The following is a 144,179-nucleotide window of genomic DNA, read 5'->3' as shown; positions in this document are numbered from 1 at the left end:
CCAAGCACACTCTTTGCATGTGGGAGGCCTGTGTTCTATATCTGCTCCCCAACACTGCCCGAGACACCCCTGAGCCCTGAGCCAGGAGTAGTTTCCTCAGTCCCACTGGGTATGAATTCCAAATTAAAATAAAAATAAAACAACAAAACCAACATAGGAGACGCAAGATGGGATTGCTGTTGGGGAAAGTTTCTTTTTTTTTTTTTTTGCTTTTTGGGTCACACCCGGTGATGCTCAGGGGTCACTCCTGGCTCTGCACTCAGGAATGACTCCTGGCGGTGCTCCGGGGACCACATGGGATGCTGCTGGGGATCGAACCCGGGTCGGCTGCATGCCAGGCCAACGCCCTAACTGCTGTGCTATAGCTCCAGTCCCTGGGGGAAAATTTGTAGAGGAATGTAGCTAGGGTTATTTCCGGGTAGCTTAACTCCCTCATTCTGTGAAGGCTCTGGGTCCCCAGAATCAGAGACAAGCACACTCAGCAACTAGATGCTTGAGCACCCCAGAATGTTAGAACCGCGAGGCGCCCCTCAGAGCCCATCCTGGCAGATGAGACCTGTGCAAGGGACCCAGCCTGGGGGACACTGGGCCCGCTCTCAGGGCTGAGGGGAGGTTGGGGCCCAGACAAGGCTGTCAGAGTCCGGTTGCCCAGCAGATTGAGGGGACGGGTGGGGCTCGGGTAATGCTTTGGCCCCTGACTGTGCTGGTCAGTTTGCACAGGTTGAGTCATCCCGGGTGCCACCCAGGCCTGGTGCCTGGGGGATTTCCCCAGTTAAATCTCCCCACCCCTCTCTGCAGGAACCCTCATTAGCTTCGACATGCAGATGGCAGAGAGCCTCAGGGGGTGCCCTGTACCCCACAATCAGGAACTGGCAGAGCGAGGATGGAGGATGGCGCCTGCTTTTCCTACTCCGCTACCCTTGTGTTCCTCCTTCCCTTCTCCTTTCGTGTTTCAGCGGATAACGTTTGTTTAAGTCATCCTGCTGTGGTTCCTTTTCTCCCAGGCTCTCAAGTAGTTTGGTTCCCACCTTCCTTCCCTTCAGGATGGCCCTAGAGACAGCAGAGCAGGTAACTCATGGCGTAGTGGAGGGGGGGGGGGGTCCTGGGGCTCTGCAGGACCCAGCAGCCCTGCAGCCTCAGTGGCTGCCGGTCCCAGGGTCCTTCTGTCTCTGGTCACCTCCTCCCCTTTCTCCTCTGGAGGCGTCTTCGCTCTCACTCTGCTCCCTGTAACTCATTTCCTCACAGACCAGCCCTTCCCACTCCACTTGGGAGAGTCTTTTGTTAGCCAGAGCTTCCTGTCACCCCCTCTTCCTGCGGGACTCCAGACTCACTACCCACCAGAGCCCTGGATGCAGGCCAGGGAAACCCTCTCTTCATGCTCCTGTACCAAAGCAGGGCTGAGCTCTTCCGGTGGCAGAAAGTCAGACATTTCAACATCGGATGGGAAAGGCTTAATTAGGTTCAGAATTCATGGGAGGTAGGAGCAATGCTCAGATCTCCTCCGCTATTCCTGTCAGGGAATATTTTTATGGGCAGAAAGAGGAATTTAACAACTTTTTTTGCTTTTGGGTCAATATGCCAAATACAAATCTCACAATGGAAACGTTACTGGGTCCGCTCGAGCAAATTGATGAATAACGGGAGGACAGTGCCACAGTGCTATTTGCTTTTTGGGTCACACCTGGCGATGCACAGGGGTTACTCCTGGCTCTGCACTCAGGAGTTGCTCCTGGCAATGCTCAGAGGACCATATGGGATGCTGGGAATCGAACCCGGGTTGGCCGCATGCAAGGCAAATGTGCTATGCTATCACCTGCTGTGCTATCACTCCAGCCCCAGAATTTAACAATTCTGTCTTGTCTGTCTTCCTTCCTTTTTTACATGGGAGTTGAGTGTGGAGACTAACAGAATGGGCTTTTGAGGACACTGGTCTTCTGGATGATCCTGTTTTCTGTGCATTTCCTCAAAAGAGAGTCTCGTGGGGCTGCTGCCCTGGAGTGGGGTGGGATACTCCCATAACCGAGCCATCGAGGTCCCTGGCCCCCAGCCAACCGAGAGATCCAGCTCACTAAGGCGGCACTTTCAGGCGAGCAGAGGCTGTTGATGGTATTCCTCTGAGAGCTCAGAAACGCGGCTCAGGAAGCACGGGGACTCTCAGTCCCCTGCTTCTCTGAAACACGGTGTGTATTTCATTAGCATTCTGAATATTATACAAAATGAAAGCATCGAGAGAGAGCTCTACAGACTGCAGTGCTTGTATTTTTTTGTTTGTTTGTTTTGGTTTTGGTTTTTTGGTTTTTTGGGTTTTTTTTTTCTTTTCCGGTCACACCCAGCGATGCTCAGGGGTTACTCCTGGCTCTGTACTCAGGAATCATTCCTGGCAGTGCTGGGGGACCATATGGGATGCTGGGGGTTGAACCCAGTCGGCCACGTGCAAGGCAAATGCCCTACCCGCTGGACTATCACTCCATCCCTGAAGTGCTTGTTTTGCAGGCAGGAGACCCAGGATTATTCCCTGGCACTTCATATGGTCCCCCCAAGCACTGCCAGGAATAATCCCTAAACACTGAACAGGAAGTAGCGCGGTAACACCCCATTGTGAGACCCTAAGTCAAAACTGAACCAAACCAGAAAACCCAGCAAAGCAGGATTTTTTTCCCAGGGGTACAAGGTTGGTGCAACACTAGGAAGCCTATGAATGGCACTGTTCTCAGTTGTAGGGAGAGTGTCAAAGTATAACGAACGGGGTGTACGGGGTGTCTTGCAGAAATTCACCATCTTTCAGTCCTTAGGCTGAATCCCAAGATCAAGAATCCCTCAATATTGGTCCCTTCTGGGGACTGTGAGGGAAGGTCTACGCCAGGCCCAGCAACGGTGGACCACCTGGTTTTGTGTACACTGGCTATCTTTGGCTTGAAAACCTGACCTATGCCTTCATATTCACATGAGTTCTCCGTGTGTGTGTATGTGTGTGTGTGTGTGTGTGTGTGTGTGTGTGTGTGTGTGTGTAGTGGCCCAAAGGTCCCCACTTCTCCATTTAATAAGGGCACCAGTCATACAGTCATATTGGATTGTAATTTTCTCTGATGGCTTCATTTTAACTTGGTCGTCTCTTCAAACACCCTATTTCCAAGTCAGCTAAAGTCCTGGCAGCAAAAATTCAACATCTTTTTTCTTTTTTTCTTTTTTCACATGCAATTGGATTCGTTTGAATAAAAGCAGCTAGAGACAATAGTCACTAAGCACTTTTGTTTACAGTATAATCTCCAAACCTTCATTTTACAAGCCTTTTTTCCCTTCAGGCTATGAATAGGAAGAAATTTCAGTAACTAAAATATACTTAACCCTGAATTTTTAAAAAATGCATGCACATTTAAAAAAAAAAGATTATTTGAGCTCCTCAATAGTTCAACATACTTGGAGACACTTGGACAGAGGCCTTACCTATGGAACTTGGAATTAAGGCCTAACAGTGGTCAAGACAGCCAATATCACCTTCCTCAAAAAAAAAAAAGTTGAAGTTTAGATTGGGGGTCTGGCTCAGTACTTGAACATGCACCTATCCGTGTGAGAACCCGTTGTCCTCACGTCAAGCCAACAAGACTCTGGGAGACTGCAAAGCTTGCTCCCTACTGATCTGAGCTGTACAACATCTTTTTTTTTATACTTTTATCCTGTTGTTGCTGTTCCAAAAATCAAGCACGGGTCCTCACACGTAAGGTGCATGCTCGAGTACTGAGCCAGACCCCCAATCTAAACTTCAGCTTTTTTTTTTTTTGAGGAGGGTGATATTGGCCAAAAGCGCTTTACCCCTGACCCCAATTTTAACATTTTTGGGGGGACATACTTCCACCCATAAGAAACATACACCCAAAAAGTCTTTCCAAAAATTCAATATCCACTCATGATTACAGAAAAGAAAAAAATAATCTCAATGGAATAGGAATAGAGAGATTCTTTCCTTTTTCTTTTTGGTTCACTCCCAGCTATGCTAATGGGCTATTACCAGTTGTTACTTCTAGTCACAGGGGATAGTCTGGTGCCAGGAACTCCTGAGCACAGAGCCAGAAGTAACTCCTCAGCATCACTGGGTGTGGCCCCAAAGCCAAAAAGTCAACAAATAAAAAAGAAATTAAACCTAGTGCCCTGCACGCAAAGCATGCCCATTCCCAGTACTGTGAACTATTTTCCTGGTCCAGAGATACTTTCTTGAAATGGTAAAAGTTTTAGGGGCTGGAGTGATAATACAACAGATGGGGTACTTGCCTTGCATGCAGCCAACCTGGGTTTGAGCCTTGGCACCCTGTGTGGTCCCCTGGGTCCCACTTTAGTGACCCCTGAGCACTGAGGCAGGAGTAACCCCAAGTACTGCCAATGTGTCCTCTCCCTATCAGAAAAAAATAAAGTTTGGCTCCAAGGGGTTGGTGGTACAGTTCAATGTTTGAGCATGTACCTGTGTCTATGAGGCTCTGGGTTTGATCCCTCCAGAGAAAATGAGGGGGGGGGGGGTGGGCAGAGGGATAGTACATCAGGTCGGTACATACCTTGCACACGATTTACTGGGGTTTGATTTCTGGCAGCCCATGTGGTCTCCAGAGCACTGTCAGGTGTGATTCCTGGGTGCAGAGCCAGCAGTAAGCCCTGAGCATCCGCATCCCAGGTGTTATCCAAAACGAAACAAAAACAACACCAACGCCACCACCAAAATCCCATCGCTATAATGCCCTCAGGTTATTTCTCTGAGAAGCAGTGGAGATGGGAAGATGGCACAGGGTTAGGGCACGGTGCTGCACATGCCTGGGCCCATATTTGATCCCCAGGTGCAGCGCTGGGGATCCCCCCACCCCCTGCTGAGTACCGCCTTGGGGCACTGCAGTGCTGGGCAGAGCTGTGTCCTCGACCCTGGCAAGGAACCCTTGAGCTGCTTGGCCAGGAATCTCTGGGAAATGTCCCAGGGTCTCTGGGCACCACCAGGTCCCCCATCCATCCATCAAACAGAAACCACTGAGAATATTTCCTGACCCAATAACATCAGCGATGAGGCAAGGATGGCCACCATCTCCACCATTATTCCACCTTGACTAGAGGTATTGGCCAGTGCATTTAGACAAGTGAAAACTATTAGACGTTGGTGACCGGAGCCATAGTCCAGCGGGGAGGGCGTTTGCCTTGCACACGCCCGACCCAGGTTCAATCCCGGCATCCCATGTGATCCTTTGAGCATCGCCAGGAGTGACTCCTGAGTACAGAGCCAGGAGTATCCCTAAACACTGCTGCCTGTGACCCCAAAACAAAACACAACTATTGGGGCTTGACCTGGTATTCCTTCAGACCACAGGCGAGGGGAGCTCACTTAGCCTGACATGCTCTGAGGTGGGGAGTGGGGGGTGGTGAAGGGTTCGGGTACTCCGGAGGGATCAGGGCCCTCAGGCCAACTGACCAAGGAGTGGGGCCTTCATCAAGGGGTCTCAGGCTCTGAGAACAGAGGGAGGCAGAGCCCAGCCCTGCTCAAGAGTGAGGGCTCAGGGCGTCAGCCTGGATCAGCCGGGAGGCTGAGGCCTCAGAGGGCTGTGAGGAGGAGGCTGAAGAGAGAGGGGAGCTTCCGGCTGGCCTGGCCGCTGGACCAGAACAGAATGGTCCAGGCTACTCAGGGCTCTCCTCCTCTGACAGCCTGCCCGGAGGGCCAAAGGACACCTTGAAACCTGCACATGCAGCTCATAAAACCACCCCTGGGGATTTCCTACAACAAACCCCCCACCTGGCAGGCCCTGGCGCCAGCCAGCCCTTATCAGGCTGCAACAGGGCCTGATCTGGACCCACCAGGCACCCCCATCCCGGCGCCTGAGACTCGCTGGCTGATCGAAGAGGCCCTGGCCTTTACCCTGAGGGTTTTCAATAACCGCTTCAGCCTGATAAGGGTCTGAATCTCTTGGTCTGTTTCTTCCTTTCTACAGGCTCCTTGTCGGGCCTCTCAGGGGGAGGGGGGGTCTATAGGCCCCACTTTGCTGCCGGGTGAGGGGCCTCCTGTGGGAACCCCGGGGAAGACCTTGCTGCCCCGTGATTAACCCTCCGGGCACTGCAGACCCCTCACGGACCGGCGTAAGGCCAGCCTCCTGGCACCCCCTTGGGCTTCTCCCTGCACACCCCCTCTAGTGAGCCTCAAATCCCATCCTCCCCGAGAAGGGGCTGCTTGCTACATCCACCCTTCCGGCCTTGGCATAGGGTCACTGCTAGGCCATCTACACCCTGCTCTCCCTCCCTCTCCCTCCCTCCCTTCCCTTCTCCCTCCCTCTCTCCTTCCCTCCTTCCCTCCTTCTATCCCTCCTTCCCTTCCTTCCTTCCTTCCTTCCTTCCTTCCTTCCTCCTTTCCTTCCTTTCTTCCTTCCATCTCTCCTTCCCTCCTTCCGTCCCTCCTTCCTTCGTTCTATCCCTCCCTCCCTCCTTCCTTCCCTCCCTCCCTCCCTCCCTCCTTCCTTCCTTCCTTCCTTCCTTCCTTCCTTCCTTCCTTCCTTCCTTCCTTCCTCCTTTCCTTCCTTTCTTCCTTCCCTCCTTTCCTCCTTTCCTCCTTCCATCTCTCCTTCCCTCCTTCTGTCCCCTCCTTCCCTCGTTCTATCCCTCCCTCCCTCCTTCCTTCCCTCCCTCCCTCCCTCCCTCTTTCCTTCCTTCCTTCCTTCCTTCCTTCCTTCCTTCCTTCCTCCCTTCTTTCCTTCCTTTCTTCCTTCCCTCCTTCCCTCCTTCTGTCTCTCCTTCTATCCCTCCCTCCCTCCCTCCCTCCCTTCCTTCCTTCCTTCCTTCCTTCCTTCCTTCCTCCTTTCCTTCCTCCTTTCCTTCCTTTCTTCCTTCCCTCCTTTCCTCTTTCCATCTCTCCTTCCCCTCCTTCCGTCCCTCCTTCCCTCGTTCTATCCCTCCCTCCCCTCCTTCCTTCCTTCCCCTCCCTCCCTCCCTCCCTCCCTCCTTCCTCCCTCCCTCCCTCCCTCCCTCCCTCCCTCCCTCCTTCCTTCCTTCCTTCCTCCCTCCCTTCTTTCCTTCCTTTCTTCCTTCCCTCCTTCCCTCCTTCCCTCCTTCTATCCCTCCCTCCCTCCCTCCCTCTTTCCTTCCTTCCTTCCCTTCCTTCCTTCCTTCCTTCCTTCCTTCCTCCCTGTTTTTTGGAGCACACCAGCTGTGTGTGGGGCTGACTCCTGGCTCAGTGCTCAGGGGTCACTCCTGGTGGGCTTGGGGAACATGTGTGCTGTTGGAGATTAACCCTGCATCAGCCGCATGCAGGCAAACACCTTCCTGTACTCCCTCTCCCCTAGTTTTCCCATTCTTCCCCCCTTCCCTGTCCTGTGCTGTTGCCCTACTGGGGACGGGGAGCGTACGCTTGACCAGGTTCTTGCTGGGGGCTGCCTGCATTTTTGGGGGTGCACTCCTTGGTTGCGGGTGCTCGCAAAGGTTCTGGCCAGACAGAGAAAATAGCGAGCGTGAGCAGATGTCTAAATGGCCTGAGTAATAAAGGGTTATAAAAAAGTTAGTTGCCTTCTGGGGCTGGAGTGTTAGTAGAGTGGGCGGGACACTTACCGTGCAAGCAGTCAACCCGGGTTCAATGCCTGGAACCCCACAGGATCCCCCAAGCTCTGCCAGAGTGATCCCTGAGCACAGAGCCAGGAGTGAGTCCTGAACACTACCTGATGTTCACCGCCCCCCCCCCCCAAAAAAAAAGTCAAAAGAAACCAGATGCCTTCAGGTGGAAGAATCACACTCCTTTGAAATGTCACCTGCTCTGGGTATGGCCCACAGGATGTTTGTCAAAGGAGTTCATGTGTCATAGATGTCAAACAGTCCAAGAGGCCAGAACAATGAGGACCAGGGTGGTCTGGGTGGAGTGAGAATCCTTGTCCCAGAAAGGAACCCAGCTGGGCGGGACGAGGGGGGAGGCCCTGGGTTTGAGTCACAGCACAGGAAAGCAAAAGAAAGAGAGGAGTTGGGGGGGCTGCTTGTGAGCACTGGGCCCGGCTTCCCCTCTGCACCCATTGGCTGCCACTGTGCTGTCGGGGAATGTCTCCCCCTGTGACTGGTCTCTCTGTTTACATGGAACAGAAAAGTCAGTCTGCGGCTGCAGTACAGATAATGCCGAGAGAGAGAGAGAGAGAGAGAGAGGAGAGAGAGAGAGAGAGAGAGAGAGAGAGAGAGAGAGAGAAGAGAAGAGAAGAGAGGAGAGAGAGGGCGAGGAGAGAGAGGGAGGGAGAGAGGGAAGGAGAGAGAGAGAGGGAAAGGGAGAGAGAAGGAGGGAGAGGGAAGGAGAGAGAGAGGAAGGAGAGAGGGAGAGGGAGAGAGAAGGAGGGAGAGAGGGAGGGAGAGAGAGAGGGGGAGAGAGAGAGAGGAGGGAGAGAGAGGAAGGAGAAAGAGAGAGGTGCCAGCCGAAGAGGCAGACAGGAGTGAGGGTGAGAAGAAACCTGGGGACATTGGTGCTGGGAAATTACACCCGTGAAGGGATGGATGTTGGAACACTGTATGACTGAAACCCAATTATGAAGAGCTTTGTGATGCTCTCTCTCATGGTGATTCAATTCAATAAAATAAAAATCTACAAAAATTTAAAATAATTAGGGACTGGAGTGATAGTACAGCAGGTAGGGCGTTTATCTTGTACAAGGTCGATTCGGGTTCAATTCCCAGCATCCCATATGGCCCCCTGAGCACGGCCAGGAGTAATTCCTGAGTGCAGAGTCAGGAGGAACCCCTGAGCATCGCTGGATATGATCCAAAAGGGAAAAAAAAAATTAAAAAAATTTTTAAAAGTCAGTCTGATTCAAGCCTTTGTCTTGTTATAGTTTTTGTTTGTTTTACTGTTTGGGGGCGACACCCTGAGACCCATGGGGTGCTGGGGATCAAACCTAACGTTTTCCTCTATGCAAAACCTGCCTTCAGTCCACTGAACTATTTCTCCAGCCCCCCAGTTTTTTACCTGGGGGGTGGGGGACACGGCAGGGATCAAAACCAGAGCCTCACACTCACAGGTATGTGCTCGAACACTGAGCAGTTCCACCAACCTCCTCTTGGATCCAAACTTTGTTTTTTTGATGGTGGTGGGGGGAGGACAGGGGGATACACTAGCAGTGCTGGGGGTGGGGGGTGACTCCGGTTCTGCACTCAGGGATTTTTTTTTTCCTTTTGGCTTTTTGAGTCACACCCAGTGAGGCTGGGAGGTTACTCCTGTCTCTGTTCTCAGGAATAAGTCTGCTGGGGATCAAACCGGGTCAGCTGGTTGCAAAGCAAATGCCCTACCCACTGTACTATCGCTCCAGCCCCAGGGTCACTCTTGGGGGTGTTCAGGAGACCCTATGGGATGCCCAGAATTGAACCCAGGTTGGCTGTGTGCAGGGCAAAAGCCTTGTTTGTACTGTCTCTCTAGTCCCTTGGATCAAAATTTTTAAAAAATTAAAAAACAATTGAATCACCATGAATTACAAAGTTATGAAGTTATGTATGTTTGAGTTTCAGGTGTCTCTTACCAGTGTCCACTTCCATCCAGGGTCCCTGTTCTCTCCCACCCGCCTGCCTGTGTTTTTTATTTTCTTTTTCTTTTTCCCTCTCCCCCCTCGCACTTCCCCAACTGTTTCAGAACTGTGGTTCCCAATACTGTTACTGTTAGGGTATTTTTTGTTTGAGCACCTCCTGAATCTGCACTCAGGGACCACTCCTAGTGGGCATGGGGGGACCATATGTGGTTCCAGGGGTTGAACCCAGGTCAGTCCCACGCAAGGCAAGCACCCTACCCACTGTACTCTCTCTCTCTGTGGCCCCTATTAAGAGGCTCTGTCACTGTCCCTCTTCTTAGCACCCAGTCCTGCTCCCAAGGGATGATCTCCCTCTATCGCTGTCACAGGGTCCCTCCTGGCCTGTCCCACCATGCCCCCCACTACCCCCGCCATCAGGCTTTTCCAGGTTGCCTGTCCTCATTTCCTTTGTCTTTCAGCATTGGTTATTCCCTACTATGTTTCTTTACACTGAAATCTAAACTTAATGCATCTTATGACCGAGGGCTTGAACTTTTTAGGGGAGGTCAGGCCGCAAATGCGGCCAAGCGACATCTTATCAGAACTTTTTTTTATGACATCTTATTGTCTCATTCCTACTTTGGACAAACTTGCAGGCTATCGAATGTAGCCTGCCCACAGGGCAGAGTCTGGCAAACTCCCCGTGGCGTACCAAATATGCCAAATACCAGTAACAATGATGGGTCTCATTCTCCTAAAGAGCCTTGAGTATAATCTCAGGGCTAGGATGAAGGAGACGTTACTGGGGCCTGCTCGAGGCAATCGACGAATAACAGGATGATGAAATGAAATGAAATGAAATGGCTGACCTGGGTTTGATCCCCAGCATCCCATATGGTCCCCTGAGCACCATAAGCAGTAATTCCTGAGTGCAGAGCCAGGAGTAACAACTGAGCATCGCCGGGTTGACCCAGAAAACTTTTTAAAAAATCAAATTTATACCCAATAGGGCTGGAGTGATAGCACAGAGGGTAGGGTGTTTGCCTTGCACGTGGCCAACCCGGGTTCAATTCCTCTGTCCCTCTTGGAGAGCCGGGCAAGCTACTGAGAGTATCCCGCTCACACAGCAGAGCCTGGCAGGCTACCCATGACATATTCGATATTCCAAAAACAGTAACAAGTCTCACAATGAAGATCTTACTGGTGCCTGCTTGAGCAAATCGATGAACAATGACAGGACAGTGTTACAATGCTATACCCAACAGACTGGACCTTGGGTTCTTCTGGAATATAGTCAGACCTTTGGTCTTTAAAAATAACTGCGGGGCTGGAGAGATAGCACAGCGGGTAGGGCGTTTGCTTTGCACGCGGCCGACCCGGGTTCGATTCCCAGCATCCCATATGGTCCCCTGAGCACCGCCAGGAGTAACTCCTGAGTGCAGAGCCAGGAGTAAACCCCTGTGCATTGCCGGGTGTGACCCAAAACCCAAAATAAATAAATAAATAAATAAATAAGTAAAAATAACTGGAACTAGGAGGCTAGTTACAACGTCCTCTAACATCCATGGTCCTTAGTGTCCTCCTGCCACTGTGTCTAAAGATGCTTTGAAGGGCCAGAGAGATAGTACAGGGGTGCTTTGGGCCACACCCAGAGGTGCTCAGGGCTTACTCCTGGCTCTGTGCTCATGGGACGGTATGTGGGCCACTCAGCACAGTCAAGGCACTGCTCTCCGCACTGGCTCTCTGCGCTTCCTTCCTCCTCTTCCTGAGCAGCGGCAGGTCTGAGGGAACGCTTCTCTTTGGGAGTAAGAAGGGAGTCCCTTTCCTTGGTGCCTCTCTCCCGGTCCTCTGCGTCCTCCGCCTCCCATTCTCGAACTCTTCTTTGCCTGCCTCTGGTGGGTGGCTTTCAGGGTGCAGGTCCTGGGGTCGACACCATGGCCCAACCTTGCTCAAGGGGGATGGGGGTGGGTGGGTGGGAGGAGAACTGGGGAAGAGGGAAATCCTCTGGATTCACCCTCCACTGCTTGGAGGAGAGGGAACCAAGACAGGGGCACCGCGCCCCCTAGCGGACACATCAGGTGCAGCCGCAGGTAAGATGCATTAAGAGGAGGGTGAGGGGCGGGAATGAAAGACCCTCTTCCCCGCAGGTGGGCATCTGGATGGGAAAAGTGACACTCTCAGGTCAGGCGCCCTCACTCTGGCCCTGGTTCTCTCTTACATCCAATCTCCATCTCTGTCTATACCCCCTGGGTTGCATCCTCAAAAGCTGGAATAAATGGAACTGCCAGTCCCCAAGGGAGAAGAAACTAGTCCTGGTACCACGGCCTGGCCCAGTGTGAGCCGGCACACGGAGGCCTGTGGGCAGTGGGTGCGCACTTCTGCCTGCACACATGCAGGTGGAGAGACAGACAGAGGGAAAGCAGGGCTGTGGGGATCAGCGTAGGCCCACCGTCCTGGTCTGCTCTGTCCCTCCCCACTAATAGGCTGGCTGGAGTCAGACACACACACACACACACACACACACACACACACGCGCGCACACACATATAAACATACATGCAGTACGTACACACATGCACAGGTGCAACAGACATACATACACAGATATTCACACATATATACACATACACAGACATACACATATACACATACATATATGCACACAAACATGCATACGTATACACACATACACATGTATACACATATGCACATACATGCACACACACAAGCATACACACATACACAGATATATGCACATACTCACACACATACACCTATTCACACATATATACACACACACGGTACACACATATGTACATGTCTGCACATGTGTGCAGACATACATATACATACTCAGTTATACATGAATATATACACATACACAGACATACATACACATATACACGCATATGCACACAGACACACATACAAACATATATACATATACAGACATATGCATGTCTGTATACATATGCATACACATATACACCTACACACAGACATAAACACATATGCACACAGACACATATGTACACAGGTATGTGCACATATACATATATGCACATACATGGCAGTCAGTATACAAATCCCACCCAGTGAGATCCAGCTGACCCCCCAGAGCCCTTTGGCTCCCTCCCCATTTTATACCCGGGCTCAGGTCTCCAGGGCCTTCCGTGGCTCAGCCACAGAGGTCAGGATGGGAAGACCAACTTCAGGTTGCCTCCACTCTGAGGACCCAGTCTAGAACCTGCCACCAATGTGGAAGTGCAGGACATTAGAGACAAGACTGTCCCTGCACACAGCTGCCTCAGGTGGCAGCTTTGCTGTGGTACAATGTACCACTAGGACCCTAGGCCAATCTCATTCCCTTATTTTGGGCTACACCCAGTGATGATCAGGACTCACTCCTGGCTCTGGTGCTTAGAAGTCACTCCTGGTGGGGCTTTGGGAAATCTAGTTTGGCTGAGTGCAAGGCCAGTGTTCTACCCGCTGTACTGCTGCTCTGGCCCCTAAGGAACTGTAAGGAACTGACCTGATTTTGTTTTTGTTTGGGGGCTACACTTGGCGATGCTCAGGGGTTGCTCTTGTCTTTGCATTCAGGAATCACTCCTGGTGGTGCTCAGGGGACCATCACCTGGGATGCCAGGGACTGAACCCAGGTCGGCTGCAAGGCAAACATGCTACCTGCCACAAAACCGCTCCAGCCCCAGGAACTGAGCTTAAGAGGACTGTGTTTGCCACCTCATCCCCACCCGCTTCTCAGGACCTCTTTGCTTCTGAGTGGAAAGATGCCCAGGAGTTATCCCAAGGAACTGAACTCACCCAACTCCTGGGACAGGCACTCTTGGATTTAGGGAAGCTCCAGTGTGTGGCTGACTTCTCTTCTGCTCTAGAACTGGCTATCTAGGGGCCGTAGAGATAGAACGGTGGGCAGGTTCAGTTCCCAGCACCTGACAAGGTCTCCCTTATTCCTGCCATGAGTGATGATCCCTGAACACAGAGTCAGGTACCAGCCCGGAGCACCACCAGGTGTGACCCCCAACCTCCCCTATGCCACTAAAACAAACAAAAACCCTTTGCAACCCAGCATGCAATTCAAACCCTAAACTTCCTCATGAGATATAAAGGCCCCAGAAATAAATTCAATTAGTTACTCACAGGGCCCCATATTTGGGGCTCATCTTGACACTTTGGGGTTCATCTTGACCCCTGGGGAATGGGTCTCTCCCAGGAGAGGGTGCAGCCATCAGCCACCTGGTACCATTAAGGGGCTATGAAATCCTCCACCTTGCTGGGACTTAGAGGTCACTCAGATTGTGCAGAGTAGTCAAGGGCCTAGGGATGAGTAGGATAATACCCCCTTAGCAGGGGCTGGAATGAAACAAGACCCTCCTTTATTTAAAACAAGAGTGATAGTACAGCAGGTTCAATTCTCAGCACCTCATATGGTCCCCCTGAGCCTGACAGGAGTGATCCCTGAATGCAGCACCAGGGGTAACCCCCAAGAACACCAGGTGTCACCTCAAAGCCCAAACCAAACCAACAAAACAAAAATACACAAGAAGTGGTGAGGGCCCCAGCCCCAGGCCCCCCCAAACCAGACAAGTCAATTCTTCACTAACGAGTACAAGGGAACAATGGCAGGAGGTGCTCGCCCAGCTTGGGGCCCTACTAAAGGGAACTGGGATATTTGACGTGGAAATAAGCAGCCGTCGGCCAGTCTGGCCGGTGCCACCCTAACAAGTGTCTCGAAGGGCATCTGCATGAACATGGGGCAGCTACCGCTCATTATTCCTCAGTGCTCCTAGCGGCGAGGGACAGCAGGGGACACTGGGGACAGCAGGTCTCTAAAGTAAAGTAAAATACTCTCATGCTAGAAAAGCCTGAAGTGGCTCTCGGGGCAGGTGGCATCTCCCTTCCTGGATCCCTGCTCCCTGAAACAGAGTGGGAAGAGGCATCCCAGGACTGGGCTGGGGACCCAGCTGGCAGGAAAGTTCTCCAAGCTCAGCCTTTTGCTGGCTCTGCTGGGGTGTGGTCTCACCACATGGCCCGACTCCTAGTGGGGTGTGGCCTTGCGTGGAAGCAGCTTCTCCTGAAAGAGGGAGACGGGCCCAGGCAGGGTGTCCCCAAGGTTGGGCACTCCCTAGGGGACAGTGGCACAGGAACTGACTAGAAAGCAGAGGGGACATGGACCACTCTGATTTTTTTAGTTTTTATTTTAATTTAATTTTTTTAAAATTTTATAAGATGTTTCACAATATTTGATTAGTTAATATTCCAACACCAATCCCGCCACCATTACACCTTCCCATCACCGAATTTGGGATGTTCCAAAGCACAACCAAAATAATATATTTTGTATTGTCTGTTTGGAAAATCGTATTATGATGTATCACATGGCTGCAAATGCCACGCGGTCCATGAATACATTTACTTATACATGAGGCTCGGCCTGAGTGTGTGGGGAGCTGCCTTGAGCGTGGTGGCAGTTGGGTTCTGGAGGCTTTCGGCTGCCAGGGCTGGGTCCCTTGGGGCGGGGAGGGTCTCACCACCCACCTCTGGGATGCCCCGAGTGAAACAGCCTGGTGCGGAGTCCAGTGACATGGCTATGGAGTGGTCATGTTGCTCCCTTCTGGGAGAAAAAGCCATGTGATCTGGATGGTGGCCAGTGAGGAGATTATCTGGCGCTGGCAGGAGGTGGCTTATGGGCGTGATCCCTGGGTCACCGGAGACTGGGGGGAACAGGCAGGGGATCTCCGCTCCCAGATGGACCACTCTTTATCCTGATTCCAAATACGCCTTCCCAGTTCTCCATGTCCTGGAGGGAATGGCGTTACCTCACAGCTAAATACATCCTCATTTGACTTTTGTTTATTTTTATTTTAGGCTTTGGGGCTACGCCTGGTCGTGCTCAGAGGTTACTCCTGGATCTGTGCTCAGGGATCACTCCTGATGGGTTCAGGGTGATGTCGGTGGGCCCCATGGGTGACTTATGTGAAGCAGGGAAGAGAAAGACTGTCACTTTCTCCCCATCTGCCTCTGCCACCAGGGACCCAGGGCTACTAGATTCTTGTCTCACCTTGCAGTCCGTCGCTAAGGTTACCAAGGGGGTTGGGAGTGATGATGGTCTTCTTTGAAATTTCTTTCCTGGCCTTTTGTTCCTGCTGGAGCTTCTGTCCGAAGGGGGTCCAGCCTCCTCAGGGTCAGTTGCTGGCGCCAGGTGAGGGTCTTATCAGGCCTTAGTTCCTGTTTTCTGCAAGGATGGCCTTTGCAACTTCAGAGCTGTCACTTCCCAGGAAATTTACTGCCATTGCCTGGGGAGGGGCCTTCCCTATCTGCCTGCCTGCCTACATCAAGGGGACCATATGGGTGCGGGAGATCAAATCAGGTTGGCCACGTGCAAGGCCCTGCTGGCTGTGCTATCACTCTGCCACTCCTTTGGACATTAGATGCAGCTTCCTCTTTCCCTGGAGATCATGGTAGTGCACTGCAAAGAGCATCAAGAGGGAGAGGAAGGGCTGGAGAGAGAGCACAGTGGGAGGGCGTTTGCCTTGCACGCGGCTGATCCAGGTTCGAATCCTGGCATCCCAGATAGTCCCTTGTGCACTGCTAGGAGTGATTCCTGAGTAGAGAACCAGGAGGAACCCCTAGTGTGGCCACATAAAGTCAAACCCCAACAAAACACCAACCAAAGAGTGAGACAGAGCAGAGAAACAGTGTAATTCCCCTCCCCCCCACCCACCAGCCTGGTTCAGCCCTGGGACCCCCCAGGAGAAAGACACACGGGCAGAAAGAAAAGGTGCTGCCCGAAACATGAGTGGTTTGCCACTAGGGCCACGTGACCACATGCAGGGGCCATATGGTGAAGATCCTGTGTGTGTGTGGGACATAGCACAAGGCAAGGGGGTGCACAGGTCAGGCGAAGGCTGAGAAACGCTGAGACGGTGAGTTCGGCTTGACCATCAGCCACGGGAGGCCCTCAGAGCCCCGTGTAGAACTGTCCTTCGGGGGAGCTCCTCCTGCCGTTGCCAAGGGCTGTTCATGGGGAAGGGACTCTGCCTACGGGCCAACACGCCTGTTAGGCATGTGCCCTGGGGACTCCTAGTTATTGTTTTTGTCCACACCTGGCAGTGCTCCAGGATTGAGTTCTGGAGTCTGACTCTGGGATCACTCCTGGGGGGACTGGGGGACACTATGAGATGCCAGGGATTGAACTTGGGTCAACCGTGTGCGAGGACAACACCCTACCTGTGGTACTGTCGCTCCGACGGAGCCCTGGAACTTCTTAGTAACCCTCAGCAGCCCTGAGCCGCTCTCTGAGGCAACCCACGCAGCACATCAGGAACTACGGCAGTTCATCCCACATCCATACGCCTCGGCCCTCCATGGGGGGCACAGCACCAGGGGAGGAAAACTGCCCAGAACCCAGGACCCCGGGACTCAGAGCCCAGAAATGCCCCAAGCCAGAGGAGAGTTACAGATTCGAGCATCCTGGCTGCTGACTTGTCCTAGACATGAATCCAGAGTGGCTGAGTCCACCTGGCATCGAGACTTACCCACACAGGAAGCGGCTTGGCTGGGGAAAGTGGACGGAGGAAAGACACGGTCAGATTTGGGCTGGAGCTGTAGGACAGTGGGCCGGGCGTTTGCCAGGCATCCGGCTGACCCGGGTTTGATCTCTGGCACCCTATATGGTTCCCTGGGCTCTCCAGGAGTGATCCTTGAGCTCAAGGCCAGGAGGAAACCGTGAGCACTGCTGGGTGTGACCCCAAAACCAAAGCAAACCAAATCTAGAAAGAAAAGAAATGGTCAGATAGATACCCAAACTCCCCTTTCCAAGGCAAGCATACTTGACGCATCTTCTGATTTTTTTTTTGTTTGTTTTGGTCTGCTTTATTTATTTATTTATTTATTTATTGCTTTTTGGGTCATCCCCAGCATTGCACGGGGTTACTCCGGGCTCTGCACTCCAGAACTACTCCGGGAGATGCTCAGGGGACCATATGAGATGCTGGAAATCGAACCTGGGTTGGCTGTGTGCAAGGCAAATGCCCTATCCACTGTGCCATCGCTCCAGCCTCGCTTTTTTTTTTAATTTTATTTTTTGGGTCACACCTGGCGATTCACAGGGGTTACTCCTGGTTCTGCACTCAGGAATCACCCTTCACGGTGCTCAGGGGACCATATGGGATGCTGGGAATCGAACCTGGGTTGGCCGCGTGCAAGGCAAACGCCCTACCCGCTGTGCTATTGCTCCAGCCCCATTTTTTAAAAAAATTTTTAATTGAATCTGAGATACAGTTACAAAGTTGTTCACGACTAGGTTTGTTATATAATGTTCCTACACCCATCCCTTCACCGGTGTACACTTCCCACCACCAACGTCTAGTTTCTCTCCTGCTATCCCCTGCCTCCAACCTACCTCTACGGCAGACACTTCTCTCTCTCTCCTTTTTGGGCATTATAATTTGCAATGCAGATACTGAAAGATTATCATGTATATCTCTTTACCTATTTTCAACACTCAGTTCTTGTCCAGCGTGATCATTTCTCTCTCACTTTTTTTTTCCTTTTTGGGTCACACCCAGCGTTGCACAGGCGTTACTCCTGGCTCTGCACTCAGGAATTACTCCTGGCTGTGCGCAGGCCACTATATGGGATGCTGGGAATCGAACCCAGGTCGACCGTGTGCAAGGCAAACGCCCTACCCGCTATGCTATCGCTCCAGCCCCCAGAGTGATCATTTCTAACTATTATTGTCATACTGTTTCCTTCTCTAACCTAACTGCCTTTTGCCCTACACTCACTTGTGGCAAGTTTCCAACCATTGACCAGTCCTCCTAGCCCGTTTTTTCCTGGCCTTGAATATTAATCTTATACTATATTTTACCTCCCACAAACGAGTGCAGTCATTCTATACCTGTTCCTCTCTATTTGACTCATTTCACTCAGCATGATTCGCTCCATGTCCGTCCATTCATAAGCAAATTTTATGACTTCATTTTTCCTAATGGTTGCGTAGTATTCCATTGTGTAGATGTACCATGGTCCTACCCAGGCACTTTATCCAATTGCCTGCTCCCTGGAACTTGGGTTATTTCCAGATTCTGGTTACTGTGAATAGTGCTGCAATGAACATAGAAGTACAGATGGCATTTCTGTTGTGTTTTAGGGCCCCAGGTTTGGAGAATCTTTTTAGGCATACTCCTTTCCTTTTATTCTTGGAGGGTGTATGTGTGTGTGTGTGTGTGTGTGTGTGTGTGTGTGTGTGTGTGTATGGGGGTGGGGGTGGAGGGGTTGGGCCACACTCAGTGGTGCTTAGGGCTTACCCCTGGCTCTGTGCTCAGGGATCACTCCTGGTGGGCCTTGGGTGACCATATGGGGTGCCAGGGGCCAAACTTTCATTGGCTGCATGCAAGGCAAGTGTTCTACCCATGCACTGTGCTCTCTGAACCCTCTTACTCTCTTTGGTTTTGGTGGGTTTGGGGACACACCTGGGGTGCTCAGGGTTTGCTCCTGGCTCTGTGCTCTGGGGTCACTTCTGGCTTGGTGGGGGGACCATATGTAGCCTGAGATCTATCAGGGATTGGCTGGGTGCCTCTCCCTCTGTACTGTCTCTACAGCTCCTTCTTATGGGCTGGAGCGATAGCACAGCGGGTAGGGCGATCGCCTTACAAGCGGCCAACATGGCCGACCCGAGTTCGATTCCTCCGCCCCTCTGGAGAGCCCGGCAAGCTACCGAGAGTATTCGATATGCCAGACACAGTAACAACAAAGTCTCCAATGGAGACGTTACTGGGCCCGCTCGAGCAAATTGACGATCAACGGGAGGGCCTTTACCTTTGTTTGGGCCACACCTAGTTTCTCTTGGCTCTGCACTCAGGTATCACTCCTGGCAGGCTCAAGGGACCAGATGGCTTGTCAGGGGTCAAACCCAGGTAGGGCATGTGTAAGACAAGTGCCCTACCTCCTGTCTATCACACTGGCTCCCTCCTTTCTTATCCTCAAAGGAGTTTCTGTCACTGCCTAAGTGACACGGATGGCACAAAATTCTCAGCTCCATCTGTTCTCCTAAGTGTCAATTTACCTTCCATAAAAGTCATTTGTGGACCCGAAGCGTTAGTACAGTGGGTAGGGGGCCTGCCTTACACAGGCCGACCCAGCTCCATCCTATGGTCGCGCAAGCTGTCAGGAGTGATTCCTGAGTGCAGAGCTGGAAGTCACCCCATGGCACTGCCAAGCCATCTGTTTTCCTAACAGTACTTCCTCTCCTTCCCTTCCCCAAGAAGAGTATTAAGTCATGAATTCTGTCTCCCTGAGACTCCTTCAGTCAGGAGTGTCTCCTTGAGTCCTTTTTTTTTTTTTGAGTACAAGTTGGTACTTGTAAAATCCTGCCTTTCCTCTTTTTTCTTCTCTATCATTTGTCAATTTAATTCACAATCCCCCAATTACTGAGTCTAAGAGGGGAGGTGGGAAGTTTTCCTAACAGGAGACATCACTGTAGGTCCAGTGGCTAACACCTCAGTCATCCCAGCATTTCTCTTATTTAGCAACTACAGATAGACATTTTAAAACAAACTTTTTCATTTCTTTTTTGTTTATGTTGCTGGGAAAACAGGGTTTCACACAAGCAAAGCAAATTACATCCCACCATTTTCTTCTGTTTTGTTTGATCCCCAGTGATGTTTGGGGGTTACTCCTGGCTCTGCATTCAGGAATTACTCCTGGCAGTGCTTGGGGACCAGACAGGATGTCTGGGATCAAACGTGGGTCTCCACCCACTATTATCTCTCAGTTCCCCCAACCCCACCCCCCTTTTTTCCCCCTATTTTTTTCTTCTTTCTTTTTGGGTCACACCTGGCATTGCACATTGACTCCTGGAATCAAACCCGGGTCAGCCACGTGCAAGACAAATGCTCTACCTGCTGTGCTATTGCTCCAGTCCTCCCCCCCTGCCCCCACTCCACACCCACACTTTGCTTTCTTATTCTTAAGAAAGTGCAATGGTGGGACTGGACCCGGATTTGATTTCCAGCATCCCATATGGTCCCCTGAGCACCGCCAACAGTGATTTCTGAGTGTAGAGCCAGAATTAATCCCTGTGCATCACCAGGTGTAACCCAAAAAGTAAAAACAAAAAAAAAAAAAAAGAAAGTGCAATGATTTCAAAACCAGCATTCTCAGTTGGAGGGCCCAAGACAGTTCTGTTTTCATTTCACAGATTCCCCGGTAAAGGATTTGAAACCACTGTTATTTTCAAACAGCTATAGCCTTGTGAATACGCTATAATTTTAGATACCAAAAACCAAGACAAAGTGATGAGACTCACTGTATTATGGCATTGCTACGATGCAAAATGTTAGACAGAGGTAGGCTTGCAAATAGCCATCTTATAGCAAATTCCAATTGTAAGTGGTTATTTAAAACATCAGTTTTACAGAAATGCTCATTATAAAACACAGGGTCAAAAGAATTTCTTCTGCCATGGAAATGTGACATTGAAAGCACAAACCATCAAACAGCAACAAACATTTCATCCCTCACTCCTTTCTCCCTCCCTCCTCCCTGGAACAAAGTAATATGGAAGCCACAGGACTGTGAAAGAAAACCTTAAACAAATCATCAGGGCACTGGTCAAATTCTGAAGGTGCAGAAGGCATTAAAACAGAACAACATTTGCTCAGGCATTTAAAGATTTTATTCGTTGCACACCTGAAGTTTCCATGATTCTAATTTCTCTGACTCACCTCTTAGGAAATAACCTTTCCATGCCGGGAAAGCCCAGTTTCACCGTATTGAAAATGGGGCATGGAGGTTAACGCATGATGCTTGATCTAATTCTGCTAAACTAAATGTCAGTATTTAGGGGTTCTCATTTGGAAATTTATTCTTTTTCTTCTTTGTGAGCCATACCTGGCACTGCTCAGAGCTTACTCTGCTCTTAAGATCACTCCTGGCTGGCCCAGGGGACCACAGGAGATGCCCGAGAATGAACCCAGGTTGGACCCTCTGTGCTATACTATCACTCAGGACATCTGTAGATTTTCAAAAGTGAATGTTTCTGTTATCACCAGTGTATATATCATCACAAAGATAAAAGAGATCCTTTTGGGTGGTAGCAACATGACCAAATAGTGCTGGTAACAACACTATTTCCCGAAAGAACCAACGTGGGCGTGGAAGGGCAGGTGGAGTAAGCTTTCCACTCAACACTCAGAACTGTTGGACCTTGAGTTTTCCTGCTCTCTTCACAAGGGTCTTTGCAACACTGGACAGTGGTCCATGGTGCTGGGGATGTCGTGTTTCCGTCAGGTGCTGGAACTGTAACTCAATGAGACCACATGCTTGGGGGCCGATTCCTTCTCCCTCATGCTCCTCATGTCTGAGACTCATGCTTACAAAGTTCAGTAGGGTCATCGCAAAGGCTGTGCTTTGGCCTCTTTTTTGGTTTTGGTGTTACACCTGGTGGTGCTGGGGGGAAGGGTTCCTTCTGGCTCAATGCTTGGGGTTCGTGTGGTGCCGGGATGGAATCCAGGGCTCCTGCCTACAGAGCCTGTGCTCCAGCCCTGGAAGCCGCCTTCTTAGTCCTGTGCCTTTGTTTCTATACAGAGATTATATTTTCCTTTTTTGTTTTATTTTGGCCACAACCAGTGATGCTCAGGGGTTACTCCTGGCTCGGTGCTCAGGGATTACTCCTGGCAGTGCTCAGGGGATCATATGGGATGCCGGGATTCAACAGGGGTTGACTGCATACAAGGGAAGAATCCTACCTGTTGTACTACCAATCCAGCCCCTGGGTTTTATACATAATTTTTTAAATATAGAAGTATACTGTGAATGCAAAATCCAGAAAGGTAATGGTGTGAAACAGATGAGTTCATGTTAAACGTGTTACAACGGCTGGTAGCCTCTGCAGCTGCACAGGAAACGGGGTCAGAGGTCCGAATGGTGGGGAAACCTTAGAACAGTCTTCAGGGCTGTGTGTCAGAACTGTTCAGTCAGTTTTATACTTTTCTAAATCACAACCAAAGTTATCCTGGATTTAGAATTTGGCAAGTGTTTTCTTGCCAGGGGATCATAAAAGCAGGTGAAAGTATCTGCTTGGTGGTATGTGGTATGTTCTTCTTTTTCTTTTGTTCTGTTTTGGGGCACACCTGGTAATACTCAGGGCTACGAACTGCTCTGAACTCAGGAGTCACTCCTGGCGGGGCTCAGGGGACGATATGGGATGCCGGGAACTGAACCTGGTTTGGCTGTGTGCGAGGCAGGTGCCCTTCCCACTGTGCTATGGCTCTGACCCCACTGGCATGTTGGCATGTAAGAAAACAGTACCTGGACAAAACTAAGGTCAGAGGGTAAAGAAAAGGTAAAAGGTAAAGGCCCTCCCGTTGTTTGTCGATTTGCTCGAGCGGGCCCAGTAACGTCTCCATTGGAGACTTTGTTGTTACTGTGTTTGGCAAATCGAATACGTCAGGGGTAGCTTGCCAGGCTCTCCGAGAGGGGCGGAGGAATCGAACTCGGGTCGGCCGTGTTGGCTGCGTGCAAGGCAAACGCCCTACCGCTGTGCTATCGCTCCAGCTTTGTATTGTCTTTAAATTGTACCAAGGTCAGCTAAAGAATATTGGGGAAATGAGAAAAACGTTTCATACCATTGTATAAAACAGACAAATCAACCAAAAAACCTTTTTCCATGTAAAGTTCTTCAGGACTTAATCTGAGGTAATGTCTCCATTGGTTTAAAAGAAAAAAATAATCTGGATTTTATAATAATGTAGAGGCAAGAAATAGTGGTAAGATGCCAAATGGGAAAGATCGAGAAAATAGGTGATATTTGAGCAAAGGGGTGAACTACAGACAGGCAATGTGTTTGTGAAAAGTGATGCTGTTACACATTCAAGTCCAGATCAGAACTAAGCTACCTCACGATAAGGCTTCATTGTCATTTCTTAGTGCTTTAATTTTGGGGAGTTTGGGTATAATTTCAAGTACGTCAGAACTGTTCTCAACCCTTGCATCTATTTCCTAACCCCCAAAATGAAGGAGATGGGACTAGATAGTACAGCACGTAGGGTGCTTGCCTTGCATGCGGCCGACCCAGGTTTGATCCTCACATCCCATCTGGTCCTTAGAGCACTACCAGGAGTGATTCCTGAATGCAGAGTTAAGGTGTTACGCCTGCGCACCACTGGCGTGGCCCCCAAAACCAAAACCCAAAAACAACAAAACCAAAAAAACAACAAAACCAAAAAACAACAAAACCCAAAAACCAACCTACCAGCCGAATAAAAATCCCAAAGGAACAGCTATTCCAACAAGCTTTATGTAAATAGAATTCTGATCATTTCTGCTCTAGCTAACCTAATACATTTCCACAGAGAGAAGCATCCATGATCTCTCTGAAAAACTGGAAAAACGTAGCATCTTTTTAAAGAGAGGACGACGCTCTGATGACTTCAAGGAAGCCACCAGTCATGTTGGCCACATCACTGGTGACAACTGAAGAAGTGCAAAGATCAAAAGAAAGAGCATGATCACCTTTGGTGAGAGGTGCCACCTCCTTGAGGGTCCTTGTGAGCCATCAGAAAGGGCACCAGATGATTGTCCACTCTGGCTGTGGCCACACACAGACTCCACAGAGCACCAGGCCAAGCCTGGTGCGTGACAAGTCCCAGAACCCAGGGCAGGTCTGAGCTTGCTTCTAACACTGCAAGGAGCACGGAGGCAGTGAAGGGTTGCTAGGAACCAAAGCTTTTTACCTTGAAAAACCATCCATGAGGTTGGATGGCAAAGGGTGTAAGTCAGTGCTGATAAGACGAATGTTGCTGCAGGGCTGGCCATCTGGGTATGGGGTTTTGCCAGTTCTCAGCTGACTTCCGTTATTGTTGCTTTTGTTTTGGGGTCACACTGGATGGTGCTCAGGGGTGACTCCCGGAGGGGTCTGGGGGACCATATGGGATGCCGGGAATTGAACTCAGGTCATGCGTGCAAGTGCTCTACCCCATTATCTCTTTAGCGCCTCTGAGCTGACTTTTAGTTATTTAATAAGATCTAGCAACTCTTGTCCAAAAAAAGATAAAATGGTTAACTTCCTACAACAGTACGAACTGTTAACTTGTTAAGAAAAGTCCATTTTGCCTCCCCAAGCATTCAGTATTTACACCAACATATACATTATGTCTCTTTCCTTTTGAGCATCTTGGGGAGAGCCAAGTTTAAAAAGGACAAATGCCATCACCCCCCAGCGAGCCCCACTCCTCATTCTATGTGTACAGTGCAGGACAGAATCACGGACGCCTGTTGGGGATGATCAGGGTGTATTGGGCGAGCGGGTCTTGGAGGGTTTCCGTGACGCAGTTGGCCGCAGCCACGGGAGCTGCTTTTGTTTTCCTGGTGGGATAACGCAGTCAGTGCTTCTTCAGAGGCTCAAACAGGATCACAGGCCAGATTCCCAAGAGAAACTGTTTGGAAAGAAGTTAGGAGAAGATGACAAGAGAAATCATGCCGGGCTACTCCTGAGGAGTGAGAAAGAGCCCTGGGCTGTGCCCGAGAGCTCGCTGTGTTTGCTCCACATGCTCAGGCAGCATATATGCCCAGCACAGTATATTTTCTCCACACTTGCTTGGTTTCTGTGACTGATTTATTTGTTTTTTTTTTTAATCATTTTTTTTTTTAGTGAAACACCATGAGGTACAGTTATAGACTTATAAATTTTTGTGCTTGGGTTTCAGTTATACAATGAGCAAATACCCATCCCTCCACCAGTGCCCATCCTCCCCCCCACCACGGGTCCTAGCATCCCTCCCACGCCCCATCCCCCCCATCCCACCCTGCCGCTGTGGCAGGGCATTCCCCCTTGTTCTCTCTCTCTTCTTTTGGGTACTGTGTTTTGCAAGAGAGGCATTGAGTGGCAATCATGTTTGGTCTATAAACTACTTTTAGCATGTCTCTCCCACCCTGGGAGGGTCTCACAACACCCTTCATTTGGTGATCTCTTCTCTATCTGAGCTTCCTTTTCACCTAGCACATGTGGCTGGCCTTCAAGTCATGGAGCAAAATTCCTGGTACTAATCTGAGCCATTCCTGGGTGTTAGTCTCCCGTTTTGTTGCTTTATGTTCCCCAGATGAATGCAATCTTTCTGTGTGTGACTAATTTATTTGAATCTATTAAATATTTTTTCTGTCAAGCATGGAGCTAGACTTTTTTTTTTTTTTTTTTGCTTTTTGGGTCACACCCCCGGCAATGCTCAGGGGACCATATGGGATGCTGGGAATTGAACCCGAGTTGGCCGCGTGCAAGGCAAACGCCCTACCCACTGTGCTATCACTCCAGCCCTGGAGGTGGACATTTAAATAATTTCAGTTCCTTTAAAACAACTGTGCAATGTGGATGTTTAATTTCCATTTTATTGATTTTTTTTTTTTTTTCAGTTTTGGGCCACACCTGGTGATGCTCAGGGTTTCCTCCTGGCTCTGCGCTCAGGCTTACTACTGGCAATGCTTGGGGGACCATATGGGATGCCAGGGAACGATCCTGGGTTGACCATGTGCAAGGCACGCATCCTACCTGCTGGACTACCATTCTGACTCCCATCCATTTTATTGTTGAAGAAATAAAGGCTTCATGAGTAAACCTTGCCCAAGGTTTCCTGGTCACAGTAAGTGGAACATATAAGACTTGAGGCACCTGGTTCCAACCTGTATCCCTCCGGTACTTCTCCCATGCTTTCTCTACTTCCCCCTCTGCCACATTTTCCCAGCACACACACACACACACACACACACACACACACACACACACACACACATGCAAGCACGGACTCACACACCCATGCACAAAGAGAAGAGATGGACTTACTTTCACTTTGGGCCTGGACCTCAGGTAAAGTGTTCTTGTATATAAACTGAAAGAGAACAGGGAAGGGGAAAGCTCTTTAGACTGAGTTTTAATTCCTACAAACTGGCTTGCTCACAAACTGAATTATAGTGCTTCTTATATGTGCAAAGGGAAAAAAAAGCAATATTGATATATCCTTGATTCATTTACTCTTGGTCTTGTGCTCTTAGTAGGATACTACGGAAGAAAGGGACCAGATCAATTCTCCCCCACCAATGTTCATAGTGTAGCTTCCACTCCTGATGGCTCTGATTCATCCACTGATCACTCACTTCATTTTTGATGATATATGATAGTAAAAATAAAAGATTTCGTCTCTCGCGGTTCCCTAACGATCAATATTGCACTGTGTCTGTCCCACAGCTCTTACCATTCTGGTTATCTCATACCAGAATTATAATTCTTGTTGAGCTAATATGCCTATTTCTGAAATACATGGTCCTTCCCTCACAATGGTTTGACGTATGATATTTCCTTTCAGCCCTGCAGTGGAGCCATGGTGCCACAGTGATCCATACTCATAGTGGCCATGCTTAGGATCTTGAGTTTGGACCCTTCAGCAGGTCCTGGTAGGCAGTACCAGTAGGCTCTCGTGTTGCTGAAGTGCCAGATAATCACACATTAGGGTGGACAGCCATTCCACATGTCAGTTTCAGTACAGTATTTAATAAATTCCAGGAGAGATTTGACACATTAGAGATTTTGCACAACTCTAGGCAAATATAAGTATTTTGACTTCTGTTCATTTGGATTAGGCTAAACTTTGATATTCAGGAGGATAAGTGTTTTAAATGCATTTTTCAACTCAACTGTATTTAACGTTTGCAATGAGTTGATTGCGATTTAGCCCCATCACTCGTCAAGAAAGATCTGGAATTTCATTGTCACCAACATAGATCATCAAAAGTGAAGTGGGCAACAACATGGGTGACCTTGGATGGTATTATGCTTACTGAAATAAGTCAGACAAAGACGATCATCATAGGATTTCACTCAGAAGAGGTAGACAGAGAAATCAAACAAATAAAATTAAATAAAACAAGAATAAACTTTTTTGACTTTTAAGACCAACTAGTGGTTATCAGAAGGTGAGGGAGAAGGGGGATGAATAAAGCAGATGAAAGAAGACAGGAGTTGGGTCTGGAGAAATCCTTTAGTGGCTGATCAAGGGTTTTGTACACACGAGGCCTGAGTTTGGTCCCCAGCTCCGTATGGTCCTGAGCAACACTGGGTGTGACACCTGAACGCAGAGCCAGGAGTAGCTCCCAAGCAGCACTGGTGTGGTAGGGTGAAGAGTAAAACAGGACTTTTAGTGGTGACATTGATATGGCACACATATGCCGATTTATTTTTATTTTTTTGGTTTTTGGGTCATACCCAGTGATACTCAGGAGTTACTCCTGACTGCCCTCAGGAATTGCTCCTGGCACTGCCCAGGGGATCAGTGCTAGGCAATGCCCTCTCTATTGTACTATCATTCCAGCCTCATATATGCTGGTTTTTAATGATGCACACCTGGGATACGTATAATGTTGTAATGAAATACAAAATTATTTCCATTTTATTTTATTTTTTGCTTTTTTGGGTCACACCCCACACTCCCGGCAGTGCTTGGGGGAACCATATGGGATTCTGGGGATCAAACCCAGGTTGGCTGCATGCAAGGCAAACACCCTCCCCACTGGACTATGGCTCCAGCCCCCCTATTATTTCCATTGTAAAGAATGAGAGAAAGGGGAAAATAGAAAGTACCTCCTACCTGAAAAGAATGTGAAGATAAGAGCCAAGGCCAGTTAAAACATGCCACCATGCATGAAACTGTGTGGCCACAGCGAAGACGGGTGGAATCTTCTTTCGGAAGCTCCTGGAGAGAGGAAAACACTATGTTGATGCCAAGTCTACAGCATCTGACATACCACCCGCAGACACGGCAACTCATCACTTTCCTTAAGTCTGTCGCTATACTGTTTCCTGGTTCCTTTCCTTTCCCTTTCTTCTTTTTTCCTTCTTTGGTAGTGTTGGGGAATGACCTCTGGGGCTTCACACATGTGAGGTGTGTACTCCACAAATGAGCCACATCCTGGCACCCCAAATATATATATATATATATATATATATATATATATATTGGATCAGATCGGATCACGGTCCTCCCATTGTTCATCAATTTGTTCAAGCGGGCCCAGTAACGTCTCCATCATGAGACTTGTTGTTACTGTGTTTGGCATATCGAGTATGTCACGGGTAGCTTGCTAGCCTCTGGCATATATGTATGACATATATGTAAGGAGGGGTATATATATACATATATATATACACATATATGTATATATATATATATCTTTAAAATAATGTAGGAGTACTGCTATTTATTCAGCCATTGATTAAGTTGACTGAATTGGGCATGAACTCCACACCCTAACTATATATATATATATATATAAAGGTAAAAGGTAAAGGCCCTCCCGTTGATCGTCGATTTGCTCGAGCGGGCCCAGTAACGTCTCCATTGGAGACTTTGTTGTTACTGTGTCTGGCATATCGAATACTCTCGGTAGCTTGCCGGGCTCTCCGAGAGGGGCGGAGGAATCGAACTCGGGTCGGCCATGTTGGCCGCTTGTAAGGCGAACGTCCTACCCGCTGTGCTATCGCTCCAGCATATACACACACACACACACACACATATATATATATATTTTTTTTTTCTTTTTGGGTCACACCCGGCGATGCACAGGGGTTACTCCTGGCTCTGCACTCAGGAATTATTCCTGATGGTGCTCAGGGAAACATATGGGATGCTGGGAATCGAACCCAGTCACCTGCGTGCAAGGCAAACGCCCTACCTGCTGTGCTATTGCTCCAGCAACTCAACACTCAGCTCTTGTCCAGAGTGATCATTTCCGACTACCATTGTCATAGTGGTCCCTTCTCTGTCCTAACTGCACTGCTCCCTCCCATTCCGTGGGCTCTTTGTAGTCTGGTTATCATTTCCTTTTGCAGTGCTGTAGTTTCTTAGTTTAATGTAGTCCCACTTGTTGATCTCTTTGCTTCCACTTGCTTGATCAGTGGTGTTTCATCCTTGAAGATGCCTTTAGCTTCGATGTCATGGAGGGTTCTGCCTACATTTTCCTCTATGTATTCTGGATTCAGGTCTGATGGGGAGGCCTTTAATTTACTGACTTGACTTTTGTGCCTGGCATTAGAAAGAGGTCTATTCTTGCTGTGCTTCATATTTCTTGCTCCTTTATTAAAGACTAAGTAACCATATATTTGAGGGTCTGTGTCAGGATATTGAACTCTATTCCATTGATCTGAGCGTCTCTCTTTATTCTAATACCATGCTGTTTTAATTACTGTACCTTTGTAGTACAATTTTAAGTTGGGGAAGGGGATGCTTCCCATTTTCTTTTCCCCAAGGATTGCTTTAGCTATTCGTGAGGATTTAGTTCCATATGAATTTCAGGAGTGCTTGATCTATTTGTTTGAAAAATGTCATGGGTATCCTTATAGGGACCTCAGTGAATCTGTATCTGGGTTTTTATTTTTTGATTTTAATTTTTTTTGCTTTTTGGGTCACACCTGGCAATGCACAGGGGTTCCTCCTGGCTCTGCACTCAGGAATTACTCCTGGCGGTGCTCAGGGGACGATATGGGATGTTGGGAATCGAACCTGGGTTAGCCATTGCAAGGCAAACGCCCTACCCACTGTGCTATCTCTCCAGCCCCATGGGTTTTTAATTTAGATTCTATTATTTACATCACATTAACAATCTCACTCATTAGCGGGGAAAGGTCAACTAGAAACATACAATTATTATTTTTATGGCTATTCTTATAAATTTGTTTGTTTTGGGCTACACCTAGACATGCCAAGGGTACTCTTGGTTCTGCACTCAGGAATCATTCCTGGTGGTGCTTGGGGGACACTATGGGATGCTAAGGGTCGAACCCGGGTCATCTGTGTGCAAGGTAAACACCCTACCTGCTGTACCATCACTCCAGCCCCTATCAAAAATTTTTGAGACAATTAGCACCCTTGAGAACATTCTTTGTGGGGCATAGTCTGAATTTTACAGATTGTCTTTCTGTGTTTTTTTTAGCAATATAGTCCTCTATTCACTGTGTTTACTCAGAACTGTTAGGTCACCAAATATCTAGTTGGAAAGACCCAGCAGTTAAACCTAGTTAACACCTGCATTTTAAGACCTCCAAACACAGTATCTCAGTGGCAGAGCAAAGTTCAGGCCCCTAAGTCAGAGATCCACTTAACAGAATTGCCGACAAGAGGGTAGAATTGAGGTGCCAGAGAGACTATAGAGATGCTAAAAATCTTGCTTTGCCTGTGGCTTACCCTGGTTTGACACTCAGCACTGTATGGATTGACCCCTGATCCAAGAGCACTGCTGGATGTGGCTCCAGCAATAAAAAGAATGTGGAAGAAATATTTCCTTGCTTTTTAACGAAAATAATATTAAGGATATTAAAGTACAAAATTATGTAGGGCTGGAGCGACAATACAGCTGGTAGGGCGTTTGCCTTGCATGCAGCTGACCAGGTCGACCCAAGTTTGATTCCTCCGCCCCTCTTGGAGAGCCTGGCAATCTATCGAGAGTATCTCGCCCACACAGCAAAGCCTGGCAAACTACCCATGACATATTCGATATGCCAAACATAGTAACAAGTCTCACAATGATACTGGGCCCACTCTCGCAAATCAACGAACAACGGAAGGACAGTGACAGTGGCAGTGATTTAGTACTATTTATTACAAATCCTCTACTCATTCTTTTTTTTTTCAGTCACTCTAATACATTAGGTAGATTTCAGACATAGACAACATTTGACTGTCACTGTCACTGTCCTCCCACTGTTCATCGATTTGCTCAAGCAGGCCCAGCAACGTCTCCATCATGAGACTTGTTACTGTGTTTGGCATATTGAATACGTCATGGGGAGCTTGCCAGGCTTTGCCGTGCGGGCGAGATACTCTCAGTAGCTTGCCGGGCTCTCTGAGAGGGGCGGAGGAATCGAACTCGGGTCAGTCATGTTGGCCGCTTGCAAGGCAAACGCCCTACTCACTGTGCTATCGCTCCAGCCTAGCACACAAAAATCCCTACTAATGTGCAGAAATTTTGTTTGGTCCCAATTTGGGGTTAATTGAAAATATTCTCAGAATTTATCGTGCTGTGCATGTCTTTCAAATTTCAACACCGGCAAAGATTAATTTTAAGGCCCTCATGATTCTATAATACCTAATGGAATTTTCTGCCCAACAGTTGCTTCCTAAAATACTTCTCAAAGATTAATAAAAATGTATCTTACCTCAGTGAATCACAGAAGATGTTATCTATGTTCCACAATAAAAATCCCAATAAAAATACACCTAAGGATGTATAGCCCAGTCCTCTCAGCCAAGGATAAACCCTGTGGGAAAGAAGAGAAAAAGCAACATGCAATTTTGTTGAGTCATTTCACTGTCAGAGACTAAAGTCATTCCTTTCCTGGGAGAGACCTGTCAGCTTCAAAGCAAACCTACCCATTCAGTTCCTTAATATGTTTGTCTACAGCACTTAATCAGTGAAAGGCATCAGGGAAATATGTACCACAAAGACTTGCTAAGCATACCAGAGAGGTGGCAGGAAGTGCCTGAGAATCCCATCAGGGTGGGAGAACAGAATCAAGGATGAGTAAGTGACCTGGTCTGTGTCAAGAACAATAGTCAGCTTAGTAAGCAACACACACACACACACACACACACACACACACACACAGATACATGAACTGTAAAGGGAGGGGTATAGATAGACACATAATCATATATAAACACATGTATCAATAAAATCTTCAAATAAACCATATGTAGCAAGCATTCTTAATCTTACTTATAAAAAACTAAAATTTAATAAATTTACCCGATATATATACATATATATACATTTATATATATATTTTTTGGGGTTGGGCACATCAGTAGTGCTCAGGAGTCACTCCTGGCAGTGCCAGGGGAACCAACTATGGTGCTGAGAATTTTTTTTTCCACTTTTTTGGGGGAAAAAAACCCACCCAGTGATGTTCAGAGTTATTCCTGGCTTTGCACTCAGGAATTACCCCTGGCGGTGCTTGGGGGACTACATGGGATGCCGGGAATTGAACCTGGGATGGCTGTGTGCAAAGCAAATGCCCTATCCGCTGTTGTGTCACTCCGGCCCTGGTGCTGGGAACTGAACCACAGTTGACCACAGAAAGGCATGTACACATGGAAAGTATCATGCTAAGCGAAATGAGTCAGAAAGAGAGGGATGGACAAAGAAAGATTGCATTCATCTGGGGAATATAAAGAAACAAAATATGAGATTAATACCCAAGAATAGCTGAGATCAACACCAGGAGGATTACTCCATAGCTTAGAGGCCAGCCGGGTATCCTAGAGGAAAGGGCAGTTCAGATGGAGAAGGGAGCACCAAATAAAGGGTGTTTGGAGGATCCTCCCAGGAGGGGAGATGCATGTCGAAAGTAGACTATGGACTGAACATGTTTGCCACTCAAAGCCTCTTTTGCAGACCACAACACCCAAAAGGAGAGAGAGAACACAGGGGATTGCCCTGCCACAGAGGCAGCGTGGGATGGGGGGGATGGGGGTGGGAGGGATTTTATCCATGGTGGTGGAAAATGGGCACTGGTGGAGGGATGGGTATCTGATCATTGTATAATCGAAACCCAAGCACAAAAAATTGTAAATCTACAACTGTACCTCATGGTGTTTCACTAAAAATAAAAAATAAATAAATAAATAAAAAATAAATTAAAAAAAAAGAAAGGCATGTACATGAGCACACACGCACGCATACACACAAAGTTTGGTTGTTGGACCTGTGATACTCAGGTATTCTAGCTCTGCACTGGGATCACTACTCTTCAGAATCAAGGGACCATATGGGATGCTGGGAATCGAACCTGGATGGTTGTGTGCAAGGTAAGTGCCTTACCTGCTGTCCTATCTCTCTGGCCCCTGTCCCTGATGTATATACTCGACAGCCACAATGAGGTATTCCATTGAATTATATTAAATGGCATATATTTAAAGTAGCCACCTATGTATATTCATGAAACCAATACCCAAACCCATCATCTCCAAAAGCCTAGACTGTATTTGTGAGAATATTATATCAATGGGATAAAAATGCAGTACAAACTCTTCGTATGGCTTCTTTCATTGGTGTAATTATTTTGAAGCTGACTGACCAACGTATTAATAATTCATTTCCTTATGCTGCCGAGTTATACTCTACTGAGTGGGCCACAATTTACGTGTCCAAATGTTGGTGGTCATTTGTATTGTTTAGAGTATTTCACCGTTACAAATAAAGTAGCTATATAAGTAAGACTTTGTATGGACATACGCACCAATTTTTCTGGGTAAAAATTGAGGAGAGATTGGTTGGGGCATATGGAATGCTAATATTAAACTTTAATTTAAGACACTACTGCATGTTTTCAGTATGTGATGATGTACCATTTTACATTCCCACCACACTGTTTGAGTGTTTATAAGTCTATATCCTCACCAATACTGGATGCAGCATTAACTGTTCGCATTTCAGTTCCTCTCACTTAGGAGTACAGTGGCATCTCACGATCTTGCTGTGGTTTTAAAGTGCATTTCCCTAATGATGCTTTTGTGGTGGGAGGGTGGGTGGGGGGATGGTGGCAGTTTCAGGGTTTGATCTATGTCTCATGTATGTCAGGCAAGTGCTTTGCCACCGAGCCGTACCCTGGTCCTCCCTAGTGACTCTTACACATAAGTACCTTTCAGTTGCTTATTTGTCACTCACACATCTTCTTTGACACAGTATTTGCAAAATTTCTGCCCATTATAAAAATTGTTATTTGCCTCATTATTGAGTTATAGTTTTAAATATATATATTCTAAATATAACTCTTTATTGGATATATATGTGTGACCCACCTTTCATTTTATTAAGACAGTTTGTGTGTGTGTGTGTGTGTGTGTGTGTGTGTGTGTGTGTGTAGCATTGGCTCATGCCCAGCAGTGCTCAGGGCCTGGCTGTGCTTGGTGGGTGGCAGGGGAGGCATTAGTCGTGCTGGGATACAACTGGGTTGACTTCATGTGAGGCAAGCATTACCTTCTCTACTATCTCTCCAGCCCCCTTAAGTGTCCTTTGAAGAACAAAATTTTATTTGCTAAAATTTGCTTTATTGATTTCCCCTTTATTATTTGAGCTTTATATATCTGAACAATTTAGAATTTTTAAACTGAGGTAAAATTGATGTATAACATTGCATTGGTTTCAGTTATAGACTATAACAATTGGGAGGCTGGAGCAATACTACAGTGAGTAGGGCATGTGCCTTGCACACATGGGTTTGATCCCCAGCGCCACGGATAACCCTCTGAGCACCACCTGGACTGATCCCTGAGCACAGAGCCAGGAGTAAGCCCTGAGCACTGCTGTGTGACTCAAAAGCTAAAAATAAAAGAATATAAAAATTGGATATTTGTATATATACTGTAAAATGGTCACCATAATAAACCTAGTTAACATCCATTTTTTATGTCCTATTTAATAGGTACCTAACCAAAGATCAAAAAGGCCCGGAATTTTTTTCTAAATATTTTAGGATACAGCTCACTTCCGGTAACTTTTCATATTGGTGTAAAGTTTAAGATCATTAAAATTAATAGGAATGTTGCAGCACAATTTACTGAAAACATTATTTTCTCTGCACAGAATTACCTTAGCATGTTTATGGGGCTGGCGAGATAGTGCGGTGGGAAAGGCACTTGACTGTGTGCACCTGACCTGGGTTCAACCCCCGGCATCCCATTGGTCCCCAGAGTACTGCCACGAGTGATCCCTGAGCATTGTTGGGTGTGAACCCTTCCACCACAAAAAAAAAAAGAATTATCCTAACATATTTAAAATCAGGTCAGTATGCATATGAAGTCTCTTTTGGGACGGTCTACTGCTCTCTATTTCTTTTTCTTTAGTTTTGGGTGATGCTCAGGGCTTAGCCCTATCTCTGTACTCAGCAATCACTCCTGGCAGGGTCAGGGGGAACAAATGGGGTGCCAGGGATCGGATCCGGGTCAGACATGTGCAAGGCAAGTGCTTTAAACTCTGAGTTATATTTCTCCAGTTCTGTTACAGCTTTTAAGAGTTTATTTTAACCCCGATTTGTGAGGACAGAGAACTGGTTCCAGGAAATAGCTGCACACGGTGTGGACAGCCTCAGCACAAGGGTTGACAGGGCATCTTAGAGGGTTGCAGTGCAGAACAGATACTGAGACACAACTGGTGGGTATGGAACGCTCTCCTTCCTGAGACTAAGCTTACTTACCCTGGCCTCTCTTCAGCTCTCAGCATTTGTTCAAATCAAAATTCTTCTGTGGGGTGAAATGAATGTCTTTGGTTATCCAGGTGGCAGGAGAGAGCAAGAACTTCGTCAGCATGTGGTACATGCAAGCGAGTCCTGATAAGACTCTGAGGACAAGCTACCCCTACTGATAGCAGGTTGAAGAGGGTACAGTGCAGAAGACCCTCAGTGTCTGTGTTGGAAGCCACTCTGCTTCATTCTAGACTGGCTGCCTCTCTAGAGTCGGAAAGATCCTGCCTTGACCTTCACCATGGGAATTCCTTCATCTGCAGTGAATCTTCATGTCTCGTATCTTTTCTTCCTTTGGTTTACATTCTCACGGTAGTTAAATGTGAACTCCGAAAGGCAATAATTCATGGGATAAGTTTTGTTTCTTCTTCTTCTTTTCTTTTTTCTCAGAGCTTAAATGTATGAAAACATATCTTGGTCCTATATTTTGTCGATAGTTTAGATGGGTATAGAATTTTCTGGTAGAAGTCCAGCTTCCAATTTTGCTTTAAGTTCAAAGTCATTCTGGTTTTTGATCCTAATGGACCTGTTGTATACCTTTTGTCTAACTATAAATTAAATTTGTGGAATTTCTCTTGTTTAGTATCCTAAAACTAGCACAGATCTATTTCCATTAGTTGTGCTGAATAGTCTGTGGCTTAAAAAAATCTAATTACTCATGTCTTTCAATTGTAAGATATGTATTTGTTGTTGTTTTGGGGTCACACCTGGTGGTATTGAGGGCTTCTGGTTTGGTGCTCCGGTGGACTTCTGGTGGACTCTGAGGGCTTCTGGTTTGGTGCTCCGGTCCACTTCTGGTGGACTCTGAGGACCATATGGGGTAGTGGCAGCTGAACTTGGGTCAGCTATGTACAAGGCAAGCAAATTACCCACTGTATTATTGCTCCAGCTCCAATTTAAAGACTCTGTTTTCAACTTTAAGATATTTCTGATCCATGAATAGGATTGAGTGGGAGGGCATATAATTAGCATGCATGAAGCCCTGAGTTTGATTATGGCACAACATGGTCTCCAGGTATGTACTGCCAGGTACGGCCCCTATTAAATATTAAAGAATTTTAAGCTATTTCTTCAGTTACTTTGGTGATGATTCCTCTTTTCCATTTTCTCTTTACTTCCACCTTTAATTTTGGTCATTCTGTTTTAGCACAGTAATATTTTACAGAGACTTTTTTTTTGTAGACTTACAAATTTTTCTGCTTGGGTTTCAGTTATACAATGATTGCGTACCCATCCCTCCACCAGTGTCCATTCTCCACCACCAATGATCCCAGTATCCCTCCCCCCCAAAAAAAAATCAGAAGAAAGGCGATAAGGGAAGCAGAAAAGTCAAGATAAGTACAAAGCTGAAAAAAAGAAGCAGAAATAGCTAAACATTTTTAAAGTGAATTATTTTTATTTCAAATTTAAATTTGAAATAAAAAGTAACCCACAGTTATTAATCATTTAAAACAAGGGGCTGGAGCGATACCACAGCGGGTAGGGTGTTTGCCTTGCACGCAGCAGACCCGGGTTCGATTCCCAGCATCCCATATGGTCCCCCGAGCACCGCCAGGAGTAATTCCTGAGTGTATGAGCCAGGAATAACCCCTGCGCATTGCCGGGTGTGACCCAAAAAGCAAAAAAATAAAAAAAAAATAAATAAAACAAGTGTGTTTTATTTTGAACTGTATTAATCAGGAAACCTCTTACTCAGGACATCAGTTCTCTGTCCATTATCCTTGCCCCTTTGCTGCTGTTGTGATGGTGACGGGGAGGCTCACCCACACTTGGCTGTGGTGTTCACTGGGATTTGCATACTTGATCACAGTGCTCACACACAGCTCGTTACAGTGCACTGCACATCACGTGCTTTGTTGTGGCACCATGGATCTCAAAGGGGGTACCTCTGGGATCACACTCAGCAAGTATGATGGTGTCAGGGATTAAACTACACTCATGCCTTCCAGGCAGGGGCATTCCCACTGGGCTATTTAAATCAACCAGTTCTGTTGAACTTTGCTTAAAGTTTGTATCTGATTTAATACTTATTCCAGGTATGTTTACAGTGGTAGGGCATTTGCCTTGTGTTCAGCCGGTCCAGCTGAGCCAGGTTTGATTCCTTCGCCCCTCTCGGAGAGACCGGCAAGCTACCGAGAATATCTCGCTTGCATGGCAAAGCCTGGCAAGCTACCCATGACGTATTCAATATGTCAAACACAGTAACAGCAAGTCTCACAATGGAGATGTTATTGGGCCCGCTCGAGCAAATGGATGAACAACGGGAAGACAGTGCAGTGCTACAGTGCTTAAAAGACCATTACTTGTTAAGTGTTTTACTGAATATTTTAGTTATTGCATTACTTAAACTTTATCAGAATTCTCTCCCGGCCCCAAACCAACCCATTATCACCGGGGCACCCCAGGTGAAGCAGGTGCAGTCTCCCCGCCTACTCCAGATGGAATTGTGGTAACCAAGAGCTTTCACAAGCAAGGCCCAGGTATGTGGGTTCAGGACTAAATCTCCAGGTTGCATGATGGCAGAGGACCCAGGCTGTCCCTCCTCAGGTCACCGCCCACCCAGAAGACTGGCTGTCAAACCCACAATTTGCCCCCAGACACCATCTTAGCACACCAATAACCCTGGCCCAGAGACTCCCAATTGAATCCCAAAGTGGATGAGTGCCATACAGAGATGTCTCCGGAACCCAACCATTTACAATCTAGAAATTTACATTTACAATCATGGCCGTGTGAGCTCTTGTGATATTCTAAATGAGATATTGAAATATATTATCTAGACTCTGCCCCTGGCAGGTAGGCTTGACTGGTGGTGGGAAAATTCGAGCAAAATGAATGCCCAAAATTAGAGAGGGAGTATTGGGGAAATTGGCTGCCATAGAGGCAGGATGAGGCCTGCAATGTGTGTGTGTGTGTGTGTGTGTGTGTGTGTGTGTGTGTGATACTTGGGACATTGATGGTATAAAATGTGCACTGATGGAGGGATGGGTGTTCCATCATTGTATGGCTGAATCTCAAACATGAAAGCTTTGTAACTATCTCACAGTGATACAATAAAATAAAAAAGGGAAGATGTAAGGATTTCTAAAAATGCAACTGGAAAAGAAGAGAATCAATTTCACTTAGAAAATGGGAGAGAGATATGATCCAATCACATGCAGATAGCAAATAAACGTACTAAGTTTAACAGATTCAGTCATCAGGAAAGTGAGAATTGAAGCCACAATAGGGTGGCTTCTACCTGGTGTTGGCAGGGAGGGCACAAGGCACAGGGAATGGCAGATGGAAGATACAGGAAGTTGGGCAATGTTGAGAAAAATGAAACATGATGAATACAACCCTAACAACTCCACTTAAATATTTATTTCATAGAAACAAAAACTTACATTCCCAGAAAGATGTGTAAACAAATGTTCAGAGCTATTCTATTCCTGAGCATCAAAAACTGGATGCAGTCCAGGTGTGTCTGAACAGGTGAGCAGCTACACTGCAGTATGAGCATATGGTGCCATGCTCAGCCACAGGACTGATATACTCAGCGGTTTGCATGATCAACAGTAAATCAGGCTGAACACAAAAGGCTAGTTCCAAAGGTTCAATATACTGCCTGCTTCCACTTTATCTAATATTCTTGATATGTAAAAATATCAAGGAAATAATATACAAATGGAGGAGCTGTACAGCTGGTAGGGCACTTGCCTTGCACATGGCTGACTCGGGTTCAATCTCTGACATCCAATATGGTCCCCTGAACATCGCCAGGACTGATTCCTGAGTGCAGAGCCAGGAGTAATTCCCGAGCGCCACCAAAAAGACCAAAAAAAAAAAAACAAAAACAAAAACAAAAAAAAACCCAACCCCTCCCAAAAAAAACCTCAAAAAACAAAGCAAAAAAAAAAAAGGTAAAAACAAAATAAAAGACAACATACTGGGGTTAAGGAGGAGCAGGCAGGCGGAAGGGAAGAAGACATTGCTGTAAAGGACCACATGAGGATGCTATGGTGATGGAATGTTCTGTATTTCCACACTATCACTGCCAAATCCTGCCTGTAATATTGTTCTGCATTTTGGAGGAAATTGTTACAGGCTAACGAGGATTTTTATTATTTCTTGAAAACGTATGGGCTTCTATAACTACCTCAAAACAAAGTGTTAAATCATATTTATTCACTGACACCCACTGTACGGCTATGCCCTGGGTAATATGGATATTTCTTACTTAATCTCCATGTGTTCAATAAAAAGTGAGTCTATTTCCCATCTTTATGAAACTCAGATTCATTGTGATATTCATGGCCATCTTGATAGTTATTACAACATAGGGATATCCTAGTCAAGTAGTTTGAGAAAAAGAAAAACACTTTTAAACTATAGAATACTTTAAGGTCCTTAAAATACACTGATATCATATAATATTCTAGAGAACTTCATCAGAGCAGCTTTCCTCAAATTTTTTTAGTTTTCGGGCTTGTTTTCACATGCTTATTAACTTGCTTAAAGAACTAGTATTGGGGCTGGAGTGATAGCACAGTGGGTAGGGCATCTGCCTTGCACGCGGCCAACCGGAGTTCGATTCCCAGCATCCCATATGGTTCCCCTGAGCACTGTCAGGAGTAATTCCTGAGTACAGAGCCAGGAGTAACTCCTGTGCATCGCTGGGTGTGGCCAAAAAAAAAAAAAAAAGAAACTAGCATTTCTGGGACCAGAGAGATAGTACTGGACCCCCAAATCGGCCCCTGAGACCCACAGGAGTAATCCCTGAGCACAGAGCCAGGAGTAAGTCCTGAGCACTGCTGGGTCTGGCCTCCAAAACAAACAAACAAACAAACGTAGCATTCCTTAAAATCATAATGCTGATCCATAAATGCTATGTTATAATATTGAATCATAAATGTTGTGCTATAATTTCCTATCATTAGCCCAGTTGGAGCTGGTTTCTTATGTGTTACTTCAATTTTGACAATAGGTTTACCACCTGAAACTATTCTGCGCATAGTGTTGCTGATCAAACTACTTACCATGTAACAATATAAATAGATCGAAGTACTAGGGTGAAGACCAACATTCCATACATGACCTGAACAAGAAAGGAAAAATGAAGTTAGTACATCCAATACTCTTGTGAGAGAAAGCGTATGCTACCTACAAAAATATCTCTCCTAATTAAATGTAAATATTATCTTTCATTACATTTCTTAAAAAGGAGTTTTTAGAAGCCAGAGTGATAGTACAGGTGGTATGGTTCTTGCCTTGCATGTGGCCAACCTCAGTTCAATTCCCAGCACCCTAAATGATCCTCCAAGCACCGCCAGGAGTGATTCCTGAGCACAGAGCCAGGAATAAGCCCTGAAAACCACTCGGTGTAGCCCCCAAACAAAATAAAACAAAATTTTTTTTTAAATGTGTAATTACATAATAAAGAATCATTTAACCCTTTGAGAAAAATTTAAGCATCTGCTTGAGAATTATTCTCTCTCTCTCCTCTCTCTCTCTCATAGAGAATAACCAGTATCAGGTTATTTTAATTTAAATTAATTTAAATTTTGTATAGTTAAATAATTTTTTTTAAGTGGGACCAGAGAGGACAATGGGTAGCTGATGGTACTCAGGGGTCATTTCTGATAATGCTTAGGGGGCCCTATGTGCTGTGGGAGTTGATCCAGGTCTGCTGCACGATCTCTCCAGCCCCGTGTCTTGATGTTTTATATTGTTTCTTTCATCAGGACTTGACATGATCTTGCTTAGTATTTCTGGGCTCTCTATTAAATGAAATCCAATGAATAATTAGTAGAACTGTTCTAGATCCTGGGATATAAAATGTGAATAAAGGGTTACTATTCAGCTGCGAGTAATGCAGGCCTCGTTGGGAAAGACCCTGGTCACCCGGCCTTGGACAGGACAATTAAGCAAATGTTCTAAGTTCATTTAACGTGAGCTTTGGCCGTTACGAAAGGCTGAACCCAAATTTGAAGCTTGGGGCCCATATGGAGAGAGTATATAAGAGACACACCACCAAGAATGCTAGGAAAAATGGATTATTGTTGCTTTGGGTTACAGTGACTCCCACAACACTTGGTTTTTCTCTCTTGCAGCAGTATGTGAACCTCAGGTGGACATCTGAAAGGGCCAAAGAAGCGGTTTAGGAATCGCTCTGCATCTAATGATGAGATAAAAATGTGACGTCTCAGGACTTTACCACTTGACTCACTATGTGGGAAAAGTACCTGTGTCTCGAATAGAAAAGGGCTCAACAATTCTAAGCTGTGCAAACCGTCTCTTAAAGCCCAGCTACTCAAAAAGATAATTTGGTAGTAATCAAAGGTCTCTCTTCCATGAAGTTATTTTTTTTTTAAAGTGATTCCATGCTGTGAGTAAAGGTATTACTGTTAGACACGTTTTGCGTGAAGGTATGACTGTTAAAGAACGTGGTTTTCAAACTGCCTTTGCTAGTACACTAGGTTCCCACAAGCTAGACCAACGTGTTCACCAGCTAAAGTCAAATAATGGTGGTCTTTGTCCCAGGTCTAAAAAATCTTGATAGAGTGTTATTTTTTTTCCCTTTATTTTTATTTTATTTTATTTTTTTTTTACAGTTGTAGATTTACAATTTTTTGTGCTTGGGTTTCGATTATACAATGATCAGATACCCATCCCTCCACCAGTGCCCATTTTCCACCACCATGGATAATATCCCTCCCACCCCCATCCCCCCATCCCCCCTGCCTCTGTGGCAGGGCAATCCCCTGTGTTCTCTCTCTCCTTTTGGGTGTTGTGGTCTGCAAAAGAGGCATTGAGTGGCAAACATGTTCAGTCCATAGTCTACTTTCGACATGCATCTTCCCTCTTTACAATAGCCAGAAACTGGAAGAAACCTGAATGCCCAAGAACAGATGACTGGTTAAAGAAACTTTGGTACATCTACACAATGGAGTACTATGTAGCTGTTAGAAAAGATGAAGTCATGAAATTTACATACAAGTGGTACAACATGGAAAGTATCATGCTAAGCGAAATGAGTCAGAAAGAGAGGGATAGACATAGAAAGATTGCATTCATCTGGGGGATATAAAGTAACAAAGTATGAGATTAATACCCAAGAATAGCTGAGATCAGCACCAGGAGGATTACTCCATAACTTAGAGACCAGCCGGGTATCCTAGAGGAAAGGGCAGCTCAGATAGAGAAGGGAGCACCAAATAAAGGATGTTTGGAGGATAGAGTGTTATTTTTATATTTCTTTTCCATGAATGTTTTTAACCTGTAAATGCCTGCTACTGAATTTAAAAAATTATTAAGCTTGATGGGAATATTTACTAAAAAAAAAAAAAAAAGTGACATCTGCTGTATTCTCCACATGGTATCTTTAGTTATTTACTTACTGTTTTGGGGCCATTCTTGGCTGTGTTCAGGGGTTACTCCTGGCTCTATGCTCAGGTGTCACTCCTGGCAGGTTCAGGGGACCATATGGGGTGCCAGGGATTGAACCCGGGTCAGCCACGTGCTATGTGGGCGCCCCACCCACTGTACCATCGCTACAGCCTCAGTCAACTTAAACCCATCACTGTAGTCCAGCTGTCACACTGATGAAGAAGAAATTTCTGTCTCAGCAATTAAAATCCAATAAAGATGGAGAAAATGTAATTGGGCAATTAGAATATAATACACATCCTACTTTGTACGCCTACAGGAAGGTGACCTGATATAGATTTACATAGCTTAGAATGAGAAAGAGAGGGAGAACTGTCTCCATAGGTAGCTTGCCAGAGGGTGGGGGTGGAGGCAGTGGGGGGGATAAGACAGGGAAGGGGACACAAGGACAGTGGCAGAGGGAAGGGAAAGAGGACAGTGATGGGAGTAATGGTGAAGGGATGGGTGCTTAAACGTAGTACTCCCAAAATTCAATTACAAATATCTTTGTACGTTTGTAATTCATAGCTGATTCAATAAAAAAATAAGTAAATAAAAATAAATAAATCAATGAAAAAGAAAGACTCCCATGGGAAAATAAGGTGTTAAATTCTATAACTGAAGCGTTAGTAGAAGGATATTAATAATGATTAATATGAAATGGTGGGAGTGATTAACTGGCGTATCTTATACTGTGGGGCGCTGAAGAGAGTAGAGAGAGCTCTGAGTTGGATATCTGGGCATAAACCTAAGAATAATCTCAGCTGAAGAAACTGATTTAGGAATCATTCATGTGCAGAAATCAGGGAGTGTTCAGGGAGTTTTGCTCACATAGCAAACGACGCCTAAGGAAGCAACAATCCGCTGTAAGTACCATGAGGCTTTTCCACATTAGTTTTAAACTTTCCATAAGCCGCTCTTCTACTCCTTTCTGATTCTCCCCTAAGAAACCGTGGGAGACCCTTCTGACAACCGACTCTCCTCCTGACCTTATGGAAGGCTGATTTTATTCAATGGCAAAACACTGAGCTATGACATTTGGGCCTCCCAGATTCTCTCTCTCTCTCTCTCTCTCCCTCTCCGTCTCTCTCTCCCCCCCCCCCCCCCCCGCCCCTTCCCCTTCCCTTGTTTTTGGGTAACCCGGTGATGCTCAGGGCTTACTCCTGGCTCTGCACAAAGAATCCCTCCTCGTGGTGCTTGGAGGACCATAGGATGCCGGGGACTGAACCTGGGTCGGGGGCATGCAAGGTAAAAGCCCCCTGGGCTGAACTATCACTTTGGCCCCCCTCCCAGCCTCTCTTGCAGCTACGATGAGAATGGCCACATCTCTACAACCTTTATCCTCTCCATATTCTAATATCAGCACTTTTTAAATTTTGAAAGATAATATATATTAATTTTCTGCTCCTTGAAATTTTTATTGAATTTTTAAAAAATTTTAATTTTTTTATATTGAAAAATTTTTACAGTGAATTTTTGTATCCTTTCACATTTATTTATTTATTTATTGGGGCTACACCTGGACGTGCTCAGAACTTGCTCCTGCCTCGGCTCTCAGGGATCACTCCTGGTGGAACTTGAGGAACTATATGTGGTGCTGGGGACTGAACCAGGGCCAGCTGCACGCAAGACAAGTATTTTAACATCTGTACTACCTCTCCAGTCCAATTTACATGCTGAATAGATTTTTGTAATATGTAAGCTCCAAAGATTACAAAAATATCATAGCGGTACTTTTTTTCCCCTGCTAAATATCCTTGGATTATGCTATTAAACTGAAACCTGGCATTAATTGTCAAGGGCCCTATAGCATAACGGGGGACAGTAGGTTGCATTTTTTGTTTGACAGTGAAAAAAGAAAACTAAGAGGAAATTTGGAGGAAGACAGAAAAAGACTAATGTTCTATTTTGTGAAATGACATTAAGATGCGTGTGTGACAAAATCTGAAGATGGATCAAACCAAGAGGTAACTGAGGGCAAATTTAATGGGGGGGAGGGGTGTGGCGGGGGCAGCAGTACAGGGGGCCTTGGAAACTGTAGGTATACGGTAATTATTTTATTTTTTTTTTAATTTTTATTAGTGAAACACCATGAGGTACAGTTGAAGACTTAGAAATTTTTGTGCTTGGGTTTCAGTTATACAATGATCGAATACCCATCCCTCCACCAATGCCCATTCTCCACCACCACGGTAATTATTTTGATGACACTGACAAATACTGACTTTCCTTTCCTTTTTGTTGTTGTTTTTGGGTGGTGCTCAGAGCTCACTCCTGGCTTTGCACCTAGAAATCACTGCTTGGGGCGCTTGGAGCCAGCTTGGGGCCATTGAAATTGGACCAGCTGAATGCAAGGCAAATGCCCTACCCACTGTACTATTACTCCATAGTTTTTTTTTTTCTTGCAAAACTTGGGAGTCAAATAAGAACGGAAAAGGCCAAAATGTTGATAAGCTATCTCTAGAAAATATCTCTAGGAGACATCTGCATTGGCAGGGAGTTTTCAGTCAATGACATCAGATGAGACCTTATAGGCTCAGCAGTTTCCTAAATGTTCTTTCACTAATCTCATGCACGTTTCAGTTTTGTTTCCTTGCTTAAGATATTTTGGGACTTTTATTGAACGTGGCAGCCATGCAGTTGGAGTATGGCTCTTTGGATGGCCATGAAATTAAATAAACAGCATTTGGCTCCCTTCTGGAGAGGATTTAACCTTGTCAAGAGGAACCGTTATCAGTGTTTTTCCTTCAGGAAAGCTAAACTATTTAGCAAGACAATCATTGGCTTTGACAGGGTTTTATTAACTCTCTAATTGTATCTCATTACTTTTCTCTGGCCCTTTCAGAAGTGCTCAGTGGTTACCACCGGTAGAAATTTATGCAGGTCAATCTTCCATTTTAATCTGTGCCCTTTTAATATATCACATTTGTATTGTTCATTGCCTATGCCTTGCATGATGATATAATAATTATCTTCATGATTCGATCTTCATGATTATTGTGCAATAATACTGCTCCACCAACTGGCCCCCTGGCGCCGTGTAATCCCATCAGCGGCCAAGACTCAGAGACTATAAAAACCAGCTCCCAATGCGGCCGCGCGACATCTTATTGTGACATCTTATTATCTCATTCCTACTTTGGACAAACTTGCAGGCTATCGAATGTAGCCTGCCCACAGGGCAGAGTCTGGCAAACTCCCCGTGGCATACCAAATATGCCAAATACCAGTAACAATGATGGGTCCCATTCTCCTAAAGAGCCTTGAATAAAATCTCAGGGCTAGGATGAAGGAGACAAGGAGACGTTACTGGGGCCTGCTCGAGGCAATCGACGAATAACAGGATGATTTGTGATTTGTGATTTGTGTGACTGCTCCTTGTTTTGAAAAAATATTGAAGGGCGGTCTGGCTATATCTCGAAGTGCTCAGGAAGTACTCCGAGCTCTGTGCTCATGAGTTGCTCTCAGCAGTGCTCAGAAGACCATGCAGTGCTGGGTATCAAACTAGAATTAGTGCCTGAAAGGTAGCAATTACAAATCTTGAGGCAAATGCCAAAATAATTTTTCTATTAAAAATTTCAAGCTAGGGGTTTGACAGATAGGACTGCAGGTAAATTACTTCTTTTGCATGTGCACTTGGGTTTGATCCCCAGGACCACATAAGGGCCCCTAAATACCACCAGATGTGACCGTGAGCACAGAGCCAGGAGTAAGCCCTAAATACTTTGTGTGGTCCAAGCTCTCTCCCCCAAATTCTCTAAACATCTATTCATAATTAAAAGCAGCTAACAATATGTGAAAGAAAGAGTAAATTGTCAAACTTTCACAAAGGGGAGAGTCTCATTAAAAAAAAAAAGCAGTTCTGTTTACTTAATAATGATGGCCAGAAATTATATAGGAAGATTAGTTACATCAAAATGATAAAAAAAAATATCGTAATTACTGTTTTTTGCTTAACACATCGCAGTGCTCAGGGTTAATTCCTGGCTCTGTGCTCAGGAATCACTCCTGGTGGGCTGAGAGACCAAACATATGATATGCCAGGGACTAAACTTGGGTAGGTCACATACAAGGCAAGTGCCCTATCACCTCTCCAGACCTTATGTTATAATTAAATAACAGATCATCAACAGAATATTCTAGATAAGACATTTGAAGCCAATGACTTCTTTACATAAAGTTTTAGATATAGTTAGAAAAATGATGTTATCTAATAGAGAGCTATTTCTTTTTATTTAATTAAAATTTAATTAAAAATCTTTTTGGTTTGTGGGTTGTGGGTCACACCTAGCGGTGCTCAGAGGCCATATGGGGTGCCAGGGATTGAACCTGGATCAGACACGTACAAGGTTGCCTTACCTTCTATACTATCTCTCCTGTTCCAGAAAGCTCTTTTCTCAACTTGTTTTGCAGTAGTGGACTAAGGAATAATTTACAATAATATATAATACGTACACTTTGCAATCCTATCTTGAATCACTTAAAAAAGACTGTTCCTTTTCTATATGTCAATATGGTTTTTATTATTTATTTCCAGGTGTGGGTTGGAGCGATAGCACAGTGGGTAAGGCGTTTGCCTTGCACGTGGCTGACCCAGGTTTGGTTCCTCTGACCCTCTTGGAATGCCCGAGAGTATCCCGCCTGTTCGGCAGAGTCGTATTCCATATGCCAAAAACAGTAACTACAAGTCTCACAATGGAGTTACTGGTGCCCGCTCGAGCAAACCGATGAACCACGGGAGTGTTCATCTGTAGCTACAGTGTTATTTCATCAGTGCTACAGTGCTATTTCCAGGTGTATATAAATGTACTTTTAAAATTGTTTTCTGGGGTCTCCCAAGCAGCACTCAGGGAGCACCAAATCCATTCTCTGTGATTCTCAGCTAGCCTGGAGGGGGGTCTAAGGCCCAAGGGTGCAGACTGCAGGGCCCCAAGGTTATTGGGAGCCTCTGGGGCTGGACCTGGCACCCTGCGGTGCTACAGATCTAACCCAGAGTTGGGTTACTGTTCCCCATAAGCCCAAATGATTTTTTATTAGCCCATCTTCCTGACCAGTCAGTGGACACCTTGAGATCAGCAGACGTGTTTTACCTGCTGTTATGTTAATATCAGTGTACATCTACTGTGTGTCTAGAGGTTCAGATACTTTAAATGAACTCTCAGACAATCTCGCGAGATCACTGTGCCAATTTCAGCGAAGAGTATAAAGAAGAGCAGAAATCTCCTGACTTCATTTACTGGACCGTTTTCTCTGCTGAACACAATGCCCCAGATACTGAGGGCTCTACAAAGGGTTTGCTGAATAATGAGAACGCTGGCACCGGAGAAAGTGAAGCAACTTGTCAAGGAGCGCGTAGAGTCAGTAAGCAGAGCCTGCATTTGCATCCCTGTGGCCTGACATCAGACCTGACTCTTTCTTCCCCTGCCTGTTCCCAATTTCTAGCTCAGAGTTGGTACCGAGAGCACCCAGCTGACATCTACTGAAGGAATGAGTGTTTTCTTCCTTGAAATGGCTTATCCTCTTTATTCCAGCATCCCCTTCTATCCTGATGTGAAATCTCTCAGCCCAGATGCAAGCTAAAACCCTAAGTTTTCATTCCACTGCATTTCCCACAGGCAAACATTATCAACGGGGAAGAAAATATTTGTAACGCAGGAAGCCAGAAATAGAATTTTAAAAAATTAATCAATGAAACATTTTATTTTTACAAATTAATATAAATTATAATATAGGAAGCTAAAAATATGGAATGCCTAAACATAATTAACTCCAAGTTTCAATTATTGGTGTTTCGTTGTTATGATTTTCCTTTCTTAGGTAGCACTGTCCTCCCGCTGTTCATCGATTTGCTTAAGCGGGCACCAGTAACATCTCGCAACAAATTGTGAGACTTGTTGTTACCGTTTTTGTTTTTGTTTTTTGCTTTTGCTTTTTGGGTCACACATGGTGATGCTTAGGGGTTACTCCTGGCTCATTCACTCAGGAATTACTACTGGCGGTGCTCAGGGGACCGTATGGGATGCTGGGAATCAAACCTGGGTTGGCTGCGTGCAAGGCAAACGCTCTACTTGCTGTGCTATTGCTCCAGCCCGTTACTGTTTTTGGCATATTGAATACATCACGGGGACCTTGCCAGGCTTTGCCGTGTGGGCGAGATACTCTCCGTAGCTTGCCGGGCTCTCCGAGAGGGGCGAAGGAATCGAATCTGGTTCGGCCGCGCAAGGCAGATGCCTTAACCGCTGTGCTATTATTGCTCCGGCCCCCTTTCTTAAGTAAAACAAGAGATTTATAAAAAAAAAAAAATCATCATATAAACAAACTTACTTCATTTTTTATGCTGTGCCAAAACTTGTTCTAAATAAAGGGGTAATTATATGATGACATCATTTTGAGTAATAATAAACATAAGTTTATTACACAGATGATAGTCTCTGTGTAACATGTACTTTAGTACATGTACTTTGAGCAAGGCGCAGTAATGTGGTTTTGGAATTTATTTCAAAAACCCAGATTTATGTTAAGTTATTGTTCAGCTTCAGTTTAAAAATACACAAACATTAAGTTTTCATATAGGCACAAAATAGTTTAAAACTGTAAGATCTCTGACACTGCTAAAATGCACTTTTAATTTTTTTTTGTTGTTGTAAGAATAATGAATTGTAGGATTCAAACAAATGCAGACCACAATTCCAGCTTTGACCTTTAACAACGACGTAACCCCGGGATAAATTACTATGTCTGAGCTCATTCCCGTAAAATGTGGCCAATAATCCCTAATTTGCAGGGTTGCTGGCGGAGCGCGAGCAGGACCCAGGCACGCGGTGGCACTCCCTGGACAACGGCTCTTTCAGTGAAGGGCTGCTCTGTGGGGCTGCCGTGGCTTCTCTCTCCAGAGTACTCGCCCTGCTTCCCGACAGCAACACTTCCCGGGTTTACTCTTCCAGAGAGGAAGCATTCCCCCTTCAACGAAACTTACAAAATATATACAAGAGGGAAATATTCAAGGAATGTTTAAAAAGTGAAATAAAATAGTCTTGTTGAGGGAGAATGTATTTGTGTGTGTGTGTGTGTGTGTGTGTGTGTGTGTGTGTGTGTGAAAGAGAGAGAGAGAAGCAGACAGACAGAGACAGAGAGACACACACAGAGGAGAGACAGACAGAGAAGGCCAAAGTAAGGAGATTCACGCCCTAAAGATGCCGATGGCTCAGGCTGGTGTTCTCAAGTGAAGGGAAGCTCAAGAACCCAGGGGCATTTGGCCCTGAGCAAAAGGCAGTGGAGGAGGGTGCTTGCTTTGCATGAAGCTGCTGGCTGATTTGATTCCTGACATCCCATAAGGTCCCCTGAGCTCAGAGCCAGGAGTAAGCCCTGAGCACTGCTGGGCGTTACCCAAAACCAAAGAAAATAAATAAATAAATAAAAGAACCCAGAGTTGCATACGGGCAACTCAGAGTGGACTGTACCTCATGGGATTTGGGGTTTATGTCCTCTAGAACATTTTTGGTTTTGTGCTACCCCCAGCTTTGGTCAGAGCTTACTCCTGGCCCTGCACTAATTCATCATACAAAGAGACTTGCAAGGCTGACCCATTCCTGGTGGGTTCAGGGGTCTGCCAGGGGTGATAGGGATTGAACATGGGTCAGCCTGAGTGCATGGCAAGTGCCCTACCCACTGTACTATCTATCGCTCTGTCCCTCTCTTTTAGAACATTTTACTAAAAAAACTATTAATAGGTATTATTGATCAAAATACTTAAATATTAATGTTAACTAGGAATAATAGTTACGATTACAAGTTTATTTTATTTTATTTTATTTTTACTTTTTTGGGCCACACCTGACAATGCTCAGGGATTACTCCTGCTCTGTACTCAGGAATTACTCCTGGTGGTGTGGGTGGTGCGTAGGGGATGCTAATGGATGTTGTGGATTAAACCTGGGTCAGCCAAGAGCAAGGCAAGTATACTATTCCTTTACTATTGCTCCGACCCCAAGATGAGTCTATGTTCTTGTATTTTTTTATTTTTATTTTTTTATTAGTGAAACACTATGAGGTACAGTTATAGACTTACAAATTTTTGTGCTTGGGTTTCAGTTATACAATGATCGAGTACCCATCCCTCCACCAGCGCCCATCCTCCACCACCACGGGTCCCAGCATCCCTCCCACCCCCCACCCACCGCCCCCATCCCACCCCGCCTCTGTGGCAGGGCATTCCCCTTTGTTCTCTCTCTCTTCTTTTGGGTCCTGTGTTTTGCAAAAAAAATATGGAACGCTTCATGAATTTGCGTGTCATTCTTGCACAGGGGCCATGCTAATCTTCTCTGTATCGTTCTAATTTTAGTATATGTGCTGCCGAAGCGAGCGCTGTATCTATGTTTTTTTAAAAAATCCTAACAATAAAGAAAGAATTCCAAACCAACCCATCACAAGAGCATTCACATTTCAATCTGCAGAGGGAGCTCAAGTCTGGACTGGGAATGGTTCTCTCAGGCACAGCTATTACTAGCTCCACCCTGCTCCTGGAGGGTTCTGAGTTTGAAATTTCTCCTTTTCCTGAACTTTGCAAGCTAAACTTTCCTTGGATAGCTGCTGTTTTCTTTTTAGAAACTGCAATCTGCATTTGTTTGCTAGAACAAGAAAATACAATGAAAGCAAGCATTGTTATACGATCAAATGTGTAATAGCTTTAAAAAAAAATTACCTGATGGAATATAGGCTCCTTTACCTTAAGGTACACCTGAAAGAGTAAAAGAAACAAATGTGAATTAACTATTAATAATAACTATTAGCCATTAACTACGGGGAGAGGAAACCGATTACAGGCTGGGGGACAGTTTCCTCACAAAGGACCTGCCTGAAGTATGAGACTCCAAGTTCGATCCCTGGCACTGGCCCACATGCACTGCATACGATCCCTGTCCAGGTGCCGGGCGCTATCCCACATGATCACTAAACATGATCTCAGTACCTGGCAACTGTGTATAATGATCTCCCGCACCCCCAATGAACAACCAAATGTGTATTGGCACCACAATTAAGAGTCCAACATGGCGGAGGGATGTGGGGGCCCGTCTAGTTACTTCAACAAAGTGCGCATCTCCTGGTGACTGCAACAGCAATGACAACAAAAAAATTAAAAGAAAGGGCAAGGGGAATATATACTTTTTAATTTAAAAGAAAAAAGAGAAAAGGAGGGGCTGGAGCGACAGCACAGCGGGTAGGGCGTTTGCCTTGCACGCAGCCAACATGGCCAACACAGGTTCGATTCCCAGCATCCCATATGGTCCCCCGAGCACCGCCAGGAGCGATTCCTGAGTGCATGAGCCAGGAGTAACCCCTGGGCATCGCGGGGTGTGACCCAAAAAGCAAAAAAAAAAAAAAAAAAAAAAAAAAAGAGGAAAAAGGAAAAAGAAAGTCCATCTCAACACCTCTGCAAATACTGAACCTGCTCTATGTCCCTAATTTTGCTACTTAGATTTACTTCGCATCAGATTAGATGCATGCCACGGAAGGGCGAGTACTTAAGAGGGTGGGGGTGGGAAGGGAGGGAACAACCCCTCAGTGCTAAGTTATCACAAAAAAAGACTGTTTTGAGGATTACTCCATAGCTTAGAGGCCAGCCGGGCATTCTAAAGGAAAGGGCAGCCCAGATAGAGAAGGGAGCACCAAATAAAGGGTGTTTGGAGGATCCTCCCAGGAGGGGAGATGCATGTCGAAAGTAGACAATGGACTGAACATGTTTGCCACTCAATGCCTCTTTTGCAGACCACAACACCCAAAAGGAGAGAGAGAACACAGGGGATTGCCCTGCCACAGAGGCAGGGTGAGATGGGAGGGATGGGGGTGGGAGGAATATTATCCATGGTGGTGGAAAATGGGCATTGGTGGAGGGATGGGTATTTGATCATTGTATAATCGAAACCCAAGCACAAAAATTTGTAAGTCTACAACTGTACCTCATGGTGTTTCACTAATCAAAAAAAAAACAAACAAAAAAACCCCGACTGTTTCAAGCTGTGTGGTACAATTCTAACCTCTGCAAAGGCTCTAAGGAGGGGCAAAGATGCAAACACTCAAGAGGGCTAAGAAGCCTCTTCTTTGACAATCCAATCGTAGACCTGTACTACGGTAGCAAGCCCAACACTCACGGAGGCAAGAGTCACATCTCAAAACCCTTCCACTTATTTGTCAGATGACTGAAGCACATCACTTAACAAAAAAAGTCTCACTTTGGGAATAAGTGGCAAGGAAAAAAAAGTGAAGATAATGAAGAGGCTGGCATATAACATGCTCAATGAATGAAAACATTCAACAATTGTTTCCTGCTTCATGAAACTTCTAAATCACTTAGACACATTCCCAGTTATAAAAACCCTAAATTTGGGAGTTTTACTGCCCCATGGGCTGGAGCGATAGCACAGCGGGTAGGGCGTTTGCCTGGCATGCAGCCAACATGGCCGACCCGAGTTCAACTCCTCCGCCCCTCTCGAAGAGCCTGGCAAGCTACCGAGAGTATCTCGCCCGCACGACAGAGCCTGGCAAGCTACTCGTGATGTATTCGATACGCCAAACACAGTAACAAGTCCCACAATGTTACTGTGCCCGCTTGAGCACACTGATGAACAACGGGAGGAGAGTGACAGTGACGGTGACTGCACCATGGGTGACTGAGTCCAATGCCAAGAGAGGAATCCAAATCCAAAAGCTTTTCCCCTCAAAACTTTCTTTTGTGGCAGGGCACACCTGGATGTGCTTGGGGCTCAATCTTGACTCTGAGATCAGGGATCACTTCTTATGGGGCTAGGGAGACCCTGTGCGGTGCCAGGATTCGAACAGGCTCACTGTGTACAAGGCAAGCACCTTACCCGCTGTACCATCACGCCTCTTGGCCTCCAATTCAAATGCTAGCCTTGAAATGACTTTCAGCACTTACAAGACAAATCCAAATGTCAGAGCCTCCCTGATGTGCCTTCCTGGTGGTCACAGTGCTCTCCTACTTCTCCGAGAGTACAATACTTTCCTAGATAGGCTAGTTTCATGCTTCTGAGCCTTTAAACAGGTTGCTCTTCATGCGTTCAGACACCCTCCACTGCTGGCAAACTGTCATCTTCAAGTCTAACGTTTGCCGAAGTCTTTTCTGATTTGTTCTCTAGGAAAAGTTGCTTTCAAACCCTCATTGTCCATCTAGTATTTTTTGTTCTTTTTGGGTCACACCCAGCAATGCATGGAGGTTACTCCTGGCTCTGCACTCAGAAATTCCTCCTGGCATTGCTCAGGGGACCATATGGGACGCTGGGAATCGAACCCAGGTTGGCCACATGCAAGGCAAATGCCCTACCCACTGTGCTATTGCTCCAGCCCCCATCTAATAATTTTATGGGGTTTATAACTTTGTCTTGTTGCCCTATAAGGCAATAAACCCTTTGCCAGCAAGAGCTGTTATTAGGTATCTCTACATTCTCATTTAATATAGTGCTGATCTCATGAAATTTTATGTACTTTTACTATTTGGCTACAAGATTTCTTATTCCTAGAGGAATTTTCTATCATCATTAAAACCAGAGCAGAGTCCTTTAAGTGTAGTAAAATGTGTGAGACATGATCCATGTGTAACCATGAACTCAGGCAGAAAGTTTTGATCTCTGAAATTTGTTATTTCAGTATATATTATTTCTACACACATAGTCTCAGACTCCCATTATTACTAATAAAAGAAATGCAAAAGACCCTGTCTCTTAGAAACAATTTTTGGGGGGCAGCGGCAGGGATCGAACCCAGGGTATTTGGCACGGAGGGCAGCATGTGCTCTATCACTGAGTCATACTCTCTGTCCTCAAAACAATTTTTTTGTTTTTAATTTTGGGGGAACACCAACGAAGCTCAGAGATTACTCCTGGCTCTGTGCTCAGGAATTTTCCTGGCAGTTCTTGGGGGACGATAAGGAATGCTGGAGATCAATCCTACGTTGACTGCATGCAAGGCAAGCAGACTTACCCACTGTACTATCTCTCTGGCCCCCTCAAAACAATCATTTTAAGGCAAAAGAAATTGCAGATTATTTTTACAGGGCTGGAGCGATAGCACAGCGGTAGGGCGTATGCCTTGCACGCGGCTGGCCTGGCTGACCTGGGTTCAATTCCTCTGCCCCACTCAGAGAGCCCGGCAAGCTACTGAGAGTATCTCGCCTGCATGGCAAAGCCTGGCAAGCTACCCATGACGTATTCGATATGCCAAACACAGTAACAAGTCTCACAATGGAGACATTACTGGGCCTGCTCAAGCAAATCGATGAACAACGAGAGGACAGTGCTTTTTTTTTTGTTACCACTAATATGATGCAAAAACTGTTGTTATCCTTATTTTACAGGAGGGAGATTAAAGAGAAGCATTTATGCAATATGCCATATTCCACAGTTCTGAAGTAACAGTGTTATCTCAAGTCTGAATTTGCTGACCTGTCAATAATATGCTTCCAATGTCAAGTCTAACGGTGACTCTGCACCCTTGGTCCACATAAACTTGGTTTGTACAGGAAAGTCACTGGAACTCCGCTGATTTATTCCATTTTTTCATTTCACCTTTACGATGGCAGTATTTTTCATGGTGATTGAGAACTTTATGCAAAGGACTTTCGAGGCAATGTAGAAGCAGAAGAAAATACAGCACCCGTGTTCTTTCAACCTCTGGTCACCCCCTCGACCTCTCACTGAGATCTGGCAGCAGCCTCCAACAAGGCATTCCTGACAGTCCTCATTAAGTGAACAGTATCCAAGCTAAATAACGAGGCCATTTATCTGAAAATCTTTTGGGTCACACCTCTGTCTTCACTGGACTCTTCATTAGACTCAATTTCAGCAGCAACTAAAACTGTTACTTCTAGAAATCTCTTGGAAGTCTGGAACATCGGGTTCTCCTAGTTTTTCTATATGTGTGGCTTGTTTTCAGTCTTTTTTGCCAGATATTGTTATTCTACTGGCCCTCAAACACCAGCATCCGATGCATACCATGATGACCAGGGGGTTAATACTACAATAGTGATACAGGGAATTTCCTGTGAGAGAAGATTCCAGGCAGGCTCTCTCTCTCTCTCTCTCTCTCTCTCTCTCTCTCTCTCTCTCATACACAAAATGGTTAACAATGTGAGGAGATATTTTCTTTTGCAATAGGGTAGTAATTTCACTATGCGTATATTTCACTATATGTAAGTCTCAAATTATCAAACATAAATATAGCGATTCTTTAGGCATTATGTTGCAATCCCTAGGCATTATGCCCTGAGATATTCTAATTTTATCAAAAAAGGTTTGCGTACCTGAGAGGTTTTGAATGCCAAACAATAAATCAGCTGTAACTTAAAAAGAATTGGATCATAAATGTTATCTCTTCTGTTTATCTCTCTAAAAATATCAGTGTCCCAAAGGGGGATGTCTCTCTGGTCATACTCAAAGGTCCATGCTGCTCTGTCCTTCTTCATCTAGTCCCATATTTCTGCTTAATACTGATGCTCCTGGTCATTTCCAAGTCCACGTCCTGAATCCGGTCCAGCTGTTAGGCCTTGAGGGCATGATCTTCCTCTCAACGTGTTCCAGAGGACGTGATCTACCTTTCCCCATTATCTACTCATTCTCTTTCCTGTAAAACTGGCTCTTTCTCCAAGTTTCCTATCCTGGTTAAGGACTTAAGACGCATCCCAATGGTCATGTCATAAACTGAGGAGTTATTCTAAACAATTCCTTTGTTAAGTCCATTTCTACCCCCTCTGTTTACTTTTATTTATTTATCTATTGGCTTTTTGGGTCACACCCGGCGATGCACAGGGGTTACTCCTGGCTCTGCACTCAGGAATTACTCCTGGCAGCGTCTAGGGAACCATATGGGATGCTGAGGATCGAACCTGGGTTAACTGTGTGCAAGGAAATCACCCTTCCCACTGTGCTATGGTGTCGGCCCATTGCCCTCTCTATTTAGTGGGTCACAAGTCCTATGACAATTCTTTTTCATCCCTACAGCTATTTTATGCCAAAATTTCCTGGGCCTAGCCTCACATTCCTCATTGATCTTTCATAACCAAAGTACATCTCTAAAGCACAGACAAGGATGATTTTTCTCTACTTTAAACCCATCAATGGCACCACACTACCTTGGGGATAAAAATCCAAATCTAACTGTAGCATAAAGGGGTTTTCATGATACGAAGTGTGCCTAATTCACTCGGGTAAACTCCTCCACATCTCACCATTTAACACATATTCCAGCCGCCATAAACCTCTCCCAGGGACTGAAAAGATAGGATAAAGGTTAAGGCACTTTCCTTGCATAGGCCGACCCAGTGTTGAGCTCCAGGACCATATATTGTCTTTGAACATTGACAGAGCAATTCCTGAGCACAGAGCCAGGAAAAAGCCCGAAGCACTGCTGAGAGTGGTTCCCAAACCAAAATAAATAATCTCTCAATTCTACTGGCACTGATGATTTAATGAGTATTTAATCACGATTTAGAAATATATTGATTTTAAAATAAATGCAAAGAACTCAGTACGCCAACACACACTAACCACTTAAAAATGGTAGTAGTGGGGCTGGAGCCATAGCACAGCGGGTAGGGCGTTTGCCTTGCATGTGGCTGACCCGGGTTCGATTCCCAGCATCCCATAGGGTCCCCTGAGCACTGTCAGGAGTAATTCCTGAGTGCAGAGCCAGGAGTAACCCCTGTGCATCGCCGGGTGTGACCCAAAAAGCAAAACAAATAAATAAAAAATGGTAGTAGTTTGCTATCCTGTTCTAAGCAATGAAATAGGACAATGAAAACCGTCTGTCTTAGAAATACTTCACCCCGTATGCTCATGGTCTTGGGACACTCTGAATCATATTTTGAAACTCCATTGAGGGGCTGGGCCGATAGTGCAGTGGGCAGGGCGCGTGCTTTGTATGAGGCTGACTGGAGTTTGATCCCTGGTACAGTATATTATTCTCTGAGCAACACCAGGAGTAATCCCTGAGTGCAGAGCCAGGAGTAAGCCCTGAGCACTGCTGTGTGTGATCCTGCCCTCCACCCCAACAAAACAAAAAAGAAGGAAAAGTAAAAAATAAAACTATTCAAGTTCTTTCTCTCTAGAGCTTCCCTTGACCCACTCATGTAATTTTTATCTTCATTGTCATCATCTCGTCTTTTACCTCTATTATTGCAATTATCATCTATCTTTTGACGCAATTCTTTGTGGACGTGTTTGACTCTGGTCCAAGAGTATATTCCTTGCAAGTGTTTTTTAGTCATCTCTGCATGTTTTATTGCCTATCAGATAGGTGTGTAGTAGGTTTGTTGAAATAATTTTTTTGTTTTGTTTTGTGTTTTGGATCACGCTGGCCATGCTCAGGAATTATTCCTGGCTCTGTGCTCAAGTATCACCATATGCAGGATAAGTGCCTTAACCCCTGTACTATCTCTCTGACCAAAATGAATATTATCTTAATACAAAATGCAATTCACTTGAAGGAGCAAAGGCTAGGACAGGATCCAAAATGACCAGTTAATCTCAGCTCAACGGGAAAAAGCAAAGCATTTCAAATGGCCACCCTGGGGCTGAAGAGACAGTACAGTGGGTAGGGCACTTGCCTCACACACATGACCCAGGTTTGATCCCAGGCACTCTATTTTTTTTAAAAAAATTTTTATTAGTGAATTACCGTGAGGTACAGTTACAGATTTACAAGCTTTCGTGCTTGCATTTCAGTCATACAAGGATCGAGTACCCATCCCTCCACCAGTGCCCATTTTCCACCGCCAATGGTCCCAGCATCCCTCCCACCACCCCCACCCGTCTCCTCCACCCTACTCCGCCTCTGTGGCAGGGCATTTCCTTTTGCGCTCTCTCTCTCTCTCTCTCTCTCTCTCTCTCTCTCTCTCTCTCTCTCTCTCTCTCTGTGTTGTGGTTTGCAATAGAGGTATTAAGTGGCCATCATGTTCAGTATTCTACTTTCAGCCCACATCTTCCATCCTGAGCAGGCCCTCCTAGTACCCTTTACTTGGTGGTCCCTTCTCTATCTGAGCTGCCTTTTCCCCCAGCATGTGAGGCCAGCTTCTAAGCTGTGGAGTAATCCTTCTGGTACTTATCTCTACTATTCTTGGGTGTTAGTCTCCCATTCTGTTACTTTATATTCCACAAATGAGTGCTATGTCTGTCGTCTATGTCTGTCCCTCTCTTTCTGACTCATTTCACTTAATATGACACTTTCCATGTTATCCACCCATTGGCAAATTTCATGGCTTCATCTTTTTTAACAGCTGCATAGTATTCCATTGTGTAGATATACCAGAGTTTCTTGAACCAGTCATCTGTTCTTGGGATCCCAGACACTCTATATGGTCTCCTGAGCCCCTCCAGGAGTGATCCCTGAGCCAACACTAAGCCCTGAGCAATACCGGTTATGGCTCCCAAACCAAAAACATTTATAATATACACACAGGAGGTAATATATTGTTTTCCCCATCAATATGCTACTAAACATTTGACTTTTAACTCCCTCCTCCCTTTAAAAATATTAAAGTTTCATAAAATCATTTCAACTCTCTGCTGAGAAATAATATCTGAGCAGGAAACAAAGTAATAATAATACCTGTGAGTTTCCTGTAGGAACTTTGAATTTGAACAAGAAGGAGGAAACACTAAACGAGTTAATTTTCATACTCTGTAAGAAATATAATAGGACTTACTGTGGTTACTATCAAACTGAACAGAACTAAGGTAAAAAGCAGATGGTAGTTTACTGTGTTCTTGATCTTGAAACATTCAAACCTTTAAAAAAAAAAGAAAGAGAGAGAGAGAGAGAGAGAGAGAGAGAGAGAGAGAGAGAGAGAGAGAGAACACGAAATTTGTTTCAGAATTGGAAACCAGAGATGCTGCTTTAACCAGTTGTGAACCGGTATGTGTCCGCTGCTAAGGAGTCCTTCATTCCTGCCCACCCGTAGCTCATCACAGGGAACCTACAGCAGGGCCCTCCCTGCCCAGGGGTGGGGCGGGGACCAGGGACCACAGCAGCACCTGACTTCAGCCAGGCCAATGAGAGACTCTTCCCCAAATTTTTTTTAAATTTTATTTTTATAGAGTAGTTCACAATATTTGATTACACTTCTATTCCAACACTAATCCCACCACCATTACACCTTCCCGTCACCATATTTTGGATGTTTCCATCGCAAACCCTAACCCCTGCTTCAAAGCAGGCCCTTCCGTTGATCGTCGATTTGCTCGAGCGGGCCCAGTAACGTCTCCATTGGAGACTTTGTTGTTACTGTGTCTGGCATATCGAATACTCTCGGTAGCTTGCCGGGCTCTCCGAGAGGGGCGGAGGAATCGAACTCGGGTCGGCCGTGTTGGCCGCTTGTAAGGCAAACGCCCTACCGCTGTGCTATCGCTCCAGCCCAGAATAGAAATAATTTATTTTGTATTGTTTGTTATGAATAAGCCGTTGAAAATGTTCCAAAAATTTTCCTTAAGTCTTCCACAAAAATTTTGAGTTTGGGAATCAGAGATTGAATTAAGTGAAGATCTAGTGCTTGCTTTTCATTCTTTTTTTTTTTTTAATCTCATTTCTTTCTCCTCCCCCTTCTCTCCCATCCCTCTCTTTCCCCCATCCCTGCCCCCTTCCCCCTCCCTCCACCCTCTTTCATTTTGGGGCCACACCTGGCTGTGCTCAGGGCTTACTCCTGGCTCTGCACTCAGGGATCGCTCCTGGCAGGACTCAGGGGACCATATGGGATGCTGGGGATTGAACCCAGGGCCGTGAGCAAGGCAAGCACCCTGCCTGCTGTACTATAGCTCCAGCCCCTAGGAGGTTGAATTTGTACAATCAGGTAGTGCCTGACAACAGAGATACATCTCAATAAATGTGTTGTTAGGAAATTTCACTGTGACTAGCATAGAGCATACTATACAAACTTAGCGAGAACTGTCTATGACACAGCTTGGCGACATGATACATGACCTGCTGGCCCTGTGGTCCTGTGGGCAGCCTGTCCTTCATGGGGATATCCCCAATGATACATGACTAGGCTGCAATGTCTAGCTCTGACATTTACTAACTGCATAGCTTTTGGCAAGTCAAAGTTTGTATCTGTTGACAAGTCACTGAAATCTCAAAGTGCTTCATTTCATTCTCTCTACCCAGGGAACAATCTTGTGGGAATTTGCTGCCCCGGTATGAGGCCTGAAAGACTTTGAGACACAAAGTAGGTAAATATTATAGTATTATTTTTATGCCATGGAATACAAAATTTTGGTCAAAAATTCTATATACTCATAACTCAAAAAAAAGGCAAGTTACAAGATTTAAGTATAAGTAAGACTCTATCTACTTAAATTAACTACAGGGCTTTGAGGTCATGAATGTTAATGAAAAATATTATCACCACATACACAGGTTATACTCTACGTTGAGATCAAGAATAATATAGTCTCCTAAATATTAGATTATAATTCCCAGATTATTAAACATAACCAGATTATGACTTAATTCACAATGAGGGAAAATTAAAATGTTTTCATAAAACATTTTAAAAGTAAATTTTCAACTGAATTTTTAAGCAGAGGTACTTACAAGCAGTATACAAATATGCAACAGCTGTAGATCATTGGGAGTTCGTCCAACAGCTGGAAAAAACAAAGACACATAACGAAACTTGAAATCGTAGATATGCAATTGTTAGACAAGTAAAAACGGCATGATTGAGAGGGTCAGCTCTTCTCTAATGTTGTTAATTCTTTGATGTGTTTAACTAATTTACTCTGAGTATATGCACTTTTCGGTGGGCCGTGGGGGGGGGGGGGTGTGCTTCTATACAGAAGCCCGAGAATGAGGTGCTACCCGGGCCCTGCAGTATGGGGGCACCAGGGCTGCAAACAAGGAAGCCTGGGGGACCCAGTGATGCTGGGAATCAAACATTTGATTTGACACTCTAAGGTTTGACTCTCTAAGCCCTGAATGAACTCCAGGTACTCTAGTGCGACTTGTTGACTGGTTCTGAACAAAGCAGCTCATCTGTCCATCTACTTGTTATGGGTGCCAGCTCAGAGGGGTGCTCAGGTCATCTGAAATCACAAACTTGGACATGCCTCTGAGAAAGAACGAGGGGTCTAATGGAAATGATCCTCTGGATAAGAACTGTGTGCTGAAAGGAGGGAAAGGGACAAACATGATAGACAACCTGTCAATATCTGTATTGCAAACCATAACGCGGGAGAGGAAAGGAGGGGAGGGGAGGGGAGGGGAGGGAAAGTACTGGTTTTCTATAGTGTAGTGATCTCCTAAAATAGTACATTTCTCTATTTATTTTGACTAGAAAAATGCAGGCGTTTTATAAAGCCTAAGTGAAGGCACAGTTAATGCTTATAACAGGAGCCAGTAAAAGGTGTATACTGGTGATGGATGTAGTAGAGCTCTGCTCTAATATCATGCATGCCCTGCCAGAGGTGGTCAGAACACTGCATCACTCTCAGATGCCGTGTCTATAAGCAGCTTGTTTGCAAGAACTTTGTCAAGTTGGTTTCTTTGGCATGAGTACATGAAAAGCCATTATTAACAGTATTGTAAACCATAGAATCTTAATCAATAAAGCTTTTTTAAAAAAATTGAAATTTAAAGAAGGAAGAAGTCAGAACATTGAGGATTAGATATATAGCTTCTTCAAAGCAAGAGCAGTGAATAAAAATCCTTGGATAGGGGCCAGAGAGTTGGTACAGAGAGCAGGGTGCTGGCCTTGCATGCAGCTGACCTGGGTTTGATCCCCAACAGCCCATATGATCCCCTGAGCTCCCCCAGGAATGACCCCTGAGTGCAGAGCCAGGAGTAACTCCTGGGCATTGTCAGGTGTGGTGTCAAAACAAAAACGAAACAAAAATCCGTGGATAGTTTTAATCTTGCTAGCCAGAGGACTCGACTAATCAAATAAAGGTTGTAAAGGAGATATATGAACGTGAATAGATAGTTTCAGGGAACTGCATCTTTTTAAGCATGTCTCACTGGAATTCTACTCTTTAGCTCTGCTCTAATATCATGCATGCCCTGCCAGAGGTGGTCAGAACACTGCATCACTCTCAGATGTCGTGTCTATAAGCAGCTTGTTTGCATGAGCTTTGTCAAGTTGGTTTCTTTGGCATGAGTAAAAACTCGGTAGACAGTTCTTTTCTTCAGTCCCTTGTCCTGGTACTTTGCTCTAGTGATGAGCTCCTTTCTCACATTGGAAGTGTCTCTGGATTCAGATACATTACGCATTTAGTGCGGTTTATTGTCACTAACCTGCATTTCATATTTCAGAGTCATGTGGAAGCACCAGGATCCCATTCCCACCACTAAAATGAAAACAAAAACAACAATTAGCATGATATTCTTCTGCGGTGGCCAGAGTGACCAGAAAAGCCAGTGCAACATTTCAAAGCAGTGGGTTTATAAAAAGCTTACAAAGTTTTTATAGCAAAGTTTTTAAACAAAGTTTATAAAAATCTTGTGGCAGGATTAGCAGTCTCTGAGTGAACTCTGTCACCGGTGAAGTGATGAACTTTTGGTGCACAACAAAACAAGTATACAATACATTTTAAAAAATACTTTTCATTAAGCAATTTACTAGATGAACCATTATTTTCCATTCTGACCTGATGGACTGGATAAGCCATAAGACTCATAGCTCATTAGTACTCTATGGCGTGGAGAGGTGGATCTTAATAGTAGTAAGAATTATTTTCAGGGCTTGATAAGGCTGATTTCAGATTAAAGAATAGAGACACACACCAACAGAACAAACCAGAGAGCTTAGAAACAGTCTTTTATTTACATAGAAATTGACCTATCACAGAAGTGACATTATAAATACATATGAAAACATTGAAATAAACACTTAATAAAATAAAATAAATTTAATGTTTCCTTTTGGGGTGAGGGGGACCACACCTGGCTATGCTCAGGGGTTACTCCTGGCTCTGCACTCAGGGATCACTCCTGGTGGTACTCAGGGAACCACTGGGATGCTGGGGATCGAACCCGGGCCAGCCACATGCAAGTGCCCTACCCACTATACTATTTCTCAGGCCCTTCCTGATCCAAACACCTGACTTCTATGTTTACTAAGAGCCATTCAGTTACGGCTCTTCCCAAACTTATACCACGCTATACTTAGCTATCAGAAATATGACTGCAAGGAGAGAGCTGCTGTTTCAACCAAAGCAATTTAAAATCCTTCAAATACACTTAATAAAACTGAGCGCCTAAGGCTGGAAAGATGGTACAGGGGTTAAGCCACTTGCCTTGCAGGCAGTCAACTGTGATTTGATCCCTGGCACCACATGGTCCCCCAAGCACCACCAGGAATAACCCCTGAGCATGGTCTGATATGGCATAAGTAGCATCCCCACCGCACCAAGTAAAATGTTTAGCACATTGACTAGCATAAACCAATCATATTTTTAAAGCCAAGCTTCTAATAAAATTAATGACAGTAAGATAGACTGGAAAACTAGGAGAAAGCTAAAGATTCTGTCTTTATGTTTCAAAGTTCTCCAGTTCCTCTATTTTAAATAAACTTTAAGTTCAGAATCTTAAAGCTTTTGGAGGTGGGTAAGGGGGGTTTTAGTCATGCCTGATGGTGCTCGGGGATTACTCCTGGCTCTGTGCTCAGGAATCACTCCTGGAGGGCTCAGGGGACCATATGGGGTACTGGGGATGGAACCCAGGTCAGCCATGTGCAAGGCAAGTGCCCTACGTACCACACTATTGGTCTGGCCCTTAAAGGCTTTGTTTTTTGAATGTAAGAAAGACTTAGTAATGTAATCATTAGGATATGATGTTCAAAAGCCAAGCCCTACATCAAATAATTGTTCAAGATTATGAAACTGCATGTTTTAGACAAACTAAAACTAAGGTGTACCATATGCAGAAATAACTTCATGTTTTGGCTTTTATAAATGAGCTGAGCAAAAAAGTAGCATCACGTCTGGCAATAGGCCTTCTGATGTGGTGAAATCGGGTTTACGAGCATTTACTGAACTCTCCTATTTGCCAAATTCAGTTATGGATCCAGTCACTGGCCTTAATGAAGCATCAATTCTACTGGAGGAGACAAATAATAAGGAACTGTCAGGACACAAAGATATAATAAAGGGGCACAGACTAGCATGAGAGCACAGGGCTTAACAAGGAACCCAGACATTAGCACTACTTAACCATCTTACATAACCTAATTAAAAAATAAGAAGGAAGTCAGAGAAAGCAAGGGTGATGAGACATCTGTGTTAGTCTCACAAACATCACTGGAGAAATATTTCAGACTTTGTTACTTTTGCTTATAGATAAATTACTATATATATATATGATCACATGACATTTTTACTGCTCAAACTGAGCTGAGAGAAAAAGTGTTCGCCTTTGTTTTACTAAAGAAATGAAGTAGGGTGGTGCTATTTTTCCAAAGGCGTAATCAGAAGGTGCAATGGCAGGAAAATTACCCACTAAAAAAGGGGGAATGGGGCCAGAGCAATAATATAGCAGATAGGGCATTTGCATGGCATGTGGCCGACCCGGGTTCAATCCTGGGCATCCCCTGTGGTCCCCTGAGCACTGCCAGGGGAAATTCTTGAGTTCGAGCCAGGAGTAAGCCCTGAGCAACGCTGGGTGTGGCCTACCTCCCTAAAAACAAAACAAAACAAAACCCAAACCCAAAACCAAATAAATAAAAACAACCCAAACAAGCAAACAAAAACTACCCTAAGCTATAGAGTAGGAGTGGGGGAGGGGAGGATGGAGTACGGACACTGGAGGAAGGAAGTGGACACTGGTGGCGGGATTGGTACTGAAACGTTATAGGTCTAAAACTCAACTACCAAAAACTTTGTAAATCATGGTTCAATTCAATAAAAAATTACTGTAAAGAACAATGTCATGTGATGTAGAGGGACTATTCACCTTGAAACAGAGAATGGTTGCTTCAAGTGACCTCTTCAAGGACAGTTTTTTTTTTAATTTTTTAATTTTTTTATTATTAGTGAAACACCATGAGATACAGTTGTAGATTTACAAATCTTTGTGCTTGGATCTCGGTCATACCACGATCAAATACCCATCCCTCCACCAGTGCCCATTTTCCACCACCAGGATAATATCCCTCCTCCCCATCCCCCCATCCCCCCCTGCCACTGTGGCAGGGCATTTCAAGGACAGTTTTTATCCATACTTTTTCAAACTATCCTCTTGAAACCATTACAATATACAGCTTGAAGAGTCTAAATTTGGGGGGACTTATGCACATTCCTCTCAATTGTCCTAAAAAATGTAACTGGACAGAATCATCTTTCTCTGCATAATACTGTACCCTTTGAAAGCAAACCATCAATTCTTGCTAAATTTGCTTCTTGGTTTTATTGAGATGTAATTCACACTCCACTCCATAAAATTCATTTCTTTAAAACCAGTTTTTCCCAAAGTGGGTGACACTGACCCCTTCTTATTTTTAATTAGGTTAGGTAACATGGTTACAATAGAGCGAATGTCTGATTTCCTTGTGTGCTCTCATGCTACTCTATACCTCTTTATTATTACCTTTGTAGAGTCTGGATATGTTGCATGGCCACAAACATGCTCTGAGCTCTGAACAGCCAGAATATTTAACTAGGAAGTCCATGGCGGCTGCTGTTGGGGTATGGATGTGGACTGCCAGGGCTCTGGGAGGGCCAGGAACTTGGCCCACCATCCTCCCAAGATGGCCCAGGAAGTCTCAACCAGGACCTGATATCTGAATGTAGGGGATGGGGGACAAAACATTAAAACAAAATAAATGGAAAATTTTGATAATTTGTTTTGCTTTTCATTCCCTTCAATCTGTTTTGGTTTTTCTTTTTTGGCTTTTTGGGTCACACCTGGCGATGCACAGGAGTTACTCCTGGCTCTGCACTCTGGAATCACTCCTAGTGGTGCTTGGGAGAACATTTGGGATACTGGGGATTGAACCCGGGTCAGCCACATGCAATGCAATGCCCTTCCCACTGTAATATCGCTCTAGCCCCCAATATTTTTTCTTTTTTCTTTTTAAAAAAAAAAAAACCAGAAAAGTTTATTGGAAAGTAGAAGAGAAAGGAAAACGTACAGGACTAAGTTTCTTTTTTTTTTTTTTTGCTTTTTGGGTCACACCCGGTAATGCACAGGGGTTACTCCTGGCTTTGTACTCAGGAATCACTCCTGGCAGTGCTCAGGGGACCATATGGGATGCTGGGAATCGAACCTGGTTCAGCCGCGTGCAAGGCAAATGCCCTACACACTGTATTATCGTTCCAGCCCCCTTTTTTCCTTTTGACAAAATTTCAGTTTTTTGGTTTTGGGGTTTGTTTGGGGGCCACACTCAGCAGTTAGGGGCCACTTAGAGCTCTGCACTCAAGAATTAATCTGAACAGTACTGAGGTGACCATGTGGGATGCGGGGGATTGAACCCAGATTAGCCACGTGCAAAGCAAGCATGCCACCTATTGCACTATCTCTCTAGTCCCTGGCATAATTTCAAGCTTCAGAAATTTTGAAAGACTATAGTATAGTGATATGGTTCCACTCAGATGCACCAAATTTAAATATATAAAAATATAATTACCACTTTCTGTAAACTGGACATAAACTGTTCTCTTTACCTTTTAATATATAAGTATCAATCCCAGATCCATGTTAAATGTTATCTCCTAAATCAAATTTTCCTGCTTCCTTTTCTGTTATATTGATCAGACAAGACATCTAAGAAATAATGTTTGACCAGGCCAGTATTCAAAATAGTTATGAAAACTATTTTGCCAGGAGAGTATTATGTATGTTAGAATTTCAGACAAGAAACTCCTGATTCTTGGAAGTCGGAGAAATAGTACATCAGTTAGGGTGTCTGACTTGCCGTGGATAACTAGTGCTCTATTCCTGGAACTCCAGATGGTTCCTTGAGCCCCACCGGGTGTGATCCCTGAGCACAGACTCAGGAGTAAGCCCTTAGCATCGCCAGGGATGGCCCCCAAACTAAACAAAACAACAAAACAGAACATAAACTCCTGATTCAGTGGACGGCCTGGAACCTGTAGCTCCCATCCGTTTTTCCTTTTCCCACAACAAGCATTGTGCATCTTTCTTTGGGAATACTTGAATCTTGCCTCAATGTTCCTAACAGAAATACAATTTGATGGCAAAGTGACTTTTATTGACTTTATCCTCTTTAGAGTCAGAATAAAAGATGGGGTCTACACAATCTCAGAAATGTTTTCCTTAGTTATGTAAAAATGGTTCATTAGATGTTCTCCCCCTCTCTGAGAGCCCGGCAAGCTACCGAGAGCATCTTGCCCAAATGGCAGAGCCTGGCAAGCTCCCCGTGATGTATTCGATATGCCAGACACAGTAACAACAAAGTCTCCAATGGAGACGTTACTGGGCCCGCTCGAGCGAATCGATGAACAACTGGAGGACAGTGACAGTGACAGATGTTCTCATTCATTTAACAATCTACTTGTGGAATAAAAGATATGTGCTGCATAAAATCAGTCAATTATGTTAAACTAGCATATCTGCCTCCAATGTATTTGTCATTAGCCTCGACAGAAAGACCTTTAAGATTTTGGGGGGGAAAGCACTTGAGAGCAGTTTGTTATTGCAGTTATTCAATAAAGTCTTTATTTCTAATTTTGTTATTTTGGATTTCTGAGCCACACCTAGCATGCTCAGAGTTACTCCTGGCTCTGTGCTCAAAAATTACTATTTCTGGGGCTTGGGGAATCATCTGGGATGTTGGAAATTGAACCTGGGTCAGCGGCGTGCAAGGCAAATGCCCTACCCGCTGTACTATGGCTCTGGTCCCTCAACAGAGGAGTTAATTAGCTCTAAGTGTGAACTGGACCCTGTTGCTAACCTCTAGCAAGCAATCAGATTTTAGTAGGGCTAAGCCCCCGGTAGAACTCCATATTGCCCATGTCTTAATGAAGGTCGAATATTTAATAAATTGTGTATTCCCATTAAGAGCTAAAAAATGTAAAATCTTCCTCCCCTTTTTGTCGGTTTACTGGTGGGGCTGTATCTCTAGCTGCTATGCTTGCAGGGAGTCGTGGGGCTCACTGTGGGGGTCAACACAGAGTTTGGCTGCACTCATGATCCTTTTTTTTTTTGTTTTGTTTTGCTTTTTGGGTCACACCCAGCGATGCACAGGGGTTGCTCCTGGCTCTGCACTCAGGAATTACTCCTAGCGGTGCTCAGGGGACCATATGGGATGCTGGAAATTGAACCCAGGTCGGCCGCATGCAAGGCAAACGCCTTACCCGTTGTGCTATCACTCCAGCCCCACTCATGATACTTTAAAGTTAGTGTATGCAGATACTTAGAGCTCGTGTTTGTGGGATAATGCACACTTTTTTTTTTTTTTTTTTTTTAGTTTTTGGGCATACCCGATGATGCCCAGGGGTCACTCCTGGCTCTGCATGCCTGGTGGTACTGGAGGGACCATATGGGATGACGGAGATTGAACCTGGGTCAACAGTGTGCAAGGCAAGAGCCCTACCTGCTATACTATCACTTTGGCCCAGGGTAATGCATACTTTAGGGGAATAGTTTGCCCACGTGTGGTTTTGGTGGGCCAGCAACTATTTACTGTGGCACTAGGAAACCCAAAGTCGGTACCGTGAAATTGCTCTCAGCATGTGGGGCTGTGCTAGCAGTGGAAATCATGACCTCATTTGCAGGGCAGGTATTGACCACTGAGCTATTGCCAGTGCCCCACTTGGGTATTTTAGAAAGAGCTTTTTGAAATGTCCCCAGCCTACTCTGAAGGGAATGGATTATATCAATACACAGAATACACTGAGTCGGAACATTCTATATTAGCCTTAACAAGATCATTTGGCTTACTTTCTCTCATCCCACTCAATTTGTTTAGTTGACTATGGGTTACAGTACATTAGTGCAGAATAACGGGCTCACATAGGCAGAAATATATGTGAAAATTTACTCCTAAGCTCTTGATTGTATTCCACAAATCTATGCATTTATATTTATTTCAGTTCCATACTGTTTCAGTAACTGTTGCTCTGGAATGTAGTTTGAAGTTGCGTGATGTGATATGGTTAGTTTTTCTTCTTTTTCTCAAGATGATTTTTGCTATTCAGGATATTATATTTATGGTTCCATAAAAATTTTGCTATTTTTTTCTTCTTCTGTTTTTCTTTTTGAATTTGGTGGTGCTCATGGGCTACCCCTGAGTCAGTGCGCAGGGGTCACTCCTGGCAGAGTTCAAGGTACTACCTAGTGCCCCCTGCTGGTAAAGCTTGCACCCCAGCCTGTGGAGCTCTCACGCCAGCCCGTCTTCTTTTTCCTTTCAGGTTTCAAAAATACACTAATTTTTAGAGAGTTAGCATGTGCATAATGGGAAACAGAGGGAAATCAAGAAGCAAGAACACAGTCACAGAACAATTACAGGTAGTTATGCCTGCCATGTTCTTCTCGGCCCCGGCTACATACTTAGACAGCGAAGCACCCATGATGTTGTTAAGATCACAGGGTCATGTATCATGCTTCCACATACACCACAAATACTGCCATGTCAAAGTCCCAGGAGTATTAAGTATTAAGAAATGAATTGGAATTATGTACGAGTATTAAGAAATTAATTGGAATTTTAATAGGGATGAAATGAATTTGTATGATGATTTTATAAGATGGCCATTTGACTACATTTATTTCTCCCCACTCATGAACATAGAATACCTCTTTATCTCTTTGTGCCTTCAACATCGTGTAGTTTTCCTTGTATAAGTCTTTCATCTCCTTCGTAATTTTATAATGTTTCTCTCTCTCGTGAAGCAAGAAAGTTTGTATTGATATTTATTTAGACAGATGTGAGGGGAAAGAGAGAAATGTGTGTTCAGGAGAGAGCACAGGCTTCTCCAGGGTGGAAATAGGCAAGGAGAGAAACATAGAGACAAGCGAGATATGTGTTCAAGGGAGAATACACTTGAAGAGTGAGTCTTTTGTGTGTGTGTGTGTGTGTGTGTGTGTGTGTGTGTGTTGCTGTTGTTGTTGTTGTTGTTGTTTGCTTTCATTTTTTTGTTGGGGCCACACCCGGCAGTGCTTACTCCTCTGTGCTCAGGGATCACTCCTGGCAGCCTTGAGGGACCAGACTGGGTGCCAGAGATTGAACCCGGGTTGGCCACATGTAAGCACTTTACCCACTGATCCAATTAGTGCTCCTCAATTACACTGATTTCTAGATGTTTAATTCTTCTTAATGAAAATAGAACAGAATTGCTTGCTTAGTCTTTATATTTTTTGCAGGGGCCACTCCTGGTGATAGCACAACTAAGCAGTGTTTGGGGGTGAGCAGAGCTACACCAGCAGTGATGGAGGGGAGTGCTGGAGCTGATCTCAGGGCCTCACCCCTGCTAGGCATCTGCTCCGCCGTGTCTGCTACCATTTTTTTCGCTTATTGTTTGCATAAAGCCAGACACAGTAACAACAAAGTCTCCAATGGAGACGTTACTGGGCCCGCTCGAGCAAATCGACGATCAACGGGAGGGCCTTAGACCTTAGATTGTTTGCATACAGGCATCCAGCATATTTATATATTGACTTTGTAACCTAGCTCTTTACTGTACTCATTCACTATTTCCAATAGTTTTCTAATGGAGTCTTTGGGATTTCCTGTATATATTAATTATCACATCATCTTAAAGTCTAGATAGCTTCATTTCTTCTTCTCTGAAGAGGACAGATAGTGGCTGGTAGGTATATGAAAATGCTCTTTGTCACTTGGTCCAGTCCTCCCGTTGTTCAGAGATTTGCTCGAGCGGGCCCAGTAACGTCTCCATCATGAGATTTGTTGTTACTGTGTTTGGCGTATCGAATACGTCACAGGTAGCAGGGAAATTAAAATGACAATGAGATATCATATCATGCCAGTGAGAATGGTATATAGCAGTCTAGAAACAACTAGGGTGGGCAGGGATATAGAGAAAAGATAAATCCTCATTTACTATTTTGGTTAATGTCATCTGATTTTGCCTTAATTCTTTCCTCTTCCTTTTCTCCATTCACTTGATCCATCCACACTGTGTACTAGCTCCTTTCTATTGATCTTTTCCCAAAAAGTGATGTATTTCCAGAACTGCCTACTATATTTTCACATTTAATCAATTCTCTTTAGCCAGTACTGTGGCCCACCAAAGTCAAGGGTTATACCATTTTCAAAAAGTTTTATACTGGGAGCCGGAGCGATAGGATAGGGCGTTTGCCTTGCATGCGGCTGACCTGAGTTCAATCCCCGGCATCCTATATAGTCCCCCAAGCACCGCCAGGAGTAATTCCTGAGTGCTGAGCCAGGAGTAACCCCTGAGCATTGCTGGGAGTGACCCAAAATGCAAGAAAAAAAAGTTTTATATTTGTTGTAGGGTCTTCTCTCTCTTTGGTGCTAACATCGTCAAATGTCGGCTTTCAATTCTTCTTTTCTTTTCCATGTAGGTTTTCAAGACTCCCAATGTCTATAACATTAAAAATATTGCTATTTGAAGCACTTAAGTGCTTCTTTCTTTCTTTTTTTTTTTTTTTCCTTTTTGGGTCACACCAGGTGTTTCTCCTGGCTTTGCACTCAGGAATTACTCCTGGCGGTGCTCGGGGGATCATATGGGATGCTGGGAATCAAACCCAGGTCGGCTGCATGCAAGGCAAATGCCCTACCTGCTGTATTATCGCTCCAGCTCCAAGTGTTTATTTCTTATTTAAAAACAATTTGGGGGCCAGAGAAATAATAGGTGCTTGCCTATTAGTAGTTGACCCACGTTTGATCTCTGGCATCCCATATGGTCCCCTGAGCACCACCAGGAGAGATCTGAGTAGAAAAGTGGATGAATTATAACTCAGAAGGCCACCATTATGTTAGGGTAACCAGAACGTTTCCCAAATCTTTTATTTTTATGGGGAGTTTTGTCCCCTCTGGGCCTCCCAAACAATGTTCAGGTGGGGAGGAGGATGGTCAGGGTTACTTTCAGTCAACTGAGCCAGATGGTTCGATGCTAGGGCTCCCAGATGCAGTGTTAGTCAGGCCCTGCAGTGTGGGGCAGTGTGGGGTGGTACCAGTCCCATACCCTGTAGTACTCATGGGGCCATACCCACCCCTAGGGCCATACCTGGAGCTGTTGGGGTGGGGGTTGGGCCCCCAGGACTATACGGGCACATCCAGCAGTGCTCATAGCACCACTGGGTGCTAGGGACTGAATGTGGGTCCCAAAGCATGTATCCCTAATGCCTCTGTTACCTCCCTATCCTTAATGACTGGGGCTCTTCAGCAGGGGGGTGTGGGTGGGGGGAATTTTGCAAATATTCTTAAAACGTCTCAGAAAATAAAGCAAAGGAGATCTTCCTTTTAAGATAAAACAAGTCACTGTCTTAAAATAGCCTGTCCCTGAGTAACAAGTTTAGCAATTAAACCTCATAACCAGTAAGTAATCTAATCGTAGTGTAAGCTGATATGATACACTATACTTTAGTTTGGTGGTAATTGAGACTATTTTTACTATATGTAACTATCTACCTTGAACTAAAATGAAAAGAATATATACTTTGTTTAGAAAATTTTATAAAAGAAACAAACTAGAATCCACTTTCTTTGCTAGTTTTTTTCTTTATGAAGATCACCATCATGATCATCCTGTTGTTCATCAATTGCCTCGAGCAGGCCCCAGTAACGTCTCCTTCATCCTAGCCCTGAGATTTTAAAGTGTCATATTCAAGGCTCTTTCAGGGCTAGGAGAATGAGATCCATCATTGTTACTGGTATTTGGCATATTGGGTACGCCATGTGGAGTTTGCCAGACTCTGCTGTGTGGGCAGGTTACATTCGGTAGCCTGCCAGGTTGTCCAAAGTAAGAATGAGATGTAACAATGACAACCTAAAACTAATGAGTGATTTCCCATCTTAGGCTCTGATAAAGTTCATTCACCCACCCAACATTTAATGAGGACCCATCTTATCACACAATGAGGACACAAAAATAACAGACAATTTTTCTTCATTACAGACAAGTAGGGCTGGAGCCATAGCACAGCAGTAGGGCGTTTGCCTTGCATGTGGCTGACCCGGATTCAATTCCTCCATCCCTCTCGGAGAGCCCGGCAAGCTACCTGCACGGCAGAGCCTGGCAAGCTCCCTGTGGCATATTCGATGTGCCAGAAACAGTAACAACAAGTCTCACAATGGAGACGTTACTGGTGCCCACTCGAGCAAATGGATGAACAACAGGAGGACAGTGCTATAGTGCTTTGTAACATAAAGCAACATAAAATAAATTATTTTGGGCCTGCTACAGGGTCAGGCTTCGGGGGTGTTTGGAAAAATGGAGACAACGGTGGAGGGAAGGAGACAGTGGTGGTGGGCTTGGTGATGGAATAGTGAATGCCTGGAACAAATCAATGTGAACAACTTTGTAAACCACAGTGTTTAAACAAAGAGTGGGAAAAATAGATGCATTTTTTAAAAAGAATTTTACATACCCATGAGCGCTAAATAAGATGCGATGTACCGCTTTTCAAGCTTATCTCTAATACTCTGGATTGCACCGAAAATTGGAGGTAGGATCATAAACAAGTTACTCAGTGTATTCCCTATAAAAAGAAAATAGAGAAAGACAGATCAGTCAATAACAATTTAAATAAAGCATTCATTTGGCTTCTTCCAAAAATTCAATAAGTGACTTCTCAAAAAGGTGGAGATAGAGGTCTAGGTGCTGAAGAAAATTAACTCCTCCTTGGACCTGGGAATGTAGCTCAGTGGTAGAGTTAATGCTCTGAATGTCCGTGGCCCTGGGTTCGATTCCTGACACCAGCAAAAGCAAAATTTAATATGAGTCCAAGTAAAGACACATTCAGGAAACATGGCTAATTTTTAAAAACATCATGTTTATTTTAAAAAACAACAACACAGGGCCAAAGAGATGGACAAAGGCTAAGGCAGTGGCCTTGCATGGGACTGACCCTGTTTTTAATCATTACAAGCACATATGATTCCCCTGAGTACTGCCAGGCAGGGGTCACTTCAAAGAGGCAGCCACCCTAAGAACCGCTGGCTATAGTTCCCCAAAGCCCCCCCCCCCCCAATTGAATTAAATTAAATTAACTGTGTCTGGGGAAATCCCATTAAAGCATTGTTATGTCACTGAATGTGGAGGTCGAAAGCCCGTGCTGGGGCAGAATGGGGAGAAGTCGGGCTACAGAGCAACTGTGACCAGGCAGGGCTGTGGGCTCCGGGGATGAGCGAGCACCCAGGATCCCACGGGCTCCTGGCAGAGGCGATGAGGAGCCACACACCTCCCTGAGCTGGGTACCTGAGTCCAGATCCCAGCAGGACCACCCGTCCTAACCTCCCCCCCCCCCCAACCCCTCCGCAGGACCGAGTGGGAAGGATGATCAGGGCGGGCTGCAAAGAGCCCCTTCACAAAGGGAATGATTCACGGGGAAGCGGGGTGCAGAGAGCAGGAACTGAGCCCCACAGGTGTGGGTCAGCAGGGATGCGCAGAGGCTGAGCCCCGCCCACCCCCCTTGGAACCCGTGGAGTCCCGAGCGAGGTGCGTCTGGCTGCAGGCACCAAAGGCTGCGCCTGGCAGGGGGCCTGGGGCCGCAGGCTGAGTGCTCAGACCAGAAATGGGTCCAATCGCCAGAGGTGGGGACAGTGAGGGGCTTTATGCCTAGTCTGGCAGCCCACCAGGGGTCAGAGGGTGGGAACTGAAGGGGGGCGGGGGGAGACAGAGACAGACTGAGAGACAGAGAGAGAGTCATAGAGGCAGGCTGGGGGGTTGGGGGATTGGGAAGGTGTGGGGTGGGAGGGAGGCATAGGACATTGGTGGTGGGAAATGTGCACTGGTGAAAGGATGAGTGTTGGAGCATTGAAACCCAATCATGAACAGCTTTGTAACTGTGTATCTCATGGTGACGAAAGAAAGAAGGAAAGAAAGAAAAGAAAGAGAGAGAGAGAAAGAAAGAAAGAAAGAAAGAAAGAAGAGAGAAAGAAAGGAGAGAAAGAAAGAAAGGAGAGAAAGAGAAAGAAAGAAAGAAGGAAGGAGAAAGAAAGGAAAGAAAGAAAGAAGAGAGAAAGGAGAGAAAGAAAGAAAGAAAGAAAGAAAGAAAGAGAGAAAGAAAGAAAGAAAGGAGGAGAAAGAAAGGAAAGAAAGAAAGAAAGAAAGGAGAGAAAGAAAGGAGAGAAAGAGAAAGAAAGAAAGAAGGAAGGAGAAAGAAAGGAAAGAAAGAAGAGAGAAAGAAAGGAGAGAAAGAAAGAAAGGAGAGAAAGAGAAAGAAAGAAAGAAGAGAGAAAGAAAGGAGAGAAAGAGAAAGAAAGAAAGAAAGAAAGAAAGGAAGAAAGAAAGAAAGAAAGAAAGAAAGAAAGAAAGAAAGAAAGAAAGACAGCCTTACTCCTGGCTCAGAATACTGTATGGGATGCCAAGGATAACCCCTGAGCATCTCCAGGTGTGATCCTAAAACAATACAAAACAATTCAAGTACTCTCAGGGACTGCAGGGCTGAGCAGCACCAAATGGGTCCCTGCAGTAAACCATCCACCCAGTTGACTTAAGATCACCCGGAAAGGCCCCCAGGCCTCCAGAGCACTGCTTGAGAAGACCCCTCATGTCCCTGCACCCCCAGATAAAAATTTTCAAAAACAAGAGAAAGGTCCACTCAGAAAAAAAAAAATCAAGAGCTACCCAAAACCATGGGGAAAACTACCCAGAGACGCCCAGGAAGCTGACACAACACCCAAACTTTCACATGCAAAAAGAGGCCTATAACCAAATGCATCACAGTTAGATGACCAAAAGTCAGGGCCCTGAGAAATAGCACAGTGACTCAGGGGGCCTGCCTTGCAAGCAAACAGTGACGGGTTCAAACCTCCACTCTTCCACGTAAATAAACTGTGATCCTGGCAGCTCTGTGTCTGCGATTTCTAGCCACGCTGTAGTCCGGCATGGGTGCCCCACAAAGAGGGGTGTGAATAAGGAGACGTGAGCACCACAGCCAGGCACTGCGACCTCCGGACAGAGCACGTGTGCGAGCATGCAGTGACCTCTGGGGAACATCACTGCCGGGGACCAGGCCTGGTGCACAGAGTCGATGCACGATCGTCTCAGAGGATTAAGAAAATGAGACTGGGGGGGAGGGGACAGGGTGGTGACCAGAGCCATAGTACAGCAAGTAGGGTGTGTGTGTGTGTGGGGGGGGGGGTGAAGCAATAGTACAGAGGGTAGGGTGTTTGCCTTGTAGGCAGATGACCTGGGTTCCCTTGGCATCCCATATGGTCCCCTGAGCACCGCCAGGAGTAATTCCTGAGGCAGAGTTAGGAGTGACCCCTGAGCACTGCTGGGTGAACCAAAAAAGCCTCCAACACCCCCCCCCCCCCAAAAAAAAAACTGAAACAGGCATAAGAGAACAGCACGGGGCCAGGGGCTTCACAGCCTTGTGAACTGAAGCCCTGATTGTCCTTCATCTGCATGGAGAGGACATTCTGCCCGCAGATGCCAATCTAGCCTGGCTAAACTCTTTACACAACCCAGGGCTTGCATTGTGGGACAAACACTGTAGGACTTGTCTTAGCTTCCTCTGGGACGGAGGAGGGAGGAAGCATGATGGGAGGCCAGCCTCAGCCGCTGTCCACCTGGGGACCACGTCCTGGGTTGCAAAGCCCTCTGATCTTCCCATTCGGCCCTTCTCCTCAAGCGATCTTAAATCTGTCTTAAGTCTTTGTTCCCAGCACATCACAACCAAACTCTGCGTTCCACTGAGTGTCACTTGGGATGTGCATAAACACCACAAGGCCACGGGAGGGGGTGTGGCCACGGGTGTGACACTGCACTCCGGTGTGTGACATCCGGGCACCCCAGAGAAAAACACATGAACAACACAGACACATGTGAGCAACCCCCTCATCAAAACAACATCATAATGACAAAGGAGGTGGGGAGAGTAAGAATAAAAACTCTAAGAATTATTATTAAAACATTATAACATTATAACATTATTATATAATGTTATTATATAACATTAAAACATTATTAAAACATTATTAAATTATTATTAAAACATTTTAATTATTACTAAAACATATTGGGGGAAAAACTAACCTATCAAAGCACCGTGACTGGATCATTATCAGATTCTCAGCAAAGACTATAGGCGAAGAGACAGTGAATGATATATTCACCAATCTAAAACGTAAAGACTACCAATCAAGGAGGCTCTGCCCTGAAAAATAACCATTCGGATATGAATAAAGACTTTACCCAGTAAACAAAAGCTAATAAAGTGGGAAAATAAAATATCACTACCAGACTTAAACAAAGAGCTCTTTAATATGAAGACAAAAAATTATTGAAAGGAGGTCAGGGAGTAGACATTAAACCTTTCAGTATCTGTATTGCAAACCACAATGCTGAAAAGGAGAGAGGGGGCGGGGGGCTACCAGCCAGCCACAGCGGTGGGGCATGCATGAAAACTGGGGACATAGGTGGTGGGAAATGTACACTGGTGAAGGATGGGTATTGGAACATTATATGACTGAAATCCAATCATGAACAAGTTTGTAACTGTGTATCTCACTGTGATTCAATTAAAGGAATAGAAATTAAAAAAAAAAGAACACCTCCTCCCCTGCCCCCCAAAAAAGACAAAAGGACTGACAATTTTGAGCAAAGTAGAATTTTTTTTTAAATGAGACAACAACAAAACATTACATATTAGATAGCAAGGTTGATTTGCAATAACAGCAAATGTAACCATAGAAGATCAGAAGTTTTATCCCAACCCGGCGGGCAGAATTAATTCTGAGGTAGAACACTATTAACGTTACAAGAACAGACTTGTTTCTTTCTTTTTTTTGATTGGTTGGTTTTGGCGCTACACCGGTCATGCCCAGGGCTGACTCCAGGCTGTGCTCAGGGGTCACTCCTGTGGTACATGGGGAACGCATGTGGTGCCAAGCATCGAACTGGAAGAACAAACTTGTTTTTACCGTCAACCGATGCATGACAGGTGTGATGGGTACTGTAACAGGGAAAGGTCTTTACAGTAAATGGCACTGGATCAACAGGGAATTTACATAAGAAGAAAGGAATAGAGTGCTCTGGGCTCACTCTTGGTTTTGTGCTCAGGAATCACTCTTCTTTTTATTTATTTATTTATTTATTTATTTTTAGTGGTAGGGCATTTGCCTTGCACGCAGCCAACATGGCCGACCCGAGTTCGATTCCTCCGCCCCTCTCGGAGAGCCCGGCAAGCTACCGAGAGTATTCGATATGCCAGACACAGTAACAACAAAGTCTCCAATGGAGACGTTACTGGGCCCGCTCGAGCAAATTTATTTATTTTTATTTATTTATTAAATCACCGTGAGAACAGTCACAAAGCCTTTCAGTTCAAGTCTCGGTCAGTCATACAATGATCAAACTCCCGTCCCTTCACCAGTGCACATTTTCCACCACCAAGAAGCCCAGGATACGCTCCCTCCCACCCACTCCATGCCTGTGTGGCAGATTTCCACTTTACTCTCTCTCTCTCTCTACATTGATCACATTCAATATTATGACAAAAGACCCAACATAATTATTTGGAATTTTCCCCAACATTCAGATCTGTCAAAAAGACATCATTAGATAATTTGTTTTCTATTGCTGATTATGAAGAGCATATGATGTCATGTGGCCACAAGAGCGGCCATGCGAATTTGGATTTCTGATATTTTAGTAATAAACCTAGAGGGATTACTGCCAAAAGTCCCTGGGTTCCGAGATTGGTTTGTGTGCCTCTGGAATCATGGTTGTTCAGAAGCTGGAGGAGGCGTTTGAGGGTGGCAACCCGGAGCATTGTCATGGTGGGGAGCAGGGCCGATTCCACCCCCAATCCCTCGAGGCCCCTCGTGCCTCGCCAATGCAGTCTCATACCGGGCTGTTCATTAGGCTCTAAAAGATGCAGGCCACCGTGTCGCCGCCACAAGGGGGGACAGGCGGAGGGACAGACATCCTTCCCCTCCCAGGACGGAACAGCACCATAGTTAAATGCACAGTCCAGATGCAATTCGGTTGGGCATTATATTTTGCTCAGATTTCCCACCACCATTCAAGCCTGTTTTTCAGGGACAAACGCTAGATTTACTTTCCATTGATCACTTTGCTTATCGGGAAATGTCGCGCGGCCGCTTATGCGTTCCGAAAATAGTCCTGGTGCCCACATAGCAGAGACATGCTTGAGAAGCTCATGGTCACCGGAATTCCATCGAGAAAAGGCGGGGAGACGGCACCTATCCCATCTGGGACCTCCTGGTGATATCGGCTCAGTGTGGGGCCCGGCTTGGAGACCCAATGCCAGGGACCGAACCCAGGTCTGCCACATGCAGGGTAAACTTACTCCCTGCTGCGCTATGGCTTAGGGACCATGGCCGTATCTGTTTAGTACCGTCTACCAAGCACCTTGAACATTCTGTAAGTCAGCAAAGGAGAGAGACTGCAGGGCCCTGGGCTTATTGCCACCGATCATGCAATGCCTGGGGAGTTTGGGGCTAGTGGTGACTGACAGTGAACATAATTAAGCTGTGTTCAGAGTGGAGAGATAGTACAGTGGGTAGATCACTTGTCTTGCATGAGGCCAACTCAGGTTTGATCCCTGGCATCTCATATGTTCCCTAGAGAACCACCAGGAGTGATTCCTGAGTGTAGAGTCAGGAGTAACCCTGGGGTATCACTAGATGTGGCACCCAAAAGAAACACAGAAACAAAACTCTGTTTTCACCAATCATGCACAATTATAGCTGGTGTAAAAAAAAAATCCTTAAGCACCAATCTGTTAAGAAAAGGGTTTTTATTTGTTTTGTTTTATTTTGAAGTCACCCCTGGCTGTGCTCAGGGAGCACTCCTAGTGGGACTTGGGGGGAGGCTGGGTGACTGTACCCAGGCCAGCCATGTGCAGGACAAGCACTGAACTGCTGTAATACTGTTAGCACAAAGTGGATTTTTCCCGCTGATGGGTTCTTGAGAACTGTATGAAAGATCTGCATTCAAAACTCTGATGCTTAGGAAATTAAAAGTTGATTATACAGTTCAAACAGATGGGGCTGGGTTTTATTGCATCCCACCCTAGCTATCCCATCATCTATTTTCTTTTTTTTTTAATTGAACCACCATGAGCTACACAGTTACAAACTTGTTTATGATAGAGTTTCAGACAATGTTCCAACATCCATCCCTTCACCAGTATACACTTCCACCACCAATGTCCCCAGTTCATACCCTGCCGCCACCTCTCTCTCTCTCTCTCTCTCTCTCTCTCTCTCTCTCTCTCTCTCTCTCTCTCCTTTTGGCACTGTGGTTTGCATCAATGTTACTGAAAGGTTATCATACTCCTGCACCACTTGTGGTAAACTTCCTATGGACAGGTCCTCCTCTTGGCCCATGTTTCTATAGTCTTTGGGTATTATTCTCAAACTATGATATGAGATATGTATTTTATGTAGTATGATATGAGATAGTTTATATATATGTACATATATATATACATTTCCCAAATGAGTGCAGTCATTCTATTTCTGTCTCTCTCCGTCTGACTCATTTCACTCAGCATGATACCTTCAACCATCTATTCTTGATTTATTCCCCCCCAATGTGGGTGAGATTAAGATGATAAGATGAGATTAAATTTAGACGGATTTATCTGGCGCTCTACACTCCCATTTCCGCCTACCACCATCTCTCCTCACAAAAGGGTTGTTTTTTAGATGATGAGATAAGGAGTATTTTTTCTTTTGACCCCAGACTTACCACAATGTTTCATTATTTTAGTAACTGAAAATTCAAATAAATGTATGAGAGGAAAATAGAGACTAAATCACTTTTACTACGAGTTTAATTGGATTTGGAGTCAATTGCTCCAAAAATTTTGGAAATTCTTTCCTGAAATATAAACTACATATTCAGTTCATACCATACAATGAAGGATTAAAACTTATTAAAAAAGATGAAGCAGAACAATAAAATCCCCTTTTGGGGGGGCTGGAGCACAGGCAGATGCCCCAGAGCCCAGCCTCTCTCCAAATTATTTCTTTCTGTTCTAGAAGGGGATCCTGTTTCAATTTAAGCTTGAGTTTGTTGTTTTGTTGTTTTGTTGTTTTGATTTTAGTTTTGGGTCACACCTGGAAGGTTCAGGGGACCATGTAGGATGCTGGGGATCAAACCTGGGTCAGTATGTGAGACAAACACCCGACCCGCCGTACTATCACTCTGGCCCCAGCTTAAGAATTTTTTTTATCTTAAAACTAAAAATTTTGTAAATTTTTCTTTTTGGGTCACACCCGGCGATGCACAGGGGTTACTCCCGGCTCTGCACTCAGGAATTACTCCTGGTGGTGCTCAGGGGACTACATGGGATGCTGGGAATCGAACCCGGGTCGACCACAAACGCCCTACCCACTGTGCTATCATCACTCCAGCCCAAAATTTTATAATCTAAAATTAAACTTTCAGCCTTCAAAACACAATTTCTATGTACTTTCCTCCAAACATAAAAGAGGCAAGGCTAATTATATTCCAGTAATTTCAAGATTTGGGGGTGGGAGAGGGGTGTGGGCTCCCGAGCAATGATGGGGAGTGGGCCGGGCACTCCTGGCCATATTTGGTCAACTGGACTGTTGGCTTAATGCTCAGGCTGGATGGTGCTTGTTGGGTGATACTCACTGGGCAGTGCTCAGGAGGACTTCAGGGTTGTAGGGACCCTGTACTACTGGAGGGACTCTGTGGTGCCCGATAACAAACTCTGGGTTCCCTGGCCCAATTTCAAGATTATGTTTGTTTAGGGCCACGCCTGGCAGTGCTCAGGGCTGACTCTTGGCTCTGTGCTCAGGGATCACTTCTGGTGGTACTATGGGGACCAGACGGGGTGCCAGGGATCAAACCTGGATTCTACCCACTGTACGACTGCTTCGGCCTCTTCAAGATTTCTTAATGGTCACCTTTGGCGAGGAAAATTTCAAGAAAAACGCAAATATTGAAGTAGGAAAGAAAGTCAGGGGACGGAAGAGCAAGGCAATGCACAGAGTAAGTCTGGACAGACTCCACGCAGGGGAATGTCACGCAGGGGAAGACAATTGCCTTAGCTTGACATTGACAGTAGGTGGAGCCAGTGAGCAGCAGTCTTGGCCACAGTGCTCAAGGCAGATTGGGTGAGCGTTTATTCTGGTGTATTTACCAACTGATAAGCACCGCCTAAAGCTAAAAAGCGAAAGCCCAAAAAAGCACGCAAGAAGTGAAGTCCGCAAGAAGGAAAGGGTCACACACAGCACGCCCCGCTCAGGTGTGGCATTTAAAGATACACGGTGAGGTACCAGGGCCAAAGACTGGAGAACAGGTCCAGAGAATTGAGCCTGCAGCGGGTGGGGGGCACTGGCAGAAAGGGAGGGGCCTTTGAGACCGTGGCCAGGGAAGTGGATACTTTGGTGATGAATGTGGTGGTGCTGGGACAATGTATACATGAAGCTCTTTTTGGCAGTACTGTAAACCAAAGCACCTCAATAAAACTTTTCAATTAAAAAATTATTATTATTATTATTATTTTGGTTTGGGGGCCATACCTGGTGATGCCCAGAAGTTACTCCGGGCTTTGCACTGTGAATTCACGAATCACGAATCACGACCATCCTGTTGTTCGTCGATTGCCTCGAGCAGGCCCCAGTAACGTCTCTTCATCCTAGCCCTGAGATTATATTCAAGGCTCTTTAGGAGAATGAGACCCATCATTGTTACTGGTATTTGGCATATTGGGTACGCCACGGGGAGTTTGCCAGACTCTGCCGTGTGGGCAGGCTACATTCGGTAGCCTGCCAGTTTGTCCAAAGTAGGAATGAGATAATAAGATGTCGCGCGGCCGCATTTGCAGCCGCGCGGTTCCGGGAGCTGGTTTTTATAGTCTCTGAGTCTTGGCCGTTGATGGGATTACACGGGAATCGAACCCGGATCGAGGTTGTGTACTATGAATTACTCCCGGAAATTCAGGGGATCATACCGGATGTGGGGGATTGAACCTGGGTTGGCCACGTGCAAGGCAAGCACCCTACCCTCTACCCTGTCTCTCCAGACCCTATATAGATGTATTTTTTAGGACCAAAGCATTAAAGCTTGAAAAAGCAACTCTAACAGCTCCATCATCACAGTGAAGAGTCGTGCAGTTTTCAAATGAGGTACATGACACGTAACTCATCTGAGCCTAAAAGCAATCCGCTCTTTCCCTAAGAAAGTTCATTTCGCCAAAAGCTTTTGATTATGCCACTGCCCCCGTACGTTAAAGATTCTGAGAACTACAAAAGACTCGGCTTGGAAGAAGACCAAGGGAGATAGTCTAATTTAATCTCAATTTACAGTACCTATATAAACTAGGACAATTTATTTAAATTTAAGCTTTAGTTTCCTGTTTTGTAAAACAGAGAGAAAAAAACCATAGCATGTAAATAATTAAGTACAATAAAATTTAAAATGTGACCAACTAAAGCTTATCAAGATTTATTTCAGCTACAGAAAGATCCATCAGCTGTTTCCCAGGACTTTCCAGTCTTGCTATGATAGGGGAAAAAAATGGTTCTGCCTGATTCTTGAACCAGCTCAAGAACAGATGCTAGGCCAGAGAGACTGCACAGCAGGTAGGGTGCTTGCTTTGCATGTGACTGACCCAGGTTTAATCCCCGGCAATCCATAAGGTCCCCATAGCCCCCTCCAGGAGTGACCCCTGAGCCAGAGCCAGGAGTAAGTGCAGAGCACAGCTAGTTTGTGGCTCCAAACAAAAAAAGAAGAAAAAGAAAAGAAAAGAAAAGAAAAAGAAACAAAGAAAAGAACAGTTGGCACAACAGCGGTTGCCTTTCAATCTAGACCAGCATAACTGAGTAATACAAGATTTTTGCAACACTTCTCTCTCCCACCTCCACCCACCAAAAACCAAAACCAAAGCAAAGCAAACAAACTTAGAACTGTCTAGGGGTAAGATGACAAAACAGGTTGGTTCGTTTAAGAGCAACAATAGCGTGGCCTCCAATCACTCCCTCAATATCAAATACTGGTCGAGAGGCGTCATACAGTGGGTAAGGAAGGCTGATGGTTCCTCAAGCCCCACCAGGGGTAGGCCCTGAAGATAAAGGAAATCTTCAGAACTAGGAATAAGCCAGAGCAGAGCTGGGCGGGGTCCAAACAAAAACCAGAACAAAAAAGAGCAAATATTTACTGAGCATGCATGAAGAAAAGAAAAACCCGAACTCTGATATGCAAATTTAACTCATAACAAATGGTCAGGATAATTACATCTGAATACACATTATTTTGCATGTAGTTCAATTACAATATAACAGAGTCATGCTTTTTTGAGGGGTGGGGTGCAGGGCCTTCGCCTCTGTCTGGCTGTGTGGAGGGCTGAGATAGACTAACTTAAGGCTAGTTTGTTTATCTAAGTTTGCAGGATGGGACAGCCTTGCCCTGGGAGAAGCATTTTATTAGCTCCCCTGGGTGTTTTTTTCTTCACTATATATATTTGTGTGTGTGTGAGATGGGGCACACCTGGCATTGCTCAGGGGTAACTCCTGTCTCCTCACTCTGGAATTACTACAGGTGGTACTCAGGGGACTAATGAGGTGCTGGGGATTGAACCGGATCGGCTGCGTGAAAGGCAAGTGAGGGAGAACCCGCTTACTCTCTCTCCGGATTCCTCTTTTGCCACTATCTTTTATCTTTTCTTATTAAATCACCGGGCTGGAGCGATAGCACAGCGGTAGGGCATTCGCCTTACAAGCAGCCAACATGGCCGACCCGAGTTCGATTCCTCCGCCCCTCTCGGAGAGCCCGGCAAGCTACCGAGAGTATTCGATATGCCAGACACAGTAACAACAAAGTCTCCAATGGAGATGTTACTGGGCCCGCTCGAGCAAATCGACGATCAACGGGAGGGCCTTTACCTTTACCTTATTAAATCACCATGAGATGCACAATTACAAAGTTGTTCATGATTGGGTCTCCGTCATACAATGTTCCAACACCCAATCCTTCACCAGGGTACATTTCCCACCACCAGTGCTCCCTAGTTTTCCTCCCCACCCCAGCCTGCCTCTGCGGCAGGTACTTTTCCTCACCAACTGTCTCTCAGTCTCTCTTTCCTTTTGGGCATTATGAAACATAGGTACTGAAAGTTTATCATGTATATACCTCTACCTCTTTTTAATTCTTGTCCAGAGTGACCGTTTCCAACTATCATTGATTTAGTGGGCTCTTCTCAGTCCTAACTGGTCTTTCCCCTGACCATTTGTGGCAAGCTTCCAATCAGGGACCAGTCCTCCTGACCTTCATTTTACTTTCCTGGAAAGTCTCACCTGTGGGTTTTTGTTTGTTTGTTTGTTTTTGCCTTTTGGGTCACACCCGGGATGCTCAGGGGTTACTCCTGGCTTTGCATTCAGGAATCATATGGTCGAGAGACCATATGGGATGCTGGGAATCGAACCCGGGTCAGCCACGTGCAAGGCAAACGCCCTACCCACCGTGCTATTGCTCCAGCCCCCACACCCACACCTGTTTTTCATATCACATAATTGAGGAACAGTGTTACAGTGAAGCCAGAAGTGCAGCTCTCTTCACTTTCTCTGGACACAAGCTAAGTGACTTAAAATGACAAATACTCTAAGAGTGTTCCCTCAGACCTTGGAGCACTGCCAGGTATGACCTGGGGTTCTCTTTTCTTTTCTTTTCTTTTTTTAATGTAGGGTCCAGAGAGACAGTACAAGGGTTAAGGCATTTGCTCTGGAGGAAGCTGACCCCAGCTCTATTCCCAGCACCTTAGAGTCCCAAGCACCATCAGGACTGACGCCTAGGCCGGAGCCATGGTACAGTGGGTCAGGCATTTGCCTTGCAGTCCACCCAGGGTTCATCCCAGCACTGTACACTGCCAGGATGTAACTTCTGAGTGCAGAGCCAGGAGTAATCCCTGAGCATCCCAAACAAAACCAAACAGGACTGATCCCTGAGCACCAGCCAGAAGTAGGCCATGAGCCTACTCTACGGGTGTGACCCACAAAAGATGTCCATGGGGTTGGTTAATGCTGGAGCTTCTGAGGAAAAAAATGGGGGCTCCCACACTCCCAGACATCATTTCAGCCCCACCTTCCTTCTCTATCCCTAGGAGTCCCTCTCTGGTGGGTATCAGTCATTAGATTGAAGGCCTACCTTCAGGCCAAAATGATTTTATCTCAGGATCTTTTTCCAGTAATACAGTTGCTGTGGAGGCCACACCCAGCAAGGCCTAGAATCCAGGGGCCACTCCTGAGGGCAGTATCCAGGGGTGCTAGGGAGGGGCCAGGCAGTGTGGGGTAGCCAACCCCAGGCTTCGACCACTGAGCCACATCCCTGGCCCCTCATATCAAAATTCTTAATTATGGCCACAAAGACCTTACTTCCAAGTAAGGTCACAGTATAAGGCTCTAGGTAGGCATGTATTTGGGGGAGAGACAAACTAAAACCACTTCGTTATCCTATTCTATTTTAAGGTTAATAAAATAAACTTTAGGGGCTGGAGCAATAGCACAGCGGGTAAGGCGTTTGCCTTGCATGCAGCCGAACTGGGTTCGATTCCCAGCATCCCATATGGTCCCCCGAGCACCGCCAGGAGTAATTCCTGAGTGCATGAACCAGGAGTAACTCCTGTGCATCGCCAGGTGTGACCCAAAAATAAAAAAAAAATTAAAAAATTAAAAAAAAACTTTATTGGAAAGGCTTCAAACTTTATATTGTTACTGCATTTCTTCTTTTTATCTGGGATGGGGTGGGGGACACACCTGGCAGTTCTTGGGGCTTACTCCTGGCTTTGCACTCAAGGATCACTCCTGGCAGTGCTCAGAGTTTGAATCTTGGGCTGAATTACTGACCTACTATAATGGTCTTAAGGTCTTTCTACAACACGGTCCTCCCGTTGCTCATCGATTTGCTCGAGCGGGCCCAGTAACGTCTCCATCATGAGACTTGCTGTTACTGTGTTTGGCATATCGAATACGTCACGGGGAGCTTGCCGGGCTCTCTGAGAGGGGCTGAGGAATCGAACTTGGGTCGGCCATGTTGGCCGCTTGTAAGGCAAATGCCCTACCGTTGTGCTATCGTCCCAGCCCCCTTCTACAACACATCTTGTTGGAAATGGCAAGATTATCTTCTTTTGAAATGATTGAATAATCCCCTTTTTTTTATTTGCACATTTTCTTCATCCATTCACTCACCAGTGGATACGGTTATTTCTGTATCTTGGCTACTATGAATAATGGTGCAATAATGGTGCAATGAAGAGTGCGGCACAGATTTTTTTCCAGTTAGTGTTTCTTTATCTTAAATACCAGAAGTGGAGCTGCTAGATCACGTAGCAGTTCCAGTTTTGATTTTTGAGGCCTCTGTGCTACCTTCCACAGGGGCTGTACCCATCCACATCTCCACCTGCACACACAGAGGCTCCCTTTTGGGCCACACCTAGCAGTGCTTAGGACTCCTGGATCACACCTGGTAGGGTCAGGAGACCATATGGAATGCCAGGGATTAAACCCGGGTTGGCCACCAGCAAGGCAAGCACCCTACCCACTGTGCTGTGGCTTCAGCCCTGCCGATAAACATTCTGACAGTTGTGAGATAACTTTTCAATCGCTCATTATAGGTCCAACTGATTAGGCAGGTGGACAGGGAAAGGCCCTTGGCAATAAAACTTAGGTCAACAGAATTTCTGGGAGGAAAATCTTAAAACTGATCCACCCCATAGATACAGAAAACAGACCTGATAAGACATTCAGCAGACCCTGAGGAGGTTGGACCCCTCCCCATGAAGTTCCTCAAACCCTGGGACAAATTTAATCTGATTAAACTGTGATCCAGGGGCTGGAGCAATAGCACAGCGGGTAGGGCGTTTGCCTTGCACAAGGCTAACCCAGGTTCGATTCCTAGCATCCCATATGGTCCCCTGAACACTGCCAGGGGTAATTCCTGAGCGCAGAGCCAGGAGGAACCCCTGTGCATTGCTGGTTGTGGCCCAAAAAGAAAAAAAATGTGACCCAGCCCCTAGAAGACTCCAGAACTCGCCACCCTTGGAGAAACCTGCATTCTATTGAGCACAGTTACTCTGTCTCTCTTACTCTCTCCCACTTTCTCTTCCTCCTTCCCTTCAAAAACCCTCCAAATAAAAATCTGTTTTACTTAACTGCTTGTCTACTCCTGAATTTTTTTTCTGCAAGCGAGACAAGAACCCAGTAACCCTGGGTCCCAGGTAGCAGAGGCAGATCGGGAGAAAGTGAGTGTCTTTCCCTCCCGACTCATGTGAGTCACCTGTGGGGTCCGCCGACATCACGACTAGCATTTTAATCTATGAGTTGTGATGCTGAACATCTCTTTACGCACCTCTGTTCTGCTGGCTATCTGGAGATCGTGTTGGGATGGGGCTTGGGGATAAGGAAGAGTCTACTTAGCCTGAATCGGATTGATTTGCTTTTGATATGAATTCCATGTGTTTTGGGTAATAACCCAAATGTCATATTAAAAGCATTAATTTGCTTTTGATGAGTTCCAGATGTTCTGGGTAATGACCCGTGCTGGATTTGTGATACTTCCCCCCTCTTGGTGAGCTGCCTTTTCATTATGCTGCTGGTCTCTGCCGCTGGGCAGGAGCTTTTCAGGGCCCTGGAGTTCCTCTTTATTTTCTCTTTTTGTTGCCTTTGTCTTTAGGTTCGAAGAGACTCTCAGACCTTCAGAAGAGATAGGAACTGGCACTAGCTCTTCAGATGTAAGATTCATTATAATAATAAATTTATTTTCATTAAGCCTGGCAAGCTCCCTGTGACATATTCGATATGCCAAACACAATAACAAGAAGTCTCACGATGGAGACATTACTGGGCCCTCTCGAGCAAATCGATGAACGACGGGAGGACAGTGCAACAGTGCTACCGTCTTCAGGGTCAAATCCAAAATCCACCAACAAGACCAATGCCAAAGAATTCACCACTTGCGTGTCTTCTCGGAGCTTTCTACTGGCCACTCTACAGTCATGTTTCTCCAACCATTTGAATTGCTCTTCGGCCAGTGGTCATGGCCGGGGCGCTGAGGTCCCAGCCTGTGTGTTGGTTGTGTGACTGTCTGTGTGCGGTGTGTAATGAGGCTTTGCTTTCACTCCTGTGCACGAGCTTGTCAGTTCTCCCAACTCAGTTTTTGTTGGAGCGATTGTTCTTCCCTTATTCTCTTTATAATGTCTTGACTACTCTGTCATAAATTAACTGTCCTTGAACATATTTCTTGGCTTCTTTGTACAAGATGAATTTCCAGGAGTCTCGGCGTTGTCCCCTGGAGGAGAGTGCCTCTGCTGCCTTTTACACTGCTCCTGCAACCCCCACAGGGGTGGATGACAACAGCATACGAGCCCCTCCTCACTCCCTCCTGACTCCCCCCACCCAGACCCAGACGAATCTCACACTAATTCCATATGTGTCTGTGAGAGCTCAGACACAAATAAAGATGACGTTCTTTGGGCTATTTGTACTGGAAGTGGTATACGAAGCCAACACCCTTCCTTAGGTAAAGTAAACAATGAAGTTAGAGAAAGTTGTTCTGCAGCAAAACAGAAGGGCAGATGGGTAAGTAACAGAACACAAAACACCATCTGGTAGAAGAGGCTGGAGAGAAAATGCATGACAACTGTATCTGGCTTTTCAAATTTTTTTAAGAGAAAATATTTTGGAGAAAATTTCTATGGAATACGAATACTATGCCCACCGAAGCATGGAATAAAATTCATTCATAAGTTCTCCACAACACAGTTTATACATATTTTCATTGAATAATTAAAATAAATTTGGGATCATACTGTAATTTCCAGGGCTGGAGCGACAGCATAGTGGGTAGGGTGTTTGCCTTGCACGTGGCCAACCCGGGTTCGACTCCTCCAGCCCTCTCAGAGAGCCCGGCAAGCTACTGAGCCTGGCAAGCTCCCCGTGGTGTATTCTATATTTCAAAAACAGTAACAAATCAATGAACAATGGGAAGACAGTGCTACAGTGCTACTGTAATTTCCATAGTCCCGAATATCAGTTTTCCTCTTTAAATCCTCATGAGGATAGGACCAACCCAGGTTCAATCCTGAGCACCACATGGTCCCCACCCAAGCGTCACCTGGAGGCCCCCAGCACAGAGCCCAAGTAGCACCCCCACATCTTCACGCCCTTGCACTGAACACTAGCAAACACTGAGAATTGCCCGAAGTGGCCTCTGGACTCCCCCTGATCAATGCACTTTAACAATCACTGAAAAAGTTGTTAGCAATATTTCTACCAAGTATTTAATTCTTCCGTAAATCCACTGCATAGAATAACCAGTGTGTTTCAGAACGTCTGGACCATCTGTGACCCTACTAGCAGTGTGGAAGGGTTGCTGGTTCAAACTATGACCTTAGGAACATTCAATAATAGCAAGTTTTATTTAAGAAGTGCAACATTATAAAGACCTGGAATGTGGGGCGGGAGTGACAGCACAGTGGATAGGGCATTTGCCTTGCACGTGGCCGACCTGGGTTCGATTCCCAGCATCCCCTATGGTCCCCTGAGCATCACCAGGAGTAATTCCTGAGTGCAGAGACAGAAGTAACCCCTGTGCATCACTGAGTGTGAACCAAAAAGCAAAATAAATAAATAAATAAAGACCTGGAATGTGGCTCGACTTGCCTTGCAGTGTGCAAGGCCTGGATTCATTTATGATATCACACACATATATACACAGAGGAAAATGAAAAATAACTTATAATTGTTCTTTTACTTATATTTTTGTGTTATTAAAAAACTTTACCATTTTTAGTAACTTCCCTTTTTGTTTATTAATGACCTGGTTTATTTTCATGAGATAGTTATATGTGCTATATTTTTCCTAGGAAGTTAAAGTATTTGTTTAAGAACCTTGCCAGGTCTTACTATGCACTCATCTGATATAACTACTGTTTACCCCAGGCTTCGTAGCATCACACCTGGCATATTCAAAAGTAATCAATCAATATTTGCTGACTGATTTATAATCTATTCTACAATGGAAGAATTACTTTTTTCTAATAAAAACAAATTTAAAAATTCCCATTTTCACCAAGAAACCCAAATGAATAAAACATCAATAAGAAATACAATGCACCCATAATGGAAGTTGACGTGATGCTGATTAATTAAACTTTGGTTTGATATAACTGATGAAAATCTCACAAAAGAGATGATCTTTGAGTTTGCCTCTAAGGGTGAGTGGGAGTTAGACCAATGCAGAAAACAGCATTCGGGGACAATACAAGAATTTACAAAAGCAATAAATACATGTTATGAAACCAGGAGACATTATTTCAGTTATGTCTCAGAACAAGCTGTGTCAAGAGATAAAATTACTAAGACAAACTGGAAATATGGTAGTTGTAGATAAATAAGATGTCTCTGAACCCCCTGCCAAAGTGTGGAAAGTTTGAGTTCTTTCCCTGAGGGAGCAAATAGAGAGTGAATGATGTAGAGGAATCAAAGAAAGACTTGTAATGTGATGATAAACCTGACAGACTGGATGGAGTGGGAAGGGGCAGACAGGAAGCCAGCGCAAGACTCCAGGGAAGTGATGCTGGGGAGTGAAGGAAGAGAGTTAGAAGACAAGGAGGAGGGAAGAGAGGCATGGACTTGACCAACCTAGGGGGGATTCTTAGGCTGGAGAGATAATATAGTGGTGAGGCACTTGCCTTGCAATTGGCCAACCCAGGCCAATCCCTGGCACTCTGCATGATCACCAGGGTCCTCCAGGAGTGATCACTGAGCACAGAACCAGGAGAAAGCCCTGACCCCCAAACAAACAATAAAAAACAAAAAAAGAATTCTATAATGAAAGAATATTTTCCTAAGAGGTAGTATACCTCAATGAAGCCAAAAGCATGCAAACATGCAATTATGATTCTACTGGAAAATTTAAATGTCGGAGAGTTAAGAAAGTTACCAGCTTTCTTTCTACAGAAGGAAGCAGGGAGCAACTTTGAATAGGCTGGACCGTCGTCATCATAAATATTTCCTATGCAGATTTTTTCATTACAATTAAACTACTGTTCTTAGCACAATATCTGGTACACAGGAAGTGCCAACAAATGAGCTACTGTGTTACCTTGTTGATTCTTATATTATCAAAAAGCAAAAAAATAATTTTCCCTAAAAAATCTGTATATTCTTTAACACTCACCTGTTCCTCTTGAAATCCTGCCAGGAGTTCTCAGAACTTAAATCTTCTGGGCTACCTAAGGCATAAGGAATTCTATCTGGTCTGATTGATCAAAGTCTTGAAAAACTTTTTAAATTTATTTTCTGGGGGCTGGGGACAACATGCAGCTGGACTGGCCCTGTGCTCAGGAGGGACCCCGGCAGGGCTTGGGAAACGATATTCAGTGCCCAGGTCAACGGCAAGCAAGGCAAGCACCTTACTCCCCTGTACTATGTCTCTGGCCTTGAGCCTCTCAAAAGACGAGAGAACATATTAAATCAGGATCTAAGAGGCCATCAATTCACTCTGGGTACTTGGAAGCCATTTACCTAGAAAGGATAAACCTATAGCATTTAAGCCTAGAGTAGAGCCATTAGCCGAAATGACTAACTCTTCTTTCTTCAGCTAATATAAACGTCACTGAAACCCCTCTACAAAGAGTAAAAACTAAATATTAAAATATCATGTGCAAGTGGACACAGAACCCTTTTACAGGGCCCAGAGAGACAGAACAGTTGCTAAGGCACTTGCTGTGGACATAGCTGACCAGTTCAAATTCCTGAGCACCCCCAGGAAGGACCCCTAAACAGTCAGGATTAAGCCCTGAGCACAGCCAGGTATGACCCAATGCTCCCCCTTATGCTTCTCCCCCCCCGCCCCCCACAAAAGACTGTTTCAGCAAGTTAGAACAACAGCTCTCAGGCTGTGCACAGAGCCTTTCACAGGTGTGAGGTCAGAACTATTTCTACACCGGGAATTCTTTGCCGTCCTCTCTCTGTTGTCGTTGGTACAATGAATGGCACAGATACTGGCAGGCTGACTTCGCGCGCCTCTGCATCCACCAGGGCAGGGCTGCCAAATTATGCTATGATATTCTACGATCTCCGTGTTCTCCTCACTCCCAAACATTCCCAAGGGTATAGTTTTATTTAGAGAAAAGGAGAAAAGAGAGAGGCCGGCGTAGAAGACGGGGCGAGAGAAAGAGAGGGTACCATAAAAGAAAGAAAAAGATTCACTGTATAACTGAAACCCAAGCACAAAAATTTGTAAGTCTACAACTGTACCTCATGGTGTTTCACTAATAAAAGTTAAAAAAAAAAAAAAAGAAATTCTGGACTTTTAAGCCAGTTTCCTTGACTAACAATGCCTCTGATGAGGCAACGAAAATTCTGAAATGAATCAGATCTCAACTCCTGACTGCACACTCCTTTTAAGCCTTTCTGTAATGAAATGGGAATTTTCATGAAGAATTTCTATTGCCAGTAGGATGAGTGTCTCAAGGAAAAGTCTCTGGGTGACTCATAACTAACTGCTTTTCCTTTTTTTTTTTTTGGTTTTTGGGTCACACCTGGCAATGCACAGGGGTTACTCCTGGCTCTGCGCTCAGGAATTACCCCTGGCGGTGCTCAGGGGATCAAATGGGATGCTGGGAATCGAACCCTGGTTGGCCGCGTGCACGGCAAACACCCTACCCCTGTGCTATTGCTCCAGCCCCTTTCCTGTTCTTAAATTTTACAAAGCAGCTGTTTTATTTTATCTCTTGGGGGAGGGGGTCACACCTTTGTGATGCTCAGGGGTTACTCCTGGCTCTGCACTCAGGAATTACTCCTGGTGCAGGTGCTCAGGGGACCATATCGGATACCACGGATCGAACCCGGGGTGGCTGCATGCAAGAACAATGCCCTACCCGCTGTACTATCACTCCAACCCCTCAACTAACTGATTTTTTTTTTTTTTTATGAAACACTGTTTTCACTTGAAGAAAAAACTGACAGGTAAACTATCATTATTCAGTCTGGGATCTGGAAGCCATTTCCCTGACAATGAGTAATGTGAACCTGTCATTTTAGAAAGAAAACAAAAAACAAAACCCAAAAACATTGCCAATGATAAAATTCAAACTGCCCAGGAAAAATTAAAATCTAGGAAAACTTACAGCTGCCACTGTGAGTTTAAAGCTAAAATACTTTTCTGGGGAAGAGTGCAGTGGGGAAGGCACTTGTTTTGCCCGTGGCCAACCCAGGTTCAATCCCTGGCACTACTTATGGTTCCCAAAGTCCCACCAGGAGTGATCATTGAGTGCAGAGCCAGAAGCAAGCCCTGAGCACTGCCAGGTGTGGATGCCCCTACCAAAAAAAAAATTTTTTTTTAGGGGCTGGAGTATTTTTTAGGGCACAGCGAGTAAGGCGTTTGCCTTGCATGCAGCCAACATGGCCGACACAGGTTCGATTCTCAGCACCCCATATGGTCCCCTGAGCTCCGCCAGGAGCAATTCCTGAGTGCATGAGCCAGGAGTAACCCCTGAGCATCGCCGGGTGTGACCCAAAAAGCAAAAAAAAAAATTTTTTTTAACTTTTCGAATGAAATGAGAAGCAATATGTTACTATGTGTGCTCTTTTAGTATTTTTTAAAAAAATATGCCAACATCTGAAGAACTGCATCAACAGTGAACCAATGTTTTCTATCTGACTGACCCATGATGCTACAAAGTCATGCATAAGCAAAAGTCCACTCAAGGCGTAACAGAAATAGTTGAAATTTAATGTGATAGTTTTAAAAAAATAGTTTAATGACTATGGTCCCAAATTCACATTCGCATTAACCCTAAGGCTGACATTATCTAACTCTTAGTGTACTAACAAAAAACACTCAAAATTATCTGAATAAATTACTATTAATAATCATTTACAACTACAGGTATCTATCTAAAACCTGATTTGCTGTCTACCCCAACAGAAACACCATTTGCGATCAAATGCAGAAACAGACACGAGAGTCCAGTTGACTTCCACCAAGCCAGGCACAACATAAAGCAATCATACTCGTTATTAAATCATGCTTGTTTGTGTTACTTTTAATAAAAACATGGCATTTGTAGTAACGTGTAATGGGTTTTTTTAATAAATTAAAGCAAACATTTTATATTTCTCACTAGGCTTTAACTTCTAATATGGGAAATATCAATAGACAAAGCCCACATAGGAGTAAAAGTTGCTTGGGGTCCTCAGTAATTCTGGGGTGGTGGGTATTAGACCACTCCCAGTGGTGTTCAGGACTTACTCCTGGCTCTGCGCTCAGGGGTCACTCCTGGGGATGCCTGGGGGGAATATACTGGATGCTAGGGACTGAAACAAAGTGGGTTGCACGTAAAGCAAGTGTCTTAACCCCTATGCTATCTCTCCACCCCAGGTTCTCAATAATTATTAAAAATGAAAAGGAGGGGCTGGAGCGATTGCACAGCAGATAGGGTATTCGCTTTGCACACGACCGACCAGGGTTCAACTCCCAGTGTTCCATATGGTCCCCTGAACACCACCAAGAGTAATTCCTGAGTGCAGAGCCAGGAGTAACCCCTGAGCATCACCGGGTGTGACCCACAAACAAAAAAAAAAAATGAAAGAAAAAGAGATCCTCAAGTTCCCAGAATGCACCAAGTCTCAACAATTTCCACTTAGGCAGCAAAGGGAGAAAGTCTGAATAGACATTCTATTAGTCTTATGCTCCTTGAGGGGGGGACAAAATGGAAGAATTCTGTCCAATCCCCCGTACCCTCACTCCATCCCCCTTGCGGCCCCAGAAAACCGAGCTTTGATAGGAGAGTAAAATTAATTATTAATTAATTATACATGTATAAAGATGTTTCTAGAATTCATGTCTTTGGTTTTAAACCATCAGAGTCAACACTAGTATGAACATGTGACCTAAACAATAATAAGTACAAGTAAAAATGTTTAATGAGTTTTGGGGCCAGAAAGGTAATACTACAGAGGATTAGGCACTTGTCTTGTATACAGTCAACCAGGGGTTGATACCTGGAACCACAAAAGGTCCCCAGAATTCTGACAGGAGCGATTCCTGAGCATAGCCTGGTATGGCGCCAAGACATAAAATAAACAAAAATAATTAAATTGTTGAAGTTGAAACACTGAATGACAAAGACTCTATTAAAAGCTTTATAGATCACAGTGAATCAAATAGGTAACAAAAGCATTAATAAAATAAAGCAACTTTGTTTTAAAAGAAACGTATGACTTATTCTCAGCAAATAATGATTTGTATACTGGTTTTATATATTTGGGAATCTCATAGAAAAAATTTTTTTAAATAAAGCCTGGCGGATTTTATTTATTTTTGCTTTTTGGGTCACACCCAGTGATGCTCAGGGGTTACTCCTGGCTCTGCACTCAGGAATCTCTCCTGGCGGTGCTGGGGGACCATATGGGATGCAGGCGGATCGAATCCAGGTTGGCCGCGTGCAAGGCAAACGCCCTACCCACTGTACTATCGCTCCAGCCCCATCATAGAAATTTCTTGAGTGAAAGGAAAAGTGGGAAAAGTTGGGGAAGCCCTGCCCTAAAGTGTGCTGCTAGAAAGAAGAATTTAAGAAGCACTAACCCAATTGTCTTTCATTATTTTACAAATGAGGAAAGAGATCCCTAAAGCGTCAAAGGACCCTGCTAAACCTTCGGCGTAAATAAGCCTCAGGCTGACCCAGATCCGCAGCTAAGAACCTTCTTCCAACCCTCTTCCTCTCTGTCTCCCCCTCCCCCATCCCAGGAGAGAAAGTAACAGGAGTATTTCCTTCTACTCCTGACCCCAAACAAAATACAAAGTCCCTTAAAAGTCGGTTAGTGTTTCCTGATCCTGCTACAGAGAATGTGAACAAAGAAGTATTGAGAGTGGAGTTGGGAAGTTAATCATTAAACAATGTGATAGGACTGAAGAGATAATTCACTGCTTTGTGTGCGGGAGCTTTGGGTTCGATCCCCAGCACCCCTGCATGCTCTCCTGAACTCTACGGGGAGGGACCCCTGATCACCGAGCAGGGTGCGGGGCCCCAGCCTGGCCAGATGTGGTCCAAAAGTCAAAAAGATTTCTTTTTAAAGAAAAAGAAAATCAGAGATCAATAAAATAACTTAGAAAGTACAGACATATATGGCAATACCTAGGAGCTCTAACACATAATAATGTCGACATTTTCGTGTATTCAGAATAAAGAGAAAGTAGTCAATGGCATTTAGACAAATTGGTTAAAATCAATTTAAAAAAAATTAAGCTGACTCTGGGGCTGGAGCGATAGCACAGCGGGTAGGGCGTTTGCTTTGCACACGGCCGACCCGGGTTCAATTCCCAGTATCCCATATGGTCCCCTGAGCACCGCCAGGGGTAATTCCTGAGCGCAGAGCCAGGAGTAATCCCTGTGCATTGCCGGGTGTAACCCAAAAAGCAAAATAAATAAATAAATAAATAAATAAATAAGCTGACTCAAACTTTTTTCACGATTTACACTAGACTATAATCCAAATATACTTTTAAAAAAAGCCAGCCCCTCCAAATATACTTTTAAATGTATAAAAAGTTAAGAATTAGGGGAAAACCACTGGGGTAATTTTATGATCCCACAATAAGGAAGGCCTTCCTAAATATGGAATATTTTTATTTCTAAATATGAAACAAACAACAACAAAAACTTCAGGCTGGGAAAAGAAAAGCTTGCCATCTTTTTTTTCTTAGGACTGCTTTGACTATTCAGCGGGGGTGGGGTGGGTAGTTCTTCATATAAATTTAAAGAGTTTGGTCTGTCTTTTTAAAAAAATGTACAGGTACTTTTAACAGAATTGCATTGAATCTGCATATTGCATTGGGTAGGATTACCATTTTGACAATATTATTCTATGCAATTGATGAGCAGAAAATGTATTTTCATTTCCTTATATCTTATTTCTGGTAGGTTGTTTGTTTTGTTTTATGGCTTACTTCTGGCAGAATTCAGGGAGCAATATGGGGTGCTGGGGATTGAACTCAAGTCAGCTGCGTGCAAAGCAAGTGCCCTACCTGCTGTATAATCACTCCAGACCCATGTCTTATTTCTCTTAGCAGTGAAATTTAGTTTTATATAAGTCTTTCACCTCTTTTGTTAAGTTGATTCCCAGGGATTTACTTTTTTGAGATGCAACTTTGAATGAGATTGTTTCTTTTATTTCTCTCTCTCTCTCTTCTATTTTGTTATTTGCATAAAGAATGGTATCGATTTCTTCATATTGATTTTGTAGCTAGCACCATTCCTATACATGTTTATTGTTTCAGTTTGGGTGACTTTAGGGCTTTCTAAGCAGAATCATGTCTGCAAATAAAGACAGTTTTGCTTCTTTTCCAATCTGCATGCCACAGTCATTGAGACAGTGTAGAACTGGAATAAGGACAGAGTCTCAGACTAATGGAATAGGACTGAGAGTAGAGATAGATCTTCAGGAAAATGGTGATTTAATTTTTTACCAAGAACCAGAGTGTATGAAGTGGAGCAAGGAAAGCCTATTCAGTAAACGGTGCTGGGAAAACTGATGAGTCACATGGAAAGAAATGTTTACACACCAGGCACAAAAGTTAATTCAAAGGTATTAAAGGCCTCAACATCATACCTGGATTCTTATATAGGCAGAACTTTTCTTTATCAAATCTAGAGGCATCTTCCATGAGTCAGTGCCACTGGCCAAGCAAACAGAAGCAAAGATAAACAAATGGGACCACATCAAATTAAGAAACTTTTGCACAGCTAGAGAAACAATAGCACTGTACTGCACTGTCCTTCGGTTGTTCATTGATTTGCTCGAGCAGGCCCAGTAACGCCTCCATTGTAAGACTTGTTATTACTGTGTTTGACATCTTGAATACGTCACGGGTAGCTTGCCAGGGTTTGCCATGCAAGTGAGATATTCTCGGTAGCTTGCCGGGCTCTCCGAGAGGGGCGGAGGAATCGAACCTGGGCTGACCGGGTCAGCTGCGTGCAAGGCATATGCCTTACCCACTGTGCTATCGCTCCAGTCCAGAAACAAAGAGAAACAATAACCAAAATAAAAAGACAGCTCACAGATTGGGAGAAATATCTGCCCAACACTGATCTGACAAGGAGTTAATATGGGGCTGGAGCAATAGGACAGTGGGCAGAGTGTTGCAGATGGCCTGTATTGGATCCACAACATCCCATATGCACATCCCAAGCTCCAAAAGGAGTGATTCCTGAATGCAAAGCTAAAAGAAGTAAACCCTGAACACCACCAGATGTGACTCCAGAACAAAATATCCAAGATATATAAAGCACTTGCAAAACTTAAGGAGAAAACAACCAACCCCATCAAAAATTGGGGCAAAGAAATGAACAGAAACCTCAAAGAAGAAGAAAAAAAAAACTCTGCATCACATCACCAGAAAAATGCAAATCAAAACAATTATACCACCTTACACCTGGAACATATCAAAGAGAACAAAAACATCCAGTGCTGATGTGTATACTGGGAGAAAGGAGCCCTCATCCACTGCTGGCAGGAATGTGAATGATGGTTCAAACTTTTTGGAAAAGAGTTTGGACACTCCTCAAAGACTAAGAATTGACATTGGTGCATCCAGGACAAAAGCTAAGATGTGGAATCAACTTAGGTGTCCAATGACAGATGAATGGATTATGAAGATGAGGTATATATACACAATGGAATACTACACTGCTGCAAGGAATGATGAAATCATGTCATTTGCTACAAACTGGTTGGAACTGGAAGTTCCATGTTGAGTGAAGTAAGCTAGAAGGAGAAAGACAATCTGTGGTAGACAGAATACTGAATGAGGAAATATACTGTAGAAAAGGGGAATGCTTAGATCATCCTTGACCCCATTATTCAGAGACAAGGAGGACAGAGGAGAAAAATCAAGGGGGCAGAAAGAGAATGGGAAATAATGGGTGAACAGGCATAAGGGCTGCAGTTATATGGGTGATATGGGTGAGCGGTACAGCCATATACCCAAAACGCAGACTCAACACTGACAACATGAGATCTAAGCTACAATCACTGGAACTCTGTAATGTCCCTGTCAAGGTGACAGGCGGGGATGGGGTTGGGATTAGGGTGGGAAGGGAGGATGGGAACAATGGTGGAGGGAAGTTGACACTGGTGGTGGGATTGGTGTGGAAATTATATGCCTAAAACACAACTATCAGTAACTTCGTAAATCACAGTTCATTCAAAAAAATAGACTAAGAATTGTGCTTTTATAAGATCAGCAATTTCACTCCAAGGGCCGAAAAACTCTATTCAGAAAAGGCATTTACCCTTCTACACTCATTGCAGCATTATTCCCAGTAGCCAAAATTTGGAAGCAAACGTGGAAAGACAGATGCTGTTCCATGGATGAACTGGGAGGCATCACACAGAATGAAGTCACTCAGGAGAGTGACAGATTGAGAATGCTCTCTCGCACGCGGGATATAAAAAGCATAGTAAAGAAACTGGCCAGAGGCAACAGAACCTGAGAGCTGGTCCACAGAATTGATCTTCGTTTGGCAGAGAGACAGTGGGGTAGGGAGTGAGGTGGTGTTTTGAGAGAGGCCTGAGATAATGATGGAGGGAAGTACTCGCTCTGGCCAGGCTGTGGTGTTAGAATGTTGCATGCAAGGAATCCAATTGTTAACAGAATTGCAAATCCAGGTGGCTAAAATAAAAATCCAGGTGGCTAAAAATAAAATAAAATAAAATAGGGAGGTGGAAAAAAAAAACCCTAGGGAGCTTTAAAGCATAAGGCTGGTAATTTTAGTTATATAAAGACAAAAATCTTTCTCTCTCCTTCTTATTTATTTACTTATTTTTCCTTTGGGCCACACCCAGAAATGCTCAGGGGTCACTCCACCTAACTCTGCACTCAGGAATTACTCCTGGCTATGTTCAGGTAAGCTGAGGGCAAGGCAAGAGCCCTCCCCGCTGTAATATTGTTCCAGCCCAAAGACAAAAATATTTTTGCATGGCAAAAGCTACCAGAAGCAAAGTCACAAAGAACAAGTTTGGGAGAAAATTATTACAACTTTAAAAAAAAATCATCCAATGATTAGTTTTCCCAATACATAGAGAATTCCTACGGATCAGTAAGAAAACTTTCTAATACAGCAGAGTAAGCTGCCAAGAGATGGGCCCTCTTAAAAACAAACTTCAACCTCTAAATGAAATATGACAACAGCCCAAATGCTCTGGAGAACAAACCGAGACAAGAGGATCTTGGAAAAGAGTGAAAATTTGGAGTGACCGATCAGCCATCGGCTTTTCGCATGTGACCTAAGGGCAAGGCACAGTGATCACTTGCAAAAGTGAAAGTTTTGGCTTTGGCAGGAAGAGCAGAGTGCGGAGGGGAGGGAGACTCGGGGAGAAACTACATGGGAAGGAGCCAGAAACGGGAGTCTTTAAACCCTGTGTGACAAACGCACACCTTCAGCAGATTCTGAACCACGCCAGCTTAAAAGGAAGCTCAGAGCCCTTTGCAGCTCTGGTTGGAGATGGGAGCTGTGCTATTTCGAATATAGCAAACGCTGGCAACAAGCAGAGTTCTCAAGTAAGTCTTTGGGATAAATGGGCTGAAATGCCTTGAGGCTCGGTTAGCTGCAGAAAAACATCTGGGAAGATGTTAAGATAGCTCTGAAGGAGGCTTGGAGAGATAGCTCCAGGCGCTGGCTGCCGGCCTCGCGTGTGGGAGACAGACTCCCTTAGGATCGATTCCCTAAAGTGCGGGTTCCGCAAGCGGCACTCGGAGTTACCCCTAAACAAGCTGGGAGTAACCCCTGAGCATGACCTGGTGGGGCCCCCAAAGCAAAACAAAAACAAAACCATGCATAACTGGAGTCCAGGAGATGGCTCAAAGGACTGGAGCGTGCACTTCGAGTCTGGGAGCCCTAAGTGACCCCAGCACCACGTGGTCCCTAGCATACCTCTCTCTGTTCCCCCCATCCAGAAGCTTCCAAACCTGTGCCCCAACATGCTCTACTTTTTTTTTTTTTTTTTTTTTTTTTTTGCTTTTTGGGTCACACCCGGCAATGCACAGGGGTTATTCCTGGTTCATGCACTCAGGAATTACTCCTGGCGGTGCTCGGGGGACCATATGGGATGCTGGGAATCGAACCTGCGTCGGCTGCGTGCAAGGCAAACGCCCTACCTGCTGTGCTATCACTCCAGCCCCGCTCTACGTTTTTATGGCCACCATCTACATGAGAGTCCCTAGCTCCCCAGTAGTTTTTACTTTGATCAACTATTCATTTGAATACATTTTTTCTCACCCCCCCATTTTAAAAAATAGTTTGTAAAAAATGATTTACAAAGTTATTAATAGTTTTAGGCACATGATATTTCTCCATACCCTGGTGGGAAGATCTGAAATAATGGTGATGGGAAGGTATAATAGTGGTGGGATTGGTGTTGGAATACTGAATATGATAAATTATTGTGAACAACTTTATAAAAATAGGTAAAGGCAAGGTAAAGGCCCTCCCGTTGATCGTCGATTTCCTCGAGCGGGCCCAGTAACGTCTCCATTGGAGACTTTGTTGTTACTGTGTCTGGCATATCGAATACTCTCGGTAGCTTGCCGGGCTCTCCGAGAGGGGCAGAGGAATCGAACTCGGGTCGGCCATGTAGGCCGCTTGTAAGGCGAACGCCCTACCGCTGTGCTATTGCTCCAGCGATATTTATAAAAATAAAGAATGAATAAAAATAAATATTTTCCACATCAATCCCACAACCAGCGTCCACTTCCGTCCACCAGAGTTCCCATATTCCCTCCCCACCCCAACCCCCACCCCATCCCCATGACTCATAACTGAATGTGTCCCAGGCAGGAGATAGCAGAGCAGGAAGGGCATTTGCCTTGCACACAGCCCACCCAGGTTAAATTTCCATCAACATATATATATGGTCCCCTGAACCTGCCAGGAGTGATCCCTGATCGCAGAGCCAGGAGGGAGCCCTGGGCACTGCTGAGTGTGGTCCCCTAAAATAAACAAACAAACAAAAAAAAAAACAATCCCATATTAATTTAGTGCCCACTTAACCAATTTTGCTTGACGCTGGCAAAATTATATTCTTCATTAAAGCCACATGAATGATTACTGCCCCAGTAAAGTCTCAAATAAGTCTACAAGAAACCACTCGGATACTCTCACTGGTATACTGGTTTCCCTCCTCCTCAAAACCTGTTATTATTGGTTGATTTCCATTTTCTTTTTGTTGGTGGGTGATTGATTTTGGATGGGGGAGCACACTGCCTGATTTTCTGTCTTCCTCTTCAGTAATCTCTGATCTCTCTAGTTGTCCAGTGTAATCCTCTCAGAATTTCAAAGGCTTAGCATAGCTGGAATGTAGGGTAGACACCAACCTAACTGTGTAGGATGGAGCCATTTTACAGGTGGATTGGGAAAGCGCCATCCTTATCTCCAAGGACACCTGTCTGGCTCCAGTTCTTGGGCAAGATAAGGCTCTGGAATTTATGATGTGCTGTTTGATGCCAAAACTCCCCTAATGCTCCGTGAGCTACTTTGTTTACCGTTGGTTTTCACCTGAGAAGACTGATTAACTGTCTCTGGTCTGACTACATGCAATAAGCAATATAAAATACCACACTGAGATCTGCTCCAGGCACTCTTCTTTTATATATACATATAAATTTTTTTTTCGCTTTTTGGGTCACACCCAGGCTTTGCACAGGGGTTACTCCTGGCTTTGCACTCAGGAATTACTCCTGGCAGAGCTCAGGGAACCATATGGGATGCTGGGAATGAAACTCAGCCAGCTGCAAGGCAAACGCCCTACCCGATGTGCTATCGCTCCAGCCCCTGCTACAGGCACTCCTGGGGCTGCTTTATCATGTAGCTCTTGATACAGACAGAGCTATGGGCCATCCAGACAGATGTGAACTAGGACCTTGGGAGGTCTTAATTCACTGCTACATTGTATCTCTTTGCCTTTCAATAAGAACCTTAGGTGAATCTTATGAACCTGGCAATAATATTGCAATAATCTTTTCTGTACAGCTACATGAAGCAAAATGCCAAAGAGCCAGCTTACAATTCTATGAATCTTAACCAAGTTACAATTTCCACCTTTTTTTCCCCCTTTGGTTTTTAAGTGCTCAGGGCTTACTCCTGGCTCTGCACTCAGGGGTCACTTCCTGGCAGTGCTTGGGGGAACAATTGTGGTGCTGGGGTTAAACCCAGGACAGCACATGCAAGGTGCCTTAAACCCTGTGCTCTGTTTTCAGACCCAAAGTTGTACGCGCGTACGTGTGCGTGCATGTGTGTGTGTGTGTGTGTGTGTGTGTGTGTGTGTTTTAAACTGAGGTGCTGTGATTTACTTTATTGTTACTTATATATGTGTACTTTATTCCAACAACCACACCCATCACCAGAGAGCCCATTTCCCTCCACCAGTATCCCAAGGGTCTCCCGCTCCCATCACCCACTTTTCACCCAGACATAAACTATATTAGACAAAATTTTCAGTTCTCTGACCATTTGTTGTTCTCTTATTGTGTTTTCTTTTATTTTTTTTTTTAAATCTCGTATTTGGGATAGATCTCTGTCATTTTTTTATGTTGGTGTGGTGACAAGTGAATAGAGCTGAAACGGAATTCCACCAAATTGCAAACCAATGCTATATTGATAAGTCAAATTTCTTTCAAGAATCATATATATTTTTTAATGTAGGAGTACTGCTATTTATTCAGCCATCAATTAAGTGGATTGAACTGGGCATAAACTCCACATTACTTATTAAAAATTTTTTAAATTGAATATCTGTGAGAGGGACCATTACAAAGCTGTTCATAATTGGGTTTCAGTCATACAATGATCCAGCACCATCCCTCCATCCCTCCACCTGTATACGTTTCCCACCACCAATGTCCCCTGTTTCCCTCTCACCAGCCCCCAACACCCTACCCCCATCCCCAGCCTCCCACTATGGGAGGCACTTTCCTTCTTGCTCTCTCTCTCTCTCTCTCCTTTTCCTTTTGTACATTATGCAAAAACCATATCTTTTTTATAGGTATATAATTTTTTAATTGATATTATAAATACTGTGCTGCAAAGTCAGATATTTTATAACAATAAGAAGGTCCATGGGGACTGACTGGAGCGATAGCACAGCAGGTAGGGTATTTTCCTTGCATGTGGCCAACCTGGGTTCAATTCCCAAGCACCACCAGGGGTGATTCCTGAGTGCAGAGCCAGGAGTAACCCCTGTACATCACTGGGTGTGACCCAAAAAGAAAAAAAAAAAGTTCATGGAACAAAGAAACAAATTGCAGAACTGGTCTTCAGCAGGAGGCTTGCCACTGGGGTAGGTGGGTGGATAGGTTAGGGAAGGGACTGTTGTGAAAAGAGTGGAGGGCAAAGGTGCCCCAGAGAGGCAGGGGACCCTGTGGAAGGAAGTGGACATTTGTGAAGGGTTTGGTGCTGGAACACTGTACATCTGAAACAATCATGAATGACTTTGTAACTCTGCAATTTATGGTTGAGTCAGTAAAAATTAACTAATTATGCTTAATTTAAAATTAAAGTTCATAGATCAAAAGTTTGAAATTAATTGCATAATTAAATTTAAATTCTTAAGAAAGTCATTAACATTTATATGGTACTTTGATGCATAGAGAAAGCCAGTATTTTTTCCAATTTGATTCTCAAGACAAATCTATGAGATATTTCTTTCTTTTTTTTTTTTTTTTTGCTTTTTGGGTCACACCCGGCGATGCTCAGGGGTTACTCCTGGCTCATGCACTCAAGAATTGCTCCTGGCGGTGCTCAGGGGACCATATGGGGTGCTGGGAATCGAACCTGGGTCGGCCATGTTGGCTGCGTGCAAGGCAAACGCCCTACCCGCTGTGCTATCGCTCCAGCCCCTGTGAGATATTTCTTAATCCAATTTCACAGATAAGAAAAGTGAAAATTAAAAATCAATTTGTATTCATGTGTATTCATGATCATACAGGTCTTATAGCCAGTACAAGTCAGAGTTTCAGCTCAAATTCAAGAATACTGACCGTCTAGTTTCTTTGCATTAATAAAATACTTCTACTCTTACTTTGTTTTGGTCTTGAATGTTTTAATTTTTGCTTTAAAAATCTGCAAAATGAAAATAATTAGGCAAAACATTTAATTTTTTTTTAATTTGGAATTTTGGGTACACCCGGCAGGGCTCAGGGCCTATTCCTGACTCTGAGCTCTGGGGTCACTCCTGGCAGGACTCAGGAGACCATATGTGGTGCCAGGGATAGAACCTGGGTTGGCCATGTGCAATGCAAATACAATGCAATGCAAATACACTGTACTATGCCTCTGGCCCCAAAATGTTTACTTCTTCTTATAATAATTACTAATAATTTGAATATTAGGGTAAAATAATTTAAATGTCCCGATTTATTATCTTAACTGAGTTATAAATGTTTTTTAAATGTTTATGAAAAACTGCGAGCTGGAGCTTCCAATTGAATCAATATTTTAAGCATTACTGTTGCAGTTGAAATTTACTTTAGAAATCAAGCATATTTTAGGAAAATAGTGATTTATTTGATTTGTTTTATTTTTTATATTTAATTATAGTTTAGGTCACATATTTAGAATTGCAGTCAACATGTGATTGTTTTCTATGACTATATAGTACATTGCTTTTATAAACTTAGATGTACAAAAATATACACTTCTTTGTTTATAAACTCATTTGCCACTAGACATCTGGGTCGTTTCCATATACTTTCTATTGTACTACATGCTACACTAAAAATAGATATGCATTACTTTTTCAAAATAAATTGTTGAATTACATGTATTTCAAATTTACATATTAACTTTCAAACATTTGGCAAAAGAAATAAAAATTAAGTCAGACTGCAGCTCAACACAAAGAAAACAAATAAATTTAGATAGGTATTTCCTGACTATAGAGCTAAAAATTTTAGATAGAATTTTAAAACACAAGAACCTAACAGTATAAAATTCTTTTTTGGAAATACATGTTTATATTTTTCAATATCTCATTATTTAACTGCTAAGCAAACAAATACTTGTTTCAGTGAAAACATTAAGTAAAATACAGGTTTATGGATTTATGTCATGTGTCTGAGATTCTTACTACTTCTCTATTTGGGGAGGGTGGGACAGTTAACACCCAGTAGTGTCCTGGGGCGTTTCCTGACTCTGTGCTCAGGAGTGACCTCTGGTGGTGCTTGGGGAACCACATCTGGTGCTAGAGATTGAATCAGGGTCAACCACATGCAAGGCAAGTACCTTAATAGCTGTACTCTCCCTCCGGTTATTTATTTTAAATTCTTAACTTAAATCTTCAAGAAGAAGGAAGGAATAATAAAGATTTTTTAGAAAATACAGATGTGAAAGAGCAAGTTTAAAATGTTTCTAGGCTGGAGAGATAGCACAGCAGGTAAGGTGTTTGCCTTGCAGGCGGCCAACCCGGGTTTGAGTTCCAGCATCCCATATGGTACCCTGAGTAACTCCTGAGTGCAGCGCCAGGAGTAACCCCTGTGCATCGCCAGGTGTGACCCCCTCCAAAAAAAATACTGAACTATTTATGGGGCTGGAGCAATAGCACAGCGGGTAGGGCGTTTGCCTTGCACGCCGCCAACATGGCCGACACAGGTTCGATTCCCAGCATCCCATATGGTCCCCCGAGCACCGCCAGGAGTGATTCCTGAGTGCATGAGCCAGGAGTAACCCCTGAGTATCGCTGAGTGTGACCCAAAAAGCAAATAAATAAATAAATAAATAAATAATAAGATATTTTTAAATATTTTAAATCTACTATTTTAGTTCTACCTAAATCTTTGAAGGACAAGTTCCATTGAAATAAGACTTTTTGCCCAGGACATTCACCGCCGAAGTGTCAGCTTTTAAAGAGCTGAAAAAAGCCCGCTTTGAAGGAAACCAGAGAAAATGAGATAGAGCGGCCAAGACAAGTGTGCCCTGGCAGCAGACAGAGGTTTCTCTGATTCAGCTGAAACTGCAGTGCCTCTGTTAACACCCACACAGGCAACAGAAATGTTTCCATGGTCTGTCCCGTTAACCCCTCACCTAACTCCTGAATCTATTTGTCATTTTTAAACTTGATTTTTCTTTTTCTTAATTAAGAAAATAAAATTATGAAAAAGAATCTCACACAGATTAGATCATAAAAGAGAAAGTAATAACACAAATGAGTTTATTTGCCTGAAATCATGATAGCAACTGTAGTTATATAACCTCTTTCAGCATTGATTATGAACTTGTGAGTTTTTTTTTTTTACATAATCTTATTTTAGCGTATCAGGAAACTGAGGTGCTACTGCAAGGTCTAGGACAATTTCTATTTCTAGTAATAAGCTACAAAGTGAGAATATATGAATTCAATCTCATGCATAGAATTGCTCTTTAATAGCTAACACATCAGACAAAAACAAAAAGCAAAATAGACTCAATCATGATTGTTGGGCTATACCAATAATCCTTAAAGTAAGTAAACCACATGATTCTAGCAACTGCGCTATACCATACTATACTAGACTCATCAGAATCTCTCTAGAACTTACAAGATAGACTAGTCTATACTAGACTTATCAGAATCCCTATGATACCTATAGAATTTCGTTATCTGATTGGAAGATATGGTCCTGTCTTTTGATTTAGTTTTTGGGTCACACCAAATTCCTGAGTGCAGAGCTCAGGGTTTGCTCCTGGCTCTGCACTCAGGAATTATGCTTGGCAAGCTCAGGGGACCATATGGGATGCTGAGGATCGAACTTTGGTGAGCTGCATGCAAAGTAGGTGCCCTCCCTGCCATCTCTGAACCCACAATCCTGTCTTTAAGATATATGTCTTCCACTGTCTATACTGAAATCTTTTGGGTAGGGGTTGGGGGTGAGTTTTAGAGTCATACCTGACAGTGCTCAGGGAATATTCCTGCCCCAGGGCTCAGGAATGATCCTGGCAGTGCTTGGGGTACATGAATTGAACTGGGGTCTGTTGCGGAAAAGGCAAACATCTTACTTCTTGTACTATATCTCTGGTCCTAGCTTAATAGACATTTACTGAGAAATTCATCTATATTTAACCGTATGCAAAGTACTGCAGATATAAACCTTTTCGATTTAATTATATGTATTATTGTTATTGTAGAGAGCATAGCTATATATAATTAGAATACTATGTAAAGTATACATAAAATCCATTCGATAAATGTTTATGAAAATCTCAATTACTAAGTACTGTAATAAGCCTTTGGATACAAGATAAGAGACCAGAGAGCCCCAACCGTTAGTCCTCACTTTTATCATCTAACATGGCCTCAAAGATTTTCCAAATCTCCAGAAAAATAAACTCATGGTCCATTATCACAGGAACACAGAAAAGCACAGTCATAAGGAAATTAACGGTTAAGCAGTAAACAACCACCCCAGACAACGCCAAGATGAAAGGTGCTAAAATCAATGGATACAGGACAATGAAACACAAGTCTTTGATATGTTTGGAGAAATAAAAGAAAAGCAACAGAAATAGCCAAGAAAGAAAATGCTATTCCAAATTAAAATGCTGTCTGTGGCTGATTTTTTGAAAGGAAATAAAGCTTTCAAAATAAAAATGCCATAATTTAAAAAACTAAAGAAGAAAAGGTGAATGTAGCAAAAAAAGTAAAACTGAATGAACTACAGTGATGAGAGGGATTAAGCAGGGCAATCTAGACAGAAAGGATAATGCATGCAATTCATGAAACCATAAAGTATGTGATGGAGGAAAAAAAAGTAGAATTATACTGCTCAAGACCTTGAAAAGGGAAGACTAGACAGACAGACCCAGGTTCTATACCTTGTACCTCATATGGTCCCCTGGGCCCCACCAGGAGTGATGCCTGAATGCAGAACCAGGAGTAAACCCTGAGCACCACCAGGTGTACTCCCCCCAGCCAAAAAAAAAAAAAATACTAGGAAGGGAAAAGATTACATTAGGAAAGTCATCAAAGGCCTTACTGCTAGTCTTCAGGATATATTTCTCACACGATCTCGATCACAATCATCCTGTTGTTCGTTGATTGCCTCGAGCAGGCCCCAGTAACGTCTCCTTCGTCCTAGCCCTGAGATTTTTTAAAAAGTGCCATATTCAAGGCTCTTTCAGGGTTAGGAGAATGAGACCCTTCATTGTTACTGGTATTTGGCATATTGGGTACGCCACGGGGAGTTTGCCAGACTCTGCCGTGTGGGCAGGTTACATTCGGTAGCCTGCCAGTTTGTCCAAAGTAGCACGTGGCCGCGAATGCAGCCGTGCGACATCTTATTGTGACATCTTATATTTCTCACATCTAAAGTTTTCATTTTATAAAAAAATATATAGATTTATATATGGGAAACAGTACTTTTGGTTTTGAAGTACACAAATCCTTTGTTAAAATAAAATTCAGAGTCAGGAGTAACCCCTGTGCATTGCCGGGTAGAACCCAAAAAGCAAACTTTATTTAAAAAAATACAGAAATAGCTGTTGAGCAACATGAATGAGCAACCCCAACATACTCTCATTACAACCACCTAAATGTTCTGGGGAGAATTTAATACATAGATATTGAAAGGCACAGAGCTCCCTAGAAACAAGAGAGAGGAAAAGAAAAGGGTATTGGGTTCTGACAGTCCTTGAAGACAAGGCAAGCCTGTTTCCAGACCTAGAGGCCAGGGCCCACACAGGAGGATGAGAGGAAGCCTTGGACCAAACATGGATGTACACTGACCTGGACATCTACAGAAAACAGAGAAGCTTTGTGGGCTAGTTACTCCACAGTTCCCAAAAATGGAGAAGTAACCACCTACTAAAACACAGAAGGAAAACGAAAGCTGGTCTATGCCGACCTAGTTGCAGGAGAAGCAGCAAGAGCGAGTGAAGTCTCCTGGAAATAAGAAAACTGGGGTGTGTCAAACTTTCTAAAGTGACCCAGTATTCAGGCTCCCGTCTAAGCCTCTCCCCGTATACTGGGCAGAATTTATGGCCAAACTGCAAGAGGACGAGACAGGTGTGACTGATCACAGGTTGCAGTAAGCAGAACAGGAGACCACGGGCCCCGTAAAGAAACAAGCTGCCATGCTTTGGGGTGCATACTTCCAGGCCTAATAGGGCAAGAGAACTAAAAGCAACCTTCACCGGGAAGCCTCAGGCCTCAGGCTGGTGAGAAAATGAAGCCTCGGTCTTCCCATGACAGAGCTCCTCCACTGAAGTCGGCCCAAGTCGCGCAGCAGATAAGTCAGGAGTCAGGAGCTAACACCTGAGGTGCTGCTTTGGGCGACCTGACAAAAAAGAACTCAGCCAAATCAGGCCCACGATCAGCTACAGAACCGAGAGATGATACGTGGCGGTTGCTTTAAACTGCCAAATTGGTGGTAATTTATCACATGGCGTAGACAACTAATGCAAGGCAGAAGTAAATGCTACACATTAAGAACATATTAACTAAAAGGGTATAATTACAATTTAAAGTCAGTTCCCTGAATTGTCTAGAGAGAGAAGGAAATCACCACCTTGACTTTATTTATTTAGTTATTTGTTGGTTTGGGACCACATCTGATGATGTTCAGGGCTTACTTCTGGCTCTCACTCAGGAATCACTTCTGGCAGTGCTCAAGGGGACCGTATGCGATGCCGGAATCGAACCTGAGTTGGCCTTGTGCAAGGAGAATGCCCTACTGCTATACTATTATTCTGATACCACCATCACCTTAACTTGAACTCAAACAAATATTTTGCTACTTTTTTGTGTGTTTGTTTGTTTTATTAGTGAAACAGCATGAGGTACAGTTGTAGACTTAACAAATTTTCGTGCTTGGGTTTCAGTTATACAATGATCGAGTACCCATCCCTCCACCGGTGTCCATTCTTCACCACCAATGATCCCAGTATCCCTCCCACCCCCCACCCTATTCCCCCACCCCACCCCACCTCTGTGGCAGGGCATTCCCTTTTGCTCACTCTTTCCTTTAGGGGGTTGTAGTTTGCAATAGAGGTATTGAGTGTCCATCGTGTTCAGTCTATAGTCTACTTTCAGCATGCATCTTGCACCCTGAGCGAGTCCTCCAAACATCCTTTACTTGGTGTTCCCTTCTCTATCTGAGCTGCCTTTTAACCCCAGCATGTGCTGCTGACTTCCAAGCCATGGAGCAGACCTCCTGGTACTTAACTATTCTTGGGTGTTCGATTCCCATTCTGTTACTTTATATTCCCCAGATGAGTGCAGTCTTTTTATGTCTGTCCCTCTCTTTCTGCCTCATTTCACTTAGCATGATACCTTCCAGGTAGTACCACTTTTATGTAAATTTCATGACTTCATCTTTTCTAACAGCTGCATAGTATTCCACTGTGTAGATGTACCAAAGTTTCTTTAACCATTCATCTATTCTTGGGCACTTGGGTGTTTTCCAAATTTTGGCTATTGTGAACAGTGCAGCAATGAACATAGAAGTGCAGATGTCATTTCGACTATACTTTTTTGCTTCTCTGGGATATATTCCCAGAAGTGATATTGCTGGGTCAAATGGGAGCTCAATTTCTAATTTTTTGAGAATCGTCCATACTGTTTTCCAAAAGGCTTGACCCAGTCGGCATTCCCACCTTAGCTGGTTTTTTAAAATTGTGATATCATTGGTTTGCAATATTAAGGAGTTGGGGTTTCAGCTTCACACATCTGCATAGATAGCTTTTTGTTATTGTTGTTGCCTTTTTTTTTTTAAGTAACCATGAGCAGAATAGAACTAGAGGTGGCAGAGATAACTTCATGGCAAAAGCATGTACCTTGCAAACATGAGGGTCCCCACTGGATCCCCAGAGCCACTCTTAGCACCAAGCATGGTTCCAGAAGCTCTATAATTTGGGAATTCTGAGACTACGACAAAGTATGTGATGCCCAGAACACCAGAGTCAGAAGTATGCAAACACAACGGAAATGTGTGACTCTGGAAAACACCGTAACTGGGAAAAGTGTGTCCAGTTGAATAGAGCAGAGAGAGGTGAAGGCCCTGCCCCGAACGCAGTCAACCCTGGTTCAATCCCTGGTACTATACGTGGTCCCCCGAGCCCTGTCGAGAGTGATCCCTGAGCACAGAGCCAGGAGCAAGTCCTGAGCACTGCTGAGTGCGGCCTCCAAACCAACACACACAAAAAGTGTGTACTACAACCTCAACAGAAAATGTGTGAGTAAGTGTGTGCACCACAACTGACAACTGAAGTGCGGAAGCTTCTGGTCACCTCAACAATAAGAGCAAAGGGGAAGGCAACTGGAAGTGGAGAACATATCAAAGGAGTAGCTTCCAGAACAGCAGAGGGGAGAAGGGAAGAAAGAAAACCTATCACTGTCAAGAGAAGGCAAAAACACAAGGAAGAAAGAAACATGGAACTTAGTTATTATATCCTTATAATTTCATGATGAATAAACGTCATTTAAAAAAACTAGAAATAGGGAGAGATGGCACAGTGGGCAGGGCGTTTGCCTTGCACGCGGCCGACCCGGGTTCGATTCCCAGCATCCCATATGGTCCCCTGAGCAGCGCCAGGAGTAACTCCTGAGTGCAGGGCCAGGAGGAACCCATGTGCATCACCAAGTGTGACCCAAAAAGAAAAAAAACACAAAACTAGAAATAGAGGTTGAAGAGATAGTACAGTGGAGAGGGTGTTTTCCTTGCACATGGTCGACCCAGGTTTGATCCCTCGCACCCCACAGGGTCCCCCAATACCCACCAGGAGTGATCCCCGAGTGCAGAGCTAGGAGTAAATCCTGAGTACCACAGGGTGTGGCCCCAAACCTACCACCACCAACAACAACAAAAAGAAATAAAAAGTTATCAGTAAAAAGAGACCGAATTTTTGTACCTCATGGTGTCTCACTAATAAAAATTTTAAAAAAGGGAAAAAAAGACTGAATTTTTAAAATAATATACAAAGCAATATGCCATTAATCGGCTACATACGTCATCCCCTGGCATGCCACAAGATAAGAAACAAGAGAAAAAAACATGCTTAAAACTTAAAGTTACAGAACAGTTACAGACAAGATGGTGGGGGTGTGGGGTAGGTGGAGAGGAGGCAGTCATATGGCAGGCCAAAGGAAAACAATGGCTCTTAAGACATAAATTATAAGTATAGCTTAATTCTCAGGTCATTAAAACAAGTAATACCATGTTTCAAAGGTAAAGGCCCTCCCGTTGATCGTCGATTTACTAGAGCGGGCCCAGTAACGTCTCCATTGGAGACTTTGTTGTTACTGTGTCTGGCATATCGAATACTCTCGGTAGCTTGCCGGGCTCTTACTCAAAAATGGAGACTTACTGGGCCCGCTGGAGCAAACTGATGAACAATGGGAGGACAGTGCTACCATGTTTCATCCAATTTCTTAAAGAAGCAAGACGTGCACCAACTGCACACGATGGCTTTCTATTAGTCTCAGGGTAGAAGAGCAATTTTATGGGACACTTATACAGCATGCTTATCAAGAGATTTAGAAAGACTGGTCTAACCAGCCAGGAGGCAGGCAGATAACATGATTCTGTTTTTTTTTTTTTCTGGGGAGGGGGTTTTGGTTTGGGGCCACACCCAGCAGTGGTCAGGGCTTACTCCTGGCTCTGAGCTCAGCGATCACTCCTGGCAGTGCTCGGAGGCCCATACGGGGTATCAGGGATGGAACCCGGTTTGGCCACATGCTTGCGAGGTAAGTGCCCTACTGACTATACCTCACTCTGGTCACTGTAAGGAAATTGCTTGCATTCATGTCACCCAGAGACGTATAAGAATGCACAAGGCATTGAACATCAAAATGTCCAATGACAGAAGATGGCACAAATTTTTTAAGAAGAAAAAAAAAATCAATGTATTTATACAGGGGAATTCTAAATAGCAAAACTAATTAGCTGCATCTGTACCTACCAACATAGACAGTTCTCAGGAATTTGAGTGAAAGTAAGTACAAGCTGCAGAAATATATATATATATTTATGTATGTATATAGAACAATTCTACTTATAAAAAATATAAAACAAATTCAAATGGAATATTTTTAGAAATACGCATGATTTAAAAAAAGACAACCTAGGAAATGGTGAAATACTAAATTAAAAAACCGTGTCCCCTTACACTTTCCCCCCAAAAAAACAGGCAGAAGAATAATCAGGTAAGGGCAAAGTGACCATGTATAATGTTTATTTAATGTGGCTGCTCTTAATCAACAAATACTTCTTTACAAAATTCTTAAGTCTCTTCCATTTTCAAGTTTCAGTACAGAGGGTAAAGTACTTGCCTTGTATGCAGCCAACTCTGGTTTGGTCTCCAGCATGGCCTATGGTCCCCTGAGCACCGTCAGGAGTGACCCTGGGTACAGAACCAGAAGCAGCCCCTGAGCATTGCTGGATATGACTTGCTTCCTCCCCATACCCCACCAAAAAAAAAAAAAAAGTGATAAAACAAAAAACAAAAATAAATGACATTTTTAAGCTTCAGTTTGGAGCAGTGAAAGAACAAAGAACATTCCACTGGCGAGATCGACTGAATCGATTCCAGTGATTAATGGGCGATCAGACAGCAAGCCAGGCTGCCTGTCTGTAGGCTTAAAAAAAAAAAAAAGAGGAAGAAGACAAAATAGGAGAAATTACTACCCAGTGGGCAATAACCTAAAACCATAATATTTTATTTTGGGAATGCAAGTTTATGTAGAATCTCTTATTATATGTGAATAAATAAGTAGACATCAGTCATAAAAGAAGTTTTTAAAGCAGTATCAAGATTTCAACATACCTAAGTTTAGGGTTCTGTTTATTTTCTGACCCTATCTAGCTTTACCACTATTAAAAAATCAGCTTGCTCTAGAAAGTCAAAGAACTTGAAGAGCAAGAGTCCATTACAGTAATGACTCACAAACTTCTCTAGTCCTGCAAGCAAATGATTTCAATTCTGAAGTACTTGTTATCTTTCATTGGGCAAAACATCTTTTGAATCTCATAAGTACATTATAGAGAGAAATAAAATAATGCTTATAAAATCCTTTGGAATCGTTATATACAAAGGACTGTAAATGTAGTAAGCTTTAATAATCATCTTTAAAATCTCAAAGTCAGAGAGACAGTATAGGAGACCCCAGTTTGAGTCCCAACACCATATCTGGTCCCTCGAACACCCCCAGGTATGACCCCTGAGCACAAAACCAGGAATAACCCCTGAGCATTGACAGATGTGGCCAAAATACCCCAAACCAAACAAACAAAATCTCATCTTCTGGAAATAAAGGTATAAATTTGTCCACTCTGAGTTTATGCCATAGGAAATAAACATTGCAAAAAACTCAAATCCATGCTTCAACCATTATTGAATAACACTCTCCCCCCCCACACACACACAAAACAAAACGAAAATAAACAACGTCATGACTTTAAAGAACAATGGGCAGGGAGGGTGGGCTAAACCTTGTGATGCTCTGGGCTTACTCCTGACTCAGCATGCAGGAATTACTTCCGGTGGTGCTCAGGGAGGATCATATGGGATGCCAAGGATTGAACATCAGCCATGTGTAGGGCAAGGCCCTACCTGCTATCCTGTACCTCCAGTCCCTGAAATGTGCTCAGGAGAATAAATGCATATGTAAATATCCCATTTTAGCAGGACTACAGTAAGCAGGGAAAGGAGGGAGAACAGGGAAAAAGGGGAAGATAAGGTTTGGAATAAAGCAAATGCCACAATGAGTTACAACTATACATCTAACAGAAGTGAAAATTAGAAATACTGACGAGCTGTTGGCAAGAATCTGACTCAAATGCTGTGAATGTAAATGGTGAAGGCCTAGCAGCTTCTCACAAAACTAAAACACACACTTAGTCTATGACCCAGTATCCCAACCATTGGTGTTTACCAGTGAGAAACAAGAATATATATCCACAAAGTCATATAAGAATTTCACAGTGACTTTATTTATAATTGTCAAAATTTCTTTAGTGGAAAGACTAACCAATGCATCTATACAACAGAACACCATTCAACAATAAGAACTACCAATCCATGCAAGATGGACGAATCGCAAAGCAACTGATACTGAATATAAGACGCAAAATATTGTATGATTCCAATGACATGGCAGTTCGAAAACAAAGAAATCTAATTTATGATGGGGGTGGGGGAAAATCTAAACAGTGGTAATGGCCTAGGGAAGGGGCAAATGAATAACTTTCTTGCTGAATGATAAAGTACCATGTCTTGAGTGGGGTTTGGTGACACAGATGTTTGCATTTCTGTAAACATTATAGATGTTTAAATTAAGGAAATATATACAAGCGCATGAAACATTAATGCATTATAAAGGTAAAGGCCCTCCCGTTGATCGTCGATTTGCTCAAGCGGGCCCAGTAACGTCTCCATTGGAGACTTTGTTGTTACTGTGTCTGGCATATCCAGAATAAAAATTTTAGATTTATAAAAATAAGAATTGAGTTTAGTTAATACACATATTGAAGTATTTAGGGGAAAGTTTACAAACGTCTGCAGTTTACTTTGAAATGTGCCAATAGACTGAGAGGTGGAGACAAGATTGAATAAATAAAGACACGATGAAAGAATTATAGTAAAATGTTAATGGGAGCATCCAGACAGACTCCCAAGCTTAGTTGGCCTACTGTCCCCTTTTCACTCAGCTTCCATTGGACATCTACTCTCTTTAGACAAACAGAAAGCATGACCCAAATGGGCTAAGGTAAGGGAGCCAGTTACCACCACACCCCTGGATTATTACAGCCCCCTGCTAGAAAATGATGCAAATTAAGTTTGGGAAACCCCAGTTCGGAATAACAGCTACATAGATATTACTGTAAGACGTCTACCAGTGTCTTATTTTTATTTATTTGTCATTTTGGGGGGTATCTCTGTGAGTGTGCAGTTAGCCTCAATTTTCCCTTTCCAAAGATATCTTACTACCCAGATTACGCCTTAAGATGGAGGTAACCCCATAAATAGGATTCCCCCGCCCCCGGATTTCTAGTAAATAAATGCTCCTTCATAATGTCAGATCTTGGCTATTTCTCTTTCATATACACTTTTAGGAAAGCATTTCCCTTGAGGGTAGAGAATATACTTATCTGGACTGACCCATTACACCTTTGGCCTTTTTCCTACCTTGAACATATATATTGTTTTGTGTTCTACACTGGCATGCTTTAATCTTTCTCCACCTGAGGACTGGCACTTGTCTTGCATACTGGTCCAAGGATGTGAAGTTATAACTAAGGTGGTAGACCAGTGGTTTTCAAACTTCCTACACCTTCAGACCAGCACCAGTCCACTGAGCTGTAACTGAAGGATGCTGATCTAAATCAATGACAAAATAGAGGTCCAATAAATTGCCACTGGATGAATTAAACTCTCTCCACATAATTTTTTGCAGGGAGCAACATCCAGCGACATCCAGGGGTTACTCCTGGCTCTGTACTCAGGAGTTAGTCCTTGGCTGTGCTCAAGACCGTATGGGATGCCAGAGATTGAACCCAGGTTGGCGGCATGCAAGCTCTCTGGTCCCAACTTCAAATGATTTCTGAGTTGGTCATTTTCCCAAGGCCACAAAGCACAGGACTGCCTTTCACTTTCATTTAGCTAATATTTCTTTCAGAAACCACAGCACCTAAAATCCTACTTCCTACAATGACGTCAGTATAGAGTTGTCAGACCTACCTCTGAAAACTAGCTCCTTCACTTACAAGCTGTAAGAGCTGAGTCTGTTTCATTTATTAAGACTTAGTTTCCTCATCTATACAAAGACGTTAAAACCACCTTATTATTAGGAATGTTGTGAGAATTAGAAATATACAAGAAATGTTCGCCTTGCAGAAGTCAAATATTCACATATCTCAGGTACCAGAGTTCAGCTAAGTAATACCAATCCCTGAGTACAGTAACTAGGTAAGAATGCAACTTTCATTTTATTTTTTTTTAGTATTGGGTTCACATCCAGCTGTGCTCAGGGCTCACTCCTGGCTCACTCGGGAACCATATGAGATGCCAGGGACCACACCAGCCAAGAGCAGGGCAAGTGCCCGACCCGCTGTACTATTGCTCCGGCTCTCCAGAGTGTGTGAATTTGAATACTACACCTTCAGTTTCACAACTATGTCAATAACAGAAGCATATCAACAACCACATATTAACTTCAGTCACTGTTTTCAAAGTCTGTTGGATCTGACAAAATCACCTCAAAGGTAAAACAATTTGTTAGCAAACTTCTTATCAACAGTGAAAAAAGTCACATGGCAATGGATAATATCTTCAAATATGGACAGAAAAATAACTCTGCTTAAATGTCTGACTATGGATGAACCTTAAGGCAAAGGCTGGTGGTGACCAGCCATCCCAGTCCCATTATTCAGTTGGCATGCAGAGAGCAGAGTGTACCTGAGTAGTCTCTTTTTTTTTCTGGTCCTAAAGATATGTAACACTTTACAAAAATGAATATGCAAAAGCATCAACAGGCCTACAGTGATGAAAGTGCAGTAAAGAAACAAAAAGAGGCATACTGGAGGTGAAAAATCTAATTCAAGATTTTTTTTGAAAAATGGAGTGATAGGAGAAATGGCTAATGAGAATGCTAAGTCTTGGGCCATCAGACACTCCTGTGTGTAGCCAGAGGATCTCAGTAAACTCATCAACATAAATGAAAAAACGGCTTTCAATGGCTATGAAAGGGCCGGACAGACAATACAACTCATGGGGCATCTGCCTTGCACAGGACAGACCCTGGTTCCATCGCCAGTACCACAAACAGTTCCCTGACCACCTCCAGGAGTGATCCCTGAGCAATAAGGCAAGAGTAAGCCCTGAGCAGCCTTGAGCACTGCCAAGTATGTGCTCCCCATCCCCCACCCTCAAAAAAAGTGGTTATGAGAAAAGGATGAAGATGGACCAGAAGTGATGTGGGGGGGCCGGGGGGGGTGGAGGGGATTGGAGTGATGGAAAACTCCATTAAAGGAACTGTCAGTGATATTTCACAATATTGAAAGTTCAAAGAATGAAATGCTGATGACTGATCCATTCTTAGGAGAACAACGTGTCACCCACCAAAGCATAGAAAAATATACACATCCCACCTCCAAAGTTAGAGGATAAGAAGGCAAGTAGTTCAACTACTCTTGGTAGGTTGCTTTACAAAAAAAAAAAATTCAATTCACAATGCTTTTAAAGTCTTAAGTGAACGTGCTAAATATCTGCTTTACTAGTTTCTTCCTTTTTCTATGAATATATAGCCAACAGCAAGAGGACCAGAGGCCAGAGAGATAGTACAACGGGTAAGGCATTTGCCCTTTACTCAGTCAACCCAGCATCCCATAAGATCCCCTGAGCCCGCCAGGAGAAATTCATGAGTGCAGAGCCAGGAGTTACTCCTACCCACTACCAGGAGTGGCCCCAAAACAAAATAAATAAATAACTAAATAAACAAGGAAGACATATATTTTCATTAAATGTTTAACAGTCACAAAACAATCCTAACTTTCTCTTACTTGTTATGAAGATCAGTTTACCAGGTTTTAACCTGCGGGGCCACTTGTATTTCTGGCCTTCTGTACAGAGCCAGAACTGCCTGTACCTATAAATATGACTCATTAAAGAACCTTTCCCAGAGTACTTACAACTGACTCAAATAAATGGGAAAACATGAATTTGAAGTGATGCTGAAAATCTTTTTCGAGGTTTGTCAGTGACTGAGAACCACGGACACATCTGAACACACAATTCCCCTAAACTCATTTTCCCACCACCGTCCCACTGTCCTCCCGTTGTTCATCGATTTGCTCGAGCGGGCCCGGTAACATCTCCATCGTGAGACCTGTTGTTACTGTGTTTGGCATATCAAGTACATCACGGAGAGCTTGCCAGGCTCTGCAGTGTGGGCGGGATACTCTTGGTAGCTTGCCGGGCTCTCCGAGAGGGGTGGAGGAATCAAACTCTGGTTGGCCATATTGGTCGCTTGTAAGGCGAACGCCCTACCTCTCTGCTATCGCTCCAGCCCTGAACTCATTTTCTCATCACCCTAAACATCCAAACTCTAGAATACTTGTTCCATTTGTCCTTTATTTCGTGCTTGTTCTAATCTCTTGCACACAGAGTCCAAACACTAACTAATGTGATTTTTTTAAAAAAAAAGGAATATAGTATTTTAAAAGAATATAGTATAGTTGGCTTTACAGCCAGATCCCAGTTGGACTATTCTACCCAATTCCCACAACCTTAAATATGTCACCTTTAAGGCTTTCAATTCCTAATCCTCATAATAAGAATAACAATGTCTTCTTCTTGGAATTATGATACAGAGGTGAGATACGCAGCTATCATGTTTTCATCCTTAATATTTCTATCAATAATTCAAATACTATAAAGATCATAAAGTTGCAATTTTTTAAATAAGTAATAAGCATAAAAAATCCAATTTCTCTTACTACATGATATGGGAAATATCCACCACTTGCCGGATAGGAAGACTTGACCTCAACTTCCTGCAGATGATCCTCCTCAAGATACGTGTGCACAGGGCTGTCAAGACTCACTTGTCTTCTTGCAACCCCAGATCCCTATGTCAAAACCCTCCCCACATGCAGTCCGCTGACTGTTTCCTCTTTTGAGGACATTAAGAGCTAAGGCATTTCCCATTTCTCAGAGCTATCTGACAGATCACTGGTATCTTGCTTCCTCACAGCTCACATGACTTAACTGTCAGTTCTCCAGTGATGGCAATCCTGGGTTCTGAACTAACAGATGCCATTACTTCCAGGCATCCATAAAGCTGCAATGGACTTGTTTGTTTTCGTGTGTTTGGGGGCCACACTGGGCAATGCTCAGGGGGTTCTCCTGGCTCTGCACTCAGGAATCACTCCTGGTGGAACTTGGGGTGGGGTGAGGGGTATATGGAATGCTGGGGGGGTCAAACCTGGGTCGACTGCATGCCAGGCAAGCACCCTACCCAGTGTATTGTCACTCTAGCTCCCTGCAGTGAACTTTAACAATTCAAGCCAACCCCATCTCTCTAGTAAACAATGAATTCTCTCTACAGTCTTCATGAGTTGGTTGAGCGATGGATTCTGCTCCTTCATTCCACAACTCTACGTCTGTAATTAGAAAGTTTACTTGTGTGAAAGCAAAATCTTCCCTACAGTCTCTAATTCCATGTTCTAGAAAAATAAAGAAAAACCTTGTAGAGAAGGCTTACTTGCTCAATATCATAGCACATCCAATATTGGAAGCCATTTGAGCTCGGTTTTTTTTCCATGTTACACGTTACCAGTTCCAAAAGCCTGGTTTTAAGTCCTTCTTCTCCTCATGCACTGCCCCAGGATCAGCGTGGGCTTGCCAAAGAGTTCCAGGACACATTGGTAAAGGGCTTCCTTTGCCAACTTTCAGGTTGCCAAGTAATTACACTACGGATGATCCCTCTGCGAACATTCTTCCATTATTATGTAAATTTTTTTTTTTTTACTTGAACTCGGTAGTTCAGGAAAAGTGTTGGCCTAAATCACTGTTTCAGGGAAACGATGCTGAAGTCCTGCAAACTGCAGAAAGTTTTTCTTGTTTCAGAAAAAAGAAACTTCACCAACTCCTAAGCCGGAGGGAAGAAGGATGAGCCGGCCTGAAACGCTTACCTCTTCCCTCTGAAGCCAAAGCCACGTTGGAAGGACCCAACAATGGGACGTGAACTCAGAGCTGAGGTCCAGGCCCTAGCCAGTGAGTCCAGTTAAAAGGCGGCAGGAGCAGCCCCCAACTGCTCTCCAGAAACAGGTACCCTAGGAAGGATCAAACCCTGCGGTCTCTAAACTTGACCAAAGCTAAAAACAGAAAAAGAGGCGGCAGAGTTTGGTTGTTTGGTTTTTTGGGTTGTTTTTTCCCTTTTCCTGTTCTCCCCTAACCCGGCAGAAAGAACATGCAGCGGGGATACGGGCACAGAGGGGTCCTTTGGTGGGTCCGCAGAGCAGCTGGAGGGCCGCGGAGCCCCCAGCTCCTCCGAAGGGGCCATCGATGAGCTGGCCACGGTGTCCCCGACTGACCCCCTAGCCTCTCAGTCCGAGCGGGCGGCACCGGGTCCCGTGTGCCCCGGAGCCTGTGCCACGGTGCGTCCCGGCCGCGGCGAGGGCCAGCGGGACTGGCCCCCGAGGGCCGACGACGAAGGTGCCCGGGACGGACCCGGGCGGGGTGGGGGTGGACCGGGATGCGAGCCTGGAAAAAGCGTCCCCTGAAGGTGACCGAGCGGGGTGACGAGGAAGGGAAAGCCCTGCGGTCCACCTGCGGGGGGAAGCGGGCTGGCAAGGGCGCCCTTCCCGGTGCCCTCCCTCGGAGCGGTGCCCGGCGCCCCTTCGGCTCCCCCCACACCCCGCGCAGGGGAAGCCCCCCACCCCCGGCGCGGCGCGGCCCCGCAGGTGCCCCGCAGGTGCCCAGGGCGGGGACCCCCGCCGTCCCGCAGCCTGGCCCCCGGACGCCGCCCCTCGGCCACGGCCCCCGGCCAGGTCCCCCGCTCCCTCCCGCCGCCACTCACAGAACTCGGCGATGTAAGGGGTCACCGCGTAGTTCTCCTCGCACCACTCCAGCGTGGAGGTGGGGGGGCCCCAGTAGCCCTCGCGATCCCCCGCCGGAGCCATGGTGCGCGCGGCCGCCCGAGCGCTGGGCCGGCTGAGCTGGGCTCTGCGGGGCCCGGGCCGGCGCGGGACCTGCCGCGCGCCCGCCGCCGGCCACGCCCCCGGGGCGGGGCCCTGACGTCACCATGGAGGCCACGCCCACGGCGCCCCGCTCGCCCGCCGCCAGCCACGCCCCCGGGGCGGGGCCCAGGCGTCACCGTGGAGGCCACGCCCACGGCGCCCCGCTCGCCCGCCGCCGGCCACGCCCCCGGGGCGGGGCCCTGACGGCACCGTGGAGGCCACGCCCACGGCGCCCGCTCGCCCGCCGCCAGCCACGCCCCCGGGGCGGGGCCCTGGCGTCACCGTGGAGGCCACGCCCACGGAGCCCCGCTCGCCCCGCCCCGCCGCCGCGCTGCCCCGCCCCTCCCCCCCCGCCCCCCCCCGCTTCCCCGGGAAGGGGCGTGACCCGGCCCTGGGCCGCCTGCCCGCCGGGACCCGCCGGAGGCTGCGGGCTTGGGGTTTCTACTCCCGCTCAGGATGTGTCTTAGCCTGTGTGCGCGGCGGGGATGGGGGCGGGGGGGGTGATTTAATTGGGGCGGGGGTGGGGTGAAGCTCGAGATCGAGCCCTTGCTTGCTGGGACCTGCGCGGAGATGCGTCTCGGTGCATTCTTGGCTCAGGGGCCTCCTCGGAGCGGGACCCCAAGCAGAGCCGTCGAAGCGCTCCCCCTCTCCAAGACCCCAAGAAATGGAGTGATTTGAAAGGTGTAAGGATCTGTTGAGAGCAAAGGGAAAAAGCAATCCAATACTGTGGGGTGGGGGGGGGTGTGGGTTTTTGGGCCCCAAAAAGAATGCACCCTGAGCACTAAACCAGTTGGCCCACTTGGCTGTGGCTTCCAAGCCCAAAGGTTGCTCGCCTTTGTGTGTAATCATGCCTGGCCAGGCAGCCAGCACCTCCCCTGCTTCCAGTCTCCAGTACCCCACTGAGCAGAGAAAGGGATCTTAAAAACGCAAATGCAACTGCCCCTGCCCTGGCCGCACCTAACCAACTCTCCCCTAGCTCGGAATGTACCGGTCCATTCCCATCTCTCTCTCTGCCTTTGCTCCTGGGGTCCAGCTGGACTGTCCTCTCTTCCCTGGGCTCCAAGCACGGCCCTGTAAAACCCAATTTTCTGGAGCCCTTCCTGACTTCCCTATACTGACCTCCCTGACTTGCCTTTTGTACATATATTTTTTTCTTTATATATATTTTGCTCCAGTGGGTCCAGTAACGGCTCCCTTGTGAGACTTCTTGTTACTGTGTTTGACATATCGAATATGTGACGGGAGCTTGCCAGGCTCTGCTGAGCGGGCGAGATACTCTCAGTAGCTTGCTGGGCTCTCCGAGAGGGGCAGAGGAATCAAACCCAGGGTTTCTCCAGCGGTAGGGCGTTTGTCTTGCACGCGGTAGACCCGGGTTCGATTCTTCCGCCCCTCTTGGAGAGTCCGGCAAGCTACTAAGAGTATCTCGCCTGCACGGCAAAGCCTGGCAAGCTCCCCGTGACGTGTTGGATATGCCAAATACAGTAACAAGTCTCACAGTGGAGACATTACCGGTCCCGCTCAAGCAAACCGATGAACAACGGGAGGACAGTGCAGTGCTACCGTGCTATATATGTTTTAGTTGGCATTCTGTGACTTACAATACTGCTCACAGTGGTTTCTCATACATATAATTCCAACACCACACTCATCACGCCTGTCCCCCTCTTATGGTGAGTGGTGAGTGGTAGGGCCTTTGCTTTGTTTGTGTCAGGCCCTGGGTTTGATCTCTGGCATGAAAAACAGAAGTGCATTTCACACCCATCCTTCCGTGACACATCCTGTGCAGAAGCATTGCTTTCTGTTGTCTGTGGTCCTCATGCCCAGGTCAGAGTCCTGGGAATGAAGGGGAGTTGAGGGGCCAAGGATAGGGCTGGAGGACAGAGCATTCAGGGTCCTGAGCTCCATCCTCAGCCTGGTGAGTGGCCCCAGGAAACCCCGGCTGACGACTGCATAGGATGCTCCTGGCTGGACAGGAAACCCCGCATTGCTGGGCTAAGCTCCCTCTGCGGTGGCCCTCTCCCGCTGCACCACGGGGTGTTTAGACTACGGAGTCACTGCACCACTGTCCTCCCATTGTTCATCAATTTGCTTGAGCGGGCCCAGTAACGACTCCATCGTGAGACTTGTTGTTACTGTGTTTGGCATATCGAATATGTCGCGGGTAGCTTGTCTAGCTTTGCCATGTGGGCGAGATACTCTCTGTAGCTTGCCAGGCTCTCCGAGAGGGGCAGAAGAATCGAACCCAGCTCAGGCGGCCAGCTGCACACAAGGCAAACGCCCTACCACTGTGCTATCGCTCCAGCCCACGGAGTCACACTGTTTTCTAAATTAGAGAGTCCCAAGCTCATTTGACCTTTTCAGACAGATGATTACCCTGCAACCCAGGAAATCTTGCTTTATGCATCAGAAAGCACCCCCTCATGACACTGAGGCTGTGCCCCCCAGCCCCACTAGGGGCAAGGTAGCCCACTTCGGGGAAGTGTTCTACACAAACAGGTCACACCCAAGACGCCCTGAGGAATATGCCTGACACGAATATGTGGTCACAGTGCTGGTGTCCCATATGCGCCACGTACAAGCCTGGCAGCTCTGCTGTCTGCAGTGCCCCCCGTACCACCACAGTCAGAAGTGTGTCTCACCAAAAAGGGTTCAACCCCGGGTGGGCACCACAACGGAAATGATGTGCAAGGCACAGGGCTAGGAAGTGCGACCCCTGGCAAGCACGTGTGAGCCCCGCAGGGACCCCTGGTGGACACCACCCACACCCACAACTGATGAGCCTCCAGTGACGAGTGAGCGCCCAGTGCTGTACGCCGTGAGGGGTGCGGATGGGTTGGGGGCCCAGTGTGCGAGCACACATCAGCACGTGAGCACTGCCAGCTGAGCTGTAAATTCCAACAAACTCCACAGCGAAAAGTGAAGTACCGCAGCCAGGCCCATGTGCAACCGACAGCAAGGGAAGAGAGAGGGAGCAAAGATAAGGAAAAGAAAGATCTTATAAGGAGTAAGGAAAGCTAAAAGGGAAAACAAGAACAGATGAGTCCACATCTCTCTAAAGTGACCTCAGCAGAAGATGGTCGCAGGACCTTCACTTTTGCACTGTAACATGCAAAATCTTGGACCAGGGAGACGGCCTTGAATACAAATAGATCCCAGTCCGAGCAATAGCACAGCGGTAGGGCATTTGCTTTGCATCTGGCTGACCAGGGTTAGATCTCCGGCAGCCCATATGGTTCCCCAAGCACCGTGAGAAATAATCCCTGAGTGGAGGCTAAACCAGGAGTAACCCATCCTGAGCTGGAGCGATAGCACAGCGGTAGGGCGTCTGCCTTGCACGCAGCCAACATGGCCGACCCGAGTTCGATTCCTCCGCCCCTCTCGGAGAGCCCGGCAAGCTACCGAGAGTATCTCGCCCGCACGGCAGAGCCTGGCAAGCCCCCCGTGACGTATTCGAGATGCCAAACACAGTAACAACAAAGTCTCCAATGGAGACGTTACTGGGCCCGCTCGAGCAAATCGATGATCAACGGGAGGGCCTTTACTTTTGAGACTCAAAAAGCCAAAAAAGGAAAGAAAAAAGAGAAATAGTCGCATATCTGAATTTTTTTTCCCTTTGTTTCTTTTCTGTTTTTGTTGTTGTTTTGTTTTGTTTTGGGGCCACACCATACTCCTGACTCTGCACTCAGGAGTTACTCCTGGCAATGCTGCAGGGTTGTAGGGATGCTGAGGATAGAACCCAGACCTGTGGCATGCAAGGCGAACGACCTACCAACTGTACCATCCCTCCAGGCCCCAGTTGAACGTTTTCATTTGAACATTAGACACTGAGCTGCTGCTGGAGTCCCTGCCCATTTGGGTGCTGGGACACACAAAGAGGAAAGATTCCAGAAAGCCATCTCTAAAATGGTCGGTGAAAATCGATAGGGAAATGCCCACATCTAGTCATTTTTTTATGTCATTCTCTAATATTCTCATTTTTGTATGGTTTCAAAGATAATCTATAGATCGCTCTTGATTTATAGATTGTTTTCTTACTCAAAATCAATAAGCAAAACTATATACTCAAAAGTTGTTTGTTTTCCTATATGCAAATAATGAGAGAGAAGAAAGTGACACCAAAAAAAAAAAACAATTCCATTCACAATTGTGCCCCAGAAAATCAAGTACCTAGGAATCAACTTAACTAAGGAAGTAAAAGATCTGTACAAAGAAAACTACAAAATGCTACTTCAGGAAATGAAAGAGGACATGAGAAAATGGAAAGATATCCCCTGCTCGTGGATCGGGAGAATTAACATTGTCAAAATGGCAATACAGAGACTGGCCCACATCCAAAAGAACTAAAGCAACCGGTGTTGGCGCGGGTGTGGCAGGAAAGGTACCCTCCTTCACTGCTGGTGGGAATGCCGACTGGTTTGGCCCTTTTGGAAAACAGTATGGCCGATTCTCAAAAAATTTGAAATTGAGCTCCCATTTGACCCAGCAATACCAATCCTGGGAATATACCCCAGATAGGCAAAAAAGTACAGTCCAAATGACATCTGCACTTCTATGTTCATTGCTGCACTGTTCACAATAGCCAAAATCTGGGGGAAAAAAACCCGAGTGCCTGAGAACAGATGACTGGTTAAAGAAACTTTGGTACATCTACACAATGGAGTACTATGCAGCTGTTAGAAAAGATGAAGTAATGAAATTTACATACAAGTGGTACTACATGGAAAGTATCATGCTAAGTGAAATGAGTCAGAAAGAGAGGGACAGATATAGAAAGATTGCATTCATCTGGGCAATATAAAGTAACAAAATAGAAGACTAACACCCAAGAATAGCCAAGATAAGTACCAGGAGCTTCACTCCATGGCTTGGAGGCCAGCCGCACATGCTAGGGGAAAAGGCAGTTCAGATAGAGAAGGGAACACCAAGTAAAGGGTTTTGGGAGGATCCTCCCAGGATGAGAGATGCATGCTGAAAGTAGACTATAGACCGAACATGATTGCCACTCAATGCCTCTTTTGCAGACCACAGCACCCAAAAAGAGAGAGAGAGAACAAAAGGGAATGCCCTGCCACAGAGGCGGGGTGGGATTGGGGGGAATACGGGGGTGCGAGGGATACTGGGATCATTGGTGGTGGAGAATGGACACTGGTGGAGGGATGGATACTCGATCATTGTATAACTGAAACCCAAGCACGAAAGTTTGTAAGTCTACAACTGTACCTCATGGTGTTTCACTAATAAAAATTTTTAAAAAATTGTTGTTGAAGGGTGAGAGTGATAGTATAGTGGGGAGGGGTGTTTGCCTTGCACAAAGACCAACCTGAGTTTGAGCCCTGATGTCCCATGTGATCCCCCAAGCATCGCCCTAGCAATCCCTGAGTGCAGAGCCAGGAGTAAGCTCTGAGCACTGCTAGGTGTGACACACCCCCAAAAAAGTTCTTTGTTGTTGAAACGTGCACACACTAGAGAGGCCACAATAGTATACTTTGTTGGGAATAAGTTTAAAAAAAAAAAAAAACAGAATAGGGTGTTGTGACAGCCCTGTGTGCAGAGGGCCACTGAGTCTAGTGAGGGACCCAAGGCAGGAGATAAAGCATTTCATTCATCTGTGAAAAATATACACCATGGTAAAGGTAAAGGTAAAGGTAAAGGCCCTCCCGTTGATCGTCGATTTGCTCGAGCGGGCCCAGTAACGTCTCCATTGGAGACTTTGTTGTTACTGTGTCTGGCATATCGAATACTCTCGGTAGCTTGCCGGGCTCTCCGAGAGGGGAGGAGGAATCGAACTCGGGTCGGCCATGACCATGATCAGGACTAAATTGAAGAAAGAGAAGTTAGTTCCCCTACCCCAGAGCGAAAGTAAGCTGCACTGGGATCCCTCGAAAATGCTAAATGGGTATCACAATTCCTTCAATAACGCCTGCTTTTCCTTTCTCTCTTCTTAAAAACATTCCCCCTTGACTCCCCACCAATATGGAATAAATGCAGGGGCTGGAGCAATAGCACAGCGGGTAGGGCGTTTGCCTTGCAGGCGGCTGACCTGAGTTCGATTCCCGGCATCCCATATGGTCCCCTGAGCGCCGCCAGGAGTAATTCCTGAGTGCAGAGCCAGGAGTAACCCCTGTGCATTGCCGGGTGTGACCCAAAAAGAAAAAAAAATATGGAATAAATGCATAAAATGTAGCAGACCCAGAAAGCTACAGTGATCAAGACAGCAATAGCCATGAAGACAGCCACAAAGGGGCAGAGAAACTGCTCAGCCCGGGGTGGGGGGTGTACATGTTTGATGTGCAGGAGCCAGGCTCCATCTCAGCAGCCCACGGTCCCCCATGCACTGATGCACTGCCAGGACAACCTCATACAGTGAAGTGAAAGCACCCCTTGGCACTGCTGGATGCAAGCCATCTAAAAGCCAAAAAAAAAAAAGGAATTAAAACTCATAAATAAACCCTTACATTATTGTCAATTGATGCCAAGACAGCTCAGTGGGAAAGAGTATTCTTTTGGTGCTGGAGATGCAGTCCAGCCGTAGGAAGCTTATTGTGCTTGTGTGAGACCCTGAGTTCGAGCTCTGTCCACACACACACATACACAACACGTCTTTCAACCAGTAGTACTAGAACAAGTGAAATGTGCAAGAAAGAAGAAAAAAAAATAGACTCCAAGGGCTGGAGTGATAGTACAACAGGTAGGACATTTGCCTTGCATGCAGCTGACCAAAGTTTGATCCCCAGAATCCCGTAGGGTCCCCAAGCATTGCCAGGAATGATTTCTGAGAGCAAAGCCAGGAACTAGTCCTGAGCATCGCCAGGTGTGACCCAAAAAGCCAAAAATTTTTAAAAATTTAAATTAAAAAAGCCATTGGAACCTATTCTTCCATGATAAATGAAATTTGACAGCAAGTGAAATGCATATAAGTGTTAGAACTAAAAATAGAAAATACTTAGAAGTTTTACATTAAACCTTTGTAACTTTCGGTTAAGGCAATAGTTTCTTAGATACCAAAACACAAGAGATAAAGGGGAAAAAGAGCTGAGATGGATTTCATAAAAATTTAAGACTTCATTGCCGCAAGTAATGTGAATAAGAATAAGAAGGCGAAAGTGACAACCCACAAAATGTGGGGTGCAAATCATATATCTGACAAGAGACTTGTATATGGAATATACAGCTAATAAAAAAGACAAAATTTTAAAATGGGTCAATCCTTTGACTAGACATTTTTCCAAGGAAGATACACAAATGCCCAGTAAACATGTGGAAAGATGTTTATTTAGGTTTGATTTCAGAGAAATGCAAGTCAAATCCACTATGAGCTTCTGCCATTTCACACACACCAGGGGGTCTGTCATCAAAAAATAATAGTTTTGCCAAAGATAGGATGATAGATATTAGAACCCCCTTCCACTGCTGGTGTGTAAAATGAGGTGATCACTTTGGCATTGGTATTTTCTCAAAATGCTAAGCAATGTGACCCTGTGACCTAGCATTTCAACTCCTAGATATATGCCAAGACAGTTGAAAACACGTCTACAAAAACTTGTATAATAACATTCATAAAATGACTATTAGCAGTAGTCAAAGAATTGAAACAAACCAAACTTCATCTAGTGGTGAATGATTTAAAAAAAAATGTGAATACCCAACAATGGACTATTATTTGGCAACAAAAAGGAATGAAGGGGCCAGAATGATAGTCCAGTGATAGTCTTATAGATAGATAGATAGTCTTGCCTTGCAACGCACACTGCAGAGCTGGGCTCAATCCCCAGCACCCTGACATGGTCACCCTGACAGGGGGTATTTCTGCGTACAGAGCCAGGAGTAATCCACACAGCTAGGTGTGGCTCCCAAACAAAACAAGACAGAAAACCAAAAAGGAAAAAAATGCTGACACACGACTGGACATGAACGAAAACACAGTGCTCTGTGGTTTCCAAAAGGCCAAACACAAAGGATATTGTATTGTATGATTTGCTTCCTTTGAACCATCCATGAGGCAAATCTATCGAGATAAAAAGTAAACTAGTGGCTGGCTGAAAGAGGACATGGGAATGAGAATATTTGGTGAACATTTTGTGGATGATGATGAAAGTGTTCTAAAATTAGGGAGATTTCTCAAGAGGCAGAGCCCAGGCGAGTCAGACATCACATGACTGTCCCCACACCACCACTACAGAGTGTGGTCAGGCAGACCCTGGGCACTGACCTGAAGTGAACATTATGGGGTGTTGCAACTTATAAAAATTTAGAATGTCGAGGGAGAGAGCTTAAAGGCTAGCGCATATGCCTTGCATGCAAAAGTCCCAGATTCAGTCTCTCCACCGCATAGTCCCCTGAGTGCCAACAGAAACAACCCCCCAAAATCTGCGCCAGAAGTCCCTGCTCACTGCCAGATGCGTCCCCTCAAAAAAACAAACAAAACACTAAAGTAAGTTCACGAATACAGCTTAGCAGTAGAGTGCTTGCCTCATTTATGTCAGACCCTGACTGGGGCGGGGGTGGTTTGGGGCTATACTGGCTGTGCTCAGGACTCACTTCTGGTGCTTAGGGGTTCATATAGGGTGATTGAATCCCAGTCAGCTTCATGCAAAGCAAGAATTTTACCACTACAATACTCCAACCTTCAACCATTTCATTTAAATTTTTTTATCTCGCCCGCACGGCAGAGCCTGGCAAGCTCCCCGTGACGTATTCGATATGCCAGACACAGTAACAACAAAGTCTCCAATGGAGACGTTACTGGGCCCGCTCGAGCAAATCGATGATCAACGGGAGGGCCTATTTTATAAGTTAGTTGACAGTATTTGATTACATTTAATATTCAAACACCAATCCCACTACCATTATACCTTCCCACCACCAAATTCGAGATGTTTCCATTCTAAGCCCCAATCCCTTTCCCAAAACACAACCGAAAGAATATATTTCGTATTGTCTGTTATGAAGAACTGCTGAACATGCTTGCAAAAAAGTGTTCATATATGAAACAGTGTGAAGATTGCTCTATTTTGGCAGGACCCATTGAGACATTCTATAGGATATCACTAACATGTTGTTAAAATTTGGGTGATGTGAGCTTTGATATATATATCTGAAAATATGTATCTATGCATATTTATTTCCCTCTATGATTTGTTGCCTACTATCTGAAACCCATCGAATATGGTGTGGTAATCATGGAGAATGGGTAGGGAGTGTCTTATGATGTATCACACAACTGCTTTTGCGGCTTTGGTGCAGTCCAGGAATATGTTCACTCATATGCAAGGTGGGGAGCATGTGGGGATCAGCCTTGAGCGTGGTGGCAGCTGGGTTGTGGAGGTTTTCGGCTGCCAGAGCTGGGTCCCTTGGGGCAGGGAGGGCTCTCACCCGCCCCCCTCTGGGGCACCCCAAGGGAAATAGCCTGGCATGGAGTCCGGTAACCATTTCACTTTTTAAAATTAAATGAAATTAGGTTGTGATGGTGGATGCATGACAGCATGCAAAAACACCCAAAAGACCATCAGAAACACAAAATTTCTGATCTGAACACTAAATATTCTAAATAACTGAACTGTATGATATGTTAATATCTCAATAAAGTTGCTTTTTAAAAAGATTAATACATTCTTAAGTAAAGTAAAGGCCCTCCCGTTGATCGTCGATTTGCTCGAGCGGACCCAGTAATTATTCATAATCCCACCATCTAGAAATAATCATTATTAACACCTCAGTATATTTTCTAACATTTTATCCATAGTTCTTTTTCATGATAGATCGTCTTGCCTTTATATTTCATCTTCCTTTTCATTCCCCTGCCCACTCCTCATCTTCTTTCTCAGGCATTTATCATGCCACCAAAAATTTTTTGTTTACACAATAGTCAAATCAGTTTTCACTTTTATAGTTATACCACCTAATTATTGTATAATTTTACCACTCAATTATCACTTTTCTAGTTTACTATTCCCGTAATACTGAGAACTTAGATTATTTCTGAAGCTTGTCTTTATTTTCAGCTAGCAAATGAAACGCCCATTTTCGAAAGCTTTTAACCAGATTCCACATTTACTACTAGTTCTCAAGACAACAAAAGAAGTGCAAACTGTAACCTGATTTTTCACAAGCTATATTACACCATTTCATAAGTTCAAAGGAAAAGTTAAAGCCACAGAAACCAAGTGTGTAGGTTTCGCCACTGATTAAGTGATCTGAAGATCACTCAGGCTATTACCCTTGGCTTTACAGGGAGGCACAATTGTGGCAGAACCTGTCAACACTTCCTCTACTCAGTGAAGAAGAATGTGTCCCTCATTCAACAGACCACAACCTGCAGACACAATCCTGGCTTCTCTAGGATGAGTTCCCTCCCAGCTGGGGCCTCTATTCTCCTGTCTGTCACTGTCACTGTCATCCTGTTGTTCATCGATTTCCTCGAACAGGCACCAATAACGTCTCCTTCATCTTAGCCCTGAGATTTTAGAAAGTGCCACATTTGAGGCTCTTTCAGGGTCAGGAGAATAAGAACCATCATTGTTACTGGTTTTTGGCATATTGAATATGAGACGGGGAGTTTGCCAGACTCTGCCGTGTGGGCAGGATACTTTTGGTAGCCTGCCAGGTTCTTCAGACTAAGAACTAGATAATAAGATATAGCGCAGTGAGTACCCCCAGTACTCACCTCGATACCCAGGGGTCTGGGCAGGGCTTTGCAACTGATCGCCACTCGGCCTTTTGGCTAAGATCAAGTGTAGTATCTGTTCTTATCAGTTTGATTCTCCTGTAGTCCTTAAAAATATATTTATTTCTTTTTTTTTGGAGGGGGTTACACCCAGCAATGCCCAGGAGTTGCTCCTGGCTCTGCACTCAGGAATTACTCCTGGTGATGCTTGGGGGACCATAGGGGAAGCCAGGGATCAAACCCAGGTCGGCGGTGTGCAATGCAAACGCCCTACCCACTGTGCTATCTGCTCCGACACTCTTTCCTGTAGTCCTTAGATTCTACCATAGCCTCTCTCACTTGTCCAGGAGTCTGTGTAGGAGTTTGTGTGCCAGCGCAGTTGCTGGACTTGAGGAAAACTAGAGATAGAAGACCCTGAAGACTCTTGCTGTGATTTGGTTAACAGTTGTGGAGAGGAGGGGGGCAAATGTGCAGATTCGGAAAGACAGAATCAGCAGGATTTGGGGAGAGAGTCTAAAGGCAAGAGGAGGTAGCCCACGCCCGTGTTTCCAGCCATCCCCAGCTGCTAGAAAATGAGAATTCATCTGACTGCAGTGGGTGGATGGGGGCAGTCAGCCAGAGCAGAAGGTGGGAGAAAGCATTATTGGGCAAGAAAACAGCCTGAAGGGCTGGAAAGGGCAAGAGGAGTGTGGGCAGAGTGAGCCTTTCAGAGCGGCGGGTTGTGTGTGTGCAGGGATGGGGACCATTGTCAGGGACTGAAGATGGGAGAGCTGTTCCACTTTGATATGCCAAGACAAAGCATCTGGGAATATCTTTATCGAAGAGAATAGATGCATTCAAGAAAGGCAGTAACATTTCCTTGGGTCAGGGAAAAGAAGTTCGAGGTATTAGTTATTTTGGTTTTTGTTTATTTTATTTATTTATTTTTTGAGGAGAAGAATCAGGAAAATTAACCCAACCATTTTCTAATAGATTAAAAGGACCTGGTGAGTGACCTTGGCTAAAGACAGGCCAGTCAGGTTAAATTGCAGGACAAGTCCTGGGCAATCCCAGCACAAGCCTTCCTGAGGTAATTAATTCTAGAGGCTCTTGGAAAGCAAAGTCTTCCCAAGTCAGCGCCAAATCCTAACCACGCCATACCCTGGAGGTAAGCTGCCACCAGCACATTTTACCAGCCACTGGCTAGGTACCGAGGTGTTACCAAATATTTAATGGAAGCAAGAATTAATTGACTAAAAATTAAGTCTTTTGTTTAGAGGATCAGAGAGATACTGGGTTTGGATGCAGCCAACCAGATTTGCTGCCCTGAATTCCACCAGGAGTGATCCTTGAGCAGAGAGCCATAAAAGAGTTTAGGAAACATTAGCAACTCAAAGATATTTGCCCTGTGAACAGGAATTACTCCATTCAACATTGCCTACAAATCAACCCCCCTCAGTTCACTACCACAGAGCCAGGAGTAATCCCTGAGCACACCCAGTGGGGCCCAAAAACCAAAAAATTAAGATCACTGATACTTGAGATTTTTTAAGAGCCTTGTTTTTGCTACAAGGGTGTATGTATGAGGTGGAGGGTCTCAAAATGACCAGTATGAGCATAATAATTGGATATGATCATTTTGGACAGGAAGTGAGTGTTGAAAGTAGGTAAAGGGATATACAACATTTTAGTATCTGTATTATGAACCATAATGTCCAAAAGGAAATAGAGAAAGAGAGAGAGAGAGAGGAGAGAGAGAGACAGAGAAAAGAAAAGCGTCCACCATAGAGGTGGGGGTGGGTGGATTTGAGGGAAACTGGTGACATTGGTGGTGGAAAATGTACACTGATGAGGGAAAGAGTGTTTGAACATTGTACAACTGAACCCCAATTATGAACAAGTTTGTAACTGTGTATCTCACTGTGATGTATTTAAAAAATTAATTCATTAAAAGAAAAAAAGAGCCTGTTTTTCTTATATGAACGCACAGGCTGGTTGGTCAGGTCCCATCCAACTGCTGACTCAAATCTCCATCTTTCATCCAGATCTGTCGTCCAGGATTAGTTCAGATCAAGTTTGTTTACAGGTGAAAGAAAATCAACCCCAGTGGCTAAATTAAATTAGAGTTATTTATTATTCTTGGGGTGACGTACCCTGGGGTTATGTACCAAGTGTATGATGCCAAAATCCTTCTGTCCTTCTGATCTGGCTCTCTTCACACAGGCCTTTGTCACAATTGTCACTCTCTCTTCTCCGAGTGTCACAACCCTCTGCTTAAGCAGGAAGGAGAAGATGAAAGGTGAGCTCCAGCAACCCCGTTTATTATTATTAGGAAAGCAATCATTTCCCCAGAACCTCCACCCAGTGACGGCCACTTCAGTCTTGCTCCAAACTGGGTCTCATGACCAACCATAGAGAGCTGGGAAGACTGGCAAGAGAGTCTAGGAGGATGGAAATTTTCACCTGGGCCAAGTAAATTGGAGTTTTGTTAAAAAGTCAACAAAAAAAGAAGAGGGAAAGGATACTGAAAAGGAAGGAAAAAGAAGATGGAAAAAGGAGAAGAGGATATTGAATGAGCAAGTAGGGGAATGTCCCATCCACCTGCGTTTCCAATTATCTTCTAGACAGCTCTCCTTGATTACTTCAGAAGGATCTCGAAGTTGGTGTATCCTAATCTCATCATTTCCCCTCCAAACTGGTTTCCCTTCTGGCAATGTTTTCACTAAGTGAAATTTGTGACCCATGACCCAGTTAAGAAAGCAGCCTTAACTCCTCCCCCTCCACACCCAGCCAACTTTCATCAGCTCCTATAGACTTCGGGTGCCTGTGCACTCCTTCCTTCTGCCCCTGTCATTGTCCCAGCTTAGGACTTACTGAATGCAGGCCTGTGAAACTCAGGCTCTGTTCCAGCCCCACGATCTAGTCTGTGTGCCGTTGACTGCCTAGCAGTTCTTAAATCGAACTATCAGTGCCCTCCTCTAAATAAACATCGGCCAGTGATTTTCCTGTTCAGGCTCAGGTTCAAACTACCTGATACGACTAATGACATTCTCTGGCACCTGACCCACTTCTCAGGCCTCACCGCTGTGTTCTACATACCAGTCACGGGAAGTGCTTTGAAACAGTCTTCCCTAGAAGAGCCACTGCTCTCTCTGGCAACACTCTGCTTTCGGCCTGAATCTTGGCCTGCCCCGCTTGGCTGGCTTTTTTTTCTTGCAGGTCTCAGCTCAGACCAGGCATCTTCTTCCAGAAACAGTTCAGCCTTCAGATGCTGATCTTTCTGTAGTGGAGAGGTCTGTTCCTCATCAGGAAGATCAGTTTCTCCCAAACAGAAGAGAAGACTTTGGAATCACTGTTCATTATGGTCTTCCAGAACGGGACAGAATCAGTTTTAGGTTGGGGGATGGGGGTTCAGAATTGCAAACAAGGTCATTGGGAGGCCGATGGTCAGATCTAGAGGAACACTGAATCAGATTTCAGTCAGGCAGCCTCGGGACAAAGGGAAGTGTCTGTCCCCAGCATGTCCCAGGTGCCCAACAAAGCATCAGGGCCTGCACGGAAAGTCACCCAGCGGGGCTGGAGCCATAGCACAGCGGGTAGGGCGTTTCCCTTGCATGTGGCTGACCCGTGTTCGATACCCAGCATCCCAAATGGTCCTCCGAGCACCGCCAGGAGTAATTCCTGAGTGAAGAGCCAGGAGTAACCCCTGTACATCGCCGGGTGTGACCCAAAAAGCAAAAAAATAAATAAGTCATCTGACTTCCCTAATATTTTGTCTTTTCTCTCCTCTACATTGACACAGCAACCTAATAATTCTGATCACAACTGATAGAGTAAGAAACACTGTTTTCTTTTTGGTACTTTTAACTTATTTAATTCTTATCTTTTTTAAAAAAAATATTTTAATGAATCACCGTGAGATACAGTTACAGACTTACAAACTTTTGTGATTACGTTTCAGTCATACAATGTTCAAGTACCCATTCTTCTACCAGTGCCCATTCTCCACCACTAATGTCCCCAGTATCCCTCCCACCAACCCCATCCATCTCTTCCCACCCCCTGCCTCTGTGGCAGGCACATTCCCTCTTTCCCTCTCTCTCCCCTTTTTTTTGGGGGGGGGTCACACCTGGCGATGCACAGGGGTTACTCCTGGTTCTTCACTCAGGAATCACCCCTGGCAGTGCTCAGGGGACCATATGGGATGCTGGGAATCGAACCCGGATCGGCCGCGTGCAAGGCAAATGCCCTACCCGCTGTGCTATTGCTCCAGCCCCATGCTCTCTCTCTCCTTCTGGGTGTTATGGTTTGCAACACAGGTACTAAGCGGCCATCATGTTTGGTCCATAGTCTACTTTCAGCACGCATCTACCTTCCCGAGCACGCCCTCTAACCATCATTTACTTAGTGTTCCCTTCTCTATCCCAGCTGCCTTTTTTCCAAGCACATGAGACTGGCTTCCAAGCCATGGAGCAATCCCTTGACCCTTAACTCTCCTATCCTTCGGTGTTAGTCTCCTATTATGTTACTTTATATTCCACAAAAGCGTCTTAGTTTAAGATAGTCCCATTTGTTTATCTCTGTTTCCACTTGCTTGGTCAGTGGCATTTCATCCTTTTAGCTTCAATGTCGTAGAGGGTTTTGCCGACCTTTTCTTCATTGTACCTTATGGATTCTGGTTTGATGTTGAGGTCTTTAATCCATTTTGATATGACTTTTGTGTATGGTGTTAGGTAAAGGTGTGAGCCCATTTTTTTTTTTTTTGCATGTAGCTGTCAAGTTTTGCCAGCACTATTTGCTAAAGAGGTTTTCCTTGCTCCACTTTACATTTCTTGCTCCCTTATCAAAGATGAGATGATCATATATTTGAGGGTGTGTGTAAAGATGTTCAAGCCTATTCCACTGGTCTGTGGATCTGACTTTGCTCCAATACCATGCTGTTTTAATTATTACCTCTTTGTAGTATAGTTTGAAGTTGGAGAAGGTGATGCTTCCCATCTTTTTTTTTCCTCCAAGAATTGTTTTAGCTATTCATGGGGGCTTGTTTTTCCATATGAATTTTAGGAACGTTTGATCAATTTCTTTGAAGAATTTCATGGGTATACTTATAGAAATCACATTGAATCTGTCTAACGCTTTGGGGGAGTATTGCCATTTTGATGATGTTAACTCTCCCAAACCATGAGCAGGGGATGTGTTTCCATTTCCTCATGTCCTCTTTTATTTCTTGAAGTAGCATTTTGTAGTTTTCTTTGTACAGGTCCATTACCTCATTAGTTAGGCTGATTCTAAGGTACTTGAAGAGGCATGGTTGTGAACGGGATTGCTTTTTTCATATCACTTTTTTTTCTCTCTCATTATTTGCATATAGGAAAGCCATGGACTTTTGGTTATTGATTTTATAGCCTGGGACTTTACTATAAAAGTCTATTGTTTTTAGGAGTTTCTTGGTAGAGGTTTTAGGGTTCTCTAAATATAGTATTATGTCATCTGCAAATAGAGCTTGATTTCTTCCTTTCCTATTTGGATGCCCTTAATATATTTTTCTTGCCTAACTGCTATGACAAGTACTTCCAGTACTATATTGAATAGAAGTAGTGAGAGTGGGCATCCTTGCCTTGTCCCTGATCATAGGGGAAAGGCTCTTAGTTTTTCCCCATTGAGGATAATGCCATGGACTTGTGGTAAATGGTTTTGATTATATTGAGGAAAGTTCCTCCAATGCCAATTTTGCTGAGTGTTTTCATCATAAATGGGTGCTGGATCTTGTCAAATGCTTTCTCTGTATCTATTGATAAGATCATATGGTTTTATCTTTTCTTTTATTGATATGATGAATTATGTTGATTGACTTGCAAATGTTAAACCAGCTTTGCGTTTCTGGAATGAATCCCACTTGGTTGTGGTGTATGATATTTCTAATGAATTGTTGCATTCTATTTGCAAATATTTTGTTGAGGATCTTCTCATCCAGGTTCATCAGGGATATCGGCCTGTAATTTTCTTTTTTTGTGGTGTCTGTTCACTTTTTGGTATTAGGGTGATATGTGCCTCATAGAAACTGTTTAGGAGAGTTTCTGTTTCTTCAATTTCGTGGAAAAGCTTGAAAATGACTGGCAACAGGTCCTCTTTAAATGTTTGGAAGAATTTGCTAGTAAATCCATCTGGACCTGGGCTTTTGTTTTTGGGAAGACTTTGGATTACCGTTTCAATTTTCTTGATATTAATGGGTTTATTCAGGTATTCCATATCTTCTTGTCTCAGCCTTGGGAGGTTATAGGAATCCAGGAATTTATCCATTTCTTCTTCTAGGTTCTATTGTTTCATGGCATACAGACTTTCAAAGTAATCTCTAATGAACTTTTTAATTTCCTTGGCCTCTGTTGTGATGTTCCCCTTTTCATTTCTGATTCGGCTTATTAGGGTTCTCTCTCTTTCCTTGTGAGTCTTGCTAGTGGTTTATCAATCTTGTTTATTTTCTCAGATAACCAACTCTTGGTTTCATTGATCTTTTGGATTGTATTTTGGATTTCCATGTCGTTAATTTCTGCTCTAAGTTTTATTATTTCCTTCCTTCTGCCTGATTTGGGTTCCTTTTGTTGGTCTTTTTCTAAGATCTTGAGCTGTGAAGTCAAGTTATTTATGTGGGCCCTTTCTTCCTTCCTGAGAAATGCTTGCAGAGTTATAACATTTCCCTTTAACACTGCTTTAGCTGTGTCCCACAAGTTCTGGTAGCTCATGTCTTCATTCTTATTTGTTTCCAGGTATCTTTTGATTTCTTTCTTGACATCCTCTCTGACCCAGTTATTATTCAACATTGAGTTGTTTAATTTCCAGGTGTTTGATTTGATTGTTCATTTCTGTGTGTGATTAACTTCTATCTTCAATGCGTCATGGTTTGAAAAGAGAGTTGACACAATTTCTACTTTCCTGATTCTATTGAGGTATGTTTTGTGGCCCACCACATGATCTATCTTAGAAAATGTTTAATGTGCACTGGATAAGAGTGTGTATTCAGTTTTGGGGGGATGAAAAGCCCTGTATACATCTATAAGCCTCTCTCTTCCATTTCTTCCTTCAAAGCCAGTACTTCTTTGCTGAGTTTTAGTCTTGTTGATATATCAAGAGGTAATAGGGCAGCGTTGAAGTCTCTGACTACTATTGTATGCTACTGATGTCCTCCTTGAAATCTATTAGTAGTTGTTTTAAGTATTTTGCTGGCCCCTCATTGGATGCATATATGTTTAGGAATGTGATTTCTTCCTGATGTCCATACCCCTTGATTATTTATTTATTTATTTATTTACCAATAGTATTTTTTCCATGTTAAAAAAAAAAAGAAAAGAAAACCGACGAGAATCCCAAACCCAACTTACCCAGAACATCTTCACTCTTAATTTATTATTCTCACCATTTACATATAATTTAGTGCAATGTTGTTTTGTGACAGTAGTTTCATATCTAATAATTTTCTTAATTTTTAATATTCATGCTTTTTTAGTCTTTTTTTTCTTTTTCTTTTTTTATTTTTATTAGTGAAACACCATGAGGTACAGTTGTAGATTTACAACCCCTTGATTATTAAAAAATGTCCTTGGTTGTCCCTTCTAATCTTTTTTCAGCCTGAAATCTATGTTGTTGAATACTAGTATGGCCACCTTATATTTTGAAGAAGAAGTTGTTTGCTTGAAGGATTGTTTTCCATCCTTGACTTTGAGTCTGTGTTTGCTCTGACTGTTCAGATGCGTTTCTTGTAGGCAGCAGAATGTTGGGTTCAGTTTTGCCACTCCATGTCTCTTAATCGGTGCATTTAGACCATTGATATTGAGGAAAATTATTGTCATGGAGTTTTGTGCCATCTTTCTGTAGAGATTTGTTATGCTTGTGGGTTTATCTTGTCTTACAGTGACCCCTTTAGTCCTTCCTTTAAAGTTGGTTTTGAGTCTATAAAGTTCCTGTGCTTATCGTTTACCCATGAAATAGTGTATCATTTCTTCAAGTTTGAGTGAGAGTTTAGCCAGGTAAAGTATTCTTGGTGAGGCGTTCATTTCAATGAGTTTTTTCACTATATCTCACCATTGTCTTTGGGCTGGGATGGTTTCCTCTGGTAAGTGTGCTGTAAATCTAAGGGATGCTCCTTTGTATGTGATTTTCTTCTTTGACCTTGCTGCTTGCAGTATTGTGTCTCTATCTTTGGTATCCATCATTCTGGTTATGCTACATCTTGGAGTCTTTTTCATTAGGGTCTCTTTTAGCTGGTGCCCTTCAGGCTCCTTGGATCTGAATGCTTGCATTCTCCAGCTCTGGGAACTTGTCAGCAATGATATCTTTTTTTTTTCCCCCTTTATTTTATTTTATTTTTTTTTACAGTTGTAGATTTACAATTTTTTGTGCTTTGGTTTCAATTATACAATGATCAGATACCCATCCCTCCACCAGTGCCCATTTTCCACCACCATGGATAATATCCCTCCCACCCCCATCCCCCCATCCCCCCTGTCTCTGTGGCAGGGCAATCCCCTGTGTTCTCTCTCTCCTTTTGGGTGTTG

At 44.7% G+C, this 144,179-nt stretch overlaps 1 protein-coding gene, 1 non-coding gene and 1 pseudogene across 2 annotated transcripts; 1 reads left to right on the top strand and 2 right to left on the bottom strand.

The window, feature by feature from the left end:
• Positions 1-24,461: 24,461 nt before the first annotated feature.
• Positions 24,462-125,017, bottom strand: ACER3 (alkaline ceramidase 3). The gene is made up of 11 exons (XM_056116046.1): positions 124,829-125,017; positions 74,710-74,820; positions 63,475-63,527; positions 61,777-61,829; positions 59,894-59,975; positions 51,884-51,919; positions 40,794-40,852; positions 31,693-31,794; positions 28,130-28,234; positions 26,332-26,377; positions 24,462-24,934 (listed from the first exon to the last, which is right to left on the bottom strand). Exons 1-11 carry the CDS (start codon positions 124,929-124,931, stop codon positions 24,881-24,883), a joined length of 804 nt encoding a protein of 267 aa, XP_055972021.1. The 5' UTR covers positions 124,932-125,017; the 3' UTR covers positions 24,462-24,880.
• On the bottom strand, positions 51,441-51,547 carry LOC130025593 (U6 spliceosomal RNA). Its single transcript, XR_008792729.1, has one exon. It is a non-coding gene; the product is annotated as a U6 spliceosomal RNA (small nuclear RNA).
• Positions 125,018-135,688: 10,671 nt separating the features above from the next.
• Positions 135,689-135,841, top strand: LOC130025578 (uncharacterized; annotated as a pseudogene).
• Positions 135,842-144,179: the final 8,338 nt, after the last annotated feature.

The sequence above is a fragment of the Sorex fumeus genome, unplaced genomic scaffold, assembly GCF_029834395.1.
Source record: "Sorex fumeus unplaced genomic scaffold, SorFum_2.1 ptg000030l, whole genome shotgun sequence".
Classification (NCBI taxonomy): domain Eukaryota; kingdom Metazoa; phylum Chordata; class Mammalia; order Eulipotyphla; family Soricidae; genus Sorex; species Sorex fumeus.
This window is presented reverse-complemented; position numbering and strand designations above follow the sequence as displayed.

Coding starts and splice junctions, on each gene's coding strand:
- ACER3 (XM_056116046.1), bottom strand. CDS start 124,931: ATGGCTCCGGCGGGGGATCGCGAGGGCTACTGGGGCCCCCCCACCTCC. Junction 59,976..61,776: donor TGCATATTTGTATACTGCTT/GTAAGTACCTCT, acceptor TTTTTTTTAAAG/GTTTGAATGTTTCAAGATCA. Junction 40,853..51,883: donor AGGAGCCTATATTCCATCAG/GTAATTTTTTTT, acceptor TTTCTTGTTCAG/GTCATGTATGGAATGTTGGT.